This window comes from Patiria miniata, unplaced genomic scaffold (assembly GCF_015706575.1).
Source record: "Patiria miniata isolate m_02_andy unplaced genomic scaffold, ASM1570657v1 HiC_scaffold_1, whole genome shotgun sequence".
Classification (NCBI taxonomy): Eukaryota; Metazoa; Echinodermata; class Asteroidea; order Valvatida; family Asterinidae; genus Patiria; species Patiria miniata.
This window is the reverse complement of record NW_024037047.1, coordinates 29,900,252-30,044,430: the sequence shown is the minus strand read 5'-3', so window position 1 is coordinate 30,044,430 and position 144,179 is coordinate 29,900,252. Positions and strand designations below refer to the sequence as shown.

The 144,179-nt window shown below is 41.0% G+C and overlaps 8 protein-coding genes, 1 long non-coding RNA gene and 1 other non-coding gene across 11 annotated transcripts in view; 4 read left to right on the top strand and 6 right to left on the bottom strand.

Moving 5' to 3' along the window:
- Window positions 1-8,483, top strand: part of LOC119728345 (matrix metalloproteinase-14-like) — a 15,081-nt gene extending 6,598 nt beyond the window's left edge. Inside the window, exons 3-8 of the mRNA XM_038200551.1 lie at window positions 1,774-2,051; window positions 3,099-3,257; window positions 4,431-4,588; window positions 5,680-5,821; window positions 6,085-6,345; window positions 8,008-8,483. Of these exons, the coding sequence (XP_038056479.1) occupies window positions 1,774-2,051; window positions 3,099-3,257; window positions 4,431-4,588; window positions 5,680-5,821; window positions 6,085-6,345; window positions 8,008-8,228 (1,219 nt within the window). The 3' untranslated portion in view covers window positions 8,229-8,483. The remainder of the gene's footprint in view (window positions 1-1,773; window positions 2,052-3,098; window positions 3,258-4,430; window positions 4,589-5,679; window positions 5,822-6,084; window positions 6,346-8,007) is intronic.
- Window positions 8,484-14,465: 5,982 nt separating this feature from the next.
- Window positions 14,466-29,705, top strand: LOC119728336 (matrix metalloproteinase-16-like). Its single transcript, XM_038200539.1, has 8 exons — window positions 14,466-15,210; window positions 18,879-19,147; window positions 20,232-20,512; window positions 22,563-22,721; window positions 23,523-23,683; window positions 24,947-25,121; window positions 25,532-25,810; window positions 27,611-29,705. Exons 1-8 carry the CDS (start codon window positions 15,016-15,018, stop codon window positions 27,847-27,849), a joined length of 1,758 nt encoding a protein of 585 aa, XP_038056467.1. The 5' UTR covers window positions 14,466-15,015; the 3' UTR covers window positions 27,850-29,705.
- Window positions 29,706-35,882: 6,177 nt separating this feature from the next.
- LOC119728326 (matrilysin-like) lies at window positions 35,883-46,874 on the bottom strand. The gene is made up of 4 exons (XM_038200528.1): window positions 46,271-46,874; window positions 39,397-39,665; window positions 38,553-38,839; window positions 35,883-38,361 (listed from the first exon to the last, which is right to left on the bottom strand). The coding sequence occupies exons 1-4, from the start codon at window positions 46,385-46,387 to the stop codon at window positions 38,159-38,161; spliced, it is 876 nt and encodes a 291-aa protein (XP_038056456.1). The 5' UTR covers window positions 46,388-46,874; the 3' UTR covers window positions 35,883-38,158.
- Trnae-uuc lies at window positions 39,993-40,064 on the bottom strand. The gene has a single exon. It is a non-coding gene; the product is annotated as a tRNA-Glu (tRNA).
- An 11,225-nt stretch (window positions 46,875-58,099) lies between the features above and the next one.
- On the top strand, window positions 58,100-68,412 carry LOC119728314 (hydroxyproline dehydrogenase-like). Of its 2 annotated transcripts, XM_038200516.1 has the most exons (10): window positions 58,100-58,164; window positions 58,866-59,160; window positions 60,115-60,308; window positions 61,946-62,078; window positions 62,769-62,945; window positions 63,886-64,032; window positions 64,950-65,079; window positions 65,647-65,794; window positions 67,272-67,360; window positions 68,016-68,412. In XM_038200516.1, exons 1-10 carry the CDS (start codon window positions 58,142-58,144, stop codon window positions 68,180-68,182), a joined length of 1,503 nt encoding a protein of 500 aa, XP_038056444.1. In that variant the 5' UTR covers window positions 58,100-58,141; the 3' UTR covers window positions 68,183-68,412. The 2 variants fall into 2 exon arrangements, with proteins under 2 accessions (XP_038056444.1, XP_038056436.1); XM_038200508.1 differs by lacking the exon at window positions 58,100-58,164 and having other exon boundaries at window positions 58,666-59,160.
- Window positions 68,413-72,961: 4,549 nt separating this feature from the next.
- LOC119728290 lies at window positions 72,962-94,255 on the bottom strand. The gene is made up of 16 exons (XM_038200479.1): window positions 94,141-94,255; window positions 92,060-92,198; window positions 91,064-91,324; window positions 89,894-90,028; window positions 88,196-88,425; window positions 87,888-87,987; window positions 87,381-87,458; window positions 85,114-85,253; window positions 84,831-84,899; window positions 84,260-84,341; window positions 83,160-83,262; window positions 82,188-82,320; window positions 81,179-81,262; window positions 75,690-75,772; window positions 74,547-74,650; window positions 72,962-73,130 (listed from the first exon to the last, which is right to left on the bottom strand). Exons 1-16 carry the CDS (start codon window positions 94,210-94,212, stop codon window positions 73,084-73,086), a joined length of 1,860 nt encoding a protein of 619 aa, XP_038056407.1. The 5' UTR covers window positions 94,213-94,255; the 3' UTR covers window positions 72,962-73,083.
- Window positions 77,584-79,934, bottom strand: LOC119728306. The gene is made up of 3 exons (XR_005271036.1): window positions 79,732-79,934; window positions 78,653-78,756; window positions 77,584-77,893 (listed from the first exon to the last, which is right to left on the bottom strand). It is a non-coding gene; the product is annotated as an uncharacterized LOC119728306 (long non-coding RNA).
- On the top strand, window positions 94,254-106,293 carry LOC119728300 (beta-1,3-glucosyltransferase-like). The gene is made up of 14 exons (XM_038200487.1): window positions 94,254-94,389; window positions 94,514-94,581; window positions 95,187-95,312; window positions 95,595-95,671; window positions 96,799-96,907; window positions 97,988-98,124; window positions 98,722-98,785; window positions 99,362-99,559; window positions 100,329-100,398; window positions 100,727-100,840; window positions 101,974-102,076; window positions 103,013-103,138; window positions 103,943-104,087; window positions 105,366-106,293. The coding sequence occupies exons 1-14, from the start codon at window positions 94,350-94,352 to the stop codon at window positions 105,531-105,533; spliced, it is 1,545 nt and encodes a 514-aa protein (XP_038056415.1). The 5' UTR covers window positions 94,254-94,349; the 3' UTR covers window positions 105,534-106,293.
- Window positions 106,294-112,486: 6,193 nt separating this feature from the next.
- On the bottom strand, window positions 112,487-119,866 carry LOC119728283 (corrinoid adenosyltransferase-like). The gene is made up of 9 exons (XM_038200467.1): window positions 119,707-119,866; window positions 117,780-117,829; window positions 117,356-117,449; window positions 115,918-115,975; window positions 115,416-115,488; window positions 115,023-115,120; window positions 113,749-113,813; window positions 113,112-113,171; window positions 112,487-112,941 (listed from the first exon to the last, which is right to left on the bottom strand). Exons 1-9 carry the CDS (start codon window positions 119,847-119,849, stop codon window positions 112,839-112,841), a joined length of 744 nt encoding a protein of 247 aa, XP_038056395.1. The 5' UTR covers window positions 119,850-119,866; the 3' UTR covers window positions 112,487-112,838.
- A 1,179-nt stretch (window positions 119,867-121,045) lies between these two features.
- LOC119728276 (peroxisomal sarcosine oxidase-like) lies at window positions 121,046-130,598 on the bottom strand. The gene is made up of 8 exons (XM_038200454.1): window positions 130,390-130,598; window positions 129,830-129,978; window positions 128,544-128,757; window positions 127,478-127,660; window positions 125,730-125,864; window positions 124,033-124,191; window positions 123,252-123,327; window positions 121,046-122,417 (listed from the first exon to the last, which is right to left on the bottom strand). Exons 1-8 carry the CDS (start codon window positions 130,510-130,512, stop codon window positions 122,287-122,289), a joined length of 1,170 nt encoding a protein of 389 aa, XP_038056382.1. The 5' UTR covers window positions 130,513-130,598; the 3' UTR covers window positions 121,046-122,286.
- Between the last annotated feature and the right edge of the window lie 13,581 nt (window positions 130,599-144,179).

The following is a 144,179-nucleotide window of genomic DNA, read 5'->3' as shown; positions in this document are numbered from 1 at the left end:
TGTGTATAATCTAATGCTTCAATTTAGTTCTGTGTTCATTTTTGTTTCGTGTAAAGAAAGTGTCCCCGATGGAACACTTTTTTTTTAAATTGAAGGATATTCTTTAATTACCAGTGGCGGATCTAATGGGAGTTTACAACGCTGTTCAGCCACTGACTAATGTTATGATACTAGTAAAATGGGCCAGAAATAATAAATGGAACGCTAAAGTTCCGCACGAAAGAGAAGAGAAGGGGGGGGGTAATCTGGGGAAGATTATTGTGCAAGGAAAGGTTGAAGGCAGCCGTTCACGTGGCAGACAGAAACTCCGCTGGGCCGATGGAGTGAAGGAGCTGACAGGCATGTCTCTGACCTCAGCCTACCGGTCAGTTTTGGACAGGCAGAGGTGGAACTCCGTCATCAAAAGGGTCACAATGAGTCAGCCATGACTCTCTGTGAGGACTACGGCGACAAAAGTTGATGTATTCTGAAATAAGAATGCAGGAGAAACTATCGTAGATTTCAAAATTTTCCGGGGGCATGCCCCTGACCCCCCTAGCATGGCGTGCCTACAGCACGCCTTCACTCACCACCATACCCCAACCTCTCTTCATATCACACAAACCCCTATCCTGAAGCTAGACCCGCCCCTGAATACTGCGAGAATTGTCCATCCACTGGGACCTTGAGGGTGCAGACCAGTAAATCGGTCCGAAATTGCCTGCGCCGGCCAAATCACGATTTGCATGCCCTCAAAATCTTCGGTATTTGAGCATGCTGTGGGTCATGAACTTGAGGGTTTGTAAAAAATATGGGTGGAAACCGTGCACAGGACTTGGAGCTTGCAGTTCTGTGTAATTTTGATGTAATTTGAACCCTAAAAGCGCTCTACTTTGCAATGGAGTCTAGGCATCGTTTTTCAAAATGGCGATGGGCTTCAGGACTATTTTCAGGGGTGTTCATCTTCAGATGGAAATTTCTCCTAAAAGTCATCAGTTGACCCCCCGAAAATTGAAAAGAAAATGAAAGATGATGAAATAAGCTTTAATTTGATGTGTGTCTCGAACACCTTGGAGAGTTGTGAGTATTTTTCCCGAATTTTTGAAGTAGGAGAATTTACCATTGGGGTCTATGGAAGTTTATTTACTGGTCTGCTACCTTGACGTCACGTACATTGACTGCCTGAATGAGAATCGTGTCCCGAGTGCTACTTTAGGGATACACGAGAGGGCGCGATTCAAAAACATGAAACGTGTTATCTCTAAAATTGTACTGTATATCCACTGAGCTGAACCTTCAGTCTGAACGAGGGAGTGTGGCATAGTGGTTAGGGTTTGTGACTCATGATCAGAGGGTCGTGGTTCGAATTCAGCCACTGGCCATATGTTGTGTCGTTTGGCAAGCCACTTCACCGCCACTTGCCTCTCTCCACCCAGGAGTATGAATGGGTACCGGCATTAGCTGGAGAGTAACCTGCGATGGACTAGCATCCCATCCAGGGGGAGTAGAAATATTCTCAGTGGTTTCGTGCTACTGAAACCGGAGATACATGCCAGCCTGATGGGCCACATTGGCTCGTGACAGACTTTACTTTACTTTACTTACTGAACCTTCATCAAGAGAGTCGTTACCGGTACTTTAATATGCACCCTATACTTTGAGCACTTTTGTTACCGTACTTCATTTCAAGCGAAAAGCAATGCACAAAACATAAAGAACCTTCATTCAACACAAACGTTTTCCATAGTATTTAATTCAATCGCTCAAAATCAACTTTCGTTAATTACTCCACAGCTTTGATAACTTCACGCCGGACCTGTCACGTACTCAGGTCCGCGACGCCATCGAGAGAGCCTTCAAGACCTGGAGTGACGTCACACCGCTGCGATTCCGCGAGATTCAGAGCGGGAACCCGGACATCCACATCAAGTTCGCCCGGCGTAGCCATGGCGACAGTTACGCCTTCGACGGGCGGGGTGGCACGCTCGCGCATGCGTTCTTCCCCGGGGCTGATATCGGCGGTGATGCGCATTTCGACGACGACGAAACGTTTACATATGCTTCATACGAAGGTACTTCAATAAACTCTTCAACTCATGATAATACGTTCAATTTAACGTAGCACGTCTTGGTACCAAACTCTGACTAGCTTTACTAAGGTCACTTTTTTTGGGGGGGGGGTCTTAACCCACTGGCAGTGTTACAGCATGTAAATGTCAATCCTTTCCAAATGACTTTGGTCATTACTTTAGACTCTACAGTGTAGCTATTAGGTCCCCTACTAAAATATATCTACAGCACATTTAGGACTACACACAGGTTGTTACCCTTAGGCGTACAATACCCCCCAAAATGTGTAAACTCATATTCTAGTCTGATCTCTTCGTAAGAACAAATGCACAACTGTAGCACTTAGTGCTAAAACCTCTCTGCGTTTCACCAACATAAAACATTCACAGATCAATAGAATTGGAATCACATAATGTTTTTAAAAGTTTGGCCGACACCATGTGGTGCTTATATAGCGCCTTATTCCAAAGGTGTCAAAGCGCTTTACATTGCCCCTAGGGCATGAGACCAATTCTGCAGCAGCTCAATATCAGCGCCGTACCTTCGCAGGTACCCATTTACTCCTGGGTGGAGAAAACAATGCGTGACAAAGTGCCTTGCTCAAGGGCACACGCACCATGACCCAAAGGCTGGACTCGAACCCACAACCTGCAGCTTTACCTGCAGACCATGAATCCATTGCCCTCAACCACGAAGCCACAGCACTCCACACGATTCGAGTTTACTGTGAAAGTAGCACCCCCAGTCATGCCACTGTCCCTCCCCTGGTACGGTTTTTATTTTTACCTGACTTGCGATTCGGCTTGAAAGTGAATTTGAGACTAAATCGTGTATTATAAACTCGATTACTACGGTCACCAGCTAACATGACACTGCATTGTACCTGATTCTCAGTCCCTTTTTGCTCGGTGCAGATAACTACAGCATGTCGAGTGACGTATACTGTAGATGAATTTTGCAAAGATAAAGCAACCAACTCTGCAACGCAGCTTCTTGAAGCTTGGGCCCAGATTAAGATCATAACACACCACTTACCTTTATTCACACAGGAACCAATCTCTTCACCGTTGCCGCCCACGAGTTAGGTCACTCCCTCGGCCTGGGTCACTCTGACGTGCCTGGGGCGTTGATGGCGCCCTACTACCAGGGTTACGATCCCGAATTCCGGCTGCTCTATGACGACATCGCTGGAATCCAAAGCTTGTATGGTGAGGACGTCTACAAATGAAATCACAGATTTATGTAACAATTATTTCGCAAACATATATTACTAGCAGTTCTTGTTAATTTTTTCAGGAGTGTATTAAAGGGAATATACATCATTGGCTTTTGCTGTAATTTTCAGAAATGGATGGAATTGGGGGGTTGGAAATATATAGCAAATATAGTTACACTGACGTTTTTGAGGTTTTGAGTTCGAAAATGCTATAAAAAACCAAGAAAAACAATCATTTTCCTGTAGTCTGGGCCCTGACTCCATTTAAGAAGACACAGAGCAGTTTACATATATTGGGGAATTGTAAGGTCAGGGAACCAGTCTAGCTGGCTTGTACCCGTTCATAGGTGTGTAATCGATTGCAAACAAGTGCGATGGTCAACTGGGGCCAGTATTTGAAAAAAAAGCCAGTTTTTTCCAACGCTGATCGGCCGATCAGCGTTGGAAATTGATATAAAAATACCACTTTTCTTGAAAATGACAGTATACCAGGTGCCATGATTTTACAGGATGCTTTACACTGTCATTCACTAACAGTCCAGCAAGGCATTTCAAAATGATTTGGTAGTTTTATTTTTTGACGTTTGCAAATGTTGTATTTTCCCTTTAAAGTGTTAGATAAACAAATTCCAAATCTCTAAAAAAAGAAATGGTCGGTCAGTCGTGACGAGTAAAAAAACGATTTTAAGACATTTTAACAGACTTGGGGCAGGCAATTTCCTTGATACGAAAGCCTAAAAAATGTTTTCGAAGGGAAAATGTATATATTTAAAAAAAAAAAAGTTGAACAAGGGTAATGACTTTAACTTCTCCATCTAAAATCGATCCCATCCAAAATTCAATTATCGGCGACACGTTTTGCAACGCACTCTTGAAGTACATGTATATGCTCTCAATCTTTGGAAACATTCAGATAAAGCTATATCCAAAAATCTTTTATCGGTGACACGTTTTGCAACGCGCGCCCGAAGTACATGCATGTTTAATGCTCTCAAGCTTTGAAACATTCAGATACAGCTATTTCGTCTTACAAATTAAAACAGTGCATTCTATTGACACAAGAAGGTTAATAACAATCAACAAGTCATCTTACCGAATAGTGTTACTATGTGGTTTATTGTAAGATTCTTATTTCTTGGTTTTCATTTCCCCTTTTTATCGTCAGGTTCCAATCCCAGACCGCCGCCCCGCCCTCAGCCCCGTCCTACCTCCCCACCAGAGCCCACTAACCCGCCTGTGACCGCCGAACCCACCCTGTCGCCTACCTGTGTCGGTAAATTCTCAGCAGTGTCCGATATCCGTGGAGAAGTTTTCATCTTTAAGGTAATTATTTTAGGTGAAACAATTATCTCACTTTAGGGACCGACGCGTCGGACACTGTTTTATATTTTAATGACGGACCCTAATTTTGCCTTTTATCAATACAAAGAACCCGGAATTCAGAATGGTGCGTGGGTGCGTCTTCATAGTAAATGCAAGGTGTATATTTTGTCGAAATATCCTAACGAAAATCTAGAAGTGAAAGTGCACTATCAAATGTGTCACATGGAATCTTTCTTAAGTAAGGAAAGCAGACGATCTCCAAGCATAAAGACTGACAATTTCAGACAGTAAAACATTTGACGACTACGGGCCCCAATTTAGACCTTTTCGATTTCCGCCGAAGCTCTACACGGTGATGCAAAAAAAAAAGGAAAACCTACTTTTGGCAGCACTTTTCGCTTACTTGTTGAGCATATTTTAAAAACTCAATTTAATGGTATTAAAATATTGATCTTTAAACATACGTGACGAAAAAAATGATTGCAAATGCATATTTTGTCTCCGGGATATGGTAGTTTAATAATGTCATGTGCCAAACCTGTTTGTCCACGGATGGCTTTATTTCACCCGCTTGACTGAGCTCCGGAGCTTGTTTCGAAGACAAAAAAACCCACTACACTAGACTCACACGTAGACAACAGTGATTATGGTGACTTGTATTCAAATTAGCATAATAACATTATTGTTGCGATTTTGTCACCACGTTTGGTTGAAGAACTATACTTCACTACATTATAAAAAAACCAGTTCAAATAAGTTAAGTAAGTAGGTTAAAATTCCCGTCAAAAGTGGGTTTCCTTCTTTTTGCACCACTCTATAGTCCGGAGTTTCGAAACATAGAAGCTGTTAAAGTAACAAACAGGGCATACTACCGGGAAAAATTACCATGTCAAATTTGTTCCGACCAAGTCAAAACGATACACACAATAAACTTGTTGGTTCTCTTTTAGTAAAAAAAAAAACAATTTGTGCCGAGCAGAATTTTATAGGGCATATGTCGACGATAGTCACTCGGTAGTCAAATTGGCTCAACTTTTTGATAGACTCAAAAGAGTGATACAACCAACTTCTGCTCATTCATTCTTCTGTAGAAAGACCAAATGTGGCGGCTGTCAAATTCTGGTACCCCGCTCACTGGTTACCCGATGCCAACGAGTAGGTTTTGGCAAATGGCGCCCTCTGGTGCCGACGCTGTCTTCGAGAAACTCGACGGGTCGATAGTTTTCATAAAAGGTAACTGACATAAATTCATTTGTTTTTGTTGTTTTGTGTGATCAAAGTATTTTTCCCCATTCTGATTCGATTTTTTTGGCCATAATGTTAGTAACACCTGTGATATGCATGTTTACATCAAAATGCTTAGTCAAGGATCATGAAAATATATTTCATCCGTTATATTTCGCCTTTCTTAGTGTGGTGTGTATGAGGAAACACTAAGTGCACGAAATATAAGCAGTATAGTCTGGTAATTGTGCGTTATCAATGTTTTTGGATAGGAACAAGGCACTGGGAGTTTAACGGGCTGAGCCTGAAGCGTGGCTTCCCCCAGGATCTTCCGAGACTCACGGGAGGCGAACCGTCTGAAGTCGACGCCGTCCTCTCGCTCAGGCGAGAGGCCAAGACGTACTTCTTCAAGGGCGACCTCTGTTGGCGCTTTGACGGCATGGATGAGCAGATGGAAGGCGACTATCCTAAGTTGATCACGGAGGAGTGGGTTGGAGGACCCGACCGCGTAGATGCGGCTTTCCACTTCGACAGTGAGTAGAAATTTAAGCACTCTAAACAAAGATCGTTTTTCGAAGGGGCGACCTCTTCTGCTTTGAATCATACGGTCGAATCCGGGCTCTTGGGGGCGCAACCAAGCAAATAAATTCCAAAAGACAACAGTGTTAAATCCCCATACTTCAAAATTCTTTTCAAAATACTCAGAACTCTCACACGTGTTCAGGCTGCACAGAAAAATTATGATCAACATGTCATCTTTCAGCTTCTTTTCAATTTTTGGTGGGTTGACCGATGACTTTTTAGAGAAATTCTCACCCAAAGAAGACCACCCCTCAAACGAACGATGTTTCCCGAAATGAAAAAGTAGCCATTTTGAAAAAAGGATCCCTCCACAATATGGCTAAAAAGCGCCACTTTCGGATCCAGTTGGATCAAAAGTGCTCAGAATTGGAAGCCCATGCAAGTCCACGCCAGAGGCACAGTGTCACGTGTCCTCAATCTCCCAATTCCATGGCTCTCAGAATATAGTTTAATTCTCTATCCGCATGAAAGGGACTTAAATTGGCCATGCTGAGTTTTCATTAGAACGAATTCATTTAATGAAAAAAAAATCAGACAGTTCGTGCCTCAGTTTGTGTTTGTCATGATAGAAAGAAGCACGATAAGCGGGCGTTATTACTTCCAATCATTTGAACTCACCTGATTAAAATGTCTGCTGAGGGTGTTTTGAATGCGGTAGCTTCTCAACTTCGTTTCACTTGCACAATCGGCAAACACACAGTAATACAGGATTCAGGCAAGTCAGACACAGTCTAGTGTAGCTGAGTCCATCACGAATCCATCAAATATCCATGACAGTTCTCGTCTCAAGTCAAGTCACTAGTATTTCGCGTGAACTGTAACAAAGGCATTCCTTTGTCATTGTCCATCTCGTTGCTTGTAACTACTGGACTTATGAAAAGACTTGTGCAATGACTTGTGATGGACTGGACTCAACACTGCCAAGAATGCAACGCCTCTATCTGATTCTGCAGCAGGCCTTTTCCACTTTGGGAAAAAATTGTGTCTTTGCCCGAGAGAATAGCACCAACAAGTGACTTTTGTTCCAATTCCATACTATGTCTTGACTACTGGGACCTTGTGTGCTGAAAAACATGCAAAACGAAATCAGGCCAATTTTACTCACTCTTTCGCCAGCAAAATTCTCCATTGGGTAAAGAAAAGGTCCTCAGTATTTCACCAACCAAATTTAAAGACTCAATTTAATTTTTAAAGGAGATTTTTCTTCAATATTTTGCACATGTGAGGAAAGTCAATTGATTTCAAATTGAGGCTAAAGACTAGACTGGCACCGTGTCCAACCATGGTCCAACTGTTGGAAAAGACTGACCTCTTCATTCATTCGGGTGGCCGCTGACTATGAAGAAATGTGTAGAAATAGAGACTAGTACCAAACATGCCAGATGTTTCTTTTGACACAGTTGATTGATGCAGTACTGTTAAGCGGTGTTGGACTGGTTGTTTCAGGTGCCAGTCTATTTTCTTGTATTGCATGCTTTCAATACCTTAAGTTTTGGGACTCCCATACACAGTATTGAGAGTCCCAAATTTTCGGACTAGTTTAATTTAAAGACAACAAATATTTAAGCCATCTGTTACGTCATACCTTTCAACTGCTGTCTTTCCATTTGCAGACAACGTATACCTCATCAAGGGGAACCAGTACTGGCAATTCAGCGACGGCAGCATGACGGCTGAAGCGGGGACTAGGTGGCTAACGGTAGACTTTCTGGGATGTTCAGAAGATACTGTGGTCACGGACGATGTGGGCATCCCCGATGACGCCATCAGGACAGCTTCCGGTCTCTGGATTTGTGTCGCGTCGGCGTTGGTGGCGCTTCTGTTTTTCAGATGATTCGCAGAAGTCCTGTGTTTGGATAAGATCAGACAGGACTGATACAAGTTAGACTTGATGTAAATGTTTGTTGTTTATTGGTCATTCTATAAATCTAGTGTAAAATGTGACATTTTTCCGAGTCCCTGCACCTTGGTACTTCGTCTCGGGTGCTATGCTGATTATGCTCCCCTCGGGTGTTCAAAACGTCGTATCCCACATCACAGCAGTCAACAATTGTTTTGTTATACCTCTGTCTTGGATTCGTTGGATTGTGATGTACAAATCACGAAAACAAACAGCAGTAAACACAACAATCATGACAATCGAACGTCAACTTACATGCATGTCGCGTGCTCGAAACAGCTGATCGTCTGCTAGTTCGCTGCTCCCACTCATGTGTGAAAACATGGTGAAAATAGCATGGGTACCAACGATACAAGCGTTTCACACCGTACGTACATGTACCGTACGTACAAAGTCATAGCACTATTCCTGTGGGATATCACGTACGCGATATCGACAGGGAGTGTGCCATGACTTTTTTTTTTAACTTAACACGTGATCGTCCTAGGCCAATGAAAATAGAGTATTCAAGACAGAGGTATAACAATGCTATTTGTACTCGCTCTTGGAGGACGACTGCATTAAGTGCTTCAGAATGCTAAAATCATATATGCCAGATGTAACATAACAGGGACAGAAAAAAAACTGGACCCCAAATTCATAGCGTGACCCACATCTTCAATATCCCGTGCGCTCGATATGCGCTCCCGGCTTCGGAGATTTGAGGCTCTGTTCTCGAGGATTTATTGTGATTCTGAAATCGGATTGGGAAACTTAGTTTGGGGTTTGGCAACTATGATTATTTACGAGGTTGCCGATTTTGTTTATTTGTTGAACTGTTTCCCTTTAATATAATGCACTTTTATTTAAAAACATAAGTTTGTTATGAGATTGGTTGTACGTAAAATGACGTCAGTGACATTCATTTAAAAACAAAATTGTTAAATTGGTTTTTATATTATGTTGTACGAGGTGAAATTGACCTAAAATGTTGGGTGATGGGTGCTTGAGTTACCAGCTTTTATCAACTACAATTTTTGAACCCTGTGTTCAATCCTAGATTTGCAGCAATATCATGACAATAATTGTGCTTAGTCTATTTCTTAATTTTTAGATCGGTCAAAAAAGTATTTTGTACCATGTGATGTTATCAGCTTTAAAATTACGGTACTATCGCGAAATTAAAAGTCTTCGCAGGCGAAGATGATTGTATATTATTATTCATAATAATCGCGAGGGTAATATTAGAATATTTCCCGTCGATTTATTGCAGAATGTCTCGCGATGATATTAGAGCTGCTTTAACAACTAATTAAAGTTATCACATGTGTCTTAATGAAAGTATTTGTTTAAGTGACAAATATGGAATATATCTTTTTGAAAGCTATTTTGTATACAATAAAATATTGACTGTAAATATAGTCACACAAGAATTGTTATTACAAACGTAGTAAATGACCGTTGCTTCATTTCTCTGCCACCTATGGAAATTTGATCCTTCGATGCTAATAATGTTTAATATCAATGACTTTCGAATTTCTGATAATCATCCCCAGCCAAGGGTTTTAATCTCATAATAATTTTTGAAAAGTCATGTAGGCATACAAGTAACCACGACATAACGAATTTCGTATGGCATGTTTGGGAGTTAAATAGACAAATACGGGCACGCCGTCATTTTTATCACGACGCCCCTCTTCGATGGCGCTAGCATTGTGCTAGCTATTGTACAGATATTACGCTCAGAGGGCAGTAACTTTGTACAATAATTAGTGCAAAGATTTCGCCATTGGAGGGGGCCGTGAGTGTAGAGTGATGACGTGTCCCTGCGGTTTGTCTTTCCTATACATTTTTTCTCAAAGATACGTCCGTCAATTTTTGAAATAACCACAAAACCACGAAGTCAATTTTCATTTGTTTTTCTTGATTGTGCAGATACTCCTTATCCTTGGCCTTAATCCGTATGCATTTAATTTCAGTCACGCATCACTACACCATTGTCAATTGATCATAACAACAGTTTTGGACCCTTGCCTTAATCAATTTCAATGCTGTTTTATGTTAGCTGTGTAAAAATCCCTCTTGTTGTGAAAGGGCTGCCGTTGGGATTGGAATAATTTGCCTAGCTATCATCATGTTAAGTCCTCAGTTTAATGCCCAAGGGCAAATGATTCCAATCCCAAATCTCATCAGCCATTTTTGACAACATGCAGGATTTTACACCGTGAGCTTACATGTACATGTACAAAACACAGCACTGAAATTGATCTAGGCAAGGAACTGAGTCACAGTGTCCAAAAATGTTGTTGTGATCAATTGACAATTGCGCAGTGATGCGAGACTAAAATTAAATGCAACTCATAGGGGTTGAGGCCAAGGATATATAGGCAGAATCTGCACAATCAAACAATTTCAAAATTGACTTCATGGTTTTGTAGTTCATGAAAATAGGTGATTAAAGACTTTTATTGAAAAAAACACACACAAAAATTCCCATAGATACACCGAACGCTTGCTCCATCCGCCAACTACTAACGGAAGTCTCAATTATGCCACTTGACAATTAACTCCGAAGCGGGAAATGGATTAACATCATTATTCCTCATTTCAACTAAGTAAAACACAGGGGTTTTAGGTATGGTCCACGCTAGGTTTCTAATCCTTTGTAATCACTTTGTCCCCAAGACAAAGTGCAATCAACTCATAATAACATTCTCATTATTATATGATTCAACAAACAGGTTAATTTTGGTAAGCAACTCCGTGATATTTCAGTCTATAATGGAATTAGACGCGTGCACGGCAAGCGTCTACGGTTTGCGTGCAGATTATGTAAAACAACACTGCGTCTTCTTACCGGCCAGACTCTGACCGTTCAGCGAGCGCATTTTATAGTGTCTTCAGTATCCCGATGTTGAATGAGATAAAACCATGGCAGGTATTGACCAATCAACAGCTTTGGTCGAATTCAGCGGGCACGTTTTACTGTGCCTGTATATTGCATCCCTGCTGATACCGAGGAGACTTTGCAGTACCGCACCAGAACCAGAACGTCTGCCCTAAAATGACGTCGCAATTTCTAAAGGCGGCTCCGATTGGCTGACGCGTGGCGGCCTGTCGCATGAGGGTGCAGACCAGTAAATCGGTCCGAAATTGCCTGCGCCGGCCAAATCACGATTTGCATGCCCTCAAAATCTTCGGTATTTGAGCATGCTGTGGGTCATGAACTTGAGGGTTTGTAAAAAATATGGGTGGAAACCGTGCACAGGACTGGTAGCTTGCAGTTCTGTGTAATTTTGCTGTAATTTGAACCCTAAAAGCGCTCTACTTTGCAATGGAGTGTAGGCATCGTTTTTCAAAATGGCGATGGGCTTCAGGACTATTTTCAGGGGTGATCATCTTCAGATGGAAATTTCTCCTAAAAGTCATCAGTTGACTCCCCAAAAATTGAAAAGAAAATGAAAGATGATGAAATAAGCTTTAATTTGATGTGTGTTTCGAACACCTTGGAGAGTTGTGAGTATTTTTCCCGAATTTTTGAAGTGGGAGCATTTACCATTGGGGTCTATGGAAGTTTATTTACTGGTCTGCTACCATGAGTACGCATGCTCGTGAGCGCTCTGCACACGTAAACATCCAATCCTCAGACTACATGAAATTGGGCGCAGGGGTCGAACTCGTGGCGCTGCTTAATTAACTCAGAAAAGTGCTAAGCGCGACAAAATATCTTTGCCTAGCGAGAAATCGGTTCCCAACCATAATGTCATCTTTTGACTCACAGCCGATTTCCGCTTCGCGTACATTTTCAGAGCAATATTTTTCTGTGCTTATTAAGCACTGTGTCCTCGTGCAAGACTCATGTTTAAGGTCGATAGTTTTATTTTATCCCTGTATTTCCAGGGGCCCTAGCACCGAAATCCCAATTGACCGTGATGCAGTATTAATCACAGAACCGCCGGGAGTGCTGGTAACATAGAAACATGGGTGAAGTACACAATCAATGATTCATGGCACAATTTATGAAGAGTGAGCACGCAAAGAAACATGGCTGCGGTTGATATGCTTGAAGCTTGGGCAGTGTCCGATTTACTTTGCTACGGCTTGAAATTACACACGAGTCTACGGTAGTGGCTGCAGCCACTTCCCAGAGCCGTGTAGGTGTTTTCGTTCCACAAAAGCCCGGAACCAATTCTGTATCACGGACACACAATCCACGGTAACCATGCTATAAATGGCTGTACAAATCCCTTAATCCAATTTCCGCCAAACCGGCTTAGCAAACGTTAGTAACCGTAATCCTGAGCTAATTGACAACGTGTCAACGCCTTCGCCAATCAACTACACGCGTACAAAAAATCAGGCAATGTCTATTGCATGCTCTGGGTATGTACCACATAACAATACAATAACTATAACTGTTCACACCTTCAATAAGAAACGGGCGCATTTAAGCTGCATGTCCAACTGGATTTGACTAAAGACAAACTGACCAATATTGTACAGTAATTTACATGCTCACAAATTTTAAAACAGTGAACGGTCAGTGTTATACAGAATCTGGTCGGTTTTAAAACCTTTCATAAATACCCACGACGGTTTACCCGCTCCTATTGGTCGAGAGCCCGTCACGTGGCCGGTTTTGAACGGTTGATAAAGACCGGCTGGCTGGTCTGAAACACGTTTCCAGTGTCACATGAATTTTTGACTCCTTTGAAATCCGGTGCCTTTTAGTTACCGTTTAGTGGTTGAATGTTCACAATGTACACGTATAGGCATGCGCGATACTACCAGTGAGTCAGTATTTCATATAATAGTCCCAAATTTACACTGCGCCGGCACAGCTGCGTTCTGCGCGACATCACACACATTTATTCCGTTAATCACACCCACAGATCTGAAACATCAGTTTACATGCAGTGTGCACTATTGGGAAATGGGCACGAGACTTTCGCAAAAAAATGACATCAGCAAAACAAAATGGCGCTAGCCTTCTTCAGCATGAGCTTAAAATGCAGAATTCGGAGCAGAAACTTGGGGTCTTCAGTACCTTTCTTGACTTTAAGAATAATTAACACTTCTAAAACTCAAACAAGGAGACATAAGCTAGCCTCGAAGGCCGAAGTTCGTAGGAAATGAATCACGACAGACCGGAACTTCAATGGAAGGCAGAAAGAAAACAATCAGAAACTATCTCAGTTTGGCAGGTGTACCAAATTACTAATTCTGACAGAGGCAACAGTGCCGCCAATCAACGGGCCTATTTACATCAACAAATTTACCGTACTCTAGAATATCAGAATTGTTCATTCGGAGAATGGATCACCAATTCAAATGGATAAAGTAAATTACAGATGTACTAAAAAGTTTATAAACAAGCTCGATCTGAATTATCTCAGAAGCTGCGGGCCAACGAATTCGTGTTCATGCATGAGTCACGTGATTGCGTCATGTAATTACTGGAAGGAGTAGTGTTTTGAGTAAAAAAAACAAAAAAAAATCAGGTTTTTGACCCCAGTGACCCCATGATGACCTCTGATCCCAGCTTGGTCATGTGATATGTTGGGGCTGGGCTACTGAAACCTTTGACCAAGTTTGGCTGAAATCGGTCAAAATATGTAGGAGTAATAGACAATGTCAACGTTTGTAACGGAGAGACATGATGATTTGTTGAGCTGCAATCCCGCAGCTAAAAAAGAATAGGGGTAAAGCATCTGATGTTTCGATCTCAGAAGTGTCTCCAGCTCTAGATTTGTAACGGTAACTGTCAGACACTTTAAACAAGTTGGTTAAAAAAACAGCAAAGTTAACTCAATATTATAATCAGTCATACACTTTATTGTTGGTATCAACAACAACCGGTTAATCACAACGACTGGACAGTGCGAAGAAAATCAAATCGTGTGCATCTGATAAGCGTGTTCCTGTATTGTATTACGCTAGAGGACAGAAAACAAAATGAGCACATAGGGGCCATTCATCCTCGAACGACGGTGCCTATAGTCCTCGAACGCAGGTTTGTCCACTAAGTCTACGGGAAAGGTTTAGGTCAGGGAACAAAGGAAAACACAAAGCCAATCCTCGGAAGCGTAGCAAAAAACGACTGTGTGGTCTTGCCGGTATGACGGAATGATCCACTGCATCCCCCTCCCCCACCCCCTCCCCTCAGGAACTTAGTTTCCGGAAGGACGGTGCGTCACAACAGGTACAGGACCCTGAGGGATAAGGTCGGGGCACGACGCAGCACTGGCCGGTCGAGGCCGGCCTAGGAACCACCGTCAAATGGACTGCCACTGTACGTAGGTACAAGTAAGTGACACCCTGGCCAATCGTGGTTTTTGATGCGTGGGCAGAAAGCCCCTTCCCCCTAAATTCTGATATTAAATAGAAAATCACCACATGATTAAAATACAAGTCGTGACCAAAATAAATTCCCTTGCTAGGATTCGTCATCTTCCTCCGCTCCTTTGAAACGCGGTCTCGGATTGGCTGGCCGGTAATCGCATCTTCCTGTGTGTTAGGATTATTCAGTATGACTGGGGTAGGTACGAGTCACAAGCTAACACCGTGCAGAGAGACGAGCCGCCCCCGTACCCCGTGCGCTGCATGCCCCCGCTAGCCTGAGCCAACACCCCGACCCACGGGTGATTTCCCCGATAATAAACTACTCATCTATAGAACTCCTTGGATAAAAGGACACACGGTTAAAGTAACGGCGGAGGCCTACTTTTTTTGGCTCTTTAAAATGGCGGAACTCGATTTTCGTCTGCTCTTGGTGCTCCTGCTGGGATGTACATTGTGCTTGTCCGTGACGGCGGACGTCGAGAGCGAGGAGACTGGACCGGCTAACCCGCAGGTAGCCGGCGGGGACGGAGGAAGTAAAGACGAAGGCGCCAATGACGATGACGTGACGGATCCCGGCGAGATCGAAGAGGCAAACGTAAGTCTTGAATGTTCAAACAAAATTACTGTTTGGGGGTGGGGGTGGGGAGGAGAGAGTCGCAGGATTCAGAACAAAGGTACGACCCTATAGAACAATAAAGTCATCAGCTTGTAAGTTATCCTCAGTTAGAAAATCGTTCGCAATTTAAGGGTGCAGTACTGCAAACCTGCAAATCGACTCCAATAGACCTCAGTGATACTGCGCGTAGTTCCGAAATGTATTTAAAAATACTCACAACTCTCCAAGGTGTTTGAGACACCCATTAAATTAAAGCTTACTTCGTATTCTTTAATTTTGTATTACTTTTGTTCGATTATCCGATGACTTTTAAGAGAAAAGTTCATCCAAAGATGACTACCCCGAAAAGTAGTCCTGTGGCCCATCGCCATTTTGAAAATGATGCCTGCGTTCTATTGCAAAATAGAGCAATTTTAGAGCCCAATTTCACGCGAATTTCACAAAAATACGAGCTCACACTCCTGTGCACGGCTTCCATTCATATATTTTTTTTGTTTACAAACCTTCGGGTTCATGGCTCACAAAAGTGAGCAAAGAATTTGAGGGCATACAAATTGTGATTAGGCCCGCGTAGGGAATTCTGGATCTATTTATACTGCGCGCCCTTAAAGGGTAGCTGCAAAATAATTCCATATGAGAAAAACAGTACGGCGTATAGAAAACTTGTGTTTGCTGACGAATTTTGAGTCAGTCTGAGATGGATAAGTATAGCTTACTAGCCTGACATTTCTTTGAAGGTGAGTACCCTCACCTCTGCTTAACTTTATCATTTTCAAACCGATTGGTTATAGAATTGAGCTACATGAAAAGTTAGGCAAGGTGCATCAAACGGTGTATACAAGAAACAGATTTTAAATTAACAGTATTACTTGACTTTAAGGCCGAATTCACTGCGTAAATTTAATATGTGCATTCCATTGAGGAACTATAGAGGGCAGTGTTTGGACTACTTACGAGTGCCAAGTAAGTTGTGTGTGATTGCAAGTTCCTTTATAATATTTGAACAAGGCATTAAAACGAATGATATCGGAGCTGTATTATATTAAAACAGATTTTTACAGTAAAATTAATGTAGAAAAGAAACATGGTTCCCAGGCCTCTTTTTACCATCTTGGGGGCGTACTTGGTACTACATGTATTCGGTTATTCGGTTTCGTGCGAGGTCGCTAAAAGTTGCGATAGACTCATGTCGATGTCGCAACTTCCCGGGTAGAAAAAATTACACACTAAGCTTGAATTAACACTGGCCATAACAGTTGAAATAAACCCGAATTGCATAACGGACATATTAAGAAAGAGGGACCAATTTTATAAATGTGTCATCATTCCTGAAACGGGGCGTTAACTTATTCAAATCCAGTTTCCGAATAGGCTTATGTGACATTTAAATCGTACATGGAACAAAAACAGAAATTTCAAATGGTTTCAGCGAGCCTGGGGTGGTACCACTAACTATATTGGGGTTGACTAAGTCTCAACAATGACGTCATTTCCCTTGAAAACTTTAAAAATAGCCTTGCCCTTTCACAGTTCAGGCACGTGCTCTTATTCTCGTTAAAGGTCATAGACGCACACACCACGTTGGCCTTTAGCTCAACTCTCCTTAGATGACCCGGAAGTACTTATTAGCCATTGCATAGCACGCGCTCCGGTCGCGGTGACCTACTACGTAATAGACGCGTCCGCTGACGTCATACACTTATGTATCATCCTACGGACAGTAGGACAGGCCTTTTTGTGGTTTGTTAATTGCAAGAGGCAATCTGCACATAAGAGAACACCACGGCTTACCATTTGCAAAAAGAGGGTGGGACAAAGGCATTGCAAAGTTGGTTTTGCTCATTTTTTATCATTCTTTTAGGGACCAGAAAAACAGCAATGGCGTAAACTATTTTCTCTGGATACGTTTGGGTTGACGATGAAGGAACAAATCCCGACATTTCCCCCAAAAGTGGGAAGATGATGGATGGTGCTCTTACGAGAGCTACATTATGGGTGCACGCCATAAATAGGTCAAAACCCATCCGCCAAGCTCATGAAGAAAAGTTATACCCTCAAAGTATTCTATATTAGAGAGTTCTGAGACCCATACAATTTAGGAATTGTAGAGATATATAATGGCATTGAACCTCTGGGCCGGACTTGGGGCTTCCAATTCTGAGCATTTTGGATGCTATTGGGCTCGAAAGTGGCGCTATTTTGCCATATTTTGGAGGGATCGTTTTTCGAGATGGCTGATTTTCCGCTTTGGGGAAAATAGGGGTCGTCTTCTTATGGTGAGAATTTCTCGAAAAGACAATGTCAACCCACCAAAAAAATTGAAAAGAAAATGAAAGATGACATGTCAATCATCATTTTTCTGTGCAGCTTGAATACCTGTGCGAGTTCTGAGTATTTTTAAACGAATTTTGAAGTATGGGCATTTAGCACTGGTGTCTATGGGAATTTTATTGCAGGGTTGCACCCTTATAGTGTACTCACAAAAAGGGAACAATGGTACCCCACAAGTCAGCCTTTGTAATACGGTACCCAATGCAGAAGGGAAATTCTAAAAAAGAGTACCCATAAACCCTATCTGCTAGGTTGTGTGTGTTTATGGTGAAAAATCGAGGACACACAATGTGAAGCGTCATCGAGTTATTGAGGGCAGGAGTCAAATCGAAGACGACCTCGATTGGAGACCATTTACAAAACCAATGGGAGCTGTTGCAAAAAGTTACAGTTTAAACAAAAGATCGATGTTTAGGAAAAAATAGAAAATCCTCGACACCATAAACAAACCTGTGTGTGTATGTGAGGGGGGGGGGTGGAATAACAGAACGTAATGAAAGGAAAATCAGAATATATAATTAAAGGAGACTCGTAAGTTAATTAGCAATTGGCACGGTGATAGTATAGAGCCGATCGTAAAAGATTTATTTTGTACGCGGGGAATTGTTTGGAATTGGCTGCTCAGACTGCACGCACAACATGCATGCATCATGAAAACATTTTGTCTCTTTTATCCTGTAATTTCAGTGGTAGTAAAGTCATTTGCTTAGTACAACATGAACGGTTACACAACATGAACGGTTACACAAATTGACGTCACACATACGCAGTCTCGCGCAAAAATTTCTGGAATTTGTATCCTTGTGGAGTCATTTCTTTGTTCTCGTGTACTAAAGTTTTCGAGTTTGAAAGTGTACTTTCAAAATGCTCCTATTTTAACCAGAATTAATTTCCGGGACTGAAATTCGGGCTTAATATCCCTTACAAAAAATACTTCAATTTGCGACACATCACCACCTTAGAAATTCCTAGTTTTGGGGTAAAATCCATATATCTATTTCGTGATAACCTTGTGGAGACGTATTCACCTATAGACTATTGTGCACATGTCTCCAGAGGGTACCGTGGACCAGATCATCTTTTTCTCAATGATTTCCATTAGTTTCATCACTTGGGGTGACGTATGTAAACGAGCTTATATTTCCTTAACATAAAGAGGAAATTACCTTACCCAACTAAATTTCAAAATGAAATAGCGAGATTCTCGCATTTCTGATATTGAGTTTAAAAAAAGCCATACAGTTAATGATATATTGCAAAAAAGGAGAATGTTTCTTGAATTATCTGTGGACTTCTCACTACAATCCCATTAACAGAAATACCTGAGCCAGTATGGATACTATGACGACGACGACAACAGGCCTACCCAGCGCTCGGGATCCAACGTGGAGCGGGCCATCGCGCTGCTGCAGTACAAGGCCCATATCCCCGTGACGGGGCGGCTGAACCGGGAGACGATCGCCATGATGCGCCAGCCTCGCTGCGGGAACAAGGACTTCAACGGCCCGTCGGACCGGCTCCGTAGGCGCAGGAGGCGGTACTCGTTGTCCGGCAACAGTTGGTCCAAGAAGGATCTCACTTACAAGTAAGTTGAAGATTTATTGTTTGCTTCCCCGGTCTTGTGTCGTTATTGTTGTACGGGGCGAGTAAAAAACAATGCAGGGCGCCACCAAGAGTTTGCCATGGAGAGTCCATTTTTCAAGTTTACGGTCGACAGAATATGATTCACTTGAATGAGTATATGAGTAGACAACTTGAGCTAATTTGATGTAAATTGGGGCATACATAATGTATATCGTTCTGCCGCATTACAACAAACACCACATTGATAAAAAGCACCGAAAAGGGCAAACTCCGTGGCACTGAAACTCTTGGTGGTGCACCTCATTGTGAATCGTCCGAACTAATAAGCTTTTTTTTTCAGTACAAGAATCATTCAAACCACCCATTTAGGCCTACTTTTCAAGTTAAGAAATTTTTAAACACAACCACCGTTTTAAAGTTCTGTCCAAGGATTACTAAAAAGTGGGTTTTTTTCAGCAAAACAATTCACAAAACAATTCATACACATCCTATGAAATTATGAAATTCGTTTTGCTGAAAGAACACTTTGTGATCCGTGGACAGAACTTTTTTATAAGAAAGTGGTTGTGTTAAAAATTCCATAACTTGAAAAGTACAGGAATGATTAGAATGATTCTTGTACTGAAAGAAAGCTTATTAATTGGGCTTTCATATCCTAAATTTTGATAGTGCTACATGCAGAACTTCATTCAAAAATTGGTCCTGTCATTTGGGTCTCGTTTTTTTTTTAATATAATATATATATATACTCACCCTGTATATCTGTGTTGTTGTGATTCCTTTTTAATTTGTTCTCCTCGTGCTTTCGAGTCTTACGACAAAAATAAGATTTCATTTGAATTGCTTGTTCCAAAGGAATACAAAGGTAATTCACTTTTGAAATAGACATCCTACGAAAAATGGATTAATACTTTTAAATTTTCGAATAATTTGTGGCCCACAATCATCCAGGCGTATTTGTGCATTGGAGGCACAAAAACAGCAATTTTGCTCAGAGGGGATGCAGACGCCAAACATCACCATTGCTTCCTTTCCGTACTCTCATTGTCATCTTGTTTTGGGGAATTGTTGTCTCGATCGCCCAGGTTCATCAACTACACTCCCGATCTGGGCCAGCGCACCACACGAGCCGAGATCGTCCGGGCGTTCAACCTGTGGAGCCGGGCGGCCAACATCAACTTCCGCGAGGTACGCCAGGGCCGGGCCGACATCGACCTGCGCTTCGCCTACGGCAGTCACGGGGACGGCTACGAGTTTGACGGCAGAGGGGGCGTCCTGGCCCATGCGTTCTTCCCCGGGCCGCAGGCCATCAGCGGTGACGCTCATTTCGACGAGATAGAACGCTTTACGTCTAATTCGAGAGATGGTAAGGGTCGTATGCAGAATTCGTGGCATAATCTTATAGGAGCATGCATTATTATGGATAATATACTGACAGGACAGCCTGGTTTGACCCGCAAGTCAGTCAGTCAGTCGGTCAGTCAGTCACTAATCAGTCGGTCGGATATCCACTTTATAGTCAGTAGACTTGATGGCAAGTCGTTAGATAGTCGTATTTTGTCCGTGAACTTCAGTCGAACTCCATCGGCTCGGCTGGTATAAGACTATATTACGTAATCGGCCGGGTAGCGACAAATCTAACGACTTGACGATATATTACGTTCTCGCACCGTTATTAATACATTCGTGCAGCGCAATACATATGCACTACATTTTTGCGGTGAGATCCAATCGCGCTCCACTATGCAAAGTTAATGAGGACTCATTCATTCCGTTACATGGGGAGTTCTTCTCAATACGTCGGGGACGCGTAATTTTTATTCCTAGGAGGGTTAGGGGCAATGTCATGAATAATTCATGTTTATCCATGAGAACGGACAATGACGTCAACAGCATTGTTGTTAGTTACTCAACTAGTTACAATACATTAAAGCATTTTGAAGAACGGTTGTCGTCGAGCTACCACACAGTAGCCTAGTGGATAGCGAGATGAGCTATGGATACAAAGATCCCTGGTTCGAATCGACGTACGTCGTCGCTGCTCATTTTCATCAGCTATTTTTCTTCTCCAAATTTATCACTGAGATAATTTTAAATTAAGGGGAAAATAGAACGAGAACCTAAGTCTTGCAATGATTCAAAGGAAAAACTGAATTATTCATGACATTGCCCCTAACCCTCCAAGGAAAAAAATTACGCGTCGGGGACATGTTTGCAGATCTGGCGACGTTTTAACATAAAAGGGCCGGGGGCGGAATCCGCCCCCCCCCCCTCAACTTTTCCGCGCTAGCTTTGAAAATAAAAAATTCGCGACCGGAGCTGTTATGACGTTTTAGCCTCGAGCCTTGCGCATCTTTTGATACCAAAAACATAAACATTTTCGTGAAAAACTGAATTTTCCCATATACGTCGTGTATAGAGCACAATTACCATTCATACATATGAATAATTGGTAAGCCATAATTCCAAAACCCTTTGACCTATAGTCACGAAATTTCTTGGGTATGTTTATGATGAGTTGCTCTATGCATGTACCGAGTTTCTCGTCACTCGATGGCCGAGATCTTGGGGGGGGGGGGGCGGAACCCTTTTAGGGTTAACGACCAATACACTCAGCTTGGTCAATTGTGTACAGATATAAAATGCATCATTGTCATACTTGATTTATTTGAGTCGTGTATGCTTTATAATGAATTTTGTAATGTTACACAACACTAAGTACAAACCCTCGAAGTAATGAGAATGATCTTCCGTGGCGGCCTAGAATACACTCTGTAATCTGAACCAATCAGAGTGCTCGTATAGAAATCGCTAGCGATTCAAAATACTCCCATATGTTGTGTACATAATTGAAAACGGTTCTCCAAGTCGGTAATTTTACCAGAAAATAGTCAGCATCATTTGGTCTAAGAACCAGACTACGCGCATTGCAGCCATATTTTGCGTGCGTGGAGCCAGTAACCGGTTACCGTAAGCAAAACAATTACCGACGCGACACCATGTTTTCTCCGTCAGAGGATATACACAGGCTAACCCTTTCGGTCTAGCATAAAATGGCCGGGAAAATTGCCCAGACAATACGCGGTGTCTCGATAGGGCACTATTCTCCAGCGCATGGAGCAAAATTTAAGTTGCCATGTGTATTGTGTCGTCTGTAAAACAAACGTTTTACTTCCAGGCCCACGTTCTTCGTTTTAAGTATTTAAAGTTTCAATCGTTTAGCTAGTCCGATATTCTGTTTTACACGAATTACCTGCGAGTAATATACTCCTATCGGCACCAGCAAGCCTTACATTTTTGGCGAGTTTTTGTTTTGTTCGACACAGTACTGGGACGATTCTTACCAAACCAGAGTAGGCCTAGATGTAGTATAATGGGTCCACAACATGCTTAGACTTTTTTCCCATATACTATAGGTACCAACCTGTTTATGGTGGCTGCCCACGAGTTGGGCCACAGCCTGGGACTGGGCCACTCGGACGTGGAAAACTCCATGATGGCGCCAATCTACCAGGGCTACAGGCACGGAATCCAACTCCATAGAGACGACATCATGGCCATACAGAGACTCTACGGTAAGACACGGGGCTAGCTGTCATAGCCGAAACCTTATAGGCTGGAACTGTGGGGTAGGCGGTAGTGCACTGCCATATTACGCAGTTTTCGAGCCAACTATAGGGTTCAATCAAGCCTACATACGTCAACGACTCATAGTCACACAACTACACTGGTTGCACTTCCCACCCTTTCTATCCTTTCGACGGCTGAAATGGAATGGACGGGACGGGAACCAGGTAAATTTCGCACTGTTACTCAGGCCTCATAGCGCCCTCTTTGCCGAAACGCTGCAGCCTTTGTGGCATGGCGAATGTGCGTCATGCCGTTTCGACAACTTAATCCCGTTGGACACAATCTACGGTGCAAGAAACTAGCATAGTTACATATATACTAGTATTGTCGCAAGTGTCTGGGACCCTTTTCCTAACTTATATGCTTCCCTCTATTGTCACTAAATCACCAATTCGTATAGTACTTCTTGACCGGAGCTTATTAATGCTATGATTCCCATAGCAGCAATGAGTGACCAGAAATTATAAGACCGTAGTGGTCAGATAAGTAGTGGCCATCGCTTTCAGTCTCTTTCTTTATACACATCAGACACGTGAGCTGAAGATTTTTATATGATCTTCTAGTTCCAGTCTACAGCTTTTAAGCAAAGCAAAACCATAATAATTAATATATTTGATGGTTGTGTAATCTTTAATTAGAATGTGCCTTATTTAGGAAGTGTTTTGGGTATACGACAATAGACAGAGAACGACGTTTGAATACTGTAAGGGTATATTAAATGTTGTTTCTTTGAATATCTATCAAAGGTCGAAGAAGAGGAGCCCCTCCAACGACTCCAACTAGGCCGCCCAGCGGGCCCGTTGTGCCTCAACCCCCGAACAGGCCAAGCGTACCGACCACCCCTACATGTAACATTCGGGTGAGCGCGCTGTTGAGCACATCGGCGAATGACTTGCTCGCCTTCAGTGTAAGTTTCATCGGTTATTTATTCTCGTCTCTTATCTGCTGCAAAAGCTGAATGTATTCACTGAAATAAGCACATGAGTTCACCATCTGTAAATTACGAGTCAAGCAAGAAATGAAACAAGTGAATTGTACGTAAATAAGAAGTCCATCATTAAGGTCAAACCATATAAATTTTAGTCTGGAGCTGCCCAGAAGACGTGAAAGCCACGGCATACCTATCTTTGGTATGGTGCGTCCGCACATGGAGTAAGCTGTGACATTGTGTGTATTTGCCTGCAATCAGGGACACCCTGTTGTCGCTCTTTTGTTTGTATACTCTAACTTTTTAGGAAGACCTCCCATATGTTTTGTACACAAATCCAAATTGGGGACCTCTCCGGAATCGGGGACCCTATAATCCTCTATTGTGCAGCGTCCCCTATTGAATGCAGAAACAAACTCACCGAGTGTAACGCCAAAACACTGGACAGTGTCCAAAGACAGGCAGCAAGATTCTGCACAGAGAATTACAGTAGGGAAGAGGGAACAGTCACTGGCATCCTGGAGCACCTCAAGTGGGGAGACCTGGAAGAACGCAGGAAGATACAAAGACTATCAATACTGTACAAAATCTAACACGAACTGGTTGTCATCTCACGAGCAGAGCACCTCACCTTAAACACAAGAAATACCAGGGGCCATCAACAAAAATTCTACAAACCACATGCAACCAGGGAAGCCTACAAGAACTCTTTCTTCCCCGGCCGAAAAACATTACATAATGGCACAAGTTGCAAGCCAACGTCGTCAACTCCATGACACTACTTGCATTCAAGGATATCCAAGCATCATGGACAAGTAGGCAATTTCCTAAGGTCATCTCCACATCCACACCATGCGAGTCATAACGTCAAAAGTTGGTGTGATATTCTTGATACGTCACCAGACCAGATAAAAACAAGTCAAGCTTAAAAAGCAAGCCAGGTTACAGTGAGTAATTGTAACAGGGATGAACAATCACTTCATTTAAGACTTGTGATTGACGTTCAACTTATTTGTGACAACTTGTGGTGACATATTAAATGACTTATAATTGACTTGTTATACTTGTGATGACTCGATCCCAATACTGTCATTACTTGGCGAATAGGCCCGTTCTTAGACAGGACAATTCAGGCGAAGCGACCCGCAGGTACTTCATTGACTCTCGAAACAGGCCTGACAGCGCCCTCTATAGTTCCAGCGGGGAGTCTACTTATTAAAAGCCTTTCTTTTTTTCTCTCAGAACAATCAGTATTGGCGCATCGCCTACGACGGGCAGTCCTACTCGGTGGCCCGGGGCTACCCACAACAGTTCAGCAATCGATTCAAGGCGTTTTCGGGCGGGAGCCGGAGGACGCCACTGACGGCGGTAGACGCCGCCTACAAGCGAACGGATGGGAGTCTTAGGTTCTTTAAAGGTGATTCAGTGCTCATTGACTAAAAGAAAAAAAAAGAAGAAAAAAAAGGTAACATTAGTCACGAGCCAATGTGGCCCATCAGGCCAGCGTTTATCTCCAATTTCAGTAGCATGAAGCGACTGACAATCCATGTGTATTTCAATCCCCACCCCCCCCCCCCCCCCATGGTTGGGATGCTAGTCCATCGCAGGTTACCCGCCAGCTAATGCCGGTACCCATTTATACTCCGGGCGGAGTTGGGATAAAGTGGCTTGCCCAAGGACACAGGATATGGCCAGCAGCTGGATTCGAACCCCTGATTCTCTGATCATGAGTCACGAACCCTAACCACTCGGCCACGCTCCCCTCTCGTCTTCAAAGCACCATAATAAAATTAGCATCATTTCTTTTTCTTTTTTAAATCATTGCAGGGACTGAATTTTTCGATTTCAGCGCGGGCGGGAGTCTCCTCCAGCAGGGCAACATCATCAGTCTCTTCCGTCGACGCCAGCGGCAGAGGGCGCCGTCCTCCATCGACGCCGCGGTGTTGGTCCCCAATGCCAACAACATGGTCTACCTGTTCAAGGGCACGCAGTACTGGCGGCTCAACGACGAGGATAGCCGGGTCGACCCGGGCTATCCGCAGCCGCTCACAAAGTGGTCCCCGGAGCTCGCCACCGGTCGGATCGACGGTGCCTTCTTCGCGACTGGTGCGTATAGTAGCCTGAGTATCGCCCGTTATCCCCATGGAGCCAAGTCTCCTGTATAACGTCTGACATGTCTAAACATGCAGATATATGCAAGCCGCGCGCCAGCCAATCGGAGTCGACTTTACAAAAATCGTGACGTCATTTCATTCCCGAACAGGACTAAAACTGTGATTGGTCAATTCGAATGCAGTGTTTTGTAATACAACAACAGCCGCGCGCGTGGCGCGTAACATAATTCAGAGAGCGTGACCATAGCCTTTGTTGCTGTCGGTGTTTTTTTATCCATGTTTAGACGCGACATAGGGTGAATGACCGAAGACCCGATATAGAAAGCGCCCGCTGATTGGTCAAAATCTAGAGGTCAAGATGCGGTTGTCTTGCATAATTAATCCGTGAATCTGTTCAAACTAGACTACGTACAGTGGGGCAGATAAGAGAAATATTTGGGGGAAATGTGCATACAAGCAATTTTCAAAATTGTCAAAATGGCTGCCATTGCAGCCATTCTACCTATATTTATTTTCAAAGGATAAAACTGCGATAGCCCTATAGCCAAGTATCTTTTTCATGACATACTCTGATTGTGTGCCAAGTGCCATGCTTGTATCATCAAAGGCACAATCCCATCACCTCTCTGCCGTACTACTAAGATCCTTCTCTCATTATAGACTGAAGATTCGTCATAATAATGTGGGCAAATTTATCCCACTCCAGTAAAAAAGTACACGATCTAGAAATAAGATCAGAATGAAAGTCATTTAGTCGAAAGGACCGACTTTTTCACTCCAATTTTCACTGAAGGGCTTTAAAGGGTTTTCATTCAAAAATTAACGTGATTTCCATTCTGAATCGTCTGGTACCCTAAGTTTACAAGTTGCAAGTCGCATCCCGACCGCGGATACTTTGTTCTCCAGCCGTCAAGTATAGTCACTGACCATTATCCGGTTCGTTAGTGTGACGTCACCTCCAACACTTTCTGCACGATTGGAACCGGAAGTTAACGCAGCTCGAGCGTTTGCAGCCAATGGGCGCTAGTAATCAGTGGTGTGCGCGCGTGTATGACATTTTTACTAACGAACCGGATAACGCGCATAGGTCCTTGTCATCAATGAATAAATAAATATCTCAAACCCACGAATAAAAAGAAATGTGTCATCGATTGTTTTATTCAAAAGTAGGCCTCATCGAAAAACGATAGAACAAAGACCATTTCCTCTTGATTGACAGACAGGAAAGATCTGTAAATCAATGACGTTGAAGATTGGTGATGACAATATCACCCACGAACCCGTTGGTACAACGTAGCTAGGCCAACTCCTAAAATCTCCCACCGAAAAACTAGTGCGCATGCGTGACTTCTGCAGGCAATAATTACTGTTCATTTTCAGTCCCACACATACTACACAAAACGAAAGAGATGACCAGTGAAGTTGCACGCAAAAGTCACTCTTGCTGTCAATCTTGCTTTCACATTACTGGAAGAAATTTGAGAGTTTGCTTCGGAACAGTTGTTTTTGAATGCGCGCTGCCGTTAGGCCAAACAGGTGCGCGCGCTGTACACAACCAGTACGAATTGGCCTGTTCCGACGGGTTCGGGGGTGATGGTTGGTCATGATTGCGACCTCTCGCGGCGGCGGGTTACCGCGTATCAAACCGTAACATTGCAGCATCTAGTCCCTAGACTATAAACAATGACGAAAGATGGAGAAGTTTGGTAATGAGCAACATGCACGCGGTCACATTTTAGACAGTTTTCTGATTTCAAAAGCTTACCATTTTGCTTCCTCTCCATTCTTTCAGACTCGGTATTCTTCATATCCGGGAACAACTACCGACGCTTCATGTGGGACGGCTACAGCCTGGAGCCCGGCTCTTTCCAATTCGACAGGAAGTTCTTTGGATGCGGCCGATTACAAGACGGCAGCATCTACAATTCAGCCGGCAACGGGCAAGCATCGAGTAGGACCATTCGTAATTGGGCACTGGTGCCCGGCATGTTGGCAGTCTCAATAGCAGCGCGTCACCTGATACTTCATTAAATGAAATGATATTCTCTTTTATTTCACCAACAAGGGATTTGCTTTTATCGATATAAGTGGCCATTTAAAAAAAAAAATTTAGGGGGGGGGGAACTGTTTTCAACGACTCCGTGCGTGAACAAAAGAGGGCGTATGATAACAAGTAGAGCGTGTACAGTACCCTTCGCTGGTTCACGCTCGCCATTCACCGCTTATGTGATCTGTCACACCAGCGTGCGCTAAGCAGTATGGTGTCTGCTAGTGCTTACAAGTTGGCACTATTATTTTCACCGAGATTTACTTATGCATACCGCTTATTACTGAACAGTTTGTTTTCATTCTTATTACTCACATTTTGAAAACAGTCTCACTTTGTAGAAAATGAGAATGGGCATCATACCAACTGAACTCAAGCTGCCAATATTATTAGTGGCTGAGTAAATTTTGATATTTATTTCAATAAAGTTTGGTCGTTATCGATTAAAAAAAAAGAAACAGGGACCGGGAAATGGGAGACATTCTGAGACGTTTTCTGGAAGAATACGTAGGCTACACGTGGGCCTACACGTGCACCGGCTACAAAAATCTATGAGCATGCGCACGACTGCTTAGCAACCAAGGAACTTAGCCCCATGTCGGCTGATGCCGCATGTGTCTCCATTTTGGGCCAAAAAGTTTGTTCGTCTATTATATTGCTGTTGTAAAATGTTCATCTGCTATAGAATGCCTGATTGTGCTGGATCACATTAAATGTATAATTACGAACTTTGGCAAAGTATTTGTACTTTATAGCTATTAAGACAAAGTAGCTGAAATTCTTAAGCTAAAGAGATTATACAATTACTATACAATAATGACTACGGCCTTTGTAATAGCGACTCATTGACTGAATGTTAGAGACATCAGATTGTAATTGTAGTACAAAACTGCAATTGTAGACATAGCGCCGGTGACCGCTGGAGGGCGCAAAGTTTGTGTAATGATATACAAAACAACATTCTCATCTTTTCTAACAATTCGTAATGATAATTGGATTTGATCAAGCTCAATACTGCAACAAAATGAACATGGCTTTTACATAATAAAAAGAAATGCATACCTTTTGATAAGTATTAACGATTTTGTAAAATGTCCATAAAAAACAAGGGGATACGAACAAAACCCGTGAACAACACTTTGCATAATCGGAACTTAATGATGATCCCCGTGCAGTCTCGAGTTTCGCCCGAAAAAATATATTTGTGTTATTTTGTCAATTGCTATTTTCCCAGTAGTAACAAAGTTTTTCCCTTTTGAATGACACATCGAATGAGAAAATCCACCGATGTTTAGTAACTGAATTATTTTCCTTTTATAAAACTTCGTTGCGATAATTCGGCTCTCGCAGAGTGGGTTATTGTGCGGAAAATGAAAGCCTTTTTCCGAGGGTTGCAGAAAAAAAAATTACAAATTGAAATTCGCCACAGGAGGAAAAAGATCTATCATTTTGAAAAGCACGGGCCACGCATAACGAAAAGTTAATTTTTGTTTGTAAATATACTTTTTAAATAGCAAAAAAGGACATTCATTTACCTATTGGAATTGACATGGTTTTCAAGGTTATATATATATTTAAATAATTATAATATACTGTACAGCTATATTACGACCGATGTTACCATGTAATCAAGTTGTGCATGTATGACCCTTATTTTCGCGCATTACAATTTTGCATCTTTCGGTCAGTAAAAATATATTTCTTGTTCATCTGATTTTCTTCCTGTATAAGACGTATAAGACGATTGCTCTTCCTGTCTGTCATCCATTGCTTGGATTAATACTTTGTTATGTTTGCTGTTTTTCACGAATCAATTAAAATATTGTAAACAAACTGACAATTAGTTTGAACATCGTTTCCAATTTATTTCACGTTTTCATCATGATGTCGCATCAAAGGCTTGTTTTCAATGCGTTTAAGGAAAACTCACTTTCATTCACATACCATTCAATGGACCTTATTCACGAGTTGGCAATTTTTGTCGAGTTGCCTGAATGTATTTCATTAATTGTTAACTGTTGAATTGGATGGCGCCAGACTATTCATGCAGGCACAATGCAGCCATATTTTACTGTCATTTTTTTTTAAAACATGGCTTTAAACATATTAGGGAATGTTTTAATTACAAATTATAGATTATTTATTGAGGCAGACTGGAATTGATTATTACTTTAGTTGCTTTCATTTCTCTTCGCAACTTTCAAATTTTTTTTAGATTTTACCTAACTTTCAATTCAATATGGCCGACTCGTGAATAAGGCCCATTACAAAAGGAACGTGGAAGGTGATTCACTTGATTTGTACTGTTAGTGTTGTAGTACTCGTACTCGGTACTCGTACTCGAGTACTACTCGACTACTTTTTTTGGAGTACTCATACTCGTACTCGTACTCGAATGTCAAAGTACTCGTACTCGAAATGACGGTACTCGCACTCGGGCAGCAAAGTACTCGTACTCGACATGTCGAAATTGTACTCGATCATTAAAGTACTCGTACTCGAATATAGCAGTACTCGGGGGAAAAAATGTTATAGCTTCACTTACCATGGCCTTATTTTATCGATTCTTTCAGTTTGAAATGGTTGATTGGCTTGTTGAGAAATCGAGATTTCCTGATTTTCTTCTGTGCAAGTCCAGACAAACACATTTAACAGCTAGCCGTGAGTGGGTCTGTATATATATGGGCCTAGGCCAATTACGCACAATAAACCAATTGCCTTATGGCCGTATTCGGAAATGCGATTACTCGTACTCGTACTCGGAAGTACAAGTACTCGTACTCGGAGACCCGTTCTTGTACTCGGAGGTACTCGTACTCGTACTCGTACTCGGCAACCTAGTACTCGGCAGTACTCCGTACTCGGAAAAAAGGACTCGACTACAACACTGTGTACTGTACATTACCGGCTTCCAGATGCAAGGACCTCATACTGATCCAGAGCCCCTCAAGTCTTGGGAGTAACATTAGAAAGCTGAAGACGGAAGCCAAATGCAACCGGGCACGGAGCATCATAATGCCGTTTGTGTCGGCCAAAAAATATATTCGTTTCCAAAAGTCGTTTTACAGCCAACATGAATAGCGCCACTGGGGGGGGGGATGGTTTGCCCACGGACCAATGGTCCGTGGGTTGCCTCAATCACGGAATCGCTTCCGCAAAATCCTGTAAGGTAGACCAGTACAATAAACTATCATAGACCCCAATGATAAATGCCCCACTTCAGAAACGCAGGATAAATACTCACAACTATCTAAAGTGTTCAAAACACACATCATCTTTCATTTTCTGTTCAATATTTTGAGGGTAATAAATCCGATGACTTTTGGGAGAAATTTCCATCCGAAGATGATCGTGCCCCTTAACATAGTCCTGAAGCCAAACGCCATTTGGAAAAACGATGCCTACGTTCCATCCATTGCAAAATACAGCGCTTTTAGGGCCCAATTTCATCCAAATTTCTTTTATTATTACAAACCCTCAAGTTCATGGCTCACAAAATGCTCTAATACCGAAGAATTTGAGGGCATGCAAGTCGTGATTTCATTTTGCCGGCATATTTACTGTTCTGCACCCGTATGTCTGATCCTTGCTGCGTGCCATTATGCTATAACGTTATCTCTATGATATAACGTTATCTCTATGAAAACGCCCGTAAAATTATGATTAGCTCTTGCGACTCTATAGGCACCATCTTATTTGCTAATGCCATATGCATCTCTATAATTTATGTACCCCATATGACAGTATATTTCTCGTATATGTATTCCAGGCACTTTTTGCTATTTCTACAGTATGCATAAAGTTATTATTGTTATTGACAGTCCCCACGCTGAAGCGCCCTCTTGTGATTGGTTCTGATTTTACCACCTCGCGCTCACCCTAAACGCCTTTACTCGGCCAATAAAACGGTACGTCAGAAAACGGCTGTTGTTTTCAGCACTAGGATTACTCATTTCTTCCATGAATAATTGTATCAAACGGTCATGGACCACCTGTGACAATGACTCACTCCAAAATCACACCAAAAGTCCCAAGGGGTCCATTTTATGTCCCTGCAAGTTGCAGCAGGAAGCAACATTATCCGAAGGTTATGATCCCCAAAAGTCATTTCGTCACTGACGTCGTTATTTAACGCAGCTGCAAACAGTGTTGTAATCGAGTACATTTCCATGAGTACGAGTACGAGTACTTTAATTGTCATGACTGCCAGTATAAGTACGAGAACAAGGCAATTGTTTCCACGAGTACGAGTACGAGTACCCAAAAATGTACTCCACTGTACGAGTAGCCTACGAGTACGATAGCGGCGTAGCTGGGGGGGGGGGGGGGGGGGGCGTGGGGGGCAACCTGACTATCACAGTCGTATAAGATACCATGCATGCTTAGCGTGTTTAACAGAAAGTGCCCCTTTTACGTTTTCTGTTTGTTTTCCACGAAAACCCTGTTTTCGCGATAGCGCCACCTATTGTGTGAGATTGACCATGATGGGGCCGGCCGACCGGGTGCCCAGTGAAGAAACCTGTCTACCTTTCAGCACAGATGAAATTGGTTACGGGAATTCATTGAACGTATGTTTCAATATACAAATGCATTTGAAATTCGTTTTCTACGTGCGAAACTGAACGAAACACGTACTCGTGCCCAAACGACTGAATATAAACGCACCGTCCCAACATTAGTACTCGGACACGGGCCCATATACGTGCGTCAGAATGAGAACGATCTTTTGCAAGTAGAAGACAAAATGGCGGACTCAATGGAAGTGAGGCCAACCTAGAGCTATCAATTAATACTCATTTCATGTCACCAGGGGTAAGGCAATACACCAAATGCAATAAATACACTAATAACGAAAAACAGGCGAGTGATGTCGTTTCCTGGTAACTATGTGACGTCATCGAAGCAGGCTTTACTATTTCACCCACCCATGTTACATGTGTAACATATGGGCCTACCAGGAATGCTATACTATTTTGTATGTATGTATCCCTTTCATGCCTGACACAGCAACTGTCAACATTTGTTAGTTTCTAGGCAGTGGCAAGTTTTAGTTACAGGAAATGGAATTAAGATCGAGTCATTGACACTTCGCAGTGTCGAATGTTTCTAGGTTTGCTACCAGTATACCACTAGAGCCAGGCCAACTGACGTTCGAGCGTTCTTTTTTATCTACCCCCTGAGGGAACTTTGTTAAGTTGAAAAAAATTGAGTCATTTCGGAGATACCGTTATGGTATTGGAAAACAAGGGAGTTTAAATTTGACTACGAAAACAAATCATGAAAGGAGTAAAACACTCACCATTGGAGAAAACAAGTGGCCTGTTTTCTTCATTAAGTTAAGTTTTCTTCACGTAGGCCAATGAAAGTACATTCTGGGTTTTTTTCGACCAGCTTACGGGAAGCCAAAATAATGATGGCGCTGAAGAGAAAAGAGATTTTTTTTCGCGATATTGTTATCTTTTAAAAACGACCCCAGTTTTTGTAACGACATCAGGATGATTATGGCCCGAGCGTTGGGAGTTTCTTAAAAAAAAGAATAGGAACCGTAATAGCCTTGATCTTTCGTGGGTAAGGTGTTAGGCGTAAAACGAATATCCCCTTATCATGCTTATAATACCCACCAAGTTCGTCAAAATAAAAAGGATATTTTGTAACCGACATCGTTTCGATATCCGTTCTTATAACTTTCCTTATACCTAAGGAACAACACATTGAATTGATGAAAAACGAGTCTACAAATTCAAAACAAAACATAACAATGGGACAGTTTACCCTCATTTTACCCATTCCTCCCACAATGAAATGGGATATAAAACCACGCCCAAAACTAGAAATTTATGTTGGAATATGGGGTGGGTAGGCATGCATTCATTTATACTCAAGGTCCAAATTCGCATGGTCCATATAATTATTATCATCCCCATCTGGGGAGTTATTACTGATTCCACTCATGCATAGACAATGTGTCACTACCCACATCACATGTAGACAAACTTAACAATTGACGCTTGCTGCACCATCTGCTTGGAAATGTGACCGAGAACTCCGTCCCTTGGGTATCACCGCGTATTGTCTTACTGTCGACGTGTGGCATATTTGGTGTAAGCCAGGAGCTTGGGAAATTGCCCAGCTTGGAAACTTGCCCACGTAGGCTGCTTTGCGGCCTGTTGGCGTGTGTGTGTGTGTAAAAAGCCGCGGCGCCCGCTTCGGTGACTCGATACCGCACAGTCCATCCCGGTAGGCGCTAAGCACGACACCGCTAAGGACGTCTTGGACTAGACTACACGTTCTGATGTTCGTTCGTTCGCAACCCTATCCACTGTGCCGGTGATCGCTTATCACCTTTTACATTGATGTTAAGGGATCCAGACCCGCAAATAGGTCTAGGCCCAGAATTGCCTACGCGGGCTAAATCACGATTTGTATAAATTCTTAGCTATCATGCATTTTGTGGACCATGAACTTGATGGTTTGTTAAAAAAAAAAAAAAAAAAGATGGGTGGAGGCCATACACATGAGTGCAAGCTCGTATTTCTGTGAAATTATGAAATTGGACCCTAAAATTGCTCTATTTTGCAATGGAGCGCAGGAATAATTTTTTTTTCAAAATTGCGATAGGCCACAGGACTATACTTTTAGGGGTAATCATCTTTGGATGGAATTTTCTCCCAAAGCTTAGTCATCGGATTACCGTACCACCCGAACATTGAACAGAAAGTAAAAGATGATGAAATTAGCTTTAATTTGATGGGTGTCTCAAACACCTTGGAGAGTTGTGAGTATTTTTGACAATTTTTGGAAGTACGCGTACTTATCACTGAGGTCTATGGGAGTCAATTTACAGGTGTGCACTGTAGGTAGGTTATCAACATTCCGTGCGCATGCGCATGCCCCTGGTCATCAGGTCAACAAATTCATCCCGAAAGAGCTCAGAGAAATATAGGTCACTAACTTCTTTTGATTTTTTTTATGAGGTTTTCAACCCTATTATGAGATGACACACATTCTGTCTCAGAAATTGAAATAAACATCTGTACCGCTGAACACATATCCAAAGAATGTCAAAACGAAAGACGCTTGATTGGCCTAGTTGAAATAATCCATCTGTCATGATGCGCCATAACCACTCACCGTATAGGGCCGACGTGCATGCACGCTCCCAAAAGTACAAAACCTCAACTATTTCCCTGAATTCTTGACCCCATTATGAGCCCGCCAAGGACAAGAAGCCAGCGAGGAAAGCACGGACCATTTACTGTGATCAAAGTAGTCTGGTTTCCAGACCCAATGAGTGCGATTGTGACTCATCTGATGTATATAATCATTTAAGCCACATTAGGGGCTCCGTCAGGTCAAGGAACGAGACTGATTAGAAAGCCGCCAAAGGACCGATGTGATATTTCATTGCCGATGACAGAAAGTCCCCGTGTGTACTCTTACATGACTACTGAACGAAACACCTGGCATGGCACAGAACTATACGATATGGGCCAACAAAATAAATATAGAGATTGATTTACCTTGACTTGTGAACCATTCCCAGAACAAGCTCGAAATGATCTCGAAACTGCGGCCCAACTGTAGACCTGCTGTCGCCTATAAATAGTCATGTGTAAAATGGTATGGAAAAACCCTAACCCCCTCGTGGTATTCTCTGAGCACCCTGCCAAATGCAACAGAATGCAGTGCCAGCCTTAGTACCAAGTACCTACCCTGCCAAATGCAACGGAATGCAGGGGTGGAATGCATGCAGATCCGGACACTGCTAAATGCAACAACTTGCAACAACTTTTGATACTGGTGCATTCTGTGGCATTTTAGCAGGGTTAGGGTACACGTATGGAAATGAGAAACAGTTGGGTGTCTGGATTTTTGGTAGAATTTACTGTGAATAAAAATATTGGCAATATGACTGTTGGATAGCCCTATATCATCATGGGGACAATTACTTGCGTCAATTTGGTGACGTTGTCGAAACAAATGCTCACATCAAATGAAGTTCCGTTTTCTTAAAAACGTTTTCAATTCACTTTATTGTGAATTATTATTAGACTATACCATTGTAATACACAGTTGAAAAGCTACATTGATAAACATCTTTGGCTTGTCATTGAGAATGCTGCCAACGGTAAAAAAAAGTTTATTTACAGATGTCCAACTATTTACAGTACAATAAACAAGGCCCCGTCTGAATTGATCGGCTAAAAGACCGGCAGTAATATGTAGCTTCAGACGCTACCGTAGGCACAAGAAGTACAAGCCGTTACTTCGGACACGACCTTAGACCATCGAGGGGTTCTTCCTCCATGCTTAGACTGGCTTCAAGTTGACCTTTGACCCAAGCATCCGCGCCAAACAATTGATGGTTGCAGACCAGTAAATAGACTTGCGCGCACTTCCAAAACTTATTTAAAATACTCACAATTCTCAATGGTGTTTGAGACAAACATCAAATTAAAGACAATTTCATCATCTTTCATTTTCCGTTCAATTTTCTGGGGGTTACCAATGAACTTTGGGAGAATTTCCATCCAAAGATGATCACCCCTAAAGCAGTACTGAAGCCCATCGCCATTTTGAAAACGAGCGCCTACGCTCCATTGGCCCACTTTCATCCAAATTTCACACTAATTTATACGCGGAGTTCGCAGTCCTCTGCATGGCTTCCACCCTTCCGTTTTACAAATCCTCAAATTCACGGCCCTAAAAATGCTCAAATACCGGAGAATTTGGAGAATTTGAGGGCATGCAAATCGTGATATGGTCGGCGTAGACAATTTCGGACCTATTTACTGGTCTGCACCCTGATGGCGTTGGTACAGGCTGTTCTCATCACGAGGCAATGAATTATGAGGTTAGAGAAGTACAATGTACGCCGAAATTGGATGTTGACACGTGACGTCATATATACACGAGTCATCAACACTTGTAGTTCATTCTTGCATTGGCCACTTAGTTCGGCTTACCCACAATCCTGTGCGTTTCCGAGCACGACTCTGAACCCAAAGTGGATTAGTGCAGCCTGAACCAACGGTCTTGGTATTGACAGCTTACGCACAAACACGTAATACCTCCAATTCACTCAAAACAATTTGTTTACAACATACAGGTTAATATTTATATGGATAAAAACGATATACATACATAACGTCATGATAAACAGTGGAATTTTCAATGTTCCCTTTTTAATACTTGCTCGTGGACAAAAAGGAAATGGCCAGAGTGTATAGTAGACTCTGGCCCACAAAGATGGCCATGATATGCATAATCACAATTTGAAATGTCTGTACTCCCATAAATCCTCGGCCGAAACTAAAGCAACCTGGGTCGAGTCAAGTTCAGTTTGGTACCCAAGTACCCATCCAAGCACACTCACACAAGTGTGTATTTGCCTGCAATCGGGGACTCCCTATTGTCCCTGTTTTGTTTGTACCTCCCATATGTTTTGTACACGATCGCCAAATTGGGGACCTTAGGGAATTGGGGACGCTATTGTCTTTTATTGGTCAACGTACCCTATTGAATGCAGAAAGAAACTCAGATAACCCAGGGACCATTGTCCCTGGTGGATAAGCTCAACTCGTTTGGTATAGGGGAGGGAATACTTTATAGAGGGGCCAAAATGTACAAAGCTGCTGGGTACGAAACGCTGCTAAGCAAATTGAGCAATAGAAATATATATGTACATCGAATGGCATTTTTATGGTATACCGCGCTTGGCTCTAGAGCTTTCATATGCTTTAATACAGTCGTTTTAATACATTGTAATGCAATCAATGGTGTCCTCAACAATATAAACATCCATGCACACACATACTGAAATTTGTATCCTTGAGGAGTCATTTCTTTGTTCTCGTGTAATAAAGTTTTCGAGTTTGAAAGTGTACTTTCAAAATGCTCCCATAACTAGAATTAATTTCCTGGGCTGAAATTCGGACTTAATATCCGTTACATAAAATACTTCAGTTTGCGACAAAATCAACACACATTGGATATTCCTAGTTTTTGAGTAAAATCCATATATCTTTTTCATGATAACCTTGTGGCGACGTATTCACCTATAGATAATTCTCTGTGGAGACGTATACAATCTTTGTGTTCCCTATTGTGTACATGTCCCCAGAGGGTACGTGTACCAGATCAAAATAATATACAGAGAAAAGGCTTGGTACAAGAACAGTTGCCAGTCTGGACAATGTAAGCTCGCTACGTTTGCGACAGGAGAAGCAATTAGCAAGCAAATTAAACTAGTATTAAATTTACATTTATGCAAGTACAACAGGTTATCACAGTTCAATGGCGTTGTCTGTTGCGTAATCTGGCTCTACTTTTCCTGCCGTAGAGGGCGTGCAGACCCGCCATGTCGTTCCTGGACAGCTCGAAGGCGGGGTCGTAAGCTCGCGCGATCGGGTACATGACGGACTGTGGATGGGGGGAGTGGCCAAGGCCAAGGGTGTGGCCAAGCTCATGGACCAGGAGCTGGAAGAGGTTGATTCCTGTAGACAAAATGGAAATTGGTGAGACGATTTATTAAAATAGAAGTCCGATAAACATTGCTATATACCCAGGACAAACAAATCCGTCGGTTTGAGCTTTAAGATGGAGATGATGCCGCGGTTTAGGAGATAGCCAAGATTCTTAAAACCCCAATCTTAGTGAAGACAAATGCAAGGAATATATTGCCTACCATCGGTCTCCTCTTCAAAGGAGTAGCTCTCCGAGGCGTCCAAGTGGATGTCACCAGGAAGGGCAGGATCGCTTGGTGAGAACGCGTGACCCACCTCCCCCAGGGGCCGCCAGAACGCCCGTCGGTCCCCGTGGTCCATGGTGCCCATGAACTTGACGTTGATGTCCGCTCCGCCCGACCGGACCTCGGTGAATGTCAGCGGGGACCTGCTGCTCCAAACACGGCAGGCTTGCTTTAGGACGCGCCGCACGGATTTCTTGGACATTAAGTTCGGGATCCGGGATATTCTGAAAGGATTACAGAAAAAGAAGTTGGCAGATATTTCCCCTCAATGTCCTCGGTGCGTTTTCAACTTCCAAGAAATGTACAGGAAACAAGTAATTGAGTTCCAGTAGCAGAGGAAGCAATGGAATACCTCTTTGGAGACACATTTCACCAAAAGGGGAAATGTCCCCTTCTGAATAAACATTCAAATTGAATCTTGTTGATTTCAACAAATTCAAACTGCTGCTTGAAACAAGCACATTGCTTCCCATATTTTCATAAAAGTCTTTCTGGTTATTCCTCAAAAGTGCACAGGTCATTGAAGTTTGGCAGTCTAAAGAAACCTATGGTGAAGAAATCCACAAGTTGGAAAGAGGGAGGGGGGCTCATGGTGGATTCGAACCTCGGTCGCACAAGGCGAAGGATGTACCATTATGTCAACACCATTGCGCCAACGTGACTCTTGAGCAATTTGTCGGTTGATTAATGGAGGAAGGAATTCCTCCATGATTGATTGTATAAGATATTTAGAGGGTTCTCTTGGCGGTAAAGCAAAGGGTTTCCAAGCAACGATTCTTACCTAACCGTCAGTTCCGTCTTGTTCCACATGCCCCCTTCCAGCCAGTACCGGAACTCGTCCCGTTCCGCCTCCCCCGTGAACTCCGGGTCCCGGCAGCCGCAGCGGGGCAGGTCCATCTTGTCAAGGGTCTCCTCGTCGATCATCTCGGTCTTGGGAAGTCCGTGGAAGACCTGGTATTTGCCGATACCAGACTTGATCATCGCCATGTCTAATCCGTTGCCGTCTTTGCCGGCGTCCAGGTGAATGTAGCTGTATTTTTTCAGGTACTCCTGTAGTGTGAGAAATGGACAAACGCTTTAACTTCACAGACAGTGGTGTTGTGTTAAATTCACACTACACACCTGTGTAAAGATGAACACCTGTGTAAAGATTAACACCATGTGGCATCTAGTGTAATGACAACTCGTCCAATAGACCATATGCACTGCAGCCATCTGGGAGGTGCGTGCTTTCGTTCAACCCTAGCTCTATGGTTCAACTTTGATAAGCATAAGCAAAAACACACCTCCAAAATGTCTGATGATGAAAGTAATCGATGTATATATTATACGGTGTTGATTTAACACCGCCATTGGTGTAAAAAATGATGACGTCAATTCCCATGCCGGGAATCGAACCCGGGCCGCGTGGGTGAAAACCACGAATCCTAACCACTAGACCACATGGGATCTCTGATCACGGGTGCAACGCAGTGGATACATGTATGACTTAATCCAAAGAGTTCAAATATCGACTAGTAGTCTGAGGCTTTGCAATCTCTTCCCTGATCGCATAAGGGCGGTCATTATATCACAGAAACCAAGCATTTCACTGTGGAGGGGGGCGGGGCGAGTTGGGGGCTATGGCGCTTGTGTGCGTTTGGGGGGGGGGCTTCGGTTGGTGGAAGTAGGGTTGGCGGGCAGGCGATGATCGACCCGGCGAACTGGGGTGGAAGGCACTCAGGCTCAAGTGAAGTATAGACTTCAGCATCTTTCCGTTCTCAGGGGTTTATTCTGGTCACAATGCGCGGGCCGCAGTGCCCAGAGGCCATAATTGGGCAGGCACTGCCGTGCGGCCCGCGTGATATGAGACGCATAAAATAGAACGTACAATCTGGGTTTACGACAAATTGAATTTAACACAGCACAGACCAAAAAATAATACGTGTTTCTACTCATTTAAACCTTATACGAAGTACTCTTAATACTCTACTTCAAATTGGATGTCACACGTGCAACTACATGCATGAAGTTACAACATCCTGAGTCATTGCACGGTTATATTACAACCAGCTCAAGTTCCATTTGTCTCGGAGTGTGAACTCTGGTAAGTATTTGTGACTGGTCATGTTAGAGGTAACGCTGAGACAGTAAAAATAACCAGGAGAACGGTAAATTGATAATCATTACAAATGACAATAATAACGTCAGATAATAATAACTTGGGATAACATGAGATATTAACATGAAATGAACTAAGACGTAAGAGCGAGTCGGGCATCCCTACTACATCACGAAAAGATCAATTTTCTCCCATTTTTTGCATGCATAGTTAAGTTGGCTTTCCTTTGCATTTACCCGAGGCTTAATCATGCAGCACATGGGATGACTGAAGCACAAAACAGCTTCAGTTTTTGGTCAAAATATCAAAAATCACCAGCTTTCTTAAGATGTATACATGATCATCTACGGTGTTGACCTTTGGAGACAAGTGCCTTAATTTAATCTGCCCACTGAGTAACCACACTCAACCAAAAAAGAAAGTCCCCCAATCCTTTTTTGTCTAACTCAAAAACTACTGGGCACATCTTGCTCAAATTACGACTGAGCAGTACATAAATTCTTTAGCAATCCAGCCATACTCTTTGTTTGGCCGAAAACGGTGATAATGTGTATCAAATTATGCAATTTATGACAAATGGTACCGAGAAAAAAAGTTGCCCTTTTGTATACGTGCGAAGTGAGCGTGAACCACAACTTGCACGTATACGAAAGTGCAACTGTTTTCGGTATCGTTTGTCATAAATTGCATAAATTCGTACGCATTATCACTGTTTTGGGCAAAATAAAGAGTACGGCTGGATTGCTAAGGAATTTCTGTACGTTATTTGAGCGAGATGTGCTCAGCAGTTTTTCGCGAAATTCGTTTGAAATCTTACATTATCTTTTTACGCTATAACTTTAGGAAGGGAAACTATTTGAGAAATGTGCCAAGGACTCATACCTGTTCAAAGAAACACGAATGTTTGTAAACAATTCCACCTCCGCTCGTCTGTAAATATTTACGGCACGACAAGGTGGATGCTAACAAAACAACACAACGACCGAATTCGCCGCTTTATTAGCCAAAATCACAGACCGTACGGGCCCGCTGTCTGAGGCGTCCTTGTGCGCATGGCTGGGTGTGACGTCATTACCTCGCGTGAGTAAATTTGGTTTGTGTCATTAATTTCATTAACCTCGTCATCCCCAAATATTTCCGTTTTAATCAAGATGTTTTGCATAACAACGAAAAATTCAGCATTGAATGAGCATGTGCAACTTTAAATTTGAGGCGAGTTCTAGTCTTCCTACAAGCCGCTTAACGGCACCGCCAATCTCTACCGGCATCTGTCTTACCATCTTTTCATTCAATATGAACTTGCATTACTCGTGCCGTTTTCAAGTTTGGCGGGACGGATCCAATCTTTCGGGAAAGAAAACACCTTCCCTTCATAATCCTGCATAATAGAACTATACAGTTTGATATACGTACCGATTGAGCATTTTTTAGCTCCGTTAATTAGTTAGTTAGTTAGGAACAAACGTGCGTTGATATTGCCGATTTCAACCAAACTTTGTCAAAAGTATCAGTACTCCAGTAGCCCAGCCCCAACATGTCACATGACCAAACTGGGGTCAAAGGTCATCATGGGGTCCCTTGGGTCAAAAACCTGGAGTTTTTTTAAAACTCAAAACACTACTCCTTCCAGAAATACAATGGCACAATCACGTGGCATGCATGAACACGAATTTGTTGGCCCGCAGCTCATGATATATTTCCGATGTTCCGATCGAGCATCAAGCATGCTTCAAGACAGTGTTCTCTGCAGCAGGCCTACAGTTGCCACGGAGAAATAATTATAGGCGCACTTGAGTTGTGAACTATAATTATTTATAGGGCTCACCGAGAAAGTACGAAGGTCGCGTTATGAACCCGCATAGAGCATGTGCTTGCCTATAAGGTCAAACCAAAGGTCAAGGATCAAGCCTACTCACAACCTGTGATTTTCACGAGGCGCTAATTGGAATGCAAGGCCCGATTGTTAGGGACAAGGGATCACATTTTTGTTGGGATGGATACGCGGGCTCTCATCTCTTTATGTATTTGTCTCCAGAATTGAATCGGATCGTGATATCAAGGTTAAATCTATAAATATTTCTTTGAAGTGTTGATTAGCTGGTACGGTCCAAGGGGAGTGAATATTTACGATCTCGTTTTTGTGGATTCATTTTCTCTGTTGTCATAGAAAAATCATCGTAGAATTCCACTTGATATTGTGACCTTTAGGTAAATCATAATACAATGTAGGCCTACTGTAATTTCGTAGTATATGCCGACTTTCCCTCCAGCTCCTTGGATGACTCTCTAAATTCCAAAGAATTAAATTAGGGACTTTAGAGTGAATTTAGGGTGAAAATCGCTCTCATTTTCGATTGACACGGTCTGAAAATGAACCACTTCAGTCGAGGTTCGAGTGAAACCTCGATCTTTACGATTGAAGAACTTTCACTCTTAAACGTCTAGTCCCCATAGTTTCCGACTGTGGGAGTGAATCTTCACTCGAATGGAGTGAATTTTCACTCTTTGGAATTTAGAGAGAAGGAGGACGTTGTTTTAACCATCATCAATGGCGAGGTTCCTTTTCAAGAGATATCCATCTAAACTTGTTTAACTTCAATAAAACTCTCAAGAAAGCAATCATAAGAAGCTGTGGCAAATCCAACTCGTTTTACTCATCCAAACATGGAGCTGTAACTCCATAATCTAAATAACCGGGGAAAACACATTTAAGCAGTGTCAACTGTGAACAATTCTTGCAGTAAATTAGGCTCGTTTGGCTGTTGTTATTATAATGAAAGGGATCGCGTACATACGACAATATGCCTCGTTTTAACTTCCAATTCTATACCAGAATCGGTGACTTTTGTCCCCAAAATTGTGTACCCGGCCCTGTCAACAGTTCTTGCAGTAAATTACACTTGTTTGGCTGTTATTATTGGAAGGGATCTTATTCATGTTTATACGACAGTGTGCCCCTTTTTAACTCCGATTTCTATAATCGGTGACTTTTGTCCCCTAAAAGTGTACCCCTATTCAACCTTTATGCACCCCAAGTTGCCCCCAATTTAAAGCTAAATGGGGGCAGTCGGTAATTGCAGTCCGACCTCCCACAGTGTTTCAATTCTGGGCCAATTATCACCAAAGTGCCGCTGGGATGGGGGATCATTAGATCCGTTGTGTCGTGCTGATGAGATACTTCGGAGAAGAAAATTACCAAGCCTGAAAAAGGAAACAGTTACATTTTCAAGAGATTTAAGAAGTGGGGGTAATTCTACCTCCATGCTTTAACCATAGAGCTAGGACCAGGTCTAAACTGCCCTACACAAGAATGTCAACAAGAAAGGCATTCGCCCATGCCTTGATAGGAGTCAAGAACGGTGTTATCCGTACCCTATAGGCGCCTAGTATTAGTAGGCCGTTTACGTCATGCAGTTTCTGTCAAAACGTCAAAAAATAGGCTTTCTGTGAATAGAATAAAGAGTCACATTGTGACTGCCACAATATCTTGTTCTAATGATTGCCTTTCCAAAATTGTGAAACTCCCTTTAAAATAATGCACTGTATTGACTTAGGGCCGAAAATCATTCTGACAAAGTGAAAATCTATATCCGGGTGTGACTTCATATTGGTGGTAAATCATAATTATCCATAGAGAATCGTAAATTGAGAGTCCGGAATCGGCACAATGCATGAAAAGCCTGACAATGAATCATATTTCCACACGATTTTGAAATAACTGCAAGGATTCATTACGCATGGATCCGCTCCATAATTGGCCGAGGCGACCGAGACGGAAGTAGTTTATAATGCGTGTTTTAGCGGCCACTGTAGCTCGGTGTGCTCCGTGCGCGTGTGCCTCACCCTACCCTCCCCCATGGAATGTTTTTCCTGCCGGGGTCACCGCGAGGTCAAGTCTTTGGGGAGGTAGGCCCCGATTAATGACGCATGCTTGAAAAGCTTGAGAGGTGCCATCCGGAATCTTACCCGTCTCTTTCGACTTTCTGTTTTCCCTTCTTTTTTTTAAGGAAATGCCGGAAGGAAGTTTTGGATTAGTTCCAATTGGAGGTGTGAAGTTGTAGGATGTCACAGTGAAAAAACATGCGTCTCAATTTCAAAAAAAAAAAGAATAAAGAAGAGAAAATAAAAGCAACAAAACAAGTGACATCGGAACAGGTAAACAGGAATTCCACAGAAGTAAAGAAAAAGTGGACAACCAGGTAAAGTTTTGCAATTTGCTTGAGAGCGATTTCAGTCGCTGGGTTCACACGCCACTGAAACGGCCAAATTTTAACTCTCAATTTCAGCAAAACTCAGAAATAGAATTGTTTTTAAAATACGTGTGATCCTGAATTCGAAAAAAAAATCCGAATCATAATATTCACTTCACCAAATGTGCAATCAATAGCGTCTTCAATCCAAACCTGTCATGCCTAGTGTATAGAGAAAAGGCACATTTGTAATGATAGAGAAAAAGCACATTTATAAAAATTATTATCCTTAAAACAAAGAGTACACATGACCTGATACTCAGTTGGTTTTCTGAACCCCCTCCCCCCCAAAAAAAATGCAATACCACCCTAATAATAATTTTTCTCGTCATAGATATGAACATCCATTTCTCCTTAAACTGATGTGGAATGATCTCCATCAACCATTAATAAATTCAACTTCACCAACACTTTTTAAAGAAAACTTAAAAGACATTCTCAAAATCTTCGAAGAAACCATAAGTTAATTTCCCAAGTCTAACAGTAGATTTTGAAAGTCGCAAACTGCAAAGTGAGTGTTCAGCCAACGTTAGGCTGCTGCAATATTCTGCTATAGCTCTTTCAACCGCAAAACAAGGAACACCAAAATATCCTCTCATCAACGTGATGTTGACTATCGACTCCCTGATGAAACCTCCGGGCACGCACAATGCGAGCCCGCAACGTGCCGCGCCGCGCCCCACAGATTTCTCACCTTGACACGGCAAGTGCCCCCAAAGTGCCCCGTGTTCGCTCGCTATCAAAGCTCACCAGCAAGGCACGAACTGAGATTGCAGCCAGGAATGTCATGTTTGCGAATGAATGAGTAGTTGCATTTTATGAGCACTTTTACTTTTAGAACTGAATGCTTTGGAGGAGTCGCTAAAGCATGTCAAAACAGTAGGTATATATTTGGTATCAGTGATTATGGTAGAACTAGAACTATATAGAGACATGAGAGACCATAGAAGATTTTAGAATCAGTATTATAGAAGTAGAACTTAACGGGTCAGAATTGAATTGGTTCGTTCAAAACAGAACTAAAAGAACAAGAGTCACAAGAGTTTGAGTGTGTACTTACTAGCATGCTAGCAACTGCTGAAAAATTCTTCTTATCTTAAATACCAACATGAGCAACACATGCCAAAACTTTAGCTTGAATTCTCTTCATGCTCTTAATAACTCGAAACACAGGTGACTGTCAATACACTTTCGGTTGTTGTTTTTTTCTACGTGATCCACTACTGATTCATTAATTACTCAATCAGTATCACTGAATCTTCATTGATCTTAAATGATTCGTAATGATTTGTATAACGACTCACCATTCCTTCCATGAGTTTCTCAAGCCCCAGTCCCCGAGCCAGGGGCACATTCATCCCGTTCGTCTGCGTCCGTCCCGCCGCCACGAGCAACAAGCACGCCGAGATAAGAACGTACATCTTCAAAGTCCCACTTCCCACGGCAATAAAAACACAGAAAGGTTGCAGATAGACTGCCGAACTGTCAAAAAATAAATCTGGTGAAAGTCTTGCAGGCCCTCAAAGATCAAAATTCTATAGTTTAGAAAAGGTTCCGGATACGCTTGTCAATGTGTGATATTTGCCACACGTTCTCTCTTCCAATATGATGCATGTACAGCGCTTGCTTCCAATGCAGAAATATGTTTGCTGACTTGACGCTGAACGTGTCTTGAGTCTTCTGCATGCAGCTCAGTTCGTCCTCGCGTAACTTTCAAGACCGTCCAAGGCTATGTAGTCCCATACAGTTCATTAAGAGATTTCGACTGGCGTAAGAACTGCCAAGAAGTTCCACTTAGCGTGAAATCGGTGGCGCAATCGTGGGTCCTTGCTCGTCACCAAAGGGGTCCAATCTCTGGGTGGGCTGCATTTCCACGAAACCGCAAAAACAAAAAGGAAAGTCACAATTTATGAAAGTGGGCGGAGCTAACTCGCCGCGTTGTAAGTGCGATTCGCTGGTCTTCAACTTTCTCGATTAGCAGTGTTGGTAAGCGCGGGGAACCTGTCACTCGTCAGGCCTACGTAATGTCACTATTGGGCCAATGTTTTCCCCCATGGGTTAAAAACTTGGCACAAGTCCAGATCTACCAGTATGATGTTTTCCTCAAAAGAAGACAAGGACGAATAAATTGATGCACAACCTATTTTTTTTTTTTTGCGAAAAGATTATTAAACAGTATATGAAAGAAAGATGACTGGTATGGGTGGTAGGTCTAATGCATCGGGTCTAGTGGTACCGAAGATGTGCCGATCTTGACATCGGTTCAACTCAATCGTGCCAGAGTCCGTTCCAACCCGGTTCAACTTAAAACCGAAATTTTACCGAATCAACTAATAACTGAGTCAATTTGAAAGTCCAAATCAACTTGTAATTCATTCAACCCAACTCAACTCGTACTTGAGTCAATTCGTACCCAAGTCAACTCGTAAATGATTTACCTCGTATCCGTGATATGATTCGACTCGTCCCAAAGCCAAGCCCCATCTCCATGGGCGAGGGGGTAAAGCTCTCAAAATCTTCGCACATTCTCTATAGCCTCAATTCATCATTAATTTCGAGGGCCCACCTCACCCCTTTTGACAACCCTGTGGACGCCCATGTTGTTAAATAAGTGTGCGACTGTGCCCGATGGGGCATGCGCCACCCCTATCCCCGGCCCCTGACGCCCTTGCTCATCTCGTGCAACCTCCAGAACTGACCATCCATGATTCTTGACGGAGTCCTCATTTCATTTGGTGTTTTTTCTAAATCGATTTTGTCTTGTTTGTGGACCCAATTAAATGATACCCCATGCTGACGAGTAATGAGTTATGACACGGCATGGATTTCAAAGAAAGTTGTTACTAGTAAAAGGGTCCGTCCGGGTATAGTCCGTAACTTTAGGCGATATGTTAGGCCGTAGTTTAGGCCAAGTTAATTGGGCCGAAGTAATGCGATAAGTGGCGGCAGAATGCCAAGCTTTGAAGGGCCGTGCCGAGTCAAATAAGGGCTGACAGTGTGACGGTTACGTGACGTCATGCGTAACCGAACCATACATTCCCCCATCCATGGCATTCCATGCCAATTAAGCAACAACACTGGGGATCCGGAGGGGAGGCAAGTTCAAATGAAACGTGGAAATTCAATTTGGAAAGAACAATTGATTGAGTTTTGAGTGAGTGTTTATGGTAATTAGCATTCCTCCCTCTAAAAAATAATGTAGGCCTACATTCTAGGTTTGAATGTAGGCCTTGGCTTGTACATGGTATATACGACAATACGAAGTCTTCAAGTTCAAGTTCTGTTAAAATTTCGACTAACAATGATCGACAGGAGCATTGTTAGTTTACGATACATGCACGGGCGAGTGCGTTTAGCTCTCTGGTGCTATTTTCGGGCTTCACCAGAGGATCAGTTTTGTTTGTAAATTGTTTTTGTAGCAACACCAAAGTTATGCATTTTTTTGCATGAGGCATCGAGATCTTGGCGGTCTTCTTCCGAACACGTCCCGTCAGTTGAACATAGAGCAAGGGTCCTTGCTCTACGGTTAGAACAAGCCGATACGATCGGATTGGAAATGACAGAAAATGCTTCGATGAATCTATGGTCCTAGACTGAGGATCATGAATATAAAAATCATGATATCTTGGATACTCAATACGTACAATGTCGTCCACTCTCTTCATCGTATTATGTCACCGTATACTCTCATGTGGGGTGGGGGTTGTGGGGGGGGGGGGGTTGTGTTAAGTAGGCACAAATAATGATGAGAAAATGACGTAATAAAGCGGGTCCAACCAAGTAAACATGCCAAAAATCCGTCCGCCGAGCTCAATAAAAACATGAACATGGAGGTAGAATTAGACTTATCAGAGAGTTCTGAGAGCCATGAATCAAATTGGGGAATTTCAAGACATATGGCACAGTACATCTGGCTTAGACTTTGGGCTTCCTTTAGAATTTTGGGTGAAATTGGGTCTGAAGAAGTGGCGCTATTTAGCCATGTTATGAGGGATCTTTTTTTTCAAAATGGCAACCTTTCCCCGGTCGTGGAAGCAAAGGGTGGGAATTCCTCCAAAAAGTCAATGGTCAACCCACCAAAAATCGAAAAGTAAATGACAGATGACATGTTGTTCGTCATTTTTCTGCACAACCTAAATACCTGTGAGAGTTCTGAGTATTGTAAGAAAGAATTTTGAAGTATGGGGATTAAACACTGGTGTCTATGGAATTTTTTTTTACTGGGGTGCATCCATAACTCGTGCAACTCGGACCAAAAATAATTCTCCGTTTTTTAAAGATAAGTAGTATTTTTCCGGTACTGAAAAAGAAATAAATTATCGAAAGGTTGACTGACAGAACTTTATTAGAACGCATGACAGATGACGCTGGAGTATTCCTATAATTAGATCTACAGTATTAAACTCAGTAAGGTCATCCTGTGACCTTAGCTACACATTAAACCCCATCTGTTCCCACATTAAAATGTGCGCATCGTTTAATTAGGCCGGCTGGATTGAAACCATGCAAGATTACATACCCTTGAGAGCTCAGATAATCCAACAGACACCCCCGCCTAAATAAGATAAATATTGAGGCTCTATGCTAGGCTTTGAACAATTACGTCAGGGTCATGCCCAAACAAGAATCAGACAGTGGACGGAGGCCGATGAAAGGAACCGTGTTGATTTGATTTACGGTGAGATGCTTTGGGATGTTGATTTGCGCAGTGTTGTTCCAGCTCTCTGGCCGAGGCTCGGTCTTACCGTAGAATAAGGTTTTCTTGCTATTCTGCTTCCACAAGGTCCCGTGATTGTGGAAAATATTTACACTCCGTGAGATGAAAACTAATTGCTCTGCAAGGTGACGTTTATATCATTAAATTCTCCCTAAGAAAAATAATAACATCCGACAAGAAAGATCAGTTTATTGTCCTTGAAATAAACCATCGCATTACTGATCTATTTGCTAATCCGCCACTGCTCAAAGGCTGTACACTAGACAGTGGAGACTACGAAATACCCGTTGCTATTTTGGACTGGTCTATGAGGGGCGTTCCCACAACCAGGTCCAGGGGGAGGGGGCAAATTCTGAGCTTCCAAATCCTTGTTGGAAATCGTATAACGTAATATGAAGGGACTGGAGCGGGAGGAGACCACAAACGCGAGTGGCGAAGCCACGAGGCCTTTTCCAACTTGTCAAGAATTTCTTATGTTTTTCCTCATAATCTCAATCGGAAACAACGGAGTCAGCATTCAACAACAAAAACCCCGCAAAACCCCAAAATCAAGTTCGAAAAGGCCTCGTGGCTTCGCCACTCGTGCGTGCTGACTTAATCTTTGCTCCAGTCGCTTCGTGCTTTTCGCAGCTCCGCCGCTCTAAGCCACGATTGCCTTGGCGAAAGGCTACATGGAAAGGCAATCACTAGTGCACCCCACGTATGTATGTTGGGGCATGGTGGGGATTTTGTCACTTCAAAAGTGACAATCCCCACGTCTTGGGTCTTGGGTGACAATCCCCACGTCTCAATAAACATTATTGATAGGCGCATAAGTGTTTACTGATCAATATCGGGTGCCGCGCCTGACTCCTAAAAAACAAGAATGATATTCATTCCATATCGGGCATCACTAGCTTTTCCTGCCTGTTGATCTGACATGATATAAAGAATTGTAATAAGAAGAAGGCTTACCTCACTGGCGGATCTAAAGGGGGAGTGGGTTGCAACTCGCTCCCACCCCACCCCCGTGACCCGTGGTACCGGTACCCCGTTCAGCCGCTGACTAGTACTAAATGGGGCCACTAAATATTGGTTTTCACTGCTAGGCTTAAAACATTCAATTTCGTCCGAGAACAATTTCACACGCTTTTACCAAAACCAATTTACTCATTTTACCGTTCAATTTCAAAGTTTGGTCGCCTGCAGTATGCTGCCCTCTTGGTGGTTAGTCCTACTGAGCGCAATCGCGGGAGCTCGGAGGGTGGGGGGGGGGGGGGGGGGGGGGGGTCAAACAAACGCTGAATTTAAAATGTAGAGAAACCTTGAGTTCCTGTGCTTGGGTGTGGGTTGGGGATATTTTGGTACATGTAGTTCATGCAGAGAGTCACTTATCTTGTCCAGTGGCTAGAGGAGTATTCCTTGGGATAAGAAGGGTTGCAGTAGTATTGGAGGACGGATGAAGTTCGTCATTATATCTGAAGTGATGGGTTTGGCATATATCGCCTAGGTCTAGTACTCTAGTTCATGGTTTTTACAGACAGTCTTCAGGATGCCCAGGACAGCGGCCGCCTCTTGCAGGTAGTACCTTCTTCATTTGATATAGGAGATGGGGCTACTAAGCAGAAGTCAGTGGAGGAGGTGCTGATCCATACGCGGCTTCCGCTTCGTGCAGTTCGTGTGGGTGCCGAAATTATTGGTTGGTCATGGTAGCGCCCTCTCGCGGCGGTGGGTTATCGTGTACACAAACATAACATACATCATACGTAAACATAAACCATTTAATTTCCAAGGACCATTGATTACATGCCACATCTTATACTACAATCACGAAAATGATTCGGGGGCGCTGCCATTTTTCCGACCGGTCTCCCGTCCCCATCGCGCCTGTTGGCTGCGGGGGATGCGGAACGGGGCCCGGCTATTTCCACCCTATTTTCCCATAATTCCCTTCCCCATTGAGCCGGCCGTGCCGGCCATCTTGCGTACGGGCCGGATAATTGACGTGCCACGTATACATGTACGGGGAGGGTTGTACGGGGAGGGTTGTACGGGGGGAGGCCTCGGACATCGAGAGTTTGGCCGTGGGTTTACTTAGCTAGGCTTAATGTGGCCAATTTACTGCATGACCTCCGTAAATACAGGCCTCACTTGGAACATGTACCCGAACATGTTTGTAGAACTTTGTCAACTTTTGATTTCACAATTGGGCTTGGTTTGTAGTTTATTTTTGGATTTTCCTTTAGTTTGTTTTAGGCCTAGGCCTAGGCCTATACTATAGAAAAAAACTGCTGCATTTGTATATAGGCCATGAAATGTACATTCATTCCATACAAATGATGCAAACTAAATCTTTGTGGTAATCTTAGAACACGGCAAATCATACTAAAAACTTCCTTTAAAGAAATGACTTTCATACTCTTAGGCAAAACAAAATTTACTGCAAATCAAAGACCAATAACCAACTTAATAAAGAAACCCTCAAATCAAAATTAAAGACGTGATCAAGTTCAAACCTCAGGCCAAAAACCAAAAAATACAGGCAAAGACTAAAACCTGAAACCAACACAGTTAGAATAGTGGATCTTAGAGAATACACTCTGGCAGAAAATCAAATGACTCGACAACAGACATGAACCCAAGCAGGATAAAGAGGAAACTAATACATTGATGACTGTTCAGTGTCTCTGCTGTTCTGCTGAGATAAAATCATATGCGGGGGGGGGGGGGGGTCACAAAAATACAACATATAAGACATGTTTCGTTGTTTGGCATGTTTGGTTAGTACTTCAGTAGTGCATTCTGCATAAAGGGGTATTGCAACACCTCTCTAATTTATTTGTAGCTATTGTTAGCCGATGTATTTTTTTCAAGTTTTCTTCACCTTAGTCGTTATTCTTTTCTTTCTAACTCCTTTACAAAGGACTCCCGATGACACCCACATCACATGACCAGCTCCAACCATGCTCCAAGCATGCTCCAGTGCATGCTTCAACCAGTTCCCAAAGCAAGAATCTCAACCCAGTCTCAAGACGAAGACGTGACACACCTATTCTTTCCAGTTCAACTGCAAGATTCCTGCTTTTTCTCTTTACCCATTCAAAACACATTTTCCTTCTAGCCATAATTTTATTTTTAGAAGTCATGAAATAGTGCAAAAAAAATTCACTCTTTTCTGCTGTTTTATGTCCATCCTTTTTAAAAATTATATCCTTGGCTTAGTTGTACCCAAGAATAATGATGGAATGATTACCCGATAATTACTGGCCAAGCAGACTGTGTCGATCCTGGCAAACTTATTTGATAACAAAACAATGTCTTTGATTACCAAATTACATAATCACTCTTTAAATTTCACAACAAAATATTCATACTCGCATACCCCTCCATTTCTCATGAGTTTTCACCAACACTCATTAAAAAAATGTTGTCCTATAACTTACAATGCCACTGTCATTATTTATGATTACAGCTTTTAAAACAAAAAACTGCAATTGCACAATAACCTTTGGTCGTCTTGCTTGAAAGTCTTTCATGGAATGTTTGTGCCTATGGTAAACAAGCCTGGACCGACGTCCCTTGCGAAAATTGCTCCGAAAACTGACTACAATTATATCCCCCGAGTTTTGTCGAAGTACTACCCTGTACAGTAATGAATGCAAATACATTATTACTAAAAAAAATCGTGTATACCTGATTTCATTTTCACAGTTTTGTAATAAATACATTTAACATGTGGTGATTGACATAATTATGAAGTGCTCCAATGTGTCCTTTCTTTTAGTTTTACTCTCTTCTGCAAATAAACGTGTTACAATACTTTGCTGTACAACCCATAATAAAAACACCAACTGCTATAATGACATTAACTTCTACTTAATACATAAGAAACACCCCCTTCACCATAACAAATATAAATTGTTGCCCACTTCCCCGGAAATATAAGTGACCATTCACAGGTATAACATAAATAGGCATGGGCGTCGCGAGGGGGGGGGGGGGCACTCCCCCCCCCCCCGAAAAGCAAAAAAAAAAACCTGATAAATCTAAAACTGATAAATCGAGAATGTGTTCAGAAAAACGGGCATTTTGGGGGCAAAAATATGTTTTTCCCCCCTCTAGAAAAAATCCTGGCGACGCCCACACAATATCCAACCCCACCCCCACTGGCTGCCCCTTCCCCTCCTCTCCTCTGTAGTGAGAACGATGGATACGACGTTGTATAGGCTAAGATCAAACCGCGTTTCATCTAAATTACCTAATTGTACAGTTGGTGTTTACGTCCTTAATGGTTTGGCACCTTGAAAAATCAATGTTCAAATTGACTGGACAATATTCTAGCACAACATTTTTTATGAGCTTTATATAATGAGACATCGCATGAGACAATCGGTCGGCAATAAATACTTAATTTCATTCAACTGTTGACAGCAAGACCTTCCTAATCGGCGCGCAATTTAAAACAACATTTAAACGATATGAATCCCAGCACAAACATAAACCTCCACAATATCAGCGATTTCAATATCACCATCTCCCCTCTATAACAAAAACCATTTCTCCCCATCCCTGGAAATATTTCTCCCCATCCCCGGAAATATTGGTGACATGGTTGACAGGTTTTCCAACTTGATGGGCGTTCCAACTAGCACCCTTCACCCTAGCTAGCCCCTTCCCCTATATTGAAAATATGTCCTGGACCCTCGCACAATCTCCGCAGGAAACGTTATGTGCGCGCACGTTGCTAAACGCAAATACAACTTGGGGGAGACTGATGGCGAGTCCAAATAGGCTCGCGTGCAGCAGAGGGTCTGATTCTTTATTTGACTTAACAGTTGTTTGGAGTTATATTAGAGTTTAAATTATCAAGATTTCATTGTATACAGTAATTATTACGAAACAGTCAACTCCACCCATCTAGCGGGTGCCGCGCGAAGCGCGGCATCCCGCTAGTCTATACTACAATCGCGAAAATGATTCGGGGGCGCTGCCATTTTCCCGACCGGTCTCCCGTCCCCATCGCGCCCGTTGGCCGCGGGGGATGCGGAACGGGGCCCGGCTTTTTCCACCCTATTTTCCCATAATTCCCTTCCCCATTGAGCCGGCCGCGCCGGCCATCTTGCGTATGGCCACGTACGTTCGTTATGAGAGCATGCAGCGTATGGGCCGGATAATTGACGTGCCACGTATACGTTCGTTATGAGCATGCAGCGCATGCAACTTGCCCCACATTTCTTCAGCACAGCGTTGTTGACATGGTTGATGTATCTGTTCCTTGCTCCAGTTTTCTCATTGAACGGTAAGTCTCATTTATGATATATATTGTTGTTTGTGAAAAGTAGTATTCTTTCGAACGCCACTGGCAATGAGAAGCATTGTTGTTTGTGAAAAGTGTGAGTTTGTGAGTGTCCAATGATGGCGTAGTCTGGTGGTAGAACGGGGAGGGTTGTACGGGGAGGGTTGTATGAATGTACGTACGGGGGGAGGCCTCGGACATCGAGAGTTTGGCCGTGGGTTTACTTAGCTAGGCTTAATGTGGCCAATTTACTGCATGACCTCCGTAAATACAGGCCTCACTTGGAACATGTACCCGAACATGTTTGTAGAACTTTGCCAACTTTTGATTTCACAATTGGGCTTTGTTTGTAGTTTGTTTTTGGATTTTGCTTTAGTTTGTTTTAGGCCTAGGCCTATAGGCCTACTAGCTAGAAAAAAATGCTGCATTTGTATATAGGCCATGAAATGTACATTCATTCCATACAAATGATGCAAATTAAATCTTTGTGGTAATCTTAGAACATGGCAAATCATACTCAAAACTTCCTTTAAAGAAATGACTTTCATACTCATAGGCAAAACAAAATTAATTTACTGCAAATCAAAGACCAATAACCAAGTTAATAAAGAAACCCTCAAATCAAAATTAAAGACGTGATCAAGTTCAAACCTCAGGCCAAAAACCAAAAAATACAGGCGAAGACTAAAACTTGAAACCAACACAGTTAGAATAGTGGATCTTAGAGAATACACTCTGGCAGAAAATCAAATGACTCGACAACAGACATGAACCCAAGCAGGATAAAGAGGAAACTAATACATTGATGACTGTTCAGTGTCTCTGCTGTTCTGCTGAGATAAAATCATATGCGGGGGGGGGGGGGGGGGGGGGGGGGTCACTAAAATACAACATATAAGACATGTTTCGTTGTTTGGCATGTTTGGTTAGTACTTCAGTAGTGCATTCCGCATAAATGGGGTATTGCAACACCTGTCTAATTTATTTGTAGCTATTGTTAGCCGATGTATTTGTTTTACAAGTTTTCTTCACCTTAGTCGTTATTCTTTTCTTTCTAACTCCTTTACACAGGACTCCCGATGACACCCACATCACATGACCAGCTCCAACCATGCTCCAAGCATGCTCCAGTGCATGCTTCAACCAGTTCCCAAAGCAAGAATCTCAACTCAAGACGAAGACGTGACACACCTATTCTTTCCAGTTCAACTGCAAGATTCCTGCTTTTTCTCTTTACCCATTCAAAACACATTTTCCTTCTAGCCATAATTTTATTTTTAGAAGTCATGAAAAAAATCACTCTTTTCTGCTGTTTTATGTCCATCCTTTTTTTAAAATTATATCCTTGGCTTAGTTGTACCCATGAATAATGATGGAATGATTACCCGATAATTACTGGCCAAGCAGACTGTGTCGATCCTGGCAAACTTATTTGATAACAAAACAATGTCTTTGATTACCAAATTACATAATCACTCTTTAAATTTCACAACAAAATATTCATACTCGCATACCCCTCCATTTCTCATGAGTTTTCACCAACACTCATTAAAAAAATGTTGTCCTGTAACTTACAATGCCACTGTCATTATTTATGATTACAGCTTTTAACACAAAAAACTGCATTTGCATAATAACCTTTGGCCGTCTTGCTTGAAAGTCTTTCATGGAATGTTTGTGCCTATGGTTAACAAGCCTGGACCGACGTCCCTTGCGAAAATTGCTCCGAAAACTGACTACAATTATATCCCCTGAGTTTTGTCGAAGTACTACCCTGTACAGTCATGAATGCAAATACATTATTACTAAAAAAAATTCGTGTATACCTGATTTCATTTTCACAGTTTTATAATAAATACATTTAACATGTGATGCTTGACATAATTATGAAGTGCTCCAATATGTCCTTTCTTTTAGTTTTACTCTCTTCTGCAAATAAACGTGTTACAATACTTTGCTGTACAACCCCATCACCATAATAAAAACACCAACTGCTATAATGACATTAACTTCTACTTTAATAAGAAACACCCCCTTCACCATAACAAATATAAATTGTTGCCCACTTCCCCGGAAATTTAAGTGACCATTCACAGGTGTAACATAAATAGGCATGGGCGTCGCGAAGGGGGGGGGGGGGCCCTCCATAAAAGCAAAAAAAAAAGGGGGGGCGTGAAGTCATAGTGGTGTGAATTTAATGGGTTGGGGGGGGGGCAAAATGTCCCTGCCCCCCTCTGAAACTGATAAATCGAGAATGTGTTGAGAAAAACAGGCATTTTTTGGGCAAAAATATGTTTTGCCCCCTCTAGAAAAAATCCTGGCGACGCCCACACAATATTCAACCCCCACCCCCACTGGCTGCCCCCTTCTCTCCTCTGTAGTGAGAACGATGGATACGACGTTGTATAGGCCAAGATCAAACCGCGTTTCATCTAAATTACCTATTTGTACAGTTGGTGTATACGTCCTTAATGGTTTGGCACCTTGAAAATTCAATATTCAAATTGACTGGACAATATTCTAGCACAACATTATTTATGAGCTTTATATAATGAGACATCGCATGAGACAATCGGTCGGCAATAAATACTTAATTTCATTCAACTGTTGACAGCAAGACCTTCCTAATTGGCGCGCAATTTAAAACAACATTTAAACGGTATGAATCCCAGCACAAACATAAACCCCCACAATATCAACAATTTCAATGTCACCATCTCCCCTCTATAACAAAAACCATTTCTCCCCATCCCTGGAAATATTTCTCCCCATCCCCGGAAATATTGGTGACACGGTTGACGGGTTTTACGGAAATTGGGCGTTCCAACTAGCACCCTTCACCCTAGCTAGCCCCTTCCCCTATATTGACAATATGTCCTGGACCCTCGCACAATCTCCGCAGGAAATGTTATGTGCGCGCACGTTGCTAAACGCAAATACAACTTGGGCGAGACTAATGGCGAGTCCAAATAGGCTCGCGTGCAGCAGATGGTCTGATTCTTTATTTGACTTAACAGTTGTTTGGAGTTATTGGAGTTTAAATTATCGAGATTTCATTGTATACAGTAATTATTACGAAACAGTCAACTCCACCCATCTAGCGGGTGCCGCGCGAAGCGCGGCATCCCGCTAGTACTGTACATGTACATGTATGGAGATCATACAGCTCTATGATGGAGATCAATGCCTAGGACGTACTGCTCAAGGTGACCGTTTTAGCTGAATTTTTCGTTAAAAAAACGAGTTTGACAGAAAATTTTACAGAATGGATTTTTTGGGCAGATTTCTGGCAGAATTTTGCAAAAATGGTTATTTGACAGAAAAACATTGTAAAATTATTTTTAAAATGGTACATTTGTTTAAAAAAGCCTCAATCTTTTCAAACAAACCTGTGTATAATGGGACAGGTTGCCTGGTCTAGGTGCTTAGGTTCACATGGACCTTTGTCGTGGCGCAACCGCGCGTTTTGCCTGCATGAAATTTACGCAATTTCATGATGTCTTTATGAGACTATAGATTGTTTATGATGTAATTTGAACCTTTATTAAGGCAAAAGTACCAATCTGCATGTGATTTTCAGTGTTTATATAGTGTATTTCGAGTAATTCTGGGGAAGTTGGCAGACTTTTGATAAATCTGACAGATTTTTGATGTGCACTTAGCAGAATTTGGCTCTGGCCTTACGGTCACCCTGGATACATGCCACATACAGTACAGTTTGTGGCATGTACATTGTAATAGAGATCAATGCCAAGGCCGTACTGCTGAAGGGTCTTAGCGTGAGTGAAATGGTTTGGAAAAACTCCGCGATTTTATTGAGCTCCTTTGCCAATCGCTTGGGATTTACAACCCAGCATACTGTGTTCATCATTCCAATCAAACCATGTAGTCGACGATTTCTCAACAGAAGGAAAGTTACGCTTGATTCATTCCTCCAAGTAAAAGGGTTTGCCAACTCGGAACTACGGGGAGTACGGGTACGCAGCAGTAGCAGCACCGTGTCGAGGACGAACGATGCCGGGAAAGCCCCGGCACGTCCCTTGGATCACGCGCTGCCCGCTGACATTGAAGCTGGCGCGCGGGCCAAACTGGACTTTTCCTGCCCGTCCACGTTCCGATACAAAACGGCGTGGGAACTCCTGCGTGGATTGTTAGTGCTAAAACTATCAAGCTACCAGAAGTTTGTTGACAACAGTTTGAAGGTGAATTTAACCGTTTCTGTTTGAATAACAAGCTAAAAACATTCAACAGCAGGCCAGTGGAAATTGAAGGCCTTAGTTCGTTAGTCAATAATTAATTTAAAGCTTTTGTTACGTGTATCGCTTTACAGTGTTCAGTTTGGCGTTTACGTGTCTGGCCCTTTTGTCTTTTTATTTGACATGCGATTTGACTTGTGACAGCTCTGATCTTTACAGATTATGAATCTTGTGATTTGACTTTTGATTTATATGTATGCGATTTGATTTGCGTTTTGTCTTGACAAGCTTTTATTACAGATAATGTGCATCTCGAAATGCATCTTGTGAATTGACTTCTGATTTAACCTTTGATTTAACTTTGGATTTGATATGTGATTTGACTTGTGATTTTACTTGTGTCAGCTGAGATCTTTACAGATTATGAGCATCTCAATTCATCTTGTGATTTGGCTTTTGATCTGACTTTGGATTTGACTTTGGATTTGACATGTGATTTGACTATTGTCTCTAGCCTGATTTGAGTTGATGAACTGACTGAATTGAGCATCTCAAAATGCATAGTTGTGATTTGAATTTTGATTTGACATGTGATTGGACTTGTGACATCCGAGCATCTCAAAATGCATCTATGTGATTTGACAATTGAACTTGTGAGAGACCTCATGCCAAAAAAAAGTTCTGCTTCCGATTGTACATGTTATTTGAAAATAGTGTAGGTAGGTAGGAATTTTTTTTCTTCTTTTTTTTTCACTTTTTTTGGTGTACGATCATATAGAGGCGTCTGCATGTAGTCAAGGGTAAAAGTTAGTAATTGATGGTTTTTGGTGGGGTTTTTTTCTTCTCGTTTTTCCATTAAAAAAAATTAGGGTAGGGGCTGTCAGAATACGGTAGGTAGGGAAACCGGAAGCAGAAATATATAAATTGTGTTGGCCTTTACTACAATTCTGACTGTTACAGATCATGGGCGTCTCACAGCGCATCTTGGGCCAGAGGCTCTTCGGCGTGGCGGCCAGGTGTACGTTTTACGGCCACTTCATCGCAGGGGAAGGTGAGGCCGAGGCCAGGCGATTGGTGGAACGACACGAGAAACTGGGCGTGGCCACAATCCTGTCAGTAACGGCTGAAGAAGACGTTGGTGAAACTGTAGGGAGGCAAGTGCACGTCAGACACCGGTACCTGCTATGTACATGTAGTACTGGAACAAAACTAGAACCAGTGTTGTAGTCCACTTAATTTCCATGAGTACGAGTATGAGTATGAGTAGTCATGAGTATGAGTTGGTGAAACTGTAGGGAGGCAAGTTCACGTCAGATACCGGCACCTGCTATAAATCCATGTACCGTAGTACTGGAACAAAACTAGGACCAGTGTTGTAGTCCACTTCATTTCCATGAGTACGAGTATGAGTATGAGTAGTCATGAGTATGAGTTGGTGAAAGTGTAGGGAGGCAAGTTCACGTCAGATACTGGCACCTGCTATAAATCCATGTACCGTAGTACTGGAACAAATCTAGGACCAGTGTTTTAGTCCACTTCATTTCCATGAGTACGAGTATGAGTATGAGTAGTCATGAGTATGAGCTGGTGAAACTGTAGGGAGGCAAGTTCACGTCAGATACCGGCACCTGCTATAAATCCATGTACCGTAGTACTGGAACAAAACTAGAACCAGTGTTGTAGTCCACTTAATTTCCATGAGTACGAGTATGAGTATGAGTAGTCATGAGTATGAGTTGGTGAAACTGTAGGGAGGCAAGTTCACGTCAGATACCGGCACCTGCTATAAATCCATGTACCGTAGTACTGGAACAAAACTAGGACCAGTGTTGTAGTCCACTTCATTTCCATGAGTACGAGTATGAGTATGAGTAGTCATGAGTATGAGTTGGTGAAACTGTAGGGAGGCAAGTTCACGTCAGATACCGGCACCTGCTATAAATCATGTACCGTAGTACTGGAACAAAACTAGGACCAGTGTTGTAGTCCACTTCATTTTCATGAGTATGAGTATGAGTAGTCATGAGTATGAGTTGGTGAAACTGTAGGGAAGTAAGTTAATGTCATATACCAGCACCTGCTATAAATCCATGTTCTGTAACAAAACTAGAACCAGTGTTGTAGCCCACTTATTTTTCATAAGTATGAGTACTTTGCCATGAGAACAGTATGAGTATGAGTAGTCATGAGTATGTGTGCAAGACGATTCTTTCCCATTGAGTATGAGTGAGAGTACCACAAATTGTACTCCAGTACGAGTACAAGCACAAGTACTTTCCACTAGTGTACATTTTGTATAGGAGCGAATTTAAATGGGTATATACATGTATATACATGTGTTTTCAAGGGCTTTCCTGTCAATCTATAAAAACAAAAGCAGAAGCCTCACAAATCAGTTGAAAACTGGTTCTTTTCCTGCATGTACATGTAGATCTTGCAATTTTTTTTAAATACTATGCATGCGCAAGAACATTTGCAAAGTACTGGTATGAGTATACTGTGTCATGAGTACGAGTATTGGTAATTGTTTTCTTTTGAGTACGAAAGCACATTGTCATATTAAGTACTCACAGGTTCAAACCCCATTCCAGTCAATTTCTTTGTTCAACTTTGTAAATGCAAATAGTCATTACGCCGACTTCTATTTTGGTCGGCTTGAGTTACTCTAATTACACTTCAGTAATTGGTTCGATTCTGAAATTGTCTGAAACTGGTGTGGATGTGTTAAAATTACCTCAGTTGATATTTCTCAGTAGTTTTGATTGACCGCTTCGTTCATTTATACACACAGCTATGATGAGCCGAGATATGACCACAATGCCAATGGCTACATGCAATGCATGGATCTCTCGCTGGCATTGTCAAGAAGGTTTCGGCCTGTCAGCCAACTGAAGGTGACCTCGTTTGCAAAAGCAGATGTCTTGGTGAGTTATTTGGTCCTGCTTATACCCAGGATCCATGCTTGCTTGTCACCACTGCCATTTAAACTAGCTAAAGTAATTGCTGCAATGCCCAGAACGATTATTCAGTTATTCGATTAATCAGTTGTTCGATTAATCAATCAATTTACCAGCTTATTTGCTTACAGATTTCAGTTTGATTAAAACAGCATAAGATTTGGTCATAGAAAGCTCTAATTTTGTCCTGGACAAGTCACAGAACTGTCATGGATTTCCATTTTTTAGTTGGAACTCTGTTCTTGCATGCTTCAATCCTAGCCAAATCTCGCTGGGCCCCCAACCCCCAGTCCCTGGTCAATTTTGTCTTTCATTGCGCTGTGTGTGCTCCATCAGCTGGAGAGAACAACATTGACCGAGGGAGCGGGGGAGTGGGTGACCGACCGTGGGAGGCTAAGGTTATTTTCAAGTGTCCAAACCATTTTGGCTGGGATTGTAGCTCCCTGCTTTTTGAAAGGCTTCTACCTTGATGAGTGGGTTTGGTGGTCTTGATTTTGGGTATTTTTAAAAAAAAATTTATAACATACGTTTGGATTTCCAATTTATTGAAAACCCTGTACTTGCGTGTTACCAGTAGCTCCCTGCTTTAAAGGGCTCTTCTACCTTGACTGTGTTTGGTTGTGTTGATTCTTGGTATGTTTCATTCTACGTTTTCAGGCCAGAGTGACAGAATTACTCCAAGAAAATAGTTTGCCATATGATAACAACTCTCCACTGAGTGTTGGCAATCTGGCCAAGGGGTTAGACGGTCAAATGCTCTCCATCCCGGGGCTAAATGAGGCAGAGAACAAGCATCTGAGATTGGTGTTGAAGAGACTCAACGAAATAGGCCAGGTACGTGAGAAAGCTGATATGCATTTTTATCCCCCTGGCTTTGAAGCCAGACAGGGAGATATTGCTATCGCGTATTCCTTCTGTGTGTCCGTGTGAGTGTGTAAACACCTAGGACAAAAGGGATAGTCCACGATTGAAATTCGTGAACAAAACCAATGAGAGCAGTCGCTAAAAAGTTGAGGTACAAACAAAGGAATGATGATTAGGGAAAATAGAGGGTCCACGATTGACAGTGTTTGCAAAGATGTGTATGAGTTTGTTTCTGCATTCAATAGGGGACGTCAAACAATAGAGGGCAATAGGGTCCCCAATTCCCTAGAGGTCCCCAATTCCCTAGAGGTCCCCAATTTGGATTTGTGTACAAAACATATGGGAGGTCTTCCTAAAAAGTTAAGAGTACAAACAAAAGAGGGACAATAGGGGGTCCCCAATTGTAGGCAAATACACACTTGTATTTGTGTGTACCATTTTGGTTAGGTTCACTGTAAGTTCAGTCATCAATCTCAACCAAACCTGAAAATGGATATTTAAGAGTTCTCTGGAGAGCTCAGCTCATATTTCTAATGACTCTAACATACGTGTCAGTAGTAGGTCTACTATTAATGACTCTACCAGCTGCAGTGGCAAGGAGAACGCACCAAAACTGACTGACATTAGCCCGCACGGAGTCTGTGTCTCACAGAAACTGCCAATTCAACCCAAACAGGGTTCAACTGAGAACTGGTACCTGCCGGGTGGACAATCAAGGCCGTCACTGAAAATTGTCCTCACTAACTGCCTGTGTTCATATTTACAAACTGCCAGGATGTCAGGGGATCGTGCAGGTTTTACTTGCAGTATTTTTAACCACAATTAAGTTGGCACATTCTGAATCCATTGCTTGTAATTTCAAATATTCAAATATTGACTCAGCCCTATCGTGTTTACTTTTTTTTCACAGCGTGCAATCAAGAACAACGCCCAGCTTCTGGTGGATGCCGAGAAGACCAACATCAACCCAGGAATAACGCTGCTGTGCCTGGCTCTGATGCTGAAATTCAACAAGGAATTCCCTGTGATATGGAACACGTACCAGTGCTACCTGAAGGTAAAAAGTAGTCTAGTTCCCAGACCTGACCTGAATTTTGATGACTTGTGATGACTTGTGACTGACTTGTGATGACTTGTGATGACTTGTGATGACTTGTGATGACGTGTGATGACTTGTGATGACTTGTGACTGACTTGTGATGGCTTGACTTGTGATGGCTTGACTTGTGATGACTTGGTGACCAACATCGACCCGGGATAACACTGCTGTGCCTGGCTCTGATGCTGAAATTCAACAAGGAATTCACTGTGACATGTACCAGTGCAGACTTGTGATGACTTGTGATGGACTTGTGATTGACTTGTGATTGACTTGTGATGGACTTGCGATGGACTTGCGATGGACTTGCGATGGACTTGCGATGGACTTGTGATGACTTGTGCTGGCTTTTTATGGGATTGTGATGGCTTGTGGTGGCTTGTGATGGACTTCAGATGGACTTGTGATAGACTTGTGATGGACTTACGATGGAATTGTGATGGACTTGTGATGGATTTGTGATGACTTTTGATGGCTTTTGATGGCTTTTGATGGGATTGTGATGGCTTGTGATGGGCTTGAGATGGACTTGCGATGGACTTGTGATGGGCTTGTGATGGACTTGTGATGGACATGTGATGGACATGTGCTGGACTTATGATGGACTTGTGATGGACTTGTGATGGGCTTGAAATGGACTTGTGATGGACTTGTCATGACTTGTTACTGACTTGTGAAGGAATTGTGATGGATTTGTGGTGGACTTATGATGGACTTGTGGTGGACTTGTGATGGACTTGTGATGGACTTGTGATGGACTTGTGATGGACTTGTGATGGATTGTAATGGACTCATGATGGACTTATAATGGCTTGTGATGGCTTGGGATGACTTGTGACAGACTTGATTACAAATCTTCTTTCTTCCCGTAATAGCAAACCATGAACGAAGTCAGAAATGACTTGCAGTGGTCTGAACAGCAAGGCATCTGCTTTGGAGTTAAGATTGTCAGGGGTGCCTACATGGATGCCGAGAGGGCCTATGCAGCAGAACATGGGCTTGAAGGTAGGATGTTGCAACGGAAGTACAAGTACCCGGAGACCTGCACTTGTACTCGGAGGTACAAGTACTCGTACTCGTACTCGGTAACCTAAGTACTCTGCAGTACTCGGTATTCGGAAAAAAGTACTCGACCACAACACTGCAAATAATTCTATACATGGTGTATCCGCTCCGTTCACAAGTACCCCCTCACCGGCAAAGAAAGTACAGTTGGGGGTGACCGACCGACCGACGCCATCTTGCCTGACTGCAATTTTGCCGCGACGTGTGGCCGTACCACTGCGTGTACATAGTACAAATCCCTTGGTGTACGTGCGTCACACACAAGGAACTGTGCGCGTCAACCAGCTAAATGTCCCGCCGATGGGATGTCCTTGCTAGGTAAAAGGGCGCCCTCTTTCGTTGGCGAATGGAGCCTATAGCGAAAGTATCAGTAAGCATGTGACCGTGAAATTGACCAATTAGAATTTGAGTATCATTTTTGAACATGTGACATTACAGTGAGAGTGGCCAATCGACCTGTAGCTCTCGTTTGATAGTTTACTTTGCTTCACCGGTCCCCTTCCACAGACCCCGTTCATCCAAGCTTCGAGGCTACCAGTGACATGTACAACGCTGTCATTGCTTTTATGTTGAACCACATACACCGGAACCCGGGCCGATGTGGCCTGATCGTAGCCACACACAATGAGGAGTCCGTGCTACGGGCAGTGATACGGTAGGCTACTTGCATTTAATGCGAACATTAGTGGATAAACTGTGTTAAATGGACGTGGTTGCACTATGGAACAAAAATTGATAAATTGGAAGGCCTTATAAAATATTTCAGCTCAGTAAAATACACAATGTACATTTGAGAAAAACTGCAAAAATGCATCTTCATAATACCAGTCCTAAATTCTGTACAGGGTGAGTAAAAAAAAAGCGAAACCCAAATGTTGGGACTATTGTTTTAGTGAAGTTCTGCATGTAGCACTTTCAAAATCTAGGATATGAAAGCCCAATTCATAAGCTTTCTTTTAGTACAACAGTGCGTGAAATTAGACAAAAAAAGTGGTCAGACAAAATGTCCGAGCACAATCAAAAGTGTTCTGCCATTGTCAAGTTTTGATCTGCCATTTAGCGTTCCAAATTTGATTCACGCGCTCGTTTCTGTAGTAAGCCACGTTGTGAGAATTTAGTAACAATCACGCACTTAAAGCATACCGCGCAACACAACGTAGGCTACTTTGATCTTGCTAAATTCTCATTACATGTATGCGCGTCAATGTCCTTATAATACTCTATATTTCGACTCGTCACTATACAGACTCGATTCAAGTCTGCAGAACACATAACCTAAACTGGGTGAAATTGCAGTTCTGAATGTCCAAAGAGGCTCGATCGAATCATTATAGCAAGGAATAGAGGTTGAATCAGGTCCAATTTAACACTTTTGCCCAATAGAAATTAACTGGGAATTCCACAAACGGCCACTGCTCATTTCCATAAAATGACTTGAAAAGTACAAAAAGTTGTATTAACTGATTTGTAGAAGAAACACGAAGACTGCTGATCGAAACACAATTTATCGACTTGATTTCACGTCTATTTTTTGGCAAACGGCACGTACGTACGAATGCCAATCTATCGCTGTGCACGCCACGCTGTACTAGACTGTGTAATGATTGGGGTGTAAACGCGTTGCATCTATTGCGTGAATATAAGACAACACGTACATGTAGTTAGCAGCCGCTCAGCGTACGGTAAGTATTACAGACCGGATCATCGGAAATAAACAACAAAATACTTTTGAGTGCAAGCGTTTATTTCATACTTCTGAAAAAGACAACTCCACAAAGAATACATAAATCGCTCGGACATTTTGTCCGAGCACATCTGCATTTGGTCGGACAAACCATGAAAGTGGTCGGAAAATGTCCGATGTCCGACTGTAATTTCACGCACTGGTACAAGAATTATTCAAACCACTCATGTACTTTTAAAGTTACGGAATTTTAAACACAAACCACCGTTTTAAAGTTCTGTCCTTGGATCACAAAAAAGGTGTGCGTTCTTTCAGCAAAACAAACACAATTCACACACATACCTATGTGATTTGTTTTCGTTTTGCTGGAAGAATACTTACCTTCTTGAAACTGATTTCATGTTCATTGGGTTTATTTGTTTGTTTGTTGATTTCTTTTGTGTTGTAGGATGGAGGAGCTAGAATTGTCGCCCACCTCTGGTGAGGTCATCTTTGGTCAAATCTTGGGCCTATCCGACAGAATCACAGTTGCACTCGGTAAAACAAAATAATTAAATTGTGCCGAAAAGAGATTGATAGTCATAGTTTATTCACGAGCAGTAGTCAATTTAATGGAGTTTCTTATCACGGAAATTCACTATTAGTAGGATTTTTTTTTTTCTCAATATTTCTACCGTAAGGTGTAAGATTTTCCCTCTGTGTAGGTGGTTTTCTTGAAGAATGGCAGCGTGCTTGTATTAGCCCTAACTCCGTGGCATGATTTACTAGGAACCATACCCATCCTGGCAAATTCCAACACCATATGGGAAACTGCGCACACGTACTTCTGACTTTGATTCTGGAGGTGTGCCCAACCCAATGTGAAACCCTGTCAGTTTAGGGGTACTGTACCCATCCAGACAGATTCCAACAAAACATGCCGTTGGGGTTTGATGGGTTGAGTTCTGTTAAGGTTAATCATTGAATAAATGGGAATTGGTATACATGTAATTTCTGATTTTCAAACTAAGTTACCTGGGAAATTTTGGTGAGTTTATGGAAAGTTATCAATACCCTCGGCTTGAACTCTTTGTTTAGAGAGAATGGATACGATTGCTCAAATCCCCCCCCCCCCCAAGCCCACTGTCTCAATGTAATTCCATCTTATAGTAATTCATTCTTTCCTCTCTTTACTGTTCGGCCCTCCATTTAGGCCAAGCAGGCTACCTTATCTACAAGTCGTCACCCTACGGCCCAGTGGATGACGTGTTGCCGTATCTGGCGCGCCGGGCTCTGGAAAACCGAGCCATTCTGCAGAACACGCACCGTGAACGCTCACTGATGGTGCAAGAGATCAAGACAAGATTCAGTTTGCGCTAGTGCTTCTGTTGTTAGAATGAAGTGGGGATGACCAATCTAACGAAGCTGTTAATTGAGGTGGCACCGTACTCCAGCATGGGTTGTATGCCAAACTCAGAGCCCCTTCAACCAATAGACCTTTATCATGCTGCCACCATGTCAGTCATGTTCCCCGTATCCAGTAACAGTACTGAACGATAATGGTTTTTGTGCAAAAAGGAACCAGACTATTTTTCCTTCCAGCCTCGCTTTGGTTACGTTGCTTCGAATGGGAAAAATTTGCAGTCATCAGCTGACATTTGAAGGAAAAAAAAGTACCAACAAAAAACGCGTCGCCGCACCACTTTTGGGGTAAGCTCCATACCGGAAACCGAAGACTTTTTTTTTTTGGCCTGAGACAATATGCTTTATTTTTGGTGCATTGTTTGCAGACACATTGTAAAAAGTTTATTTTTGTTATTGATACATACAAAAAATAATTTATAAGAGTTAATTATTGCACAGGTGATACTAAATTATTTTACTGCAGCCGTGTCTCATCATTTTTGTTTTGCTTTTCCGATTCACAATTTTGAAAAGCAATATTTAATATAAGGTAGCATAGGTGATGTGTGTGTTATTGCCAGACATATTTAGACATTTTTACAGTACAATCACACAAACTATATACAAGTCTACAGGGTAAATCAATTCCATACACGCAACGCAGAGGTACTTTATATACAATGCAGTGAATAGGAGATAATTTGTATGTAACGCAGTGTATACTAGTATGTTATGTACTTTTTTATAGACGGGCACACCTAGACTACTATATCAAAGCACAGGCAGTTCTAGCCTTCGGGAAACAGGGGAGGGGTGGATTGATGTGTAGGTGGGTGCAAGGGAAGGGGTGCTGAAAATTGCAAAGTCTACGATGATTTCTCCTAGTCCGAGTATCACCCGTTATCCAAGGAGCCAAGTCTCCTGTATAACGTCTGATATGTCTAGACATGCAGATATATGCAAGCTGCGCGCCAGCCAATCAAAGTCGACTTTACTAAATCGTGACATGATTTTATTCCTAAATCAGGACTAAATGGTTTGATTGGTCAATTCGAATGCAGTGTTTTGTAATACAACAACAGCCGGGCGCGGTATCGCATACCATGATACAGAGCGCGTGACACATTTCTAAATCCATTGTCTATGACGTGCAACAGGTGAATGACCGAAGACCTGATATGAAAAGCGCCCGCTGATTGGTCAAAATCTAGGAGGTCAAGAGGCGGGGTCTTGCGCAATTAATCAGCGAATCTGTTCACGCATAATAGACCACGGCATTTACAAAGACTAGCTTTATCCTGCATTCTAAGGCAATTTGATAATACATTTAGGAACTTTAGCATTCCGTTTATTGCTTTTGTTCCCATTTTACTAGTTTGGCATAACATCAATCGACATCTGAACGGTGGTGGGGGGGGGGGGGGCGGTTGCAACACCCCCCCCCCCAACTAAATCCGCTACTGCAAAGACATATTACAATAAGAGTTACCAAGCCTCTAGAAATCTGCCTCACCAGCTGTATAACCAGCATGTCACAGGAAACTGAGTCACCAATACATTTTCTATTTACATAGTTTTCTCATTGTTTTCCCGTAGTTTTTTTGTCCTTGTAGTTGGGTTTCCTTCCTTTGTTTTCATTTCCTGCTTAGAGAATTTAACTATTTTTTTTAAAATGAATCAAAAATTTGCAAAAGTACTTACTGACTGAATTGACTTGAAGTATACATATACATGTACATGTACCGATAAAAAAAGTTAGAGGATTTAATATTTCTATCCTGGCAGGACATTTGTGTAATGCAAAGGTCTTCTTTTTTTTGGTGCCTTCAACAAGGTCCTGCCGGTATCTAAACATTAGGCCCTAATTTTTTATTTTTTTTATGAAATTTATTATTATTATTAGTTTACATTGTTCACGTTGTTTACATTGTTTCCTTTTTAAGATAGAGACATATTCACTTCAGACGTTTTGTTTTACGGACTTATCTGTATAAAGTGGGCTGTTACTTAATTTTTATTTGTGACTCTCTAGCGTGAAACCAATCAGAAGTCGCACGGCCGTATTTTGGGATACTGCCTATAATAGACCTTATTCTCGAGCGTGTTCCCCTAGTCTGGTTCCCAGACCAAAAGATTCTGACTATTCCTGATGAATCTTAGGTCAGGTAGCCTCCGGTAATACATTGTATTACAATTTACGTCACGTGACTAAAACGGGAGGAATTCCTCCTTTTTCCGAAAATTTCCGAAGTTTGCCAAATTCGTTTTGTCGACAATCGGATAGTGCCCGAGTATTTCCTAGTATAATATAGGTTTAATTAACCGCTAATTGCTTACTAAATTCTTTTTTAATGAGTTGATAATTAATATTCATTGCTTTCATTTAGAAAACTTGAAATTCAACGATGATTTTGTGCATCAAATATACTCGGATCGTATGGGCGAACCTTTTGCTGCGTCATGTACAATTTTGAATTTGACGACCATTACCGAGATTTTCCAAAACTCGGTCTTCATTCGGCTCCGCCTGCTAACAGTGATATTTGGGTGCCTAAATTTGAAGATTCCGGATCAACATTAGTCAATGTTATCTTACAGAAACGTCAAACTGTATTATCATAACTGTATGATACTACGAAGCAAGTGATTTATTAACAAATTTGATCAGAACATTAAAAGCTAAAAGCGATAAAGCGAAATCGGAAACGAAGCCGAGCTTTGAAAAAGGGCCATCAATGTCGTCATGTTTATTTTTAGCCACGGAGGCTGCCTGACCTAAGATTCATCAGGAATAGTCAGAATCTTTTGGTCTGGGAACCAGACTAGTGTTCCCTGAATCTATTTTACAAATTTTAAACCCTGGAATGGGATGGTGCCAGACTATTTTATGATTGAAATGCGTGGCTAGCCTCACTTTCCTTGTTTTTCCAATGTGGCTTAAACATTAGGGTATGTTTAATATTCACAACTGTTAAATTGTTCATCAGAGCAGACTGGTATTAATTTGTACGTAACTTTTATTTCATTGCTTTCATTTCTACTGGCAAGTTCCAAAAATGAAGAGTTTGCCTCGCTTTCAATTTAAGATGGCCGACTGGTGAATGAAGCCTATAATACACTGTACAGGCAAAATTTATTGAAATTCAGATCTAGGCGTTATAAAAAGCTAGAAGATTGAATATATTTTTCAATTTCAGTGAAGTGAATTAATTAAGTTTGTAAATTTGTATAATTATAAGTTTCTGCCAAGAAAATACGACTTTAAATCTGAAATATACAATATTTTATAAATAAATATTTTTTATAGACCAATAAAAAAAATAGGCCATAGTAGAATGAATATAGACCTTTCTATGCTTGGTTGGCAAACTGCACATTTTGCCAACCACAGGTTACAAAACTATGGAAGGCCCAACACTGCAAAAATGAAGAAGAGTTATTACAGATAACCAAAATATTATTTGTTTGATGGAAATACAACATTGTCAACAAAGCTACAACATAATTCCTAAGCATGCCTTTTCACTATGTGTTGATGGCGTTATGAGAACTTTTTTGGAAAAATATGTTGCCAACCACGGCTCCAATTTATGCACTTGCGGCAGCCCATACAAAATGGCGCCATACAAAACAACAGAAAGGTCTATATTTCACTTTCTGTGAAGTTAATTTGTAAGTTTGTAAATTTTTATAATTATAAGTTTCTGCCAAGAAAACACGACTTAAAACCTGAAATATACAATAATTTATAAATAAATATTTTCTATAGACAAATTAAAACATAGGCCATATATACATGTAATATGTAAAAAAAACAGTGTCATAGTCTCATAGTCATTTGAAGTCTTTATACTAGAGTGTGAAATGTTTGGTAAACAATTACAATCGAAAAAGAACTGTGATTCAAGCAATCGCTGTCAATTTGACAGTTTTATCATAACTCCCTGTGTATATTATACAGGAGTCTTCTTGGAAACTTGGGACATTAAACCCCAATAAAGCCACAGTGAATTGGTTATGTATCCGGTGGGAAAGAAAGTGGAGATGGGGTAAATTGGGCTAATCAACACCTGCAGAGGAACAGTGTGTGTACAAAAGGCACGTGGATCTGGTACACGGTACCCTCTGGAGACACGTGCACAATAGGGAACAACAGATTGTATACGTCTCCACAGGGCAATTTCTATAGGTGAATACGTCTCCACAAGGTTATCACGAAACAAATATATGGATTTTACTCAAAAACTAGGAATCTCCAACGTGTGTTGATGTGTCGCAAATTGAAGTTCTTTATGTAAGGGATATAAAGTCCAAATTTCAGCCCGGAAGTTCATTCTGTTTAAAATAGGAGCATTTTGAAAGTACACTTTCAAACTCGAAAACTTTAGTACACGAGAACAAAGAAATGACTCCACAAGGAAACAAATTTCAGTATGTGTGGATTAGCATGTTTAGACGTCACCCGGAGCCGAGTCGAGGCAATCTTGATGTCTTAACCCGTCAGCTGTGCCTGTGTATAAAAACAGCCAGTGCGTGTTAACACGTGCTCCAATGAGAACTGATTAAGTCAGGGGTCTAATATGTGTAGTTGAAGTTGGAGAAAGTTTTTGTATTTAAAAGTTTTGAGAAACCTCGTATTCTGCTGAGCTGCTCTCATTGAGTTGAGTATTGTATACAGTTTTTGTACATAGCCACGGAAGAGTCTGTGTGTTAAAAAAAACAAAGTACAAGAAGTGCATGAGTGGGGTTAGTTTGTTTGAAATCCAGGATTGCGGCAAGAAATGAGCCAGGTGCCAATAACTCCCCACACTGGCTGATTTTCAATGCTGTGAATGGCACACCATGTCTGGTACTTGGCATCGTTGACGGCTGCATGTTCACTTTGAGCTCGTACCCGCTTTTTCTGCAGGACCATGGCCTTGTACTGGAAGGGGAACAACCAAAAAGTTTTGTTATAGAACAGTTTTCATGCTGCAATAAAAATTTCTGTGAACACCGTATCAAGTTTTGGTCCCTCATTCACTTCTTGTTTTTCAGACAAAAACAGTGCCAAAGTTGGCGTATTTATAGGAATAAATACGCACTTGGCGGGTTTTCAACAAATGCGTTTAAAACCGGCTAGAGACCTGGAAGTGGATTGGGCAACCAGGACCCTAGCCAGGTTTAAATGTACTTGTTTAAAGCCGGCCAAGCACGTATTTATTCCCATTCATAAATACTTTTCTGTCAAAAAGTCAAAACATGTCAAAAATTATAAATTTCTTACCATTTTGTTCCACAGGTTTCCTTCATGTTTTGTGAAACAAACTTTTAGCTGTATTCATGGAATGTGATTTTTAGTAGTAAAAATCTCCTTATGTGGATATAGTGAGTGGCGCGCAACGCAGCAGTGCCGAAAAAAGTGTTTAAAACCAGTCGGTGTTTTAGCAATTATTTAAAACCAGCCACTTGGCAGGCTCTCAACCAATAGGAATGGGTAAACTGTCTTGTGAAAGCAAAAATAAATGATTTCAAGTTTATTATCATTATTACAGTTTTAGAAAGTCATACCGTTTTCAATATGACAATGTTAGAGTGGGTCCATACAGAACCTGTTCGGATCGAGCTATTAAGCAGGGAAAAAATTTGCTAGAGTAAAGATGCATTCCCCATGCTATTTTCGAGTTTCATCTCGAGAAATAGATCTGGGTTTTTTTCTATTGCTATTTTCTGAAAAATAAAGAAGTTATTCACTTTAGAATGAGTCATTTAAGATCAAGCTAAATGAGCCGTTTGTCGGGAACTTTCATTTGGAGATACAGGCCAAAATAAGGCCACTTCATCACATCACTTCATCACATCTCTTGGTGTTCCGACTTCCATAATTTTTGAACTAAAGATGGTATCAGCATGCGGTTTTCACAGCAGTAATGCTAAGATTGTGCTCTTTTCAAATCTGTGAAAAAATAAATTGACCAGGGTTGACAAACGACTCATTTAGCTTGATGGCATCACATTTATTGAATTATACATCAGCACAATTCAAATGATTGGCTGCCAGTCAATCTTCGGCTTTTGTTTACAAAATGAACGCCCTTTTTCAGAGGGCAGCAGATGCCCAAAATCGAAATAACGTAGTTTTTCTTTCTTTCGTTAAAACAAAACGTACAAATTGAAATCTGCCACAAGAAAAAAAAAATTTGAAGAGCACGGGGTAGCCATCTTTTAATGTGCACAATTAGCCTAGAAAAACTCACAAGTAATAACACTACATGATAATTGCTGATGAATTTCTTTTCTTATTTTGCTGAGTAAACTCTTCAACGTCAAGATAATTTTTTGTTAGGAATGAATGACTTACGTTTCCTTGCGCCATCCATAAAGTCTTTCAGAACGTCAGTCATGACAGCATTGGCTGCAAGGGGGTCTTCCAACTGTCGGGGAGGGAGATTATCACCGGCTTGTCTGTAGACCAGAAAAAGAATAAACAAAAGTTGTAGACGGAAGTACGACACACACAGTACATTCTTTCTCCGTGGTTTTAAAACTATAACTAGGTCTCCAAACGGTCCACGGCACTGTAGTACAGTTGTCTGAACACTTCCTCAATATCAATAAGATACAGAGTAAGGCTGCATCCGAATCAACTGCCTAGAGCTAGGTCTAGGTCTGTGCCCATTGAAAATACGCGGGGACGCGCTGACAATAGACGTAGCCGTAGCTCTGGAAGCCCGTTTCGGACACAGCCTAAGAGAATAACAAGCCTGTTGCTATCCTTGTGAACTCTGATGCCAGGTCAACTAAATTTAAATACCCACACAAGCTTAAATTGGAACTGTTTTGTATGGCTAATCTCTAAATTTTTCAGAAGATTTAAGAGCATTGCCTGTTCTCAAGTACGGTTGTGCTAAACATCCCGGAGAACACATGACAAGGGAATGATTATAGTTTTTTTTTCATTAACCCTAGCTCCCTAGGCATTTATGTTGGTTGTAACCTCAATCCTGCAAAATCCTCCAACTGCCTCCATGTAAAGAAAAGCATACAGCCTCTATCCTGAAAATTCCTCTGTTATTTCTTGAATGTGGTCCTTGGGTGACCACTGCCTCAATCCTGCAAAATCCTCCAGAGAAGGGGTTTGCCCTGGTGTTTCTGGCAGTGGCTGCAATATTCGCCGCAACACCTTGTACACCCTTATGAGGTGCTACATAATGGGTCTCATATTTCTCATAAACTTGATTTACCTTTCTTTAATAATAGACATATCTCCAGCGCCTTGAGTACCTAATAGTTGGTAGATACGTGCGCTATATAAGACTCCATTATTACAAGGCCCGGCACAAGACTTTGACACAGTGTACACTCCGAAATGACCAACACACTTTTGCCATGTAGCGTCAATCCTGCAAAATCCTTCATTTTGCAAAGAGCATGCATTTTTGAGAAGGTTAGGGTTAATGAACGTCATCTTATAATTGCTATAGAAGTGAATGAAAAATTTTACGCTGTGCTGGGCTTTACACGTCCCCAGTGAGATCCAGCAAGAAGCGAGGCTGCATCTGGCTTGAGCGAAGCTGCTGGCTTGCCCTGAGGGAGCAAACCAAAAAACCAAACAATCACAAACGAATCTGACATGAATTTTAAAAATTGAACAAAGAATTGACTTGAGCAGGGTTTAAACTAGTAGACCACGGGGCATGGCTGCAAAATGTGCTCAGAAAGTGATTTTCGTGGCGCACCTCTCAAATCTAAGTGAATTTTTGCAGGTTATTAGCTGAGACCATATGGATCACAAAAAACCAAAATCCACAATCCCAAAGTGACCAATCATTTAAATATTTGCATTTTAATCAGCAGTTCAAAAAAGGGCGCCCTCTATTGACCGGGATTGGAAAACTGTGCACATTTCCAATGGGAAAGATTGTTTCATTGCTGTTGCTTGCTAAAAAGGGTTTCTACAGAGCCAAGACTTAATAAAAAGGAACTTGGGGTGACTTTTAATGCTCCAATAATTAATTTAAATATCAAATTTTCCATCCCATTGAAATTCAAGGAAGATTTTACAAGCCCTTTCCCAGCCTCAGTGCAAGTGTTTCCTCCTTTTGTTTTTTTATTTTTATTTAGAATACATGTACATGTATTGCTCTTTTCTGAACTTCTTAATAGGGTATTATTGATTATTCAATTATAATTTTCTTTTTGGTTAAAACTACAAAGTATTTCTGATTCATGATGTAATAACATTCAACAAAGTGTCCGTAGAAAAAATACGAATGAGTTAAGTCTGAATGAAAAAATAAACATGACCACAGTGCTTTATAACTTCAGCCTTTGACGATATTTATTCATACAAAAAACAATACGGTAAACAGTAATTAAAAAGACTTGAGAAATAATTACTGTGATTGGCAAAGATTATAATACAGTGCTTGCGGTTTGCGTCTCTGGTGGAGCCAATATTTTTGAGGATTAAAATATACTGCAATTACATGTACTTTTGATTTTTTGTCAACTGTCTTAAATATTAAACACGTTCCAGGAAGGACTGTTGCAACCTGGCACCCCTCTTTTCTTCATATCATCTCAACAAAGGTTAGTCATTGCAAAAATGGTGAACAGACATGAATCTTTCAACGGCGAATCCATTGGCATCTGGAAACTACATCCATTAGTGAGTTCCGTTGTCTAAATTTCAAATCATTTGAAGGGTCGAAGGAGAACACGAAACATGTCATCAACCTTCACAGAAACCAGAACTGCTGTTGAGAACATGGTACAATGTATGAAAGGATTGGTGAATACCTCTAAAATAAAATGTGAAACATTTCTCTCTGCACAGAGGCATCAACCTAGAGAGAGCCTTTAGGCCTTTTGCGTAGCATCTTGGAGGACAATCTTCTGCACCCCCCCCCCCCCAAAAAAGGAATTACAGTAACAAAAAGCTCTCAATGGTGTCTTAATAGAGTCTATTTGATCCACAACAAATAACACTGTAAGCACGAACATTACCGAAGAGGAATAAAAAAAAGGATTGTCAAAAAGGAAAACACACGGTAAAATTATTTCCCATCCCCTTGCTGAAAAAGTGGAAAAATCCCGCAACAAAGTCAACGGTGTCCACTTCAACCGTAAGATTGAAATTTGGTGTTTTTTAGTTGTGTACTATCATTAGTTAAACATAAGTCCTATTGATTCATATGTGGAAATACTTAAGTGGATGGAAAGCAGACTGTGTGATTCAAAGTTTCTCAAGTGACAATCTGATTCCTTATTTAGATAGACGTACGTGTACGTGATGGTCAGTTTTTACATTAGTTAATCCTCGATTTCTGAATCATCACTTTCGGGTGAAGTGTGCTGCCCTTCACTTGGAATGTTTTCACAGTTGGTGCACTTGCACAAGTCTGTGCATGGCAGTTTTTTTCACGACAGCTACACTGGCCTTTTGTGCATTGACTTTTTTACATGGGCAAATTCCATGACACTGTCTGGGGCAGGGGGAAGATCCATCCAGTGGATACTGATGTCATCGCCGATGACCTTCCATCCTCTTCTGTGTGGAGACTAGAAGGCACTTCAGGACGTGCATCCAGGGCCCGCTTGTATATGGCTGCCTGGTAGTTAGCCCTCTTTACGTGCAGGTGCAAGGCATCCTTGTTTGGCGGCATCAATGACTCCATCACAGCTCCCATCTGGAACATGTTGTATCTGCAAGTTGTCAAATTACGAGAAAAATCCCTTTCTTAAATGACAGCAATTTTTAATTGCAAATTGCATTTTCTTATTGTGCAACGGGCACTGCACAGGCGTGGTTCTACGGGGGGGCTGGGGGGGCTGTAGGCCCCCCCCCCCCCCCAAATTTTGTCTAGCCCCCCCCCAAAATAAATTCCATAAAAAAAATTGCATTAGCAAAAAGAAAGATTGTGATGTACATGCGAACGGTCTCCCCCTAAAGAAGAAATAGCCGTGACAAGGGTGCATTAGTTAATATAGTGTGAATGATTTTAGGATTTTATTGGGGCTCCCTATTGAAAATATGGCATGAGCCCCCCCCCCCCCTATTGATTTCCGGAGGCCTAAGTGTCTGGAAAAAAATAACCGGTCAACATTTCAGCACGCCTCCCTGAAAAAATTCTGGATCCATCGTGCTAGCCCCCCAAAAATATTGGTTCTAGAACCGCGCCTGGCACTGCATGTTTTAACTTGAGAAATAAACATTAGCAATGAATGGAATGTTTTTTAAAACTGAACGAGAAACAAATTCCCAGAGATTGTCAATTCTAAAGTAGGGCTTGTATATGTTTGCATGTATTTCCAATTTGATTTAGCTACAAAATTATGAAACCTTGACTCAAACCAAAGTTGTGTAGAGGATGGCTCTATCTCCAACCAGCCCCTGCTTTAGGCATGTTATATTTTTCAAGTGAGTGTGCTCATGTGACTCCTTAGAAAAAAAGGCAAAAATACCTTGACTTTCATGTTGCTGTTTCTTTGCAAGTCTTTCTGCACGGTCTATCCTGGAAACAGATACGTTTGTAGCACTGCTGAATGTGTTGATGGTATCCAAATGCCTGCCTGAAATTGAAAAAAATGTTTTTAAAATATCACTCATTGCTCTCATTTCAATTATTTCACAATGTAAATCTTTGTCAGTTGATTGGAGAATTACGGGTCAAAGAGAAATGTTCCATTCAACTCAGCTTCACCTCATAGAATGGAACATTCTATCATCCAACTTAGGAAAATATTTACACCATGGCACCTTCAGGTACAAACATTTATTATCCGTATACTATTCTTCACATGTAGTGATCGGGGGGGAAAAAACTAAAAATGGAAAAAAAAAGGGAAAATCTAAAATCTAAATATATTGACAGTGAGGGCTTGACATTTAGAGAAGTGGGCAGATTCTCATTATTTTTTTATTATATTATACTTTCTAGAAAGAAAATAGCAAGGAAATAAAAGTACAGTTGAAATGAGGACGCTATGAGCTGCCAGCTTAAAGAATGGCCAATGTTGGTTTTAACGACTTCGTACTTAGATAATTATAAATTATTACCGAACAAATTGTGGCTTAAATTGAATGGTAGACCCACAACATACTACACAATCGAATCCCCAATGATGCCAAGTATAAAGTCAAAGTGGATTTTGTTCTCTTTATTTTTTAAATCAAGGGAACCGGCCGTTCTATACACAGTCGCCAAGTTCAGGGAGCATAGGCCTACTCAATATAAAATGTTCTGTAGTGTAATGTAAGAGTCTCTTCCTAGTCTTAAAATCCTATATTTGAGTGAGGGGGAAAAAATTCTTTGATCTGTGTGGCTTTTCCTAACCTTGCCAACCATGATCATCAGATCATGCTGTCAACAATGGACGGTCAGGTCATGCAGATGGTCTACTAAATATTACTAGAAACATGTTTTACAAAACAAATCACACATCATATGAATCTAGGTTGTAGAAAAAAATATTCTGAAATATTTTGAATCCAACAGCTTCTTATAACTAAGTTCAAGGCAAGAATAATGATACGAACTAACGTAGGCCGATGATTCCGGTATCCCCTTCCGAAATTCTCTCCTTCTATGCACGAGAGTGCTGCATCAGTGCGATCAGTGCACATGCATGCCGATGAACTTCTCCGCTTTTTCCACGATTTCTGCATGTGTTGATCACCACACACTCTTCTGACTACCAGCACAAGCAAGTAATTTTATCCACCTTGTCTCGAAGAACGATGAATCGCTCGTCCGAATCGCCGTCGTCCGAGGAGCTCATGGCGGCCGCCATCTTGTTGTCTAGTAGTGCTAACGCGCATGCGCATGCTCTTACTTACGGCGCCCGCTATTGGTCCATTCACCGCACCGCGACAGAAGGGCCTCGCTGATTGGTCGTTGGAAAATAATGACGTAATTCTTCACTCGGCATTTTTTGCGCCGAAACGGAGGAAATCTGAACTTTAAATCGCGATTTTGGTACCGTTTTGGGTCACGGATCAACGGTGGATTTTATATGTGGGCATCCCAACAGCTTCCTGAGTAGTTTAAAGTACAATTTGCTTAGATTTGTGGTATGCGTCGCGAACCTGCAAGATAATCGGCCATGCATCTTGGTCTATAGTCGGAGTATCATCCGTTGTCCACGGAGCCATGTCTCCGGTCCACCGTCTGATATATCTAAGAATGCAAATTTATGCGACTCCGCACGCCAGCCTATCTGAATCGACTTTACTAAATCATGACGTCATTTCATTCCCAAATCTGGACTTAGATTGTGATTGGTCGATTCGGATGCAGTGTTTTTTGAAATACAACAACGGCCGGGCACGCATAGATCTACGAAACCTATACACGACCGTGATTGGCCGGCTCTATTATTGCCTGGCGTATCGTGTAACATATCGTTACAGAGCGCATGACTTTTTGCTCAACTCACAGCGTAAAAAAGAAAAAATTTGTCGTGTCTAGGTTTTATTTATAGATATCCAAGACGAGACCAGGTATGGAAAGCGCCCACTGAATTGTCAGAAAGTCGAGGTCAAGATGCAGTCTTTTTTTCACAATTAATCGCCGAATCAGCTCACATATTATAGTTCGCAAGGGTCTATTACATAGACTAGGTTTAAACCTGCGACCTCTGGAATGCCTACCGGTGCCCTACCAACTGAGCTATCCAGCCCTACGTTGTCAGTTCCCCATTTTGTCAATGTCTTTTTTTCAAGGGACGCAACTCAGAAGCGATAAAACCTGTGTATGCAATGTAGCCTAGGATCACACCCAAAGTCACGATGCTAGCAACATCAGCAATGCTGCAAACCTTGGAAATAGCAAACGGGGATCACTCAGAGAGGACTGATCATGGGCGTGATCCCTAGCAATAAACCAAAGATTGGGGGGGGGGGTTAGGTGGTAGAATAATGAATAAACTGTGTCCGCCTCCTCTGACAAATCAGTTAAGCAGAGGAATAGATCTTTGGAATAGTCCTACCTGCTTCAGTCTTTCAATTTCTTGCTTCAGCTGATCAATTTCAGCCTCGGCTTTCTTCTCGGCCTTTGCTTTGCTTTGTCTTTCCTGTCACAGAATGAAAAAAAAATTGAGAACTATGACCACAATGCACTGGCTGCAATCAATTTACAATAATACTGTAAGCAATACGTGTGGAAGTGAATATCTTTTGTGGGTTTGTACGATTCTCAAAAGAACTGGGAAACTCTTTGTTTCAGACAGTATGCTTTGCCCAAAGCTTTAAGGATGCATTCCAAGGGTGGATCCAAGGAGGGGGGGGGGCAACGGGGACCATGCCTCCCCCCCAAAAAAAAATGTCGCATAAAGTGACGTCATAAAAGTGACGTCGCAATAAAGGCAGGCACTGCGTACACCACCATCTTTACCTCAAAAATAAATTAGTTAAAGTGGTCAAAAATCGCCTCAGATCGCACCACAGTTGCAACTAGAATCCAAAAAAATTCCGGGTCCTTAAGCGGGCCCCAAACCCCTCGCCGTAATTTTTTGACCCACTTTTGGGGTTGGGGCCCCCCCCCAAATTGTGTTCTAGATCCGCCCTTGATGCATTCCGTGTGCTGTTTTTGAGTTTATCCCCCCCCCCCCCCCCGAAAAAAAAAAATTCCTTTGCTAAATTGCAATTTTCAAGCACTACAAAAAGAATTAACCTACGTTTAGTTATTGAATTATAACTTTACAATTTCGAGTTATTGGCTGCCAGACAAAAAAACCCATTCTTATGAGGTAGGCTGGTTCCTACCCTACAATCAGTTTCAATAATGTACGGACCGGGAGCCAGTCTGCTCGCAAAACGGATCGTTTGTACCCAAAACAAAACCCTTTTTTCAGAGGTTTGCAAACGTCCAAAAAGGTTTTTAGTTGTCAAATTTTCAATGGAAAAAAGATAAATTTTTCGCCTCGGGTGCTATGCGCCCTCGGGTGTTCAAAACGTCATATCCCACATCACAGCAGTCAACAATTGTTATATTATTACCTGCTCAAGGAGATCTTTGAGTCTTTGCTGTTCATCTCTGGCATTCTTCTCCAAGCGTTCTCTTTGCTTCATTCTGTCTTCCTCTTCCTGCCATCTCATCTTCCTCGCCTCATCCCTCTCAACATCTCTATCCCTGGTTGTAAAAAAAGCAAAAAACAAAGATGTGGTTATCAAAATAATGTGTAGCTGCACCTCTCATCACACCTGTTCTCAAAAATCTCCACTGGCTACCAGTTTCTTATAGAATAATCTACAAGCTCTTGTTCATCGTCTACAAAGCTCTCAATGGCAAAGCCCCCGCTTACATCACTGACCTCCTCTCACAATACAATCCACCACGCACGCTCCGATCAAGTAATAAATGTTTACTCCATGAACCCATATCACACCGCTCATGGGGGGATAGATCCTTTTCAGCAACAGCGCCTCACCTGTGGAACCAGCTACCAATACACATTAGGACATCTGATTCCATTTTTCCTTCCAAGCATCCCTCAAAACACATCTGATGACTCTGGCTTTTGCTTAATTCATTCTGTTTGTTATCTGAGCTAGGTGCATTCCGATCACATGAGCGGCGTGGGCGTCGGTGTGCATTCGCCACATCTTCATGTCTACATCTGAATTGGAGATGCCTGGCGATGTAGGCCGACGTTCATGTTGTTCACAAGGGAGGAATGCACCTAGGTACCAGCTCCATTTCAGCATCTGTGTAATTTTTATTTTTTTTGTTTCTCTCTAGTGGTATATGTTTATTTTTTTAGTAAATTGGATTAATTGTGTTTATAGCGCCTTAATAGGTGGATATGTGCGCTTTATCAATCTTCATTATTATTATTATTATTATTATTAGGCATCTGCACTCTGTGAGTATGCTTGTGATAAATAATACTTGGGATTAACAAGATGTTGGAGAATCGGAATGAGGAGGTTCTTGGGAGTGTGAGTGGAGGCGAGTGGAGGCCTGCCTACCTCTGTCTCTGGTCTTCTCTGTAGTTTCTGTCTTGTCTTCTGTCTTGGGCTGTCGTTCGCTGTGGCAGCATCTCATGGTGCCAATGTTCCCAGGGCATGGCGACTGCAATCAACAACGATATAAGTCACATCTATTTCATGGGAAAACTTAAACTTACAGGTGCGTAGGATCATTTGTTTTTGGTGTATCTGTTATTGTTGTTGTTATGTGGGGGGGGGGGGGTTTGAAGCAATAAAATTGCTCAAACGCTTGATTAGGGTTCATAACAACTAAGCTCAGGGGCGGCGGAACCGGGCACTTCCCCCCCCCCCCCCCACAAATTTACACAAATGCCCCTCTTACGGACATAAATGTGCCCCCTCGAGCATATATGTGCCCCCTCGAGATGAAAACAAAACTGGACCTAACTGGATAATTTGTTTTCAGTAACCATTTCAGTAACCATTTCCCATGACTGGTTTTGAAGAGTGCCCTCTATTTTGGAAGATGATTACCCCCCCCCCCCCCCCCACCCACCCACTATTTGATTTTACGGAGGCCAAGTGTCCGGTGAAAAAAGAAGCGTCGACATTTCAGGACGGATGTGCCCCCCAACAAAAAATACTGGAGTGACAAAGTGCCTTGCCCAAAGGCACACCCACCAAAACCCCAGGCTGGACTCGCACCCACAACCTGCAGAAATACATGCAGACCACAAATTCAATGCTCCAGACCACGAGACCATGGCAGGGTACCGACTTTTTCTTTCTACTCTTAAATCTTACGGACGTGTCACACAAGGTGGTTTACTTAGGCATCTTGTCCAGGAAATCGCTGAGAAGAAAATGACACTGAGGTATTTTTACATTGGGCTCCGTGCACAAGTACTCCCTCAACGGTAAGAAAGGGAGAGTTGGGGGAGACCACTGGCAGAGACCTCCGAACACATTGCCGACGACGCATGACGCTCACGCGAAGACGCTATGGCTTTGCGCACATTCAGAATCAAATTTGTCGTGCGTACTTCATGCTTTAGGCAGTTCATTAGGTAGTGTGTCCAGGTTGGCTGTAAATATTGCCTGGTGGGACTTGGCCTTAGTCTCATTTGCAATTATTTCACCTTGGGTAGGGTCCAGTACTGGCATCGCACCTCGCCCGCTGTTTAGCTGAATATGTAGAACCTGGTAGAAATGATAGCTGATCTAAAGATGCAGGTAAAACAGACAATGTAATTGAAAAATTCAAAAATGTCAGAAATATTCATGTCTTTACTATCACGAGTTAATGAAGTTGAATTCGAATTCAGTATTTGTCAAGAAAATGCACAGTCAAGCCAAAACTGATATCTTATCCGCTCCATTCACAAGTACCCCCTCACCGGCAAAGAAGGAACAGTTGGGGGTGACCGACCGACGCCATCTTGCCTGACTGTAATTCAATTGCCGCGAAGTGCAGCGCGGCCACTGCGTGTAGGCCTACATAGAACAAATCCCCTGATGTACGTGCGTCACACACAAGGAACGGTGCGCGTCAACCAGCGAAATGTCCTGCCCATGGGACGTCGTTGCTAGGTAAAAGGGCGCCCTCTTTGTCGTCGCACGGAGCCCATAGATAAGTTTTCAGTTATCTGCTAGAAGGCCAATACTTTTCAGATTCGATTAACAACGTTAAAAAAAATACATTCCGCTTACCTCATACATAAGTTCATCTTTAGTCAATTTCACAGCATTTTTCTTAAGAGTGTGTTCCATCTCGGGCAACTGCAAAGACAAATTTCAGAATTTTTTCTAAATCTGGTAAATTCAATGATATTTAAGTTGCAGGAACATTTTCTTTCATTTGGCAAAATAGAAAAAACTGAATGCGTCTGTCTGATGGTATATCTCGAAATGAAAATTCTTCTTTCTAAAACAAGTCCAACAAACTTTACTTCCACGTTCAAACAAAATGTTCTGCTAGTGAGCAAAGACTTACACTATCACATTGCAGGAGGTACTTCCTCAGCAAAATCAAGACACTGACTGCCATGCTAGGTATGATGTCATAGTCTGGTGCATCCAAGCCGATGATGTACTGATCCCATACGTACATGACGGCGTCCAGACTTAGGTAGCCTGGAAAACATCAAAGCAAACAATAGGCTTACATCAACACATAGCTGCCAACTTTTCAAAATCCCAATTAGTAATCAACCCGCGTGGTCATTTTCAACTGCTCGTTTTATCAAAAGCTTTACCAACATCGATTACAGATACATGGTTTACATGTACACATACATGTGCATACCCTTCTTGTTGTGAATAATAATGTACTGGAGGCCAAAAGATAATTTTAAAAAATAATTAAAAAAATAAAAAAAAAAAAATATTTTTTTTTTTAAATTTAGTTTGTTTCAATGTCTGTATTTGTTTGTTGAAGTCAAATAATTATTAACAATAATAACGTGCGCATATTTTTTGAGATGCATGTTATCGATGTGGAGTTTCGAGTTCGTATCAATGTTTACACACGTTGATTTAGGGCCACCGTATGCAATAGAAATATCCCGTCAACATTCCTTGCAAACGCATGCTGATTTATCTTTTCTGGACGTTGTGACAAACTCAAACTCTATTACCAATTATTCCAACCATAATCCTATTAAATTCCATGATTAAAATCTCGCACTGATAGACTCATCCCAGCAAAAAGCGACCAAATGTGCTCACGATCGTCACTGAAAAGTACTCACAATTCACATACAGTACACACAACCACACATCCACGAGATGCAGCACACAAATGACACACCATTGACAAATAGTTTTAGTCTGGTCCTCAAGTACTCCACTGCGCACACTGCATTGATGTCTATCAGGTGCTTGACTGCATTCTTATTAGACTTGTCACCAGTCCATCCATTATCGCGACATTTCGCCAGAAGTTTTCGGTCAAAAACGATACTTTACAAGTATTTTTTTTTCGTTAGGTAGAAAATGGGAAATTCGTAATGTTTTAGTGGCATATCGTATTTTCGTAATTTAACAAACAATTCGTAATAATTACGAAAAATTCGTAACAGTTGGCAGCTATGTCAACATTCAAAACCAAAAATATTGACTCGAGTCCCTATGGGTAAATGACTTGACTCACTCGAGTCACTGTGAGCACATGACTCGACTTGACTCGAGTCCCTCATCAGAAGACTTGACCCAAGCGAAGGCTAATAAGACTCAAGTCCCAAAAATATATGCAAAACTTGGGGGGAAATATTTCCAAGCCAAAATCGAAGCCAAACCAGCCTATAAGGCCGACGTTTCACTTCTTGTTAACTGTTAGTGATACAAATGACTTTCTCTCTTGTCTTTATTTGTTATATAGTGTTTGAGCTAAATATTTGACCAGACTCGACTCGACTCGACTGCACACTGTGACTCGACTCAACTCGACTCGACCTTCTTGACCTAATGACTTGAGCCACTACTTTAAAAATGACTCAACAAAAAACAGTGACTCATTACAACTCTGGTTTTATCATTACTAAATATAATATGTTTTTCAACAATTTAAAGCTGTAGTCCGTTATTTGCAGCCATCCAAAAAGTAACTGACGTAATAATTGTTGAAAAACATACTAGGTTGAAAGATAGTAAGGGGACTAAACTCCCTGTGAAATTATTCTTTATGGCATGCTGTCATTTTGAAGAAATCAACGAAAAAAGGCCTTTCCAACGGTGCGTCTTTAAGACTCACCATTGGAAATTTCCGTTAGTAGTTCGTTTTTTTTATTCGGCGAAGCACGCGCAAGCGTTGACACGACGCACACGTGCACGCGGTTGCTATGATTCGTCGGATCAGTGCGCGACATCGCGCAGCTGCAATCGGCTCAGTGAGAACGTGTCTCCGACGCTGAATTCAGGCCCAATTCAAAACACGATTCAGCAACTTTTGATTTGAAATTGAGATCCTAGAATGCTGTTTTTCTCGAAATATACAGCTGACGCTGAGCTGAAACTTCATCAAGTTAGTTGTTCAGTACCCTTCTTTAGATTTTGAGCACTTTTGTTGCTTCAAACGAACAAAATGTACAAATAACAAATGATGGACAATATCTTTAACAGTTTTTCACTTCTATTTCCATTTGCACTCCATACACCCAATCTCAATTTTTGTGTGAAATTTCCAGACAGCATTCAACATCAACTTTCTGCACGAAAGGTTTCAAGCACAATTTGGGCTAATTCGCTTTTTTTTTTACTTACCAACAAAAAGACATCTAACCATTGGCCTGATTAGAGGCTTGATGCCTTGAACAACTGCAGATGACCACGCAAAGTGACCTGCGATTCAAATCAAGTAGAAAAGACAAAACGTTATTTTAGGGTTGAACAAGAAATTGACTGTAGTGGGGTTTGAACCTGCGACCTCCGGATTGCCGTTCCGGTGCTCTACCAACTGAGCTATCCAGCCCTATGTTGGCAGTTCCACATTTCGTCAATGTCTTTGTTCAAGGGGGGCTTATCAGAAGCCATCAACCTGTATATATGCCCAACTGAGTCATGATGCTAACAACATTAGCAAGGTTGCAAACTGGGAAATAGCAAACAGACATCATTCAGAGAGCTATGTGGTTTCTAGCTAACTTCGAAAAAAATAATGTAGGCAATAATATGGCAACTGCTACAGCTGAAAAAAATATTGAAAATAAATTTTAAAATACACAAAATAAAACGAAAAAAGGCAGAAGTGTTATGCCGCGTGAGGCTCACCACTGAATACTCGTTGCAAGTGTTGCGTAAGCGCCTCATCTTTTTCTTGCAGCATCCCCGCAATCCTGTTTGCAAATGACTCCATGCTCTCCTGAAAATCCTGCAAAGTTGTCAAAATTCAATATGTTGGTTTCTTAGGGACAAGGGTAATTACAACATCACAGTAACTATAATACACATTTCTTTTGAGGAGATTAAAAGAAAATTAGAATCAACACAAAAATCATAAACATTGTTGAAACTTGCAACCCTTTAAATTAAATATAAAAAAGGAACACTGACAATCATTCAGAACACAACCGCCTCACCTCCACGTAGGACTCCCTCATGTAGATTGGCCTGCTGGACATGAACGTAGCGTACTGCTCGATCAGTAGCGCCAGGGTGCTCTCCAGCACGAGTTGTTCTGGCCGTGTAGTTGATAACAAGTTGACCAGGAAAGGAATGACCAACATGTAGTCGGTGTCGATCAGGCTAGTCTTAGTCTTCTTGCAGACGTGGTGGTAGGATAGTATGGCCTTCATTGCATGCAGAATATCTGGACAGGAGACAAAATGCGTTAACGTGTGACAGAACAATACAAAGAGAGTCAGTTGCTAGGAGAGCTTACTGCCGAGTTCAGGCCGATTCATGCGTGGCGCAAATGAGAACGCAGAGCGATTTTGATGTTATGAAACCTTCACGGCGAAATTCGCTGGAATTCAGATGTGTTCCAAGACAATCATGTGACATCATAAATGTGCATTTGCGTTCCCTTGGACACTGAACAGGCCTTTCAATGTAGAGGCCCTTATATAATTGTGCATGATGGAAATTAAAAAAATATTGTCAACACCTTAACCAAAATAGTGTACACTGTCAACTGTTTGACACACAGTATCAAAATGAAGTTGGGATATATGTATGCCCTAATGTACAGGGTGTACCAAAAAAGTAATCAAAATTAATGGGCTAGTATGTGAAAGTTATGAACTTGAACACTGTCAAAGTGGTTCCATCTCAAAGGATTTCACATACTAACCTATTATTTTCGGATAACTTTTATTTTTATATACCATTTACAGAAAGTGAACCAGTGCAAAAAGGTCATTACATTAAATTGGTTCTAGTCATTAAGAAAGTTTTTTCTTCAAATTTACATGTGTAGGACACAATTGAGTCAGGCATTTTGGAAAATATAAGCAAACGACTCAGGAAGATTGCTCGCCTATGTTGCTAAATGTTTACCAACATTGGTGGTGCACAGTCCGTCCAACATCATGTTGCCAAAATTGGCAAACGTTAGCATTGTTCACATGAGGGTCGTTCTATAAATTTGGAGTCCACTTTTTTCCTGTCCCTGTTGCATCTGACATCTATGATTTTATAATTCCGATGCACTTCTTAATGCAGTCGTCCTCCAAGAGTGATTATGAATAGCAAACTACCTACCCAACAAATACAAAATCCTTTGAAGTCATTCTTCATGATACTTGAATGGCAAACAACAAAGTACAGAGGTAACTGGGTCAGAGAAAATATCACACTTTGGACCCCTACATTTTTATAGAATATCCAATAATACAGGGTGGTAAAAAAAATCTGAAACTCGTACTTCCACTACCCTGAGACTCAAAACCACATATATCAAAGAATCTTTTTAGAAGAAAAATGAAACCAAAATCGCCCGATTCAGTCCGGTAGTTTTTATTATAGAGCGTATTTCGTGAAGCAGGATGGGGGCATTTTTGTCCCTATGAATTACTAAACCTCGCCCGGGAATTTGACTTATATTTTAACTGATGTAAGATTAAATATCCACATGAAAGAAGTATCCTTCACAAAATAAGCTATGCAGCAAAAACAACTGGACCGAATCGGGATATTTTGGTATCACAATTCTTCTAAAAGGCTTCTCCATCAATTGGTAGAGGTGGTTTGAGTCTAATGGCAGTGGAAGTATGCCTTTCCTTCCGGTTTTTGTTTGACCACCCTGTAGAATTCAACCTTAGATATCCAGCCTCTACCTGTGTTGTTTGAGAGCTCCTGAAAAGTGGGCTCTCTCATCAGGAGAGCTTCGCTGGTCTGGATGACCTCCAGGTCAAGTATGGACATCACGCTGCTAGGGTCAGCCTTGAGTTGCTCCAGATATAATGACCTCACTGACGATAAAACGGCAACAAGACAAGTGTTTTACTCCCTGAAAACCACTGTTGAGTGCATTTGACAGATCAATATTTAGTCAATTTTTTTTGTTAATTCTCCAATAAAAAGTGACAACAACCTCAAATCAGAGAGTACGTCATTTTGGCTTTTCAAAATTATTGTACTACTGACAACCTATTTTTTTTTAATTAGACTGATTAAAATACAATCCGGTACATAAAAAGCTGGGGCAGTTATGAACAATTAATTTTTTACTTTTGTAATTTAGAAAGTACATTTATTAATTTAAAATGTTAATGACATAAATTCTCATTGTAGGAGCAGACACTTATTGCTTTTTCCCAAACACCCCCCCCCCCCGAATTTTTTTTACTTGTTTGCATTAAGGCGGGTTGATACGCGAATTTGTGACATAAGGGGGAGTATTCGAGCTGCGAATTCGCAAAAATTTAACACATTCAACTTCAGCGAAATTTGTAGCGAATGCTTCGTGACGTCAAGTTCGCATCGCATACCATGAAGTATGAACCTGCCTTTATAACAGAATGAACGTTGTCTGCCTGTGTCCTATAATTTTACACAGAAAAACATTATCCTTGCTTAAGAAAGTGGGTTACATGTCAAAACCTCCATCCTTCCAATGGCAATTATAGCTGAATTAGTGATCATAGACCTCTTTTTGATAGAGCTATTCCAAACTATTAAAATGTGTTTACCCTATCCTTCCATCCTTCTGCTTCAGATTACATGGCATTCGAAAATAGGGTAGGTAGGTAGGGAATTTTTTTTTTTGCAAATTTTTTTTGTGTACGATCGTATGGAGGTATCTGCGTGTAGTCAAGGGTAAAAGGTAGATATTGGTAGTTTTAGGTGTTTTTTCTCATTTTTCCCATAAATTTTTTTTATAAATTAAGGGGCTGTCAGAATAGGGTAGGTATAGGGAAACCGGAAGCAGAACTATTATTTTTTTTGGCCTAAGCAATGTTAGTCCTCGTTTTGATTGAGCAAGCTCGGCAGCTTTGACCTCTCACCCTTGGGGCTCCTGAGGTAGAGTCGCCATGCGATCTGCCTCAGTCGGTCCGGCAACGCCTGGTTGAAAAACCGACGTAGCTTGGCCTTGTTCCCAGGCCAGCTCTTAAGCAGCCCAAGAGCGCCCTCACGAGCCTGGTCCAATACCAGCTCGGACTTGGTCTCCAGGGGCGATGTCGTTAGCAACCGCTGGTTGGCATGGTTACTGAGATGCTTGTCAAGCGCATCGGATGCCGCCAGATTAAAGTTTTGAAAAACATCGCCTGTGATAAACAAAAAGTTAAGATTACGTTATGATTGATGCAGTAAATAGTCACATGTTATGATAGATGTCCCAAGCGGGATGTGGAAAAGTATGCGAAAAGTCTGAGGAGAAGTGTGGATAGAGAAAAGAAAATCTGAACGAAAACAAGTGTTATTTTCAGCTGGTGTGTCAAAAAAGCTACTTGATTTGAAAAATGTAAAATATAAAAAAAAATTAAAGCATATTCTTGATTTAGAGAAAAGAACACTGGAAGAAATATATTCCTACTCATGCATACACAAAATCTGAAGTTCCAGTTTTCTGGGGGGGGGGGTATTTAGTTGTTGTTTTTCACACAAACCATACAACTTAAAAATTCATTAAACAAAAATTCACTTTGCTCAAAACACTGACAGTACATCTGTAACATCTGTCCCGTCCTTCGGATGGGACGTAAAGCCGTAGGTCCCGTGTGTTGTGTAATGCACTTTAAGGAGCATTAACACTTATTGCTATAAAGAGAAGGGGTTTGCCCCGGTGTTTCTGGCAGTGGCTGCAATATGCGCCGCAGCACCTTGTAAACCCCTATAAGGTGCTACATAATGGGTCTCATATTTCTCATAAACTTTAATTACGTTTCTTTATTAATAGACATAATTTCCAGTGCCTTGAGTACCTAATTGTTGGTAGATAAGAGCGCTATAAGACTCCGGTGTTATTATATTATTAATACACTTCTTAGTGCCTATCTGACCTTCTTTTATTGCCTTGGCAGCCCTTTCCAGAAACAACTGTTTTTCTGGGTCGGATAGGTCAGTGAACTTTGACACGTGGCTCTCAGTCAGTTGCTGTTGAATGGCTTGGTTCAGCTCCTCGGTCAAGACCTTCCACTCCTAGAAATACGGGGCAAAATAATCATAATGTCAACAAAATACTTATTAATATTATTGTCACCATGGCATGTTCATCCATAAGAAAACTGTCACCTTCAGAAATGCAATATGGTTATGTACCTAGGACTCTACCATGTCCAAATGTTAAAAAAAGGCGATTCGTAGAGTCCTAGTTACTCGGACTAGTCGTTAGGCCTACTTCTCAACCAGTGCAGAGTACGGAAACTCCCGGGGTGATCGTGTAGTTTAGGGCCCGGTTCCTATAAGGGAACAAAATCCACTTTAAAATTATCGGACCTATCAAACTAGTTGGCGACATTCTCAATAAACAGGAATGTCATAGATAGAGGGAAGGGTTTTGATTTTTTTGAGGGAAATTTGGGGGTAAAATGATGATGACAGCGCAGCGACAACACGCGACCCGAAAATAAAGATGGCAAACACCGCGCGATGTACCGTGAGCACGCACGGCGCACTGAATCTCAAGGTACAAACCGCGCAGGGAAATCGTGATTTCTACCCCAAGAATCTGTTCAAAATTGCAAAATGGGTATCATTAGAATTGATAAAAGTCTGTTTTTTATTTCACAGGTGATTTTTGAGCAATAAAAAACATTTTTGACTCTAAAAGTCTAATTTGATCAAAACAAAACAGGGGCCCTACACTTCACGATCGCCACTCCCAAAAATTGAAAAAAGGTTCCACTGCCTTTGTTTTTACCTGATGTGTTTCAAGCTAGTACAAAGTAAACAATACAAAACTATGTCATAGGCCTATACACGTACGAGCATTAACATGATTAAGGGTGTCGGACGCTTCGCCCCATTTCCACGTTGCCCCATGTCACTTCGCCCCTAACCACTTCGCCCCATCCCCACTTCGCCCCATCCCCACATCGCCCCATCTCCGCTTCGCCCCATCCCCACTTCGCCCCATCCCCGCTTCGCCCCATCCCCACTTCGCCCCATCCCCACTTCGCCCCATGTAGTATAAAAAAGGGAAGGCTAGGGGTGCAGACCAAATAAACTGCCAAAGACCCCAGATAATGAATGCTCCCAATTCTAGAAACTCAGGAAAAATACAAACTCTCTGATGAGGTGCTCGAGACACAGATGAGAGAAATGATGGCTTAAATAAAATCATCAGCCGCTGGATTCAAAAGAATCCCGTAGGTATGGGTCAGTGAGTTCAAAGGAACTCACTGCCTTGAGGAAAATGTTCCGTCAAAATTTGTCTGATATGTGAGACTTACAACTTCATTGATGAGATTGGTTCCTCCAAGAGTGAAATTAGGATGTCAAAGGTATTGTCGTTCTCAGATAAGTGGGAGACGGGTTGGTATAGCCGGGTTGGGAACAAAGTTGGATCTTTTACTTCAAGCTTTTTTCTCGGTAGGGGAGAGCCTAGCTTGAGAGGTTGGTTATGAATTGTTCATTTGGTGATGGGCTAATTCTTTCCGTTGGTTAGCAATTAGTGAATCTATTGAAATAGTTTTTTTTTAAGCCAAAAAAATAGATGAGATTTTTTTTTTTACATGTAACGGCTGGGGCGAAGTGGGGATGGGGCGAAGTGGGGATGGGGCGAAGTGGGGATTGGGCGAAGTGGGGATGGGGCGATGTGGGGATGGGGCGAAGTGGGGATGGGGCGAAGTGGTTAGGGGCGAAGTGACATGGGGCGACGTGGAAATGGGGCGAAGTGTCCGACATTCCATGATTAATAATGTTGCGTAAAAGGAATGGGTTTTGGGGCGACTGTGTCAGTCCATGGTCCTTTTGCATGGGCAGTGGGGCGACTTGACCAAAATCATCATCTCATTTTTTGACAAAATATTAACTGAAAATAAAGTGCAAACCATGAAAAAATTTTCAATCTTTACAACACGATAACAATTTCAGATTGATACTTGTACAAATGCACATCTGAATAACAAAATATACTAACATCTGTCTGTACAATTTCACTTTTACAATCGAGCAACCAGCGCGGATGAGCAGATTTCACTGGAGCCGCCATGTTGTTTACACCTGCCAACCAAGTCAGCGCGATGGCACACACAATTCTATTGGCCGAATGAGGAATTCGGGGTACATCTAAGCTAATGAACGTCCTCGTTTAATACCGTGCGTAATCAAATTGGGACGAACAAAAACATGGCCGCCTCCATTGTCGCATTCGTCGGTCTGATTACGGGTAAGAAATTGTGAAATAAGTTGTAATCAACCAATTTTTACAATACTGATGACATACAGAACTATTGCTTGAGTATTTTTTCTCATTTAGATTCACACATTTGTTCATTTTTTATTTATTCAAGGTGTTTTTGCGGCAACTTTTGATCCGTATTTCCCCCGCGATTTGACTGTTGCTGAACCGAACTTAGAGGTTAGTCTTGTTTCAGTCGCCTGGCGCATGCCTGGGTTTGCAGTTTCAATAAATGAGTAATAAAATCGCAATGTTGTAAACTCGTTACCAAAGTAGGCCCCCAGTCATGCTAACCTAGTCTTATTTATATCTTTGCTTTTCTTGTGTCCAGATCATTGTGGGAAGTCCTGCACCCCCCCCCCCGGCTTAGCCCCCCCCCCCCCCCCCCCCCTGCTTAGCCTCCCCTTTACTAGCCTCCCTCGCCCCTTGATGCCATTATATGCAACTTAATAATGGGTTACATGGTCAGAAGATTAGCAACTGTGTTTTAAAATCCTCCGAATATGTGGTATCTGCAATTTACATTTATTAATTCCCCCATTCCAACCTTTAAACCAACCCCCTCAAACCCCCCCCCCCCTTTTTCAACCTAGACCTCGATATCCCTTCAAGTATGCCCCCCCTTTCTTTTCACCACCTACACCCCTCCTGTTTAATGGAACATTTTGAAAATTATCTTTTTATCAGATTATAAAATAGTACTTGTTCTGAATTTGAAGTACACTGATTCACGTCAAAATTGTCTTGCAGACTTAAATGCAAACTTATACTTTGTAATTTTTCAGGGACATCATGCTACCACAGGGGAAGATCTTGTGTTTATTATTCGTAGCCAGCAGGCAAGTCCTCACGATCAGTGGGCTAAACAAGTCAAGGCAGACATAGAACAGCAGTATCGTATCTTGAATTTGGTAAGTCTTGACCACAGGTCACAGGCTTAGATTCACATGATTCAGATGTCAACTTCCGGTTGAAGAAAAATTATGCAAAACATGGGCAGAATTTTTTTAAAATTGGAACATAACTCCATTATTTTCCTCCCAAAGTTTCAAAAGACAACACAGATTTGTTTCCCTGCCTGATTTGAACATCAGATAAAATCTAGAGGTTTCCGGGTTTTTTTTTATTTACACAACTGTAAAAAGTTCCAAAGTGTGGAAGTTTAAAGCATTGTTCTTTCTTTCTTGTTTCAGGGCAACCCACAAGTTTTTTTACTGCATCAACAGTATGAGTTCAGCGGCGTGTGGACAATTCTGCCTGTATTACCTAAGTATGTTTAATTGACCTTTCCTTGGAAAATATCATAAAAGACTAGTGTTCTCACATCTCATTTAGTATCTTGGATAAACTGCAGCACAAGTTTATCCACAGAAGGCTCGTCGTATCAGGTGATTTCTTGCTCAATGTCCAGAATCATCCCAAAATGAAGTTAACAGTTTGTAAACATTCCCGTCTCCCAGAGATTTTGGGAAAATTATTCAGAATCATGCAACTATTGACCAATTCAGTTCAATGGGCTTATTGCTGACCAACTTTTCCACAACTGATCCCTGACATCTAACCCTCCTATGCAAACATAGTGCCAACTTGTCCTTTCAAAATCAATCAACCGACTGTTTTAAAAAGAGCTCCCAGCCTACATAAAGCAGGACAGACTGGCTGTGACTGTTTATTTAACTTGATACAGCTGTGCTTTGACTGTAGGTGATTGATAAGCCAGCTGTGCCACTAGTTTTCTGCTTTTGTCTGTTGGCTGAATTTGACTTTTCAGAGTTCTTGCTTAAAAATGTGATCTGCCTGTTGGTGACTAGCCCGTGTAAAAGGCATGGCAGGGGAAGTGGATGGCATTTTTGACAGTCTGTGACTGTTTAAACAGTAGGAGGGTTAATAAGATGACTCCTTATTTTCAGGTTTAACATTTAAAAATCATTTCAATGAAATCAATGCAGGCAGGAATTTATTTCAGAGAACTGCTATTAAGCACCCAGGTTATTTTGCTCAGGCAGGAATTTTTAACTGGTCAAAAACAATAGTCAACGTATCAAAATGCAAAAAAAGACATTGAATGTAATTGGCAATTAAATATGCAAAGCAACACTCAGTAGCATGTTACAAAATAAGGTTAGACAGATAAGCAAGTGTGTTTGCAGAGATCGACTAATAAGTCCAGTGCAGTCCAGTCTTATACACGTAAAGGTAGCATTGTCTGTAAAGAAATTTCCAGATCTGGTACACGGTACCCTGTGGAGACGTGTGCATAATAGGAACAAAAGATTGTAAATGTCTCCACAGGGCAATTTCTATAGGTGAATACACCACTTCCTTTTTCTCATCAAGATTACATCCCTGTAAACTCACAACAGACTTTTGTTTCATATTTCAAACCATTTTGTAAAGATTGAATGAGGATTTTGGCCAGGCCAAATGGTTATTCTTCTGTGAGGAACAGACACGAGTCAGCGTCCACGGTCTGCTGCAAGTTCTTACCAAGTATAATCCACAGCAGGTATTCATTCACTTTTTTCTCGAATTCTTTTGCTGGTTTTGTAAGATTTCCAAATTTTAATTTTGAATTTTAAGGGATTATTTTTTTATGAATCTGGGTTGTATCAGTTCTATGTTGTTGGACTAATACCACGATATGTTTCTCTGCTTGGTGTCTTTAAAGCTACAGTCCATCATTTGTAATTTGTGCATTTTGTTCGTTTGAAGCAACAAAAGAGTTCAAAATCTAATGAAGGATACTGAGCAACTAACCTGATGAAGCTTCAGCTAAGCTTCAGCTGTACATTCCGAGAAAAACAGCATTCTAAGATCTCAATTTCAAATCAAAAGTTACTGAATCATGTTTTGAATTGTTTTGAATTGCAGCTATACGCGACGTCGCGCACTGATCCGACGAATTACAACAACCGCGCACGCGTGTGCGTCGTTCCAATACTTGTGCGCGCTGCACTGAATAACAAAACGAACTACTAATTTAAATTTTCCTACGGTGCTTCTTAAGAATCACCATTGGAAATGCCTTCTTTCGTTGATTACTTCAAAATGACAGCTTCCCAGAAAGAATAATTTCACAGGGAGTTTAGTTCCCTTACTATCTTTCAACCAAGTTTGTTTTTCAACAATAATTACGCCAGTTACTTTTCGGATGGCTGCAAATGATGGACTATAGCTTTAAGTGTTTGGCTCTGTTCCTGAACAGTAGGCCTACACTTTGCAAATGTCAACCGCCAAATTAAAGCATCACAGTTTTTATTGATGGACATGTGAGGTGCCATTTCATGAACTTTTCTTTTGCTGAACATGTACAAAAATGTAACTACACTAAATTTCGGGACCATCTCCCTCAGAACAACGTAGGGGTTTATACTGGCTTGTGAAATCACAGGCAAATGCTGAGAGTGATCCCATAATAATTCAGAGTGAACCCACAATTGAAGCTTTCTTCATCTATCTTTGGAATATACATTAAAAAAAAAAATGGTGAAATCCATCTGACAGTATTTAAGTTTATGTTTAAGTCTTTGAAGCAGCATTGTAACTGTGAACAGAAATTAAACTTATATTTTTGTGTTATCCTCAGGAGTGGTTTTTAGGCCGTGCTTTACAAGACCGAGCAGCCTCTGTCATCCATCACTACCGTTTCCATGACGACCCATCCAAGTTCTCCTACCCTGACTTTGAGGCAGGCTGGCTGATCAGTACTGGTCTTTTGCGCGGGTAATTCAAATCACAACAAGATCAATTTTGCTTTTGCTGACTTTCACATTTATACAAGAAAAGTGCTTAATCAGGGAATTCTGGGGTGCAGAAATGTTCGGGCCAAAAAAAGAAGGCATCCTGAAAGTAGAATCTGTTAACGTTTATGTTAACCTTTTGTTTGATCAGTCACAGACAGTCAAAACTTCAATCTTGGTCCCTGATGCCTTTTACACAGGCTAGTCACCAACAGTCAGGTCATATTTCCTGTAGGCACTGTGACAGTCAAATTCCATCAATAGACAAAAGCAGGTGACTGGTAGGCACAGCTGGCTTATCAATCTCCTACAGTCAAAGCATAGCTATTTCAAGTTTCATAACAATCACAGCCAGTCAATCCTGCTTTATGAAGGCAGGGAGCACTCAACTGTTAAAAACAGTCACTTGATTTATTTTGACTGCTGGGCTGGCCTTGTTGAAATTGCCAGCCAGAGAGGGAGGGTTAATGTTTATGTAAACAATTATTTTTTTTCCCCTGAAGTCTTTGCGTCAGAGAAAAAAACTGGACACAAAAAGCTGTAAGGATCTCAAACGCTGTTGTATTTTGTCCTTTTACAGCCTTGCCGACAGATGGGAAACCGAGGAGCATCGAATGGATTTCTCCATTGATGTCAAACACGAGGTAAAATAGTTGGAATAACCTGGCTCAGGATATTTTTTTGTGGATGTCATAAATCCTTCAAAATATGTCACAGTGTCCAAGGGCGGATCCAGAACACAATTTTTTTGGGGGGCCAAAAAATTTTGGTCCCCCAAAAAAGTGGGTCAAAAAAATTACGGCGTGGGGTTCGGGGCCCGCTTAAGAGCCCCGAACATTGTTTGGATTCTAGATGCTCTGTGGTGCGATCTGAGGCAATTTCTGACCACTTTAACCAATGTTTTTTTGAGGAAAAGATGGTGGTGTACTCATTGCCAGCCTTTATTGCGATGTCATATAAAAAATTATAAAAAATTGGTTTCGTTTTGGGGGGGCCATGGCCCCCTTTGGCCCCCCCCCCCCTGGATCCGCCCTTGACAGTGTCCCATGGTTAAGAATACAGCAAGCCTGTTAAAAATGAAAGTGTGAAGTTTCGGGAACATTCACTCCGTAATTCAAAGACTTTTATGGATTATTATTATTTATTTTTTTTGGCTAATTTCTTTTACCTCCAAGTTCCAAGATGATTGAGTAGACCGATATGTCTTGTTTCCTTTTCAGTTGGCCTATTACATATTGAATGACGGTAATGGCACTCGACTGACAGCCCTGCCTGCCCTATGTGCTGGAAATGTTGAGGAGAACCCTGCGCCCAGGTCTGACAGTGAGATCAGAAAGGCACTGAACAAGGCAATACGAGATGGTCCCCAGGAGGAGGATGGGTGTGTCTCCGCCCACCCAAAGGGGCTACCTACTTGTGTAAGTTCAGTCATAGCCTATCAGGCTGCAGTTAAAGGTAATATATAACATTTGCAATCATAAAAAAACAAAACTACCCAAATATGATGCAATACCTTACTTAACTGTAAGTGAATAATAATTTCAAACATCTTGTGACATCATGGCACCTGGTGTGCTGTCATTTTAAAGTAAATGGAATTTTTGTATAAATTTCCAACAATGGTCGGCCGACCATTGTTGAAAAAAAACTGATTTTATTTCAAATACTGCCCCCAATTTACCAAAGTTAGTCCAGATTTTGTTTGCAATCGATTACCCATCTGTGAAGGGGTGCAAGCCAGCTATAATCACTTATGTACTTTTCAAGTTGCGGAATTTTAAACACAACCACCATTTCAAAGTTCTCTCCACGGATCACAAAAAAAGGTAAGTGTTCTTTCAGCAAAACGAAAACAATTCACACACATCCCTATGTGTTTTTTGTTTTCGTTTTGCTGAAAGAACACTTACCTTCTTGTGATCAGTGAACAGAACTTTAAAACGGTGGTTGTGTTTAAAATTCCGTAACTTGAAAAGTACATGAGTGGTTGGAATTATTCTTGTACTAAAAGAAAGCTTATGGATTGGGCTTTCATGTCCTAGATTTTGAAAGTGCTACATGCAGAACTTCACTAAAACAATGGTCTCGACATTTGTGGGGGTTTTTTTTTTCAGTTCAGTTTTGGGATTTTACCAGATTGATAAAATATTGCACTTCACATCTTGTAATGTGTTTTCATGTGTACAGGCAGAGGCCGTTCTCAAGGAAGACATTCTGTTTGCAGTGAAGACATGCAAGAAGTTTCACAAGGACAGAGGTATTTTATTACAGAAAAAGACAAATGAAATAATACTGCAACTATAGCTCTTGATCACTGACGTCTTGGGCCGAGACTACATGCGCGCGTGTGTAGAACATTTTGCACACTGCGCGCATGTGCACCTGATGGGGTTGGACGCACAGTTGTAATTTGCCTACAAAGATGGCTGTCTATGAGAGAGGTCTATAGCGTGTGACTTGACTAGGGACTGGAAGACTTATGATTAACGTTTGACTCCACTTCAACACTGTACTAGTACAAATGAATGGACTAGTAGTCTCTTTGTCAACAACTGTCAATTCCTTAGTTTTGTTTCTTTTTCCAGTGCCCATCGTACAGCAAACCTGGGGCAAGCATACCAGCCACATCGTCTTTGTCAGCGACGTCCAAGACGACACCATACCCACCATTGCCTCCGGAGTGCCCAACACTGAGAGAGGCAAGTAAACACACAAAAAGTCTGATGTTAAAATAACACCCGTTTCATACTTGTTTCTAGATTCGAACAGAACCAAACAGTATGTACAGTGACTCAGGTTGTCCCAAATAGTTTTGGTTTCAGACAGTCAAACTTTCCACTGACTAGACCTGGAATCATTTGGAACACCTGCCACAGTCAGTCTTTCGTGCGTTGCTCCCAATTGTTTCATACGTCAATCTTAATCCAAATCTTGGAAAGTATTGGCTCTTTGTGACTCTGGAATGCCAATCTGAAATTTGTGTAATCGATACATGGTCACTTATTAGACCAATTTCTGTTAATAAAGATAAAGAATGTCTTATGCACTGCCCAGAGTAAACTCGAACTAAGATTTAGTGATGGGGTCCGGCAAGACTTGTTCCTGTTAATTAAGAAAAACTTGATCACTTCAGAGGCAGATTTTTTATAATTGAAGAGACATACATGTAGAAATTGTTTTAAGATATTCCTGAACTACAAGATCTGGGTCGTATATATGGTTAAAACGGTGTTGAAAATAAAGCTCAAGTTAAGGAATAGCGGCTATTTACAGAAGAATGGTCAAAAACTAGTTTGTCCACGTCTATGGCAGTCATGTAGACCTAGTTACAATAATTGCAGTTCTTTGTGCGCACAGTACTATTATTGTGTTGACCATATCTTATAGACTTGCGTGTGGATAAACTGGTTTTTGACTATCTTTTTTTAAACTATCGCCATTTTTTTTAATTTAGGCTTTATTTTCAGCGCCATTTTCATCATATACCACAAAGATGCTGTAGTTTAGGAATATCTTGAAACAATTTTAACATGTCTCCCCAATTCCCAAAAATCTACGTCTGAAAAAGTGTACAGGTTTTTTTGGACCACCCTGAACACACACATAAATCTCAAGTCCTCGCAATCACAGGTTATCCATGTCAAGTGACCGACTATTTGTTGAATTTTATTTTTGTTCCGTGATTCTGTTACCGTGACTTGTAATTTGACTTGTCACTGACTGATAATAACTTGGTCAGATAATGCAGATATCATACGTTGTGTAAAAAGCTGCAAATTTCTTGGTGGCTCTGGCGTAAACATTACATGATTCTCCATTTGATATACTTCAGGACACTGTGGCAAGCTGTTTGCCATCTTTGAGATGTTCAACTCCAAGCCTGAATACCTCAAGTACTCCTGGCTGGTAGTAGCTGATGATGATACCATACTCAGGTAAGACTCCTCATCACTAACGTAATAAAGATGTGACAATCACACGTTTAAACCTTCAAAAGAAGGGGAAAAAACAAATCTGTTTGCAAAAGTGTAACCAAAATCCGAATTGTAAAAAGGGACCTACGTTCACGCGATCTTCGTTTGAGTTAAACCTACGTAGCACAAATAATCAACGACGTTTTCAAACTTATTTAATTTACAAAACCTGTATCACAGTGCTTGATTATATTCGGGGTACAGAAAGTGAAGTTTTGAAATTTTTTCAATGACTGCTGGTCTGCAGACATAATGGGCAGGCAGCTGCCTTCATAAAATGGCTAAAAGTTGAATCAGTTCTTAAAATATTTCCTAGCGTTTACAAAATTAAATGCAAAGTCACATCCTTAGAATGTAATCACAATCACTATGTCAACAAAAACCACCACCATTGACATGGTATTAAACATTAGTGGGGCGCTGTGGTCCAATGGTTACGGTGTTGGACTCGTGTGCCGTGGTACATGGGTTCGAATCCTGACCGTGGGAACATGGTGCTTGTGCTCTTGAGCAAGGCGCTTTACCATTATTGCTTCGTCCTTCGGATGGGACGTCAAGCCGTTGGTCCCATGTGTTGTGTAATGCACGTTAAAGAACCCAGTAACACTTATCGCTAAGAAAAGGGGTTTGCCCCGGTGTTTCTGGCAGTGGCTGCAATTTGTGCCACAGCACCTTGTAAACCCTTGTAAGGTGCTACATAATGGGTCTCATATTTCTCATAAATTTCATTTACCTGTCTTTAATAACAGACATAATTTCCAGCGCCTTGAGTACCTAATTGTTGGTAGATACGTGCGCTATATAAGACTCCGGTATTATTATTGTTGTTGTCTTTTACAATTCCGGTAAGCAAGCATCATGAATAAGAATTGCATTTTTCTTTTTTGTCTGCTACAGTGTAGCCAGATTGCGAGCACTCTTATCTTGCTACAATGCCAAGAAGCTGGTATTTCTGGGTGAGCGGTATGGCTACGGACATCTCAAGCTGGGCTGGGGCTATGACTACCTCACAGGGGGTGGTGGGTAAGTTTAAAATAACTGTAAGAGTATTATTTTAAACTGTATCATCATATCTGTGAACTGTAGGAGTATCCAAACACTTGGAATGCTTGGAACATTCTGTCAGGAGCACTGCTTTTTCCAATTTCAAAAAAATAGTTGCTGTTTCATTGTGAACAGCATGAAATGCTGGGTGGTCCCATATTAGAATGCTGGTCTAGAGGCCCGTATACTAACTTGAGAACAACCTCATTCACTAAGAAACCAATTTTTTCCCATTTGGGAAAACAGTCAATACACAACGGGAACGTTAGAAGTTTTCAGACAGTTCGCTATGGAAAGTGATGTCCCAGAGACGAAACCCTCCCAAAATTGTTCTTTTCCTTTGGAAAAACACATTTTCTTGGGTGTAACTGTCAATTGTGCATTTGATCTCATTATTAAGTGCTGAGCATAATCTTGTTATACAAGAATACTGCAACAGAAGTGAAATACTTTCGGGCACCCAACTTTTCGCTGCAGTATACCCTGCTAATAGAGTCACTTAAAAGTCCACACAAAATAGGAATTTGTTGTTCTAGTTCTTGAACTATTTTTGTAGTCTACATTGTTCATGACGTAAACCATCAACTGCAATGGCCAATTATTAGATGTATAAACAAAATTTGGAAGAAAAATCAATGGAAAGTATGCTTCTGTAACACAGCGTGCACACAGTTACACCAGTGTCAATATTCCGGGCCAAATAAGTTATAAGCCAGATTCATTATAACATTACATTTCCAAAAATTTTGAAAAACATCTTTTTTCCTATTTCTGTCTCGTCAGAATGATCTTCAGTCGCGCTGGTATACAGCAACTTCTAGCCACCGGCTGCAAGTGCAACAAAGATGAAGACCCTGACGACATGATATTTGGGATGTGCACCAAGCGACACGACATGCCTATCACCCATTCACCACTCTTTCACCAGGTAGGGCAGTTGAAGGAGGTTGGGAGTTGACACATAGTACATGTAACAAAATTTGACTTTTCAACAAAAGAGAAGAAAATTGACACTATTTTGAACCTCTCCCACATAGTAAGACTTAAAATCTTGAAACTGAAGCCTATGCCAAATCATAGACAAACTTTGTCTTTAACCACTTAGCGCCGGGTTTATTATTGCCAAAAATGTTGAAATTTTCAAAAGGCAAATTTTTCCAGCCAACTTCTGATATCCAAACGCCACAGATACTGGTTTGCAAGAGTGATTTCAACAGTATTTGTGAGATACTTCTTGCCGAAACCTCATATGTTTCAATACTCTGGGGTTTGCACTGGAGCATAAATTGTACAATAGGCCGTGCACAACGGCCCACACAACGGTCAGCACACGGTCTGCCTCCACAGACTACATGGACTTTGTGTGTTTAGACATCACCTGGCGGCGAATCAAGGCAATTTTGACGTTTTAACCTGTCAGCCGTGCCTGTGCACAAAAACAGCCAGTGCGTGTTATCACGGCCTCTGGCGCGAACTAAAAGGGCTGGGGGGGGGGGCCAGATCCCCCCTCAGCCGTGAGATGGGCCCAAAAAAACTGACCCTTTTAGGGTGAAGTCTTCAGGTTTGTTCCATCTTGGTTTTAAGGTATTCACATCTCAATCTCTACATAACATGTCTCCAACATGTTATCGTCTCATGGATGGGAGAAGTTAACTGACAGAAGGGAAATCCACCAGATGACTCAACTCTACAAGATAATCACTCACACCATTGCCATCCATGCTTCAGACTGTCTTCAACCAAAAATGCAGAGATCCAGGAGGGGGAACAACAACCAATTCAACATAGTACAAACATCCTCAACTGCATTCAAGAATTCTTTTTTTCCAAGGACCATTAAATTATGGAATGACCTGCCCCAACACATCACTGACTCTATGACGCACAAGACCTTTAGGGACAACTACTAGTACTACAACCACATCATGAACGAGACCTAGGTGCCGACACCTCCCCGTGACCTCCTAGTCAAGATCCCTAGAGGATGTTTCAGGAGGAAACTAACAAAGTACCAAGTATAAAGCTTTACTAATGTAGGTATGCACTAATGAATGGAAAATTAAGCCCTTCATCAAATTCGCATTGCCATTGCTTAGAGGGTCACTTTGAATGCAGATTCCATAGGTGTGTTAGTCGTTTTCATCAATATTCATGACCATATTAATATTCAGTACTTATCAATATTCATGGAATTCCCTACCACCAGGCCCGCCCCTCGGACTACGCAGTAGGCTACCTCCAGCACCAGACCCCTGTCTCCTTCCACAAGCACCTGAATGCAGACCCGCTGGCAGTCTACAGGGATTGGTTCAAACATGCTGATGAGGTGGACTCCAGAACACATGGGGCACAGGGAGAGAGGGAGGAGTTATGATGGTCAGTGCCCTTGGTCCTTATCATATTGAGATGATTGCAATTAAAGTTTGGTTACTAGGATAGCATTATAACTAGACCCATTTTTAAAGAAGAATCTGAAATTTGGACACGGAGTAATTCTCTAGCTTAAATTCAATCCCAATTCATTTATTTTGTTAGCAAAAGTAAAAATGTGCTAATTTAGGTAGCCCTCATGCATCTGCAATGAATTTTCCAATTTCCTCAATTCCGGTGATTCACAATGTAGTGCGCCACCAAGAGTTTGCCTCGGAGAGTCCATTTTTCAAGTTAATGGTCGACAAAACATGGCCCATTTGAATGAGTGTCACTAGACAACTTGAGCTAATTTGAAACAGATTGGGCAAAGCGTTCTGCCGCCTTACAGAAAAAAACACCATATTGATAAAAAGAATTTCAAATATCCCACGCTGCATTGTGAATCGCCCGAATTGTTGCTGTGTAGTCCCATCAACTATTCAAACATTTTATTTGTATGCCGATAACTAGCTCTTCAGTATAATATGTGTGTGCTAAATGGCTGCCATTAAGAATGTTGTCTTTTTAAAGTAATTGTGAATATCAAAACAAATCTTGCCAAGTAACCACGTTTGCAATCCAAGTCATTTTATTTTCCTTCAAAGTAATAGCTTTGTAGCGCACATAAGAATATACCAATTCACTTTTGTCAATCTTAGTTAGTAAAGGTTTTCCTTAGGGCCCATCTCGTTCATATCCAGGAAGAGTTCCAGACAAGTTGCGGGTAGAATCGTTCACTTTGTCTGGAAGAAGCTCTGCATTTGTTCCGGACATGTTCCGGGGAAATTTTCATTAGCAACTGCTTGACTCACCCCAATACTGATAACTTCATTGCGGGAAGATTGCAGGGGAAGTTGTTCCGAATCCTGCAATTTATACCCAATACAATGTCCGGAACTTGTTCGGAAGTTGTGCCGGATGTGAATTGAGAAGGGCCCTTTAGTTGTCCAGGCCACATTTTAACAGCTTTACCGCACAATTATTTTTGTATTTGGGGGCATTTCAGTTTGGACACCTTGAACATACGTGCTGCAATTGAAATGTAGATAGAAAAAAATAGGTTGTTGGATGTTAACTTTGATGCGGTGAATGAAATTAACTTTTTAATCTACAGGTTGTGTGCAGGCCGTGATCTATATTTTTAACAAAAATATCACTAGATTCTAGAAAGTCAGGCCTAGCATCAGAAGTATGAAATTAAGTGGATTTTGAGAATCTTTCAGCCGGTATAACTGCCTTTTAATTGTGTTTTTAATCAGATAAGTTTATTTTATTTCACTGAGGGGTGGAGTTTTACAGCACATTTTAACTAATTCACCGAGGGGTGAAGTTTTATAGCACATTTTAACTACTACGCACAAGTCATTAATGAAATACTAAAACCAATGTTGTTGTAGCAGCTTCTCCCAACACAAGTTAGACATGTGACATTTGTTTGTAAACAAGGTCCTATTAGACTGGAGACATGACCTCATTAATGAGGATGGGTAATACCCTCACAGCATCTGGCATTTCATTGGTAGTCATTCTGTAACGATTGGAACTTCCCTGTGGTTTGATTGGCCTAGTTCTCAAGTATCTCAAGCTCCGACTCTTTATCTTGGAGATAGAGGTAATGTTAGGACTAGGCTCACATGTGCTCTTTATGTGTTAAGTTTATGACAATATGGCTGATATTTTTGCAATCTTTAAACAACAGTAACATATAGTAACAGTATCACTAAGACGTTTTCAGGGTGTTTTATAGAAAGAAATAGTTTGTTCAGGTGTTTTATAAAATAACATAGTTTTATTATTACAATTCATGTTTACATATATAGATTTTAAAAATGTACTGTTGGTATTTTTTCAAATAAAACGTGGGTAGAGATTTTGTACACCGGGTAGGATACAAGCACTTCAAAAATGACTTTACATTTGGTGTGACTAAGCGCTGTTTATCTTTCATATGGTAAAGTTTATATTTTTGAGTGAATAAAGCATGGGAGGTTCTTGTTTCAACAAATTAGTGTTTAATGAATTTATTTTTTTTAACCGGAGTTTTATTTCACCCTTTAGTACTGTAACGGCGACCCAAAGAGGCCAACCGTCAGTTGGGGGGATTAACTAATTAATCAAAAATACATGGATGTTGATCACAAAATAACCGACAAAGGGACAAGTATATGCAATATCAGAAAATAGAAATAATGACAATTTAATTAGCGCTTCTTCGCTTACAAAATAATTAACCAGGGGAGAGCATGTAAATATAAATGATAGAATTGAAATAGTTACTGACAGAGCAGAGTTCAGACTGGCATCACTACGATGCAACACCGTAGTCTACAACCAGGCCATGTAAAAACTACTGGGTGCAAGGGGGGTAATATTGGAACATACTCACAAGACTATGCAGACCACTGAACCCTTTGGTGTAATGGTCAGTGTTGTAGGTCTCGAGACCGGTCTCGGTCTCGAGACCGGTCTCGAGACCACTTTTTGCCGGTCTCGGTCTCGGTCTCGGAAGCTGTGGTCTCGGTCTTGGTCTCGGTCTCGGTCCCCTTTGGTCTCGATATTTTGGCTGGTCTCGGGTCGAGACCGGCAATATGTAGCTTTTACAGCTCGATCGATTACTTTGTGTTCACTTCGTTCAGTACCGTTGTTATTTAAAACATTTACTAGCCCGTAGATCAAGCTTGTTATATATCGCGGTCGGTTTGGACTCGACTGCACGTTGGAAAGTCCCCAAAGTACATGTAAAGCTGCAGCAGTACCAGTCACTGAACGATTTGGAACAAGTTCGGCATTTATCTGTTGAATCGGCCACATAAAGCAAAGTATAAACTTGTAACAATTTATGCAATAAGGGTCAACCATTTTCGGGGATTGTGTAGTTTAGCCCACCCCTGTGGGCGTAATCACTTGCATTTTGTATTCTGATAATAAATGAGGTGCTTCAAATTAGTTATATTTTCGACCCCACACAATGTTCTCTTTAATTTGGGACAGTATTTTGAAGAAAAAGTAAATTTTTCTACCTGATTTTCCAGCTTTGAACTCACACACTCTTACCAGTTACCACTCACTGTTGCCATGAGAGTGTATGATGAGACCCCATTTTCTGGCTGCTCATTTTAAAGTACCCCATTATTCCTCAAAAATTAAAAATCCCGTTCAGAAAAAAATTAAAAATCCATATCTGGCACATTCTGGCTACCACCTTGCGACTTGTGGGTCTACATGTACAAGTCCACATTCTATGACAAAAATATAAAAATTAATTCAACATTTTCTAGCTCCCATTTTTTTAAAATCAAGTACACAAGTCTTGTTAGAAGTTAAGTCCTAAATTTATTTTAGGAAAAAAGAGGCAATGTAAAATTTAAATTGCATCTTTAAATATCCGTTAGAAGTCATAGCTGAAACCAAGGTGGTGACTGTGGAGTTTAGGATCCGAGTTCCTATAACAGATGAAACATCTACCTTTAACTTTTTACTTTTGTCACGATTGGGTGTAGACAACATGTCAAAGCCCATATTTCTTAAGTGTAACTACTTTTTGCTCAAGTAAGGTGTCATGTATCAATTTTTCAACACTGCCACTGGTCGAAATTTTGGTCTGTATTCTTTGTGAATAGAAAGGTTACATTTTTCAACTATAATAACGTGTCTTGTTTTTTTTTATTTCGACTATTGTTATTCATTATCAGCGGTCTCGGTCTCGGTCTCGGTCTCGGACCATATTGGTCTCGGTCTCGGTCCGCCTTGAAGGGGCTGGTCTCGGTCTCGGTCTCGGTCTCGAATCTTCAAGTCTCGGTCTTGGTCTCGGTCTCGGACTATCCGGTCTCGACTTCAACACTGGTAATGGTGGTGGTGGTGATGCAAATTAAAGAACACAGCGTCTTGCACAAAAACGAAGGCCAAATTAAACTAGGCTTCCACCTTCAGCCATACATGTACAGGAACTTAGAAAATATGGAACTAAAATGCACACCACCATCCACCACCATCCACCACCATGCCCCAGTCGCAAGTCCACACCCTACTGGGCTTTCAAAGGGGTTTTATAGTGCTGGGTAAAAATATGCATAAGAATTTCAAGATTAGGCATACTAATGCAGTGTGTCTTTCGTACTGGGAGATATTTGCATAATCACTAAGTACAGAGGTATGGGGGCAAGGAACTTATATCCCAGTATTGTGAGAGTAAACAATAAAGACTGCCATGAGAGCTCCATCTGTGGTTTGACTGCAACCCAAATACTATTCTATTGTGGTGTAAAGTAGGTTAAGACTTAAGTTGAACAAAGTAAGCTCTGAAATAGTTTTGTGGCATTAAGCTGACTTGAGAACAGGTGTAATACATGACTGCTATGGATTACTGTGGCCAAAGTGCTCTCTATATAGTTTAAAGGTGCAATTAGGACCATTATAAAATCAAATTTTGTTACAGTAGTCACACAACTTATGAAAAAATAAAGAATCAATCCCTCCCAGACACCCTTCTGGAGTGATTTCAACAGTATTTGTACGATATTTCTTTCTGAAACCTCATATGTTTCAATACTCCGAGGTGTGCACTGGAGCGCAAATTGTACAACAATAGCCCCCCCCCCCCCCCCCCTCAGGTGACCTTGCAATGACAGAGAACAGTCGGCTACTGAATTCTCAGGATCAAACATTTCAGTCACCAATTTGTGACCTGAGTGCAACTGCGACGATTTTAACATATGATTGGCATCAGTCGGGGCTAAAAAATTGACAGTCGCAAAAAGTAGAGAAAATTCAACCTCTGCGCCGCAACAGGATGTGTTCCAGACAGGCGAGATCAATCTGATTTTATGGTATAGCTGATCAACATGGGGAAGAAATTTATTGAGAACAGACAACCTGGTTGAACAATACAGGACTCAGAGAATTTTTGAAATAGGAATGCCAAAAGAAAAGATCAAACAGAGCTCTCGGGGACGTTAAACAACATACAAGTAAAACGAAACTACTCATTTTTGGGAGTGACTATCCAGTATCTTATTGCCAACATCCCTCGTTACAATATACAATCCTTTAGATAGAAAAATCTCACTTAAATACACAGTTTGAAACACCTTCCTGGACAGTCACATGATTGTTACTATACCGCGGAATCGCTGTTGCAAAAATTGCTGTTTTGTGACCTGAACATGAATTTTGTGCTTGATGCCAACAGTTCCGTCCTGGCGCAAGCGTTTTGTCTTGCGCTGATAAGCAAAGTTAATCCAATTACGTACATGGACGCCACAGACAGAGCAGTGAACTGATTGCATTTGAAATGTTCTGTTTCCAAAATATATGCTCAATATGATTGAAATGTTAAATTATAACAGTAGAAGAAATCCCAAACTTCATGTCAGTGAAAAAATTGTCGTTATTGATGCAGAAATGTCAATACAGGTCACTGGTAAAGCTGGTATTAAAGCCGTTGAAAAATTGTTTGAAAAGGTCCCCAAATTTATTTACTTATGTCAGTTTCTAGGAATGCTTGCAAAATGTTATTTCACGAGTAGTTGAACACTAATATCATTTAAGTATATTCCGAATTTCAGCTTAATCTGTTGTTGCAAACACTTGTGTTTCACCTTGTGCTATCACCAAGGTAACTTTCGACTCGGATTTCTCAGTGCCGGGCAAAACAACACATGGTCTATACCACGGCCAAATTTGGCTGCAACAGTGACTAGCTTGTTATTAGCATTAAATATCATTAGCGTGACTCGGTGGACTTTGCGCAAGTCTCAGTATCGAACAATGCAAGCCTGCCAAAACGGTTGACATTCATTAATTAATAAGTCATGAAGGGGGGGGGGGGGGGTCGTACAAATTTTGCACTGCACACCATAATATGGATAGGAACCTGATTAACATTAGTGAGGCTTGAAAAAATTGACAAATATTGCAAACACCATTTGTTACAGCTTTGAAAAATGGGCATACCCATGAGCCTATTTTTCCAATTTTAATGAAAATTACTGAACATATCGAAACGATTTTTAGCACATACTTGGATCATAATAAGGAAAACAAACTCCGAGAGTGGCATGAAGATACGGTCTTCAAAACAGGAGAAATTGATCTTCAAAGATTTTGCCTGTGAACATCGAAATGTCGGTGTAATGGTATTTTGCGCTTGTTTCATTCAATATAAAGTATTACGTAAGCCTTACAAATCAGCCTTTGCAACCGTAAGGCTGGATAATGTATATTGCATATACACATACTTATTACTATGTATAACTTCACAGGGTTAAATTAATATGCAAGAATAGGTAACAGGATAACAATTACTGCTTGCATTAGTTCGTTCCATGAGCTTGGTACAATGTACCTCCTCCGTGACTAAATTCTGATTCAGTTTTTCCTCCCAAGCTTAATGAATAAGTCCTTATAAAGTTTTTCTGTAAACTTGCAGACAGCACTGAGCTCTATACTGACACTGACATCTATAAGCATACAGCACTCCAGACAGGGCTCTGGAGTGCTCTGAAACGTGCAAAACTAAATCAGGCCCACTTTACTCACAGTTTAGCCAGCAAATTTCTCCAAAAACTCCACTGGGGCAAAGAAAATGTCCTCAGTATTTCACCAACCAAGTTTGCAGACTCAATTCGATTTTTAAAGGAGACATTTCTTCAATATTTTGCACATGAGAGGGAAGTCAAGTGATTTCAAAATGGGGCTAAATACTAGACTGGTACATGTCCTACCATGGTACAACTATTTGAAAAGACTGACCTGTTCATTCAGTGTCAATAGTCTGGTGGCTTGACTATAGAGAAATGTGTAGCAAATTGAGACTAGTTCCCACTTCATGCCACATGTTTCTTAAATTCTTTTGGCATGGTTGATTGATGCAGTACTGAAGGGATTGTTGGACTGGTTGTTTCAGGTGCCAGTCTATTTTCTTGTATTGCATGTTTTCAATACCTGAAGGTTTGGGACTCTCATACACAGTATTGAGAGTCCAAAATTTTCGGACTAACAGCACTCATAGCCCAAGTTACTTGACACTGTGGTCAAAGGGTAATACCATCACCCACAAAATGTACTGGTATATTCAAAATAAAAATTGTATACATGGGTGTAATCTTGCTCATTTACAACAAAATTCGCCCAAAAAATCTGTCATGACTCAAGGAGAGAGGGTTTAAAAGATATGGAGGCCCCCCCCCCCACAACCACCCCTATATTTGAAACTCTGTAATTATTGAACTATGACACTCGGATAATACTTCAGGATACTCCAGCCAAATCATTTCTTTCGTTGCCGTGGTCGCACTTTCTTGTATACAGTCTCTGGCTTGCCTTCGCACTGTGCGGCGTATCTTGCCAACGTGAATAAATAATCACTCAACCTGTACCGAGAAGATAAGAATACATGCAAGATAGGATGGGGAGATCTGAGAGGCGGGGTAATGTGATGGCTTGGGGGAGGGGCTTCACTGAACTAAGGAATTTACAGGCTGCCCATGAACTCACCAGCCTATATCCAAGCGAGTGCACAACATTTTATGTACTACTTTACCTGTTCAAGTATTTCCCCACATTTGGTTCGATTTCATTCTTTATCATCAAAGGAGTAATCCTGGCAAAAATGAGACAAAAAAGTAAAAGAACTTTTCCAATAAAATCATAGAAACAGCTGTGTTTAGTTGGAAAATTCTGAGAGCAATAGTACCAAAAAATGGTGAAATTGATTTAACAATAGAACAAATTTACTATATTTATCCATTTTTCCAAGTGTCCACTTTACATAAAACAATACTCATCATTTAAAGACTTCTACAACAATATCTCTGCTGAGACGTTCATTAAAAAAGAGTGATGTTAAATTTAGTAACAAAGTGTTCCAAAAAAAAGACACATCAAAATGTTAACAAAGATTTTGATTCGGTTTTGTACTCCTGTTTCTAAGATGACAGTAAAAACTTTGAGGCAATTCCGTAAAATCCAACGTACATCCGACCACATGATGCTCATGTACGAGGCGGTTAAGGTGGTGGTACCTTAGTTTGGTCTGTAATTGTTTTCTTCTCAATAGACGTCACATATTAGTGATGTATCACATTCACTTTTCCTACAGCAGTTCATTTAAGTGTCTGACATGTATGTCTGAATTTACGGGACTGCTCTTTGGAACTTCAGAATTGTTTTCACTGTACCTTCTCTCTGCCCTGCGACACACAGATCTTGCAATGTGTAGCGATGCACTGGCCTTACCACCAGACTGCAATGAAAGAAACATATAAGAAACTTGATTGGCTAACACAAAATAGCTTATTTTGATGCAGCAACCAATAGGATGCAAGTAGACATCAATGTGAATACAGGTGTGTCAAAATTGCTACAAGCTACTTCTTCGAATCTTTGTTTTTGGCACTGCATGCCAGCCTTGACTAAACTGCAACAAGCGGGATGCCTGTGAAACACATACAAATTAAAGCTTGTATTTGGCCTTGCCAATTTAACAGGGGGCCTAGGAATCGTGACTCATGATCAGAGGGTCAGGGGTTCGAATCCAGCTGCTGGCCATATGCTGTGTCCTTGGGCAAGCCACTTCACCCACACTTGCCTCTCTCCATCCAGGAGTATAAACAGGTACTGGCATTAGCTGGGGAGTAACCTGCGATGCACTAGCATCCCATCCAGGGGGAATAGAAATACTCTCAATCATTTCATGCCAGTGAAACCGGAGTTCAAATCAAATTAGGTTTTTGCCCTTCACCGACGTATAAACACTGTATACTCAGTGTGTTACCTCCCGAGTGAAAGTTGGAAAAAATCACTCGGGTGAGACTCGAACCCACGACCTCCTGCTTTCTAGTGCAAACGTCTTACCACTCAACCACCGAGCTAATGGGATCGGTTGGCTGGTTCGAATCTGATGTACATAGCAGCGAGTACCGCATTAACTATTCATAAGATGGAATTTTGCGTCGGGGTGATGTAAATCAAATTAGGTTTTGCTCTTCACCGACGTATAAACACTGTATACTCAGTGTGTTACCTCCCGAGTGAAAGTTGGAAAAAATCACCCGGGTGGGACTCGACCCACGACCTCCTGCTTTCTAGTGCAAACGTCTTACCACTCAACCACCGAGCTAACGGGATCGGTTGGCTGGTTCGAATCTGATGTACATAGCAGCGAGTACCGCATTAACTATTCATAAGATGGAATTTTGCGTCGGGGTAATGTAAATCAAAGTAGGTTTTGCCCTTCACCGAGGTATAAACACTGTATACTCAGTATGAAACCGGAGATAAATGCCGGCCTGATGGGCCTTAAATATTGACTTGTGACAGACTTTACTATTTAACACTAGAAAAGGTATGCAAACTAAAACTGCTGTAATACACTAATGTTTACATACAAATTACAAGAGCAACAAACAGATTTGAGAAATAATATTTGGGAAAACAGATTGGTAACACTTACTGGTAGAATGAAGTTTTTCAGCGGAGGTAGCTGGTTTGTGTACTCATCAATCCATGTCTCTAGTGTCTCTACACACGCTCCATCAAATGCCATCACATCTGAAGTGAAAAAAGTTCCACAAAACCTTGATTAATATACAGGCCTACTTACGGCTGGATTGACCTTTAAAAAACAAAACAAAAAATTCACAATTAATTGTCCAAGAAGTTACTCAGCAATTTGTAAAGTTGGTTACGGGTACGCAATCCAATAATCTGCAACCGGTTCCTGACATTAGCGGTCGGGTACTTGGGTACCTGGTTCCGATGCACACCCCTAATCTCAACACTCAGTTAACACAAAGCAAAGCACAAGTGAGAAATTGACTATTTATTATTCATTATTCAAACTTACTGAGCTGATTGGGCGATGCCAGGCTTCTGGGTGTGGCTATGTTGGAGCCAGCATCTAGCAAGAGACACTGAATCTAAACAGGCAAAATAAAAAATTAATATAACAACTTATATGTGACCAGCTCCACAAAAAAGGGTAGTAAGTCGCAACTTGCTACCCTACCCTCAAATTCACTTGCTAAGAAAAATCAGCTTGAAATCAGTCTTGAGCAATATAAACTCTTTTCAGTGCATGACCCATTTGGAAGAAATTCTTGTTGTAGCTCTTGTTTTTTTGCAAAGCAATTTTTTTACTTCATCAAATTTCTGTGCTAAACAGCAATATAAAATTGGGCCCTACGAACTCTACCTACTCAAATGTCCAGCCGTACGTTAGTGGTTGCCCAAATTGTCATTTTTATTATTTGAGTGGTTGCTACCACCAGTGGAGTTTTCCAGAATGTTCATATCCTAGACAAGGAGTTTTTTCTTTGTCCAGAACAAACTCAGACAAACCAACCAACCTCATGAAGCTGTTGATCAAAGGAAAGCTTGCCATCAGCACAGAACTCCCTGGCGAGCCTATCGCAAACAAAGACAGAAAACTGTATTAAAGAGTGCAATTTGTTGTTCATTAACCCTCCTATGTAAAAAAAAATGCAGTCTGTGCCAAGTTGTCCTTGCAGTCAAAATCAATCAAGTGACAGTTTTCAACCCTTAAGAATGCCCAGCTCACATAAAGCAGGATTGACTGCCTTGGACTGCTTAAGTAACTTGATACAGCTATGCTTTGACTCCGGGAGAGTGATAAAACAGCTGTGACCACAACTTGCCTGCTTTGTCTGTTGACCCAGTTTGACTCGTCACAGTGCTTGCTTGACATATGATCTGACTGCTGGTGACTAGCCTTTGTTGAAAGTTTAGCAGGGGAAGTGGAAGTGAATTTTGAGTGTCTATGACTGCTTAAATAGCAGGGGGGCATTTGTTGGACACAAACTAACAATGTAGATTTTACAGATGCGTTCCCCGTGCAATTTTCGAGTTTCACCTCGAAAAATAGAATTGATTTTCCAATCAAGAAATGTAAAGGTTATTCACTTTGAATGAGACATCTAATCAAAAAAATCCACTGATGTTTATCTATTGAATTATTTCTTCACAAAATTAAACAGGCATGAGAATGAATTTCAATGATCAAACAGGAAACTTGTGCAAAAACAGGAAAAAATGATGTGATATCAGGCCAAAAAAATCCCCAAAACAGGCTCAAAATTAATTTTAAAAATTTGGGCAACAAAAAAACAGGAACTCCTGTTTATACAGGCAGAATCTCATACATTAGATGTGTCGTGTGTAGTGCTGTTGCCTAGTGGTCTGGAGCATTGAATTTGTGGTCTGCGGGTAATTCTGCAGGTTGTGGGTTCGAGTCCAGCCCTGGGTTATGATGCGCGTGCCCTTGGTCAAGGCGCATCGTCACTCAATGCTTCTCTCCACCCAGGAGTAAATGGGTACCTGTGAGGGCAGAGTTGGTTACTGTGAGAGGTTGATTACGGCCGAAGAGCGCCGAAATGGCTGCCTACCGGCCGTGTATACTCCCTAAGGAGTTGAGAAGCTTTCAGGAGTGTTTGCCTGTTGAAACAGGGAAAGTAATAATTGTAAAGCGCTTTGATATCCCGTTGCGGCGTAAAAGCACAATATAAATGCCTGCTATTATTATATTATTATTATGCCTGATCAACTTGGCTGCTAGTCAATAATTTGGCTCGTGCAGGGCGGGTCATTTGTGCGTAAAACTGAAATGAAAGCCCTTTCTCAGAGGGTTGTAAATGCCCATCGATGCACTAGCTGTTCTCAAACTCTACATCCAAGCAATTGAGGATGCCAGATCACAAAAACTGCTACCTTATTTCAAGCATTACAAACTTGTGCACAACCTAAATTGTTCAAGTCTGGAGCTTTTACCCGATGGCAGATGAAAGTTCATCAGTGGCTCCTAGAGCTTCAAATATCTCGTCATCTTTTGGCCGACGATCACCGGCAATGGTTACAGAAGTTCCTGGACAAAAAAAATATGAATGAACAGTAATCAAAAAATAATTCTCTTGCAAACAAATTTGATAGAATGCAGGCACGAGGGCCTTTGGAAATATGATATACTAATCAAAATACCAAATAATAGATTGGTTTATGACAAAGTATCGGATGTACCTTGTTTTAAATATAAACGAGGACAACTTTCAGAAAGAGTTTTTCCCACATGAAACGAAGTACCGGTACATGTAAATCATTTGGTCGAGATAAAAACAACCAATTGTTCATCACTGAAGATGACACCAAATGGTCTCGCCAAGTTTGAGCGATAGCCTATACTATTAAAAATAGTTACCTTTGTCTCCAGTTCTTGTGTAGATCTTAGGAAGTTTGACTTCTTGAGTGCTGAACACAGAATTAAAAAAAAAAAAAAGATAGGCAGAATTATAATATTGGGCAGCTCAGTATTATTATTCATTATCATGGTGCAATTGAGTTACACACAAACGGATGCCAAAAAGGATCTGGAAATAACACGAAAACTGGAGAGTTGAACACTTGCGTATCATTTTTTATTTCTTATTGACACGGTGAGTGTTTGTACGCAGTCAGAATGTGAAAATAAATTTGGTAACAAGTGCAGCCATTGTGAGTAAATCCGATAGTGTGGCCTTTATTTATGGAGGTAGTCGAGTATTTTTGTAGGCCACATTATGGGGCTAGGGGCTAGGACTATTAGTGAAAATGGTCCAAAAATATTATTGGTAATGTGTACTTTATGATCCTAGGACCCTACTATCGCCCGACCATCTCCAAATGTTGGCGATCATGTAGTGTAGGGCCCGGTCCTATTAAGAGACCGACCAAACTAGTTGGCGACATTCTCAATGAATAGGTTTGCATAGGTAGAGGGCAGGATTTTGATTTTTTGAGGGAAATTTGGGAGTAAATTGACGATGGCAGCATGGCGACAACACGCAACCCAAAAATAAAGATGGTGACCACCGAGCGATGACTGCGCAATAACCGTAGCCTTGTTGCCATTTTGTGATTGGACAATTAGCGACATTCAGTTGTTCGCAGTTTAATAACTCCAACGCACGTACGTACAATGTAGCATGTAGGCCTACATGTATGTTTTTATCGGCAAAATAAAAATGAATAAATAAAGGGGTTGATTTGTTTTAGAATTAAAATTATAATTAAGAATTTAGATGTATAAAATAATTTTTTTTTCTAAAAAAAGTAATTCTTCCTTACACTTACACTATGCGAACGAGATGTGTCACCAAAAAACCCTGCAAAATCTGGTCTTGTAAGTTGTATACGGTGTACATTATACGTGTAATTATGTACACGCCCACACGTATTGTACATGATACGTATGTCCATTCAACCGAACGTCGTTAATTGTCCAAATCACAAAATGGCAACAAGGCTACGGCTAGTATTATGCAGTGCGCAAAGTACCGTGAGCACGCACGGTGCGCTAAATCGCAAGGCACAAATGTACCGCGCACGAAAATCATGATTTTTACCCGAAGAATTGTTCAAAATTGCAAAACGGGTGTCATTAGAATTGAGAAAACTCTGCTTTTGACTGTAAAGGTGATTTTTGAGCAATACAAAATATTTGTGACTCTATTAATTTGATCAAAACAAAACAGGGGCTAGGGGCCCTACACTACACTTCACGAGACACTTCAGTAGAAGAAACTGCATGAGCGCTAGCCATGACGATCGTGCATAGCTAGGCCTAGCCCCATAAATGTGGCCTATTTACTAGACTGCCTCCGTAAACATAGGCCACACGTCCACATGTACAAAAAACGTGTCGACTTTGCCAAATTTTGATTTTCACATTTAGGCTTAGTTTGTAGGATTTTTTTGCTTTAGAAGCATACTCACCCTCTTCATAGGCTAATCAGAAAGTGCTGCCTTTTTCAGATGTATATTTTTCGTGAAATTTCCAGATTCATTTTTACACGTTTGCGTATCAAAATTTCAACATGAAATTTCACAAAAATTAGACATCTGAAAAAGGCAGCACTTTCTGACTAGCCTATAAAGTGGGTGAGTATGCTTCTAAAGCAAAAAAAATCCTAAAAACTAAGCCTAAATGTGAAAATCAAAATTTGGCAAAGTCGACACGTTTTTTGTACATGTGGACGTGTGGCCTATGTTTACGGAGGCAGTCCAGTAAATAGGCCACATTTATGGGCTAAGCTAGGCCAATTTTTTTTTCTCTAAGTCTAAGTCTCTTAATGTAAACCAACAATCACCTGCAACACATCAGCCTATTCACCGACAGCTCAGCAATAAGTGCAGGACAACAGCATCTTGTTGACGATGGCACTAAGCACAAAAAATGCTTTGAAACTATTCCGACTCTTCGAGCAAGACTTCGGCTAATGGGCGCCGCCATGTTGGAGTGCGACCTCTCGTGCCTCCGTCCGTATAAATAGCACTTGGCGAACGTCGTTTGTCAAGCCTAGTCTTCATTTTGAGTTCGGCTCTTGGCATTTTTTTTGCCCTCGATCTTCTAATTCGCCTCCGATATTGACTCATTCAGTGTATCTGATACAACAGTCTTGTTAGTTTCTCATTGGAGACTCCTCAATTGTGTTTTGTCCACACAAATACAAATTGATTTTATTTATTCCTTCGGACCTATGAGACTTCTCAATGATTCTGGATCAGTGTTGAATCCCGAATCGAATCGAGGCCAAGCTTTGGTAAGTGGCAAAGGGAGGGGGGGGGGGGGGGGGGGGGGGGGGCTGCAGGCGGTGCAAACCTTGGGTATTTGATGATTGAATGTCGTGGCCTTACATATGACGAATCATATTTGTGTGACATCATTACTCATTAGTACAGGTCCTTATTGATTTGGGGACCGGGAAAGTAGAATTTATCAATGAAATCAGCAACAATCCATTTTTTTATGTTGACTGTTATCAATCACCATCAGTCTAAAAACAAATGGCCGGGGGGAAAAAAAACGAGGATTTCCAATAACATCTCATGACAAAGATGCTATTTTGGTCATGATCATTTCTTTTATTAAATATTTCGCAGAAATATACAAAATATATCAGTATTTATATTGGACAAAACAATATATTTGAAAAACAAAATTGGAAGACAATTTGTTTGCGGTGCCACTTTGGTGAATTCCAAAGGTTTTAAAGTACAACACTTGCAAACATAAAGACAAAACTACCAAATTATTATGCAATAGGTTACTTGACTGTAAGTGAATAATAGTCTCAAGCATCCTGTGAAATCATGGCATCTGGTGTGTTGTTATTTTCAAGAAAAGTGGAATTTTTGCTTCAATTTCCAACCATGATAGTCGGCCAACCATCGTTGGAAAAAACTGGGTTTTTTTCCTTCAAATACTGCCTCCTGATACTGACCAAATGTTGTTCGCAATCAGACAAACATCCGTGAACGGGTGCAAGCCAGCTTTAGCATGTTTAGTCTGGTTCCCTGACATGACAATTCCTGAAGTCTTTAAATTGCTCTGTTTCGTCTGAAGTTGAACCAGGGAACCAGACTTCAAAAACGTCATTGTTGGGGTTTTTTTTCCAGCATCTAAGAACACAAAACTTCAAACAAGTCAGTGTTACAATATTTGCTGCAAATACTAAACCCCCAAATCCATCCATTTCTGAAAATTACAGCAAAAGCAAATGTTGGATATTACCTTTAACATCCAAAAATTCAATATCAATTTCCATTCATACAGAAACCGGCATCGTACAAATTACCTCTATGATGCTTATTGCTACTCAAAACAGACATGAGCAAACCAAATTTTGTAGTATATTTTCATTTTGATTTAACCATGAAATCACATTCATTAACAAATTTTAAGGAACATCATTTCCAAAGCAATTAAGTAATTTAAGTAATAAATTTTCCTTTACTCAAAAAAATATATAATTTCAGGAAATACAATGCAAATCTCAATCTGTTGTCAGCAAGTTCTTATACATACTTGAAAACTGTAATTTATTTAGAATGAATTGGTTAAAAACCACATTAAAATAATGGTCTATATCTTTTTTTAATGCCATATTTACTTCTCGTAAACAGACTTAAAATATGGAGCTATTAAAATACTTTTGAATACAATTAAGTTTTCTATCAGCATGTTGTCTCTTTGGTACATAGTGAGGTATATGTAGTAAAAGAATATAATCAATAATTTGAAAATGAGCCAGAAAAATCCCCCCTCCCAAAAATTTGCGAATGCATTATTGTATTCAAAACAAATACCTATTTCACGAGTAGAGTTTCAAAGTCACACACACAATTACATTTTTTATTTGTCCAACTCACAGCATGACCAGCCCCCTCCCCGCCCCCACCCCCACGTGTTGACGAGTTCCACTCAGAAATAAAAAAATTAAAAAATAACAAAACTGCCAAAAACCAAAATCAACTTTTAATGACCCACCCCAATCCCCCTTAAGATCTCGCCTTCAAGTTGTAAACACGAGCAAATTTGATTCAAAGAGTCAGGGGAAAGTGGCAAGGAAATGCCTCAGATTGAACCACATAGCGTCAAAAGCAATGCAGAGAAAGAAGAGATTCTTGAGTACAAGTACTTCAACACATGAAAACAAAAAAGCATCAGTATGAGCACGAGTACGAGTACTTCAACACCATGAACACTGGTGAATCCCCTTGGCAGAGTATTAGGGTTAATATTGCTTTCCAAATCAGGCACTAAGAGGCTACGGCTTCAGTTTTATCATTAGCAACCCACAGTGAATATCCATAGCCACACACAACAATGATCATTTTGGCATGGCTTATGAATAGTTATGAATTGTTTCTTAACTGAGCTCCTAGGTCTACAACTTGGCCAGCGGTCCGTTGGGAAATCGACCCAGCCTGAAAGGTGAAAGGTCGTAGCTGGGCTTGGTCTGCGTAGCCAGTTCACTCAGAACCTTACCCACTACAGGAGCCAGTTTGAAGCCGTGACCTGTGGGGGGGGGGGGGATTTTAAAAAAATACAAATGAAAGAAACTTTCTCATATATTCCTTTTAACAGTTGACTTCCAATGGTTGGCTGGGACACTTTGAATAGCCTTGAACAGAAAACTTTTGAAACAATGGAACTGTTCATTATTTCATACTAGCCAAAATTACATTGTTCTTTTAGGGGGGCTTGGATTTTTTCGGGGTTAAGTTCCATAATCCTAAATGTGAGTTAAAAGTCGAGTACGCCATTTGTCATTGGGGCATTTGTTTTCGTTTGAAGCAACAAAAGTACTCAAAATCCAAAGACAGGTGTTTAACAACTAACCTGATGAAGCGTTAACTCTGTGAATGCTGTATTTTATCGAGAAAACACAATATTCTCGATTCTCGAAATCTCGATTTCAATTCAACAGTTGCTAAGTCATGACACAATCCGAAAAATCTGCATTCGGGACATGATTCTCATTCAGCCGACTGTTGCTACGCGATGTCACACACTGAACCGACCATTCTCACTATTAAACAATAGCAACAGTGGGCCAAGTGCGTCGTGTCAATGTGCTTGCACCCATTCACGGATTTGCCCAATAAGAAACCAACTGCCAACGGAAATTTCCAAAAATGTGTCACTTGACACACCTTTGGGAATGACCTCTGTTTATCTTTTGTGATTTTGACTGATCTTGGAGGGTTAGGGATGTACTAACTAAACTGTCAGTATTCAGAATTTCTTTTTACATTTTCGGTACAAGACAGGCACATCGATAAGCCTAACAACCTTTTTTTTTTAAAACAAACTCAGCAAAAGTCAAAGAACATTGAAGACACGACTCACCTGAAAAGCCACAGCCAATGACTATATTGTGGTAGTTGGGATGGGTGTCCAGGAAGAAACTTTCGTCTGGAGTGAACTGCAAAGGGGGAACAAAATCACCAAAACTTTGTTTTATATACTGTTAGTTGGCTCCTTTCTTTAACCCTAACCGCCCTGAATCCTTCAAAATCCTCTTTGTCAAAGTGGAGGAATTTGGAGGATTGAATTTGGAGGATTTGGAGGCAAAAGTGCGTTACTGATTCCGTAGGATGCACTTTGTCAAGGTCTTGGGCCGGACCTTGTGCTGTTTTTTGCTCAGCCATGCATAAATATAGGCCTGGATTATGCTTGAAATCCTCCATACTACTCCAGGATGTCACTGGCCAAGCCTCAAATCTCACTCTTGTCAAGTTTTCATCCTCAAGTTTTAAAGCTGCTTCATTTTACAATTAAATTTTTAAGTAAAATACCGGATCTTGCCAATTTCTTTCCACATATTTGGTATGGAAAGCAGATTCTGTCACTATTGTTTTTTTCTTTTTTAACTCTAACTCCCTACTGTCTTTTACTAAGTACTGGACCAAGTCCGCCAAAATCCATCAATCACACTGCTTCAAGTGCATGCTTTGCTTCAGGCCTCCAGACCCATGTTCATCATACTCCATCAATATTTAGTCAAACCAGGCCTGCAGGACCAAGTCCCCCAAAATCCACCAAAATCGGGGGGGGGGGGGGGGGGGGATTTTTATGCAGTTGGGGAGGTTAGGGTTAAATGAGAAATTTAAAGAAACGAAGATCTTACTGTGTACATGCAGGTTTCCACGACGACAGGCACATCCTCCAACCCAGGGAAATATTGTCGGGCAAACGATCGGACTTTCTCCATGTTGACGTGACGATCGGCTGCCGGGACGTCTCTCTTGTCTGGGTCGCAAACCTTGTGCTCGGTGTGATCACATAGCTGTGACGACCAATCAAAACACATCTTTTACAGATTCTTAATCGTGATTGGTTGAGACAAGGTGAGGGGTGTATATAGACCCTAATCCTGCTCATTGTAACCAAATGTAACAGGTGTATAAATCCGTGGGAACTTGTTACAATCGGGAGTCAACAGGACAGAGTTGTAATGACTCAAGTCAATGACTCGATTGGAGTCCGACTCGAGTCACAAAGATATTTATGCTTGCATGTTATTGTTTGGCAGGGCCTACAATTACAGTAAACTCCAGCTAAACCGGCACTCTCGGGAGAAATTTGTGACGAATTACGCAAATGCCGATATCTGCTGTAAGTCGTCATTTTGCCGACTTACATGAACGGTATGCACACATGATTCATTGCACTAATTGGCTTCGAGTTACCCTGGATTATCTCCTTAATGCTTGAGTTGAATCCAGCAAATTAATCCTCAAGTTGTATCATCACGTTTGGGGTATTGATAGAGGAGACCACGATACACACATGTATGTACGTGCACAGTAACGAATTAAATGCGTGCGTGGTCCAGTATATACCTTGACTGCAGCAGTAGTCATTCAATAAGACGATCCCCAGAATGGACAAAGCGCATGCGTACAGCCTAGAGGGGGTACTGGTATTGATATGCTCACGATGTATATGCGATGTATGCAGTAGGACACCCATTTTTTTGACACCGATGCATGCAACGATCACGGGCCGTGCAAAACCACTTTTTACTCGACACTTTGCCAACCCCAGAACAGGAAGTCAATCCCAATGCGTGATTTGTTGAATGCCGACTTACACAAAGGATTTTGTAATGCTTTTTATGGAAAGGGGACCGAGAGTAACACGACGACTTGAGCGAAATGGCGACTTATAAAGGCCGACTTAGAAATAAAAAATTCAATGAAAATGCATTATGGTCAATCGGGACTTTAGTCAGACGGCCGACTTGAGCAATTTGACGAGTTGTACGATGTCGGTTTAGCCAGAGATTACTGTAGATGTGGCGTGTCAGATAGGGGTAATTCCGTAAATTCAGACGTACATGTCAGACACTTTTATGAGCTGCTGTTGGGAAAGTGAATGTGATACACCTACTGAGAAGAAAACAATTGCAGACCAAACTAAGGTACACCACTACCTGAACGGCCTTGCACATGTACATCATGTGGTCGGACGTAACATGAATTTTACGGAATTGCCCATAGACAGACTTAAAAACACAACAGAAAGACGGATGGGACTTGAACGAACAAACCACTTCGAGCCCAGGGTACTCCTGACTAGGCAGGGCATAGGTGTGAAGTGTCCGATGGGGAGACTGAACAATAACAAACAAACAAACCGACAGCTATGATGGGACTTGGACAAACAAACCTTGACAGACAGACAGACAGACAGGGTATAAAAACTGATGGGGTTTGGACAACAACAAAAAACTTCACAAGAACCAGTTACTCCTCGCTCGGATGAGTGGGGTATCAGGCTTGAACAACAAGAGACACACAGATGGGTCCAGGACAAACCAACCTTGATAAGTCCTGGGTACTCCTCGCTGGGCAATGCATAGGTATTGTGTCCTTTAGTGTAAGTTATGACAGCGGGCATATCATCAAAGGTACCAGGCTTTTTTGGCTTCCAGTAGCACACATCTAGTCTCCAGGGCTGGGGACAAAACAAAACAATCAACAGGAATTGGTATCTCTTTGTCCTATCCGCTCCGTTCACAAGTACCCCCTCACCGGTAAAGAAAGCACAGTTGGGGGTGACCGACTGACACCATCTTGCCTGACTGCAATTTTGCCGCGACGCGCGGCCGCACCATGTACCACTGCGTGTACATAGTACAAATCCCCTGGTGTACGTGCGTCACACAAGGAACGGTGCGCGTCTACCAGCTAAATGTCCCGCCCATGGGACGTCGTTGCTAGGTAAAAGAGCGCCCTCTTTTGCTAATGAGCCCATAGGTGACCCAAAGTTCTCTGGTGTTTACAACTGTAAACCTGATTGAATAAAATGAAATTTGGCATTGGCAGTTTCCACTCTTCTTACCGGTATTATTTTTTTTCCTTCACAGGTGACATTTTCTGTCCTTACAGGTAACTGCATCTGTCCCCACTGGTACTTTATAGATCTTTACTGGTAACCTTATCTTTCCTCACTGGTAACCCTATTTGTCCTCAATACAACCGTTTCTGTCCTCACTGGTAACCATTTATATACTCACTGGTAACCATTTCTGTCCTCACTGGTAACCACGTCTGTCCTCAGTGGTAACCATTTCTGTCCTCAGTGGTAACCACGTCTGTCCTCAGTGGTAACCATTTCTGTCCTAAGTGGTAACCAATTCTGTCCTCAATGGTAACCACGTCTAACCTCAGTGGTAACCATTTCTGTCCTCACTGGTAACCATTTCTGTCCTCACTGGTAACCATTTCTGTCCTCACTGGTAACCATTTCTGTCCTCACTGGTTACCATTTCTGTCCTCACTGGTAACCATTTCTGTCCTCACAGGTAATCATATCCTCACCATTTTTGTCCTCACTGGTAACCATTTCTGTCCTCATTGGTACTAATTTCTGTCCTCATAGGTAATCATATCCTCACCATTTTTGTCCTCACTGGTAACCATTTTTGTCCTCATTGGTACTCATTTCTGTCCTCACAAATCGGGAATATAAAGGGCGCGTGAGTTGTTCTCGATAACTAAGAAAAAACAACTCTGTAAGGATTCTGTATGTCACTTCATGTTCTTTTAGATTAGATGAAATATTACAGAGCCTGGAATTCTCCTTTAAAGCACACATGTATTGTTAAAGGAAAAACCAAGTTAGTGTTTTACCCAAGGACGTGTGTCCAATGACCAAATGGGCTCAGTGCGCAAACAAGAGAGGGCGCTAATTTACCACATTCTAGAGCCTCGGGACGGGGCCCTTCGCGTACTGGTTCACGCGCATATGGCGCAAAGTACGCACGACTTGTTTCATGCTGAATGTACACAAAGCCATAGCGTCTTCGCGTGAGCATCTCGCGTCATCAGCAATGCCTCTGAATGTCAGGCCAAGCTGTCTCCCCCAACTCTCCCTTCCGTACCATTGAGGGGGTACTTGTGCACGGAGCCCATCTGCCGGATTCAAGCTCACAATATGCAGAATTAACACAGGAAATGACAGACCAAAAAAAAGGCCACAACACTACACAAGACAAGATGGAGGAATTCCACCAGGCGAAGAATCTTTCCTCTCAATTTATTTGGAGGTGGGTCTTTTTCTTTTACCTTGAGAGGCGGGTCTAGACCCAGAGGTCTGAGTATCTTAGAGGCCCAGGGTCCTGGAGTCAAGACGACACTCTTGCATCGGTAGTGGGCTCTGTTGGTCACGATGATCGGAGTTGTTCCTGGCAAGATCTGAAGGACTTGCTCGCTGTCATGTATGGTGCCCCCATAATGCTGAAATTGTTTCTGGTAACAGAGAAGAATACATTGAAGTAAACAAAAATATTCACGCCATGCATAAACCTGAAAAGATTTGGAAGACAGTATGAAGGGGATCGAAGGAGTTACGAGGTGTAAATTAGTACTTCTAACCATCAGGAGTCAATTAGTTTCGGGGTGTTAAAATGGGCCTTAAGTTTGCACATTTCGTCACCGTTTTGACGAGGTGACGAATCTGTACACACAACTGCAAAACCGAGGTTTGGAGAAAATCGCGTTTGAAGTTGGTCAGTTTTTCAAACTGCAACTTTTATATCACATATATAACTGATGCGATAGCCCAGTAATTAAATAGCCACCCCCAAAAAAATCTGTTTTCACAAAATCATGCTAAATTAGGAGACATAAATCACTAAAGATATTCGTCAAAACGGAAATTCTACTTGGTCACAAAAATGTAGCACTGTATGTTTGCACACAGCGCAGTTGCATATAAATTCCATACATTTTAGAATGCAGATTCCTCACTTCCTCAAACACAAATCGAGAAGGCTACATAAATCTTAATATAGCACACATGTAAAATCAATGATACTAATTGACGAATACAGATTCATTCTTCCTTTCGTCAAAACGAAAAACCGAGTGTGTAGCACTTTCCTTACCTTTCCCTTATTTTCCTTCATAGGTACTCTTATGTAACAGTTTTTTGTTGTTGTTTGTATTTTTACTTTTTTGCGTTTACAAATTTGGTTGACAGTAACTGATTTTCGTTTAGAATGAAAAATATAACACTGTTCATGTACAGCCGTTTCTCTTTATTCGTATCTATTAATTGATTTTTTTTTTTAAGTGCGGGGGTTGCTTTTATCTAAGCAGTTTTAAAAAACAATTCTGGCTTGTCCCATACCTGCATGGCTTGCAAGCATTTGTCGGCCAGCAAGACTCCCCCATCATGCTCAATCAGCCCTCGAGTGTCGTCCGAGACTTCAATCCCAGGGTACTTCTGGTTGATCTCCGGCCCCGTCAGCAGGGTGTAGGTGTGGTTGATGGAGTCCAGGGATCGCTGCATGTTATCCAGGCTTTTGTACGGCGGTTCAGCGAAGGCAAGCAAGCCATCTTTCCTACAAGTTCAGGAAAGAACATAGAGCTTTATTAAATTACGAGAGAGCTAACTCTTCATTCTTGCGCGCAGAGAAGCTTTGAAGCCGCTCTGGGCGCTGACATTTTGAATTTATGTGCGTGTTCGTAGAACACAATCAAAAAAGATGGATTGAATTTTAAAAGTGTACTCTAAATGCAACGCACAAGTAGAAGATATGCAAACAACTTAAAGGGAATATACATCATTTGCTTTTGCTGTAATTTTCAGAAATGGATGGAATTGGGGGGTTGGAAATATATAGCGAATATAGTTACACTGACTTTTTTGAGGTTTTGGGTTCGAAAATGCTATAAAAACCAAGAAAAACAATCATTTTCCTGTAGTCTGGTTCCCTGACTCCATTTAAGAAGAAACAGAGCAGTTTACATACATTGGGGAATTGTAAGGTCAGGGAACCAGTCTAGCTGGCTTGTACCCGTTCATAGGTGTGTAATCGATTGCAAACAAGTGCGATGGTCAACTGGGGCCAGTATTTGAAAAAAAGCCAGTTTTTTCCAACGCTGATCGGCCGATCAGCGTTGGAAATTGATACAAAAATACCACTTTTCTTGAAAATGACAGTATACCAGGTGCCATGATTTTACAGGATGCTTTACACTGTCATTCACTAACAGTCCAGCAAGGTATTTCAAAATGATTTGGTAGTTTTATTTTTTGATGTTTACAAATGTTGTATTTTCCCTTTAAGCGCGCCATGAAGCGCGCCATGGCGAAAAGCATCTACAGTGGAGGGACGAAAAAATACCTAGGGAGCTAGGGTTAATGTTGTCCCTGGTAGGTTGGTTCAGGCCCCATCAAAGTCTAAAAAGCAATTGTAGGGCCAGGGGACCTGTAACACGTTGCACTAAATAGTCTGTTCACAGAAATAAAGATATACAATAAAGAATACCAGGCTATGTCCTAAACCAAGTAGGCCAAGGCTATTTGTGGCTAGGGCTCAGTTTTGCTGTCGACATAGCACAGTAAAAAGCCACAGCCACAGACGACAATGCCTATTTTGGACGTGGTCTACTGCTCACAGGCAAGCCTACCTATACAGCCTCGTGTTGGTTTGGTTTTCAAGCTCAGCCCATATCTTGAAGCATTCCGGCATCATCCGGGCAAAGTGTTCCTGTGCGTAGGCATAGCGAGTGATGCGAGAATGGCCGCAGGAACTGCCTCGACTGTGGCCAAGAGGGAACTAAAGTGTAACCAAACAAAATTCATGAACAATAAAAATGTGCCCATTCTGTATAAAGTCTAGTTTAAAAAAAATAATAATAATGGGGCAGGTATTTTGGTTGGGGCGGGCGGGGGCAATCACAAGTATATAATTGGTACATTTTGGTATAGACACATGCCACATGACATAGGCCTACGTACAAAATTCGTCTTCATACACGAACAACCAAAATGGTATTTGGGATATAATTATATTATTTCCCCATGAATTCCAAAGTTTCTAAACAGGGGGCACAGGTCGATGTGGGCAATGGCATAGCCATAGTCCTCGACTCGAGCAGTGGGCCTGGGCCAGCTCGCAACAGACCGTAGCCCCCGTCATTGCCCGTGGCACGGTGACGGTGTTACCCATTTGACCTCGAAAACTAACTTGCTCAAGAAGCAGCGTATCTTGTCCTTTTTTAGCCAGGTGATAGGCTGTAGAAGATCCTTCAATTCCAGCTCCGACTACCACACAATCGTACAACTTGGAACCTTCGTGTAAATCAGACATTTCCACCTTTTTTAAGGAAGACTTTCAGAAAATCCGGACCGCTGTCAAGTGTGTCATCAACGTTCATGCAATCAGCACGCACCGCCGCCGACGTCTAATTATTAAATAATGCAACTCGGCAAAGAAGGCAGGAATCCAACCCTGAATTCGATGGTGCCAGCCTATACTCTTTTGAAGAAGTTTAACTTTTTTTTTACCTGGCACGTTATACGACGTGGCAGCATCATAAAATGAACATTGAGGCGAAAATGAGGAGGGTCGATCCTACTCCGTCTACACCATTCTACACAGTACAAAAACTCATTGTGCATAGATTATACATGTGGAACTAAATACTACAGTTATTAAAATGTGCACAAAAGAAAAAGCTGATTTTTTTAGGACGGTCGAGATCCGAGCAGGTCGCCAATTATATTATAAGGAGGGGGGGGGGGGGGGGGGGGGGGGGGGGGGGGGGGGGGCCTGGTGGGGCCTTGGCGAGCAATTCTCCCCCCCCCCCCCCCCCCCCTCCACGGCAAAAGCCATACATGTGTATTTTTGTATTTTTATGGTAGTGGGCCCCCCTAGTTAGTACTATGCCCCCCTCCCCCCCCCCCCCCCCCCCCCCCCCCCCCCCCCGACGCTCAGGGCTGGCGACCGCATACGTTAAGTTTAGGATCCGAGCCTACCACAGGCATATACCGTGACAGTCATGTTTAGGAAAAAATGGGGGGGGGGGGGGGAAGGGGGGGGGTGAAGACCAGGACAGGAATCCAACCACGACCCTCCATTTAGAAAAGAAAAGGAAAACTTTTCTGCTATAAAATTCGAATCCGACTTAAAGAAAACATAGTTATTCGGGGAAAAAGTCAAAAACTTTCTATTTATTAACTCTAGATCATATCTCGCAAGGCGTTTGAAATTTTAATTTAATGCACCTCGTATATATTTCCTGAGTTGTTGCCCAAAAACGAGTTTATTCCGTATTTCAACATTACAATTTCATCCAGTGATTTGTCATGATGACTGTGTGACAAAATGAGATTTAATTTTATAAGAACCCGTCAAACACTAAAAAAAATAATATCACTGAAACGAGCCTAGTATTTTAACGCGAAAAACTAATACAAACCGAATTTGAATGGAAAAAAGTGGAGCAGCCTCGACTCCATGGGCGCGTGCGCGTTCCTTCACTAACCCCTGGCCGTGATATACACGCAGACGATGCTACTGCGCGCGCATTTCGAAAATTGCACGCCGGGCGCGCCCATAATGCATGTAATGCGCTCGCGTGCTTTGCACGTCCGCGCAAAACTGCGCGATGCATGTACGATATGGATTATGGCAGCCTCGTTTTTCGCTAAAAAGGACCCTGTATCTATCTGCGGTTGTAAAGGGACGAAAGGGGTATGTACCTTTAATACAAATCTTTGCTAAATAACGCAACGTCCAAACCTTATGTTTGAAAGCATTCATTCTTCAAAAACACAAAAGATGGCGTCGGCGCGTAAAACCATACCATACACAGACCTATATTGTTGATGTACCCTAACGTGGCGCGGCCCCTAACGTGGCGCACTTTTATTTTTCGCCTGTAGCGCCTAGCTAGAGCAAAAGTTTTAACTGAAATTTCACAGAAAGTGAAATTTCATCAAGTTCTAAACACTCCCGTTCATAAATCGCGAGTTTATTTACCCGCTACAAAGTTAAAAGAAAAACATATTTTGGCGTGATTTTCCGATTTTATTTTCAAGTGCAAAGTGAACCCTTTGAAAATGCCCCGAAAAATAAGAAAATAATTTTCTGACAAACATCTGGCTGGGTTTGTAAGTAAAGATAAAAATGATTTATCAGAATTTATCAAGTTTACAGAAATTCTTAAATGTTAATTTGGAATTTTCTGAGATTTATTCAAGTGCGCCACGTTAGGGAACACTCCGCCAATTTGTGCCCAATTTCCGGACGCGACCGTTTTTGCATTTCGGATTAAATTTTAACCGAAATTGTTCACAGAGGTTAAATAACAAGCGTTAATAAGGTAAAAGTACCAGTATTTCACTGCATGAATTTGAAGTTTATCAACAGAGGTTTGGCAACACTACACGAGGAAAGTTGGGTAAGCTTCGAAGTGCGCCACGTTAGGGAACACGACTGGATAGGACACAGACTGGATAGGACATGTGCGTCCGAACAGCGTCCGTGCTCGTGATTTTTGAAAAGGGTAAAGAACACAATTTCGCATTCGAGTTGGGTACACTTTCGAACGGAGGATTAAAAATGAAGTTGGGTTTTCTTCAGTGTTCAATCAAACAAAGAACTTCAGCAAAGCCATAGCAAAAACCACCAGCTGCAGGACGATATCGAGACGGACGAAAATGGAGAACTTCACGGAGGGATGGAATTGGATGTATCATCCATTGAATGGAACATGCGATGTGATAGGCAACTGAACGGTTTGACTTAATCAATTCGTACGATGTGGAACTGTTAACATTGATTGATTATGTTTTTGGAAAGAAGCTGTGGAGTTCAATGCAAGTATCTTTATGAGCTCCCAAGATGACTGTAACATTATTGACAGTTTGTATGGTGAAGAAAGCAATGAGTACTTTTACGGCTTGAAATTATATTGTGCACGCCATTATATAAGATTACTAGCTATAGCCAAGCATATACACCTTCATTTTCGCTCACAAAAACGATTCCCATTACACTTACAATTTCAGAAGTATAGCTAAACATTTAATTATCAACAAGACCGTGCGAAGCTTGAATTATTCTTGAGTTACTTCGGAAACCTAATTGTTTATTTTTGTTCAATAGTGCAACATCCGCACCAATATTCTTCTATTAAAAAGAGGGCGCGCCACATAAAAAGTGGTCTCGATAATATTATCCACCACCAAACTCGTTTGGGGGGCAACAACTCCACAAATACAACATGTTTTAAATTGAATATTCGTCTAGTGATTTATCAATATGTTTTACATTACGAAAATTAATTTCATAAGAAACCGTCAAACAATGAAGCAGTATTGACCGTAACAATACAGTGTTTTATTAAGCGCGACCAATGCAATCCGAATGAAAATCAATGTGTATTTTTCGCGTGTAAAACGATCATATTATTTTTATCGTTGGACTGTTTCTCATGATATTCAATACACCTCTGTTACACATCGTGGAAATGAATTGCAAGAAATTTCAGTTTAATACATTTTGTATTTCTTGAGTTATTCATCGGAAACTGAGTTGTTAGTTTTGTTCAATAGTGCAGCATCCGCACTAATATCTTTATTTAGTTAATAGACGGCGCGCCACATAAATAGTGGTCTCGATAATTATCCACCACCAAACTCGTTTGGGGGGCAACAACTCCAGAAATACAAGATGTTTTGTATTGAATTTTTGTGTGGTGATTTGTCCATATGTTTAACATTGCGAAATTTAATTTCATGACAAACCGTCAAAAAATGAAGCAATATTGACCGTAACAATACAGTGTTATCAGCCATTCCATGGTGACTCGCGTGACATTTGAACAAAATGTAAAGTTTTAATGCATTACTGTTGTTAACCTGGCATTTATTCAACTCAAATTAGCATGTATTTGAGTCAGGGCATTGTGAATGTATGGTTTAGTCTTTATATGATTACTTTAAAATCGCTATTTTTTCATGTATCACAGTTTCTTTGACGTGACTCGCGTGACAGGATAGAAAAAGGGATTTTTGACATCCCTTGATTCAAATAGCTTTTCCTATGGATCTACCAGTGTTCTAAAAATTATTCTTACTGAACTTAGAACTGAATACCCTCGCCCAATACATGCATAAGTTGTATTGTGCCAAATATCCCTTGTTATAAGAAATGGCCTGAAGAAAATGTGACTCGCGTGACACAAATGCGTGACTCGCGTGACACAGTAGCTTTTCACTTTCACATTATAACTGTAATTTTAGAATAACAAATCAAATCATAATATTATATTAATAAAAATGATTTACCTGTGAATACCTTATGAAAGAGTGTGAAAACTGCTATTTATCCCTTTACTTTGGCAAATGTTTGGGGTGGAAATCTGGTTTAAACACAATATCCTTAACAACGACATGGACAGAAAAAAATGTTTCGGAATTTAAGTTACGAAGTGATGTCATCAATCCACGGGTGATTATTTAAGGAAAACAGTTGTAATTCTTGGTCATGTAGAGTCACAGTTTCCTTAAAAGGTAAGAGCTGCAATTAATGATGCAGTTGTATAGGAATGTATACAGTACAGTCGAATCTCGTTTGTACAAACTCTGTGAATACAAAATTCTGGTTATAACAAACATAAAGCCTTAGTCCCAACTGTGCATTTATGTGCACAATGAATGGGACTGATGTTCCTCTTAGTACAAAATTCAAACAATTTGGCTAGGTCCGAACTAGTTTGAATTAACGAGACGCGACTGTATATACCGGTACATTTGTAAAAAACTGATTCAATTTCTTGTTTCATAAATGATGCTTTTAAAAACTTAATTTGAATTCTATAATTTAATATGGCATTGTTTTTTTGTATTACATGTAAATGAAACATTCTTGGCTTGTGACCAGGCGTGGATCCAGAGGGGGTGTTTTGGGGGTCAAACAACCCCCCCCCCCCAGCTCTGTCAAACATTATACTGGTCTAATGTCTGCCCATTCAAAATACGGTACACCATTCTGTAATGTGTTAATAATCGTCAAATTTGAACAGCGCCCCCGATTGAAATTGGTACCAGCCCCCCCCCACCCCCACCAACCCCCCACCCCCCCCCCCCCCCCCCCCAGTTTTTGATTTTACGGAGGCCAAGTATCTGGAGAAAAAAACGTGTCCATTTTCAGATTTTTGGGCTGATGAAACCCCCCCCCCCCCCTGCGAAAATTCCTGGATCCGCCCCTGGTGACTCGCGTGACATACATCATGTGTGACTCGCATGACATTCTTGAGATAGTTTTTTCTACAAGGAATGTAGAGCAAATAAGAATATTCATACTTTTATTGATAGACCACCACTATTTCATTTACAAATATCAAACACTAGCTGAATCCCTCTCTAGTTATTAAGTAATCTAAAAAAAAGTCCTATTTTGTGACTCGCGTGACATATTTTTGCGGGTGTTTTTACGATGAAATAGTGGGAAAATACTGAAGACATTTGGAAAAATTCTCAATGTTTTATCAAATAGATTGGAATAGCTACCAAATGTATGCAGATAAAGCACAATCTTATGAATGAGCTTCAATTACTTCCTCAGTTTGTGATTTATACCCCTGACCCTCCGTTTTGCCCACAAAATTCAACCATGTTCAGGAGGCTGAAACTTTAAATCAAATGATTTATTTTAAAAAATCTTTTGAGTTTTAGATGGTTTCAATATTCCTCTTATCAAATATAACTGACAAACATTTATTCCTTTCACTTCAATTTTTGAGTTTGGTGATGACCCTTACATGGAATGGCTGATATGAGCGCGACCAATGCAATCCGAATGAAAATCAATGTGTATTTTTAGCGTGTTAAACACTACATTGTTACGATCATATTATTTTTATCGTTGGACTGTTTCTCGTGATATTCAATACACCTCTGTTACACATCGTGGAAATGAATTGCACGAAATTTCAGGTTAATACATTTTGTATTTCTTGAGTTATTCATCGGAAACTGAGTTGTTAGTTTTGTTCGATAGTGCAGCATCCGCACCAATATCTTTATTTAATAGAGGGCGCGCCACATAAATAGTGGTCTGGATAATTATCCACCACCAAACTCGTTTGGGGGGCAACAACTCCAGAAATACAAGATGTTTTGTATTGAATTTTTGTGTGGTGATTTGTCCATATGTTTAACATTACGAAATTTAATTTCATGACAAACCGTCAAAAATGAAGCAATATTGATCGTAACAATACAGTGTTATAAGCGCGACCAATGCAATCCGAATGAAAATCAATGTGTATTTTTCGCGTGTTAAACACTACATTGTTACGATCATATTATTTTTATCGTTGGACTGTTTCTCGTGATATTCAATACACCTCTGTTACACATCGTGGAAATGAATTGCACGAAATTTTAGGTTAATACATTTTGTATTTCTTGAGTTATTCATCGGAAACTGAGTTGTTAGTTTTGTTCAATAGTGCAGCATCCGCACCAATATCTTTATTTAATAGAGGGCGCGCCACATAAATAGTGGTCTCGATAATTATCCACCACTAAACTCGTTTGGGGGGCAACAACTCCAGAAATACAAGATGTTTTGTATTGAATTTTTGTGTGGTGATTTGTCCATATGTTTAACATTACGAAATTTAATTTCATGACAAACCGTCAAAAAATGAAGCAATATTGATCGTAACAATACAGTGTTATAAGCGCGACCAATGCAATCCGAATGAAAATCAATGTGTATTTTTAGCGTGTTAAACACTACATTGTTACGATCATATTATTTTTATCGTTGGACTGTTTCTCATGATATTCAATACACCTCTGTTACACATCGTGGAAATGAATTGCACGAAATTTCAGGTTAATACATTTTGTATTTCTTGAGTTATTCATCGGAAACTGAGTTGTTAGTTTTGTTCAATAGTACAGCATCCGCACCAATATCTTTATTTAATAGAGGGCGCGCCACATAAATAGTGGTCTTGATAATTATCCACCACCAAACTCGTTTGGGGGGCAACAACTCCAGAAATACAAGATGTTTTGTATTGAATTTTTGTGTGGTGATTTGTCCATATGTTTTACATTACGAAATTTAATTTCATGACAAACCGTCAAAAAATGAAGCAATATTGACCGTAACAATACAGTGTTATAAGCGCGACCAATGCAATCCCAATGAAAATCAATGTGTATTTTTCGCGTGTTAAACACTACATTGTTACGATCATATTATTTTTTATCGTTGGACTGTTTCTCATGATATTCAATACCCCTCTGTTACACATCGTGGAAATGAATTGCACGAAATTTCAGGTTAATACATTTTGTATTTCTTGAGTTATTCATCGGAAACTGAGTTGTTAGTTTTGTTCAATAGTACAGCATCCGCACCAATATCTTTATTTAATAGAGGGCGCGCCACATAAATAGTGGTCTCGATAATTATCCACCACCAAACTCGTTTGGGGGGGCAACAACTCCAGAAATACAAAATGTTTTGTATTGAATATTTGTGTGGTGATTTGTTCATATGTTTAACATTACGAAATTTAATTTCATGACAAACCGTCAAAAAATGAAGCAATATTGATCGTAACAATACAGTGTTATAAGCGCGACCAATGCAATCCGAATGAAAATCAATGTGTATTTTACGCGTATTAAACACTACATTGTTACGATCATATTATTTTTATCGTTGGACTGTTTCTCATGATATTCAATACACCTCTGTTACACATCGTGGAAATGAATTGCACGAAATTTCAGTTTAATACATCTTGTATTTCTTGAGTTATTCATCGGAAACTGAGTTGTTAGTTCTGTTCAATAGTGCAGCATCCGCACCAATGTCTTTATTTAGTTAATAGATGGCGCCCCACATGAATAGTGGACTCGATAATTATCCACCACCAAACTCAGTTGGGGGGCAACAACTCCAGAAATACAAGATGTTTTGTATTGAATTTTTGTGTGGTGATTTGTCCATATGTTTAACATTGCGAAATTTGATTTCACAAGAAACCGTCAAAAAATGAAGCAATATTGACCGTAACAATACAGTGTTATAAGCGCGACCAATGCTATCCGAATGAAAATCAATGTGTATTTTTCGCGTGTAAAACACTACATTGTTACGATCATGTTATTTTTATCGTTGGACTGTTTCTCATGATATTCAATACTCCTCTGTTACACATCGTGGAAATGAATTGCACGAAATTTCAGTTTAATACATCTTGTATTTCTTGAGTTATTCATCGGAAACTGAGTTGTTAGTTTTGTTCAATAGTGTCCATAATGAGAACCCTACGCCATCGGGTTGCTCGATCAAATTTGTGAATTTGTGTAGCATACGTATACAGAGGGGATTACAGTGGTCCGCCTACTTGACAAAACTTTATTTATTTTTATAGAGGGCGCGCCACATAAATAGTGGTCTCCGCAAAGCATCTCCATACACGGATGCTGTGCTATTGAACAAAACGATCAAACTGGTTTTCCAGCCAAAACTCAAGAAATACAAGGTCAAGATGTACTTAACTGAAATTTTGTACACAGATTTGTCATAATGTTTAACATTACGAGATTTAATTTCGTAAGAAACCGTCAAACAATGAAGCTATTATGGTAGAAACAATGCAGTGTTTTAAGCGCGACAGGTAGGCCCTACAATCCGAATAAAAGTCAATTCGTGTTTAAAACACTACATTGTTACGATCATATTATTGTTATTGTTTGGCGGTTTATTATTATATTCAAACTCCTCATGTTACACATCGTGGAAAATCAGTGCACGACATTTAAATTTAATACACCTAGTATTTCTTGAGTTGTTGATCGGAAACGAGTGTGATCTTTTTGTTGAATAGTGCAGCATCCGCGAGCCGGAGATGCTTCGTGGAGACCACTATTTATGTGGCGCGCCCTCTATTTAGAACAGGCACGCGCGCACACTGTCTTGACACGAGATTCAATAATGTGCATTCTTGTGCTCCACATGACTTTGTTTTTCAATCTTCTATTTCCCGTTTTAAGGGTAAGGGGCTTTGTTATATTTCGTTTTCCTATTTAACGAATCACATTTGTTGGGAATGTTCACAATTAAAGAAAAGTTATTGGAAAGATGTAATACAGTGTGTATTTAGCGCGCCCTTTCTCCAAAAAAAACCTTTCAGTGGTTGTTTGACGGTTTTAATCAACTAGTGATTTTTCCATGTGTTTAACATTACGAAATTTAATTTCACAAGAAACCGTCAAACAATGAAGCAATATTGACCGTAACAATACAGTGTTTTAAGCGAGACAATTGCAATCCGAATGAACAGATGACTAGACGAAAATTCAGTTTAAAACATCTTGTATTTCTGGAGTTGTTGCCCCCCAAAAGAGTTTGGTGACGGATAATTATCCAGACCACTATTTATGTGGCGCGCCCTCTATTAAATAAAGATATTGGTGCGGATGCTGCACTATTGAACAAAACTAACAACTCAGTTTCCGATGAATAACTCAAGAAATACAAGATGTATTAAACTGAAATTTCGTGCAATTCATTTCCACGATGTGTAACAGAGGTGTATTGAATATCATGAGAAACAGTCCAACGATAAAAATAATATGATCGTAACAATGTAGTGTTTAACACGCGAAAAATACACATTGATTTTCATTCGGATTGCATTGGTCGCGCTTATAACACTGTATTGTTACGATCAATATTGCTTCATTTTTTGACGGTTTGTCATGAAATTAAATTTCGTAATGTTAAACATATGGACAAATCACCACACAAAAATTCAATACAAAACATCTTGTATTTCTGGAGTTGTTGCCCCCCAAACGAGTTTGGTGGTGGATAATTATCCAGACCACTATTTATGTGGCGCGCCCTCTATTAAATAAAGATATTGGTGCGGATGCTGCACTATGTGTAACACTATGATATTTAATTTTATGGGAAACCATCAAATAAAAAAAATATAATTTGACCGAAACAATAATTTAGGTTTTTTAAATTAACGCAACGTCCATAGAAAACTAATACATTCTGGGCAATAACCCGAGCCTACCAGGCCCAGCTGTATTACGTAAGTTTAAGTTCGGCCAGTGATCGGTCTTGATTCGTTACATGAGTTGATTTAATTTCGTGAGAAACCGTCAAACAACTGAACGATTCTTAGGAGAATGGGCGCTCTAAATACACACTGTATTATTATTATCTTTCAAATAACTTTTCTTTAATTGGGAACATTCCCAAGAAATGTAGTAATTCCCAAACCGAGGAAAACGAAAGACAACAAAGCCCCTCACCATTAAAACGGGAAATAGAAGATTGAAAAACAAAGTCATGTGGATCACAAGAATGTACATTACGGATTGAATAATTGAACCAAAATCCATTACATGGGCTTTAATGGACTTGCTTTCTACTGTCATTGACATGCAGGCGCGGATCCAGAGTTTTTTTTGGGATCGAACCCCTCCCTGCTCCGACACAACATGTACAAGTACAGCGGATTCTTCAGCGGTTATTGTGCATCTGACGGGCCTGAATCTGGCGTGCCCGACCCCCACCCCACCCCCGCAAAAGTTCCTATAGATCCGCCTCTAATAATTAGAGGGGGAGGATGCACTGTGGCAAATTTCAAACGGCTACAGATTTAAGGAGCAAGCCAGGCGGGGAAAATTGACCAAAGTGAGCACCCGGCACCGAAAATTGACCAATATAAGCACCCTAGCTAAGTTTCCTACAAAATATAACTACCAAATTGAAATAAAAAAAAACAACAAAGTAAGCAAAATGAAATGATTGAATACTGGACAAAAAGTTGTTCTTAAGAATTCAGAAAGATGTTTATGAAAAGTTTGTAAATGGAGACAAAATATGTGATGTAATGTTGCAGTCACGTGGTAGTGGTTGGACGGCATCCAGAAGGATGAAATAGCCCCAAAATTGACCAAAAGTATGGTGTTCCATATGTGCCATCGGCGTCGCATTTCTTTCACCAGAGCTTATTGTGTAATCGCACTTTTTATTTTTAGCAAGTTGCACAATTAAGGTGAGATTTAATTTAAATGGAAATTGACATATTAACCTCAATCAAATGGAACTAAAGAGTCCAGGACATCAAACTACACAAAAATAAACAGCCGAAACACTACAGAATTTACCTGTTTCAATAAAAATTTAATACAAACTTTTCTGATTTTGAAAAAAAAAGAATATTTTTAAACCTCTTAAAGCAGGAAGCACTGTTTCAGCATGCAATACAAATGCTCATTAGAACCATAGAAAAATCTATAAAATTATGCTATGCATAGTACATTGTGGGACAAACTGGTTTCGTAACATCTATAGCAATAATTTCCGTACTCGGATGCTGATAGTATAAAATATACATAAACACAACAAACAAAATTGTTTGTTTTGGAAAGGTGAACTAATTTTAAATGTCAAACCAATAACAACATTTGTTCTTAAAAACTTCATAAAGATATGGTAATGTTTTTTTCTTCATAAAAATGGCACAATGTATTCACTTGCATGTATAATATATTAAATATGTGGACTGTTTTAAGTAATCCTGCAAAATGATATTTTTTTTTGAAAAGGTGAACTAATTTTAAATTTGACACCAATAAAATAATTGTTCTTAAAAACTTCATAAAGATATAAAAAAAAATTCTTCATAAAAATAGCGCAAAGTACTCATCTGCATGTACTATGCACATATAAATATGTGGACTGTTTTAAGTAATCCTTTAAAATTATCAAGAAACTGACACAAGTTTCAGGGGGAAAATTAGACAGATGCATCCAGGATGCAATCATCTTGAATTAAACATTAAAAACTGGCTAATTAAAAGGGAATGTACAACATTTGCTTTTGCTGCAATTTTCAGAAATGGATGGATTTTGGGTTTTTTAAATTTTATAGCAAATAATGTTACGCTGACTTGTTTGAAATTGTGGGTTCGTAGATGCTGGAAAAACCAAGAAAAACAATCATGTTCCTGTGGTCTGGTTCCCTGACCCCACGTAAGATGAAACGGAGCAATTAATACACGTCAGGGAATTGTAAGGTCAGGGAACCAGTCCAGCTGGCTTGTACCTGTTCATAGGTATGTGTAATCGATTGCACTGAAACAAAATAAGGACTGACTAAATACGGTAAATTGGGGACAGTATTCGAAAAAAACTTATTTTTTCTACAATGGCTGGCCGACCATCCTTGGAAATTGATACAAAAATACCACTTTTCTTGAAAATGTCAGCACACCAGGTGCCATGATTTTACAGGATGCTTTAGACTGTCATTCACTAACAGTTCAGTAAGGTATTTGATAATAATTTGGTAATTTTGCTTTTTGAAGTTTGCAAATGTTGTATATTCCCTTTAAACAACACAATTAAGAAGTTGAACGACTACGACAAATACAGAAACTTCATAAGTTCAGATATAAAAATTATAATTTATATTCTCATAAAATTGGATAATATGTTAATACTGTTGTCAAAACATTCCAAAAAATTACCAGGAATACTATAATAATTTCAATTTATAATTAATTTGATCAACATACATTTGCATGTTGTTAAATGATGGGTTTGGTTTGGGCAAGATTACACCAATGTTTAAAACATTTCCCAACTTGTTTTTGTCTCTCTTCTGAATACTTCTTTCAATCAAATATTTCATACAATTGAGAATGACATAAAAGGACGCCAAATTACAAATAAAAATGCTTTGTAAGCTACAAAGAATACCCAACCTAAGATTTGCTCACTATCTCAACCACTAAGAAACTTAGTAAAATTTATATTTTTCGTCATTAACTCAGGTACTTTCGATACGATTTCTTTTGAAGAGTTTCACAGCCTCTGGCGAATACAGTACTTTCAATTTTAAAATTTTACAACATTTTTTGTTTTGTTTTAATTTCTTTGAGTCGTCTGCATGCTTTTGAGGAAGCGCTTTTTAAAGTACTTACATAAACCACAAAGGGAGACTGACAAGGACCATTATAAAAATTGAGTTGAACAACGGTACCAACCGGGAAGGGTTTGCACCCGACAAAATGTAGCCTTTAGTCAATGCCCCTGCGGCTAACCGCACACCTGACGCACCCCGGATACCAATATGCAGGGTGCCTCACATGTCCGGCTAGCCGCGTGGGCCTTGACTTAAGGCTAGACAACAAAGGCTAGACAATATGGGAACTGCCAACATAGGCCTAGATCGTTGGTAGAGCACTCTACACCCGATTTCATGAAACTCTTACATTTACGACTCATTGCAGCACTGTGACGCGTTGTATGCATACGATCCGTCGCACGAGTCCTGTGATTCATTTCACAAAACTCGTCATAAGTGTGATGCGTCCTAGGTGTATTTATAGTACAATACAGTGACTGTTATATGTATTTATTCAATGTACAGTAAATAATCGTCTGATATTCAGCAATGAGTTGTCAGATTTCCTTTCGAAAAGTTTTTTAAACATAAAACAAATTGGCAAACGTTTGAGGCAGTTTTACGGAAAAGAAGCTTGCGGTGGACTGTTAGCTAATTAGAAATTTCACCTGCAATATTCAAGGCCAATTTGTATTTGCTCATTTTCTATCTATTTTCATCTATTTGAAAAGCAAGGGTGTGCAAGGCGCAATACAAAGGTTGGAATTATCTTCCAGTTTTGGCAGCTAGATACAAATGCAAGTGCAGAAGTCAAAATTTAAAAACATTCTTTGTAATCGTACATGTCACTTTCTTTTTCAAAATAGAAAACAATAATAATAAACCGCTTATAAATTATAAATGCTTATAAAATGCATTTCACACAAGGTCCCAATATGCTGTACAAGAGTCATTGTTCCCCCTTCTCGGTGGGCCAATGAAACATTCCAAATGCAATCTCAGCTCCCTGGGGAGTATACAGCTCGATGCTGCCATTTCTGCGCAAAGCAGCTAAAATCAA

Coding starts and splice junctions, on each gene's coding strand:
- LOC119728336 (XM_038200539.1), top strand. CDS start 15,016: ATGGCGGAACTCGATTTTCGTCTGCTCTTGGTGCTCCTGCTGGGATGT. Junction 15,211..18,878: donor GCGAGATCGAAGAGGCAAAC/GTAAGTCTTGAA, acceptor TCCCATTAACAG/AAATACCTGAGCCAGTATGG. Junction 22,722..23,522: donor GGCCATACAGAGACTCTACG/GTAAGACACGGG, acceptor TATCTATCAAAG/GTCGAAGAAGAGGAGCCCCT.
- LOC119728326 (XM_038200528.1), bottom strand. CDS start 46,387: ATGTACGTTCTTATCTCGGCGTGCTTGTTGCTCGTGGCGGCGGGACGG. Junction 39,666..46,270: donor AGAAACTCATGGAAGGAATG/GTGAGTCGTTAT, acceptor CTCACACTACAG/GAGTACCTGAAAAAATACAG. Junction 38,362..38,552: donor CTTTGAAGAGGAGACCGATG/GTAGGCAATATA, acceptor TTTTGTCTACAG/GAATCAACCTCTTCCAGCTC.
- LOC119728314 (XM_038200508.1), top strand. CDS start 58,684: ATGTACATTGTAATAGAGATCAATGCCAAGGCCGTACTGCTGAAGGGT. Junction 65,795..67,271: donor GTGCTACGGGCAGTGATACG/GTAGGCTACTTG, acceptor TTTGTGTTGTAG/GATGGAGGAGCTAGAATTGT. Junction 67,361..68,015: donor CAGAATCACAGTTGCACTCG/GTAAAACAAAAT, acceptor CCCTCCATTTAG/GCCAAGCAGGCTACCTTATC.
- LOC119728290 (XM_038200479.1), bottom strand. CDS start 94,212: ATGGCGGCTCCAGTGAAATCTGCTCATCCGCGCTGGTTGCTCGATTGT. Junction 83,263..84,259: donor AGTACTGGACCCTACCCAAG/GTGAAATAATTG, acceptor TGTTGATTGCAG/TCGCCATGCCCTGGGAACAT. Junction 75,773..81,178: donor AAATTGAAAGACTGAAGCAG/GTAGGACTATTC, acceptor TTGCTCCCTCAG/GGCAAGCCAGCAGCTTCGCT.
- LOC119728300 (XM_038200487.1), top strand. CDS start 94,350: ATGGCCGCCTCCATTGTCGCATTCGTCGGTCTGATTACGG. Junction 98,786..99,361: donor CCATTGATGTCAAACACGAG/GTAAAATAGTTG, acceptor TTTCCTTTTCAG/TTGGCCTATTACATATTGAA. Junction 104,088..105,365: donor ATTCACCACTCTTTCACCAG/GTAGGGCAGTTG, acceptor CCCTACCACCAG/GCCCGCCCCTCGGACTACGC.
- LOC119728283 (XM_038200467.1), bottom strand. CDS start 119,849: ATGGCGGCGCCCATTAGCCGAAGTCTTGCTCGAAGAGTCGGAATAGTT. Junction 115,976..117,355: donor GAACTTTCATCTGCCATCGG/GTAAAAGCTCCA, acceptor TGTTTGCGATAG/GCTCGCCAGGGAGTTCTGTG. Junction 113,172..113,748: donor TGTCGCAGGGCAGAGAGAAG/GTACAGTGAAAA, acceptor CATTTTTGCCAG/GATTACTCCTTTGATGATAA.
- LOC119728276 (XM_038200454.1), bottom strand. CDS start 130,512: ATGTCTGATTTACACGAAGGTTCCAAGTTGTACGATTGTGTGGTAGTC. Junction 125,865..127,477: donor GTCTAGACCCGCCTCTCAAG/GTAAAAGAAAAA, acceptor TTTTGTCCCCAG/CCCTGGAGACTAGATGTGTG. Junction 123,328..124,032: donor TGGAAACCTGCATGTACACA/GTAAGATCTTCG, acceptor CCCCCTTTGCAG/TTCACTCCAGACGAAAGTTT.